This window comes from Eleginops maclovinus, chromosome 22 (genome assembly GCF_036324505.1).
Source record: "Eleginops maclovinus isolate JMC-PN-2008 ecotype Puerto Natales chromosome 22, JC_Emac_rtc_rv5, whole genome shotgun sequence".
In the NCBI taxonomy this organism is placed as follows: domain Eukaryota; kingdom Metazoa; phylum Chordata; class Actinopteri; order Perciformes; family Eleginopidae; genus Eleginops; species Eleginops maclovinus.
Genome location: NC_086370.1, coordinates 417,938 through 562,116, shown reverse-complemented (window position 1 = coordinate 562,116; position 144,179 = coordinate 417,938). Strand labels below are relative to the sequence as shown.

At 43.7% G+C, this 144,179-nt stretch overlaps 4 protein-coding genes across 5 annotated transcripts in view; 1 reads left to right on the top strand and 3 right to left on the bottom strand.

Annotated features, from left to right (window-relative positions):
• Window positions 1–4,169, bottom strand: part of fbxw4 (F-box and WD repeat domain containing 4) — a 61,795-nt gene extending 57,626 nt beyond the window's left edge. The window contains exons 1-3 of the mRNA XM_063875479.1: window positions 4,146–4,169; window positions 1,963–2,324; window positions 16–111 (exon numbers count right to left, since the gene is read on the bottom strand). Of these exons, the coding sequence (XP_063731549.1) occupies window positions 16–111; window positions 1,963–2,324; window positions 4,146–4,169 (482 nt within the window). The remainder of the gene's footprint in view (window positions 1–15; window positions 112–1,962; window positions 2,325–4,145) is intronic.
• Window positions 4,170–8,528: 4,359 nt separating this feature from the next.
• Window positions 8,529–13,408, bottom strand: fgf8a (fibroblast growth factor 8a). Of its 2 annotated transcripts, XM_063874532.1 has the most exons (5): window positions 12,903–13,408; window positions 12,778–12,814; window positions 11,992–12,172; window positions 10,456–10,562; window positions 8,529–9,274 (listed from the first exon to the last, which is right to left on the bottom strand). In XM_063874532.1, exons 1-5 carry the CDS (start codon window positions 12,932–12,934, stop codon window positions 8,993–8,995), a joined length of 639 nt encoding a protein of 212 aa, XP_063730602.1. In that variant the 5' UTR covers window positions 12,935–13,408; the 3' UTR covers window positions 8,529–8,992. The 2 variants fall into 2 exon arrangements, with proteins under 2 accessions (XP_063730602.1, XP_063730603.1); XM_063874533.1 differs by lacking the exons at window positions 12,778–12,814; window positions 12,903–13,408 and adding an exon at window positions 12,308–12,459.
• A 28,786-nt stretch (window positions 13,409–42,194) lies between these two features.
• On the bottom strand, window positions 42,195–120,063 carry slc2a15a (solute carrier family 2 member 15a). The gene is given in 13 exon segments (XM_063874517.1): window positions 42,195–45,738; window positions 46,801–46,928; window positions 62,401–62,476; window positions 63,575–63,676; window positions 64,473–64,583; window positions 69,551–69,738; window positions 69,970–70,102; window positions 70,335–70,480; window positions 83,334–83,423; window positions 83,426–83,457; window positions 84,208–84,368; window positions 86,989–87,087; window positions 119,887–120,063. Coding segments are annotated over 13 exon segments (1,566 nt in total). The 5' UTR covers window positions 119,932–120,063; the 3' UTR covers window positions 42,195–45,483.
• On the top strand, window positions 105,941–107,493 carry LOC134858562 (uncharacterized). The gene is made up of 4 exons (XM_063874534.1): window positions 105,941–106,400; window positions 106,590–106,745; window positions 106,969–107,061; window positions 107,189–107,493. The coding sequence occupies exons 1-4, from the start codon at window positions 106,299–106,301 to the stop codon at window positions 107,474–107,476; spliced, it is 639 nt and encodes a 212-aa protein (XP_063730604.1). The 5' UTR covers window positions 105,941–106,298; the 3' UTR covers window positions 107,477–107,493.
• Window positions 120,064–144,179: the final 24,116 nt, after the last annotated feature.

The window sequence follows — 144,179 nt, the reverse complement described above, 5'->3', positions numbered from 1 at the left end:
TTCTCATTTACATACTTTGTTTTCCATTTGAGAGGAATTGTTCTTTTGCAGAGCCCGTCAAACCAGTTGTGAGCAACCTTCACCCTCTCCTTCAGCTGGAGGTGAGGATATCTGGAGGGACAGCAACAGGGACAGGGACAGGGACAGTGGTTGGATGTTCATGCACAAGACATACTGAACACTGAATTTAAATTAGGATTCATTCAAGTATTTTTTCAATTACATGCAAAAAGATCTACATATTGAAGGCATGTTTCAGTCAGTTCTGGTCTGAAGTGGAGATATGTCCATCTGTGATATTTCTGCCTTAGAATCCAACACAATGGAGGTGAAATTCATGTGTGGTGCTCACAGTAATGAAAAAAATAATTAGAAAAAGGACAAAGTGTCTTATCAATTTGTTTTGTATGGCTCAAGAGACACAGCTTTTGTAAAAGGTTCAACACAGAGAAACAGACTCAACGGGCCAGCATTCTGTCAAAGCTACATTCCTAAGAATTCTGATGGTTTGTGTTTGTTGACTGGCGTGTATTTATTGTTGGTCTGTTTTTGTCACTGTGCAATGGGACAGGGTTGCACATCAAAATCTTGTTGTATATTTTTGTACAATGACAATAAAGGCTTTCTATTCTATTCAAGGTGAAAGCCTAACAGGTAAGGAGGATTTCATTCTGTTCACTTTTTTGTGATAAAGATACCAATGCATAAATCCTACTTGCTTACATTCCCTTAGAGTTGTATGGGACCAGGACCTCGGGATTAACATGTCAGATGATCAGTGGGGACATATATTAGACCTGGTACACACCTCTTCTATATGTGCAAGGCATAGTTTATTGCAGTGCAAGATTTTGCACAGAGTACATTTTACTAACGCAAAACTGGCTAGGATGTGTCCTGACAGGTCTGACGCATGTAACAGATGTAAACAATCTCCGGCTGACTACATGCACATGTTTTGGTCGTGCCCTAAACTATCAGAGTTCTGGTCTGCAATATTTGGTTCACTCGGGATGGTCTTAGGTGAGACAGTGGACCCTAGCCCCCTCACTGCCCTTTTCGGAATTCCTTCGTCACCCAATGCACCCATTACCACACGACGAGTTATGGCATTCACCACTCTGCTTGCTAGGAGGCTTATTCTCCTTAAATGCGTACATCCCTCTCCTCCCACCCATAATAGATGAATCCTGTATTGCGTTAGGCTTGAAAGGATTAGGTTCTCCTTTAGAGGCTCCATGACGACATTCCACAAAACCTGGCAGCCTTTTTTTGGACCACATTAACACCCTTACTGTTGATGAACAACACAAGACTTAATTCTGAGTAGAGACACCCCCCCCCCCCCCCCTTCTTTTCAATTTGTTTAATTATTATTATTTTTTTAAACGTTCATCCTTTATTTGTTTTTGCTGTTATTCCCCCCCCCCCCCCCCTTTGTATGTATGTGTGAATGAGATTGCGGGTAATGGGGCTTTTGGTTGTTTCCATATTGGTATTAGAAAATCACAGTATTTCACATGTAATGTTTTGTAAATGTCTGTTTGCTATCTGTGCAAAAACTAATAAAAACATTTGTCAAAGAAAAAAAAAAAAGATACCAATGCAACTGTTGTGTGCTCATCCAGCTGAGGATGAGATGCCCTGCGTCTGTGAGGCCAGCACACTGACTGACCACAGGTCTGTCTCATGGTGCAGCTGGGCAGAGTAACCATGACAACATCATTATCAGGAGCTGCTAGCCATGGATCTGGTCTATGAAGTAACTCCTGATTAAAGTATTAGGAGGAATATATATATATATATATATGTGTGTGTGTGTGTGTGTGTGTGTGTGTGTGTGTGTGTGTGTGTGTGTGTGTGTGTGTGTTAAACACTGGCCCTGCTCATATCACAGCCCAAGCTAATGCTAAGCTACACAAACACATCGGGGATGTCATCATTGTACGACTGTTATCTTACATGTCCGTTCCATCCCAAGTAATTCCAGTGTTTAAACATTCTTTGGCAATCTTCCTCCACACCTCGTCTCGGCTCACAAAGCGGTAAATACTTTTACAAACTTGAGAGAGGCGACTGAGGGATGTGCAGTCCAAATGATACAAGATATGGTAGAGAACATCCTCCGGAAGCTGGTAGAGCAGCAGCATTCTGTGCGGGCAACGCTGCGTGTCGGCCCGGTCTCCTACCGGCGGCCCTACCGGCTGATTCTCGGTACTAACGGGTTGAACAAAAGAAGACCGAAGGTGTCTTGTTGGTTCAGCAGCACAGAGCAAACCGGAAGCGGCACGGCGACCGCCTGACAGCAGCTGATGACGACTACCCTACGCGACCGGACGTGATGACGTAAGGCGCTGGGTTGCGGTTGTGTGAGCTGATTCTCCAGCCGGCGGCGCTTTGAAGTCCGGACAGCCTGTTGACTGACTGCAGGGCCGAGAGTCCTGTGTCTCAGCGGCACAGATATGGAGCTAAATCATGGCCAAAAGTTGTGATCATTGGAAAAGATAAGATATATTCGAAAGTTCAAGTTTTATTCATGAACTTTCCAAACACAATTAGGTGTTCAAACTCAAATTAGATTGAACACTATTTTTGATTCAATTAAATTATTTTAATAAATGAATGTGAACTCTTCATTTTTTACATTTCCTTTTTATACATATTTTGTTATTTGAGTGATTTATTTCAGTTGTAGATTTAATGCTTTCATATTCAAAACGTTTTGTTTTTTTAATCTCAAAACTATGTTTTTCCAAAAAACACTTTTTTTTGTTTACCGGATTTCCAACTGCACTCTTTTTCTTGCTCAGAAACAACATTTAATCAGTTTTGCTGAATTCCAGTTTCATTCAGTGATTACTTAACAAATGATAATCGTGTGAACCTTTCAGCAGACATTAGACCTTATCAAAAGGTCTTCCCTGGCACACATAGCCTACCGTATGTATCAGCTTGTGATTTATTCGGACATTGTGCAATAAAAGGAAAGTGAGTCTAGCTCAGCATGGCCCTGTTTAGCCACTAAAACTGCCAAGGTTGTGTTACGGTCAAATTACTACCAAAAGTTGATTGACCTTATGACATTTTGTGAAGCGCTTAACTGTTTAGCATCAGTAGCATCAATTTGTGCTCATTCACATTATGAGGGTCCTCAAGCCTGCAGTAAGGAGTGGCATCCCTGCAGCTCTTTGATCAGCTGAGCACAACCGCACATAATTGAAATATGCAGATCGTTTTTTCTTTCTTCCTTTAAAAAAAAACAAAACACGATGTCCGCTTGTTGAATGCGGTGCTTTCTAAAAGGCCATGTCCCAAACACTGGGCCGTCGAACAAAATCATTTATGGTTGGCTTTCCAGCTGAACTGTCATGGGTAAAAGGAAATGAAGAGGTTGGGAGGAGGGTTACGGGAGTGGAGGCAAGATTTGGGGGTTGCAGTGGGGGTGTTTTAAGGGGGCTATGGAGGGGAGGGGGGCTTCCCTTTTGATCTTTTTAGGGCAGCAAAAAGGGAGGGGGGCTCTGCCTGAGCTGGCAAACACATTTAGCTGGTAATTGTTCAGATCAGACTGACAATCAGTCTTGGAAATGCATGGACAAACAAAAGTTTACAGCTCCAATTGGAAAAGTCAACAGGTCTCGCATAAGGTCCGTACATAAACAATGAAACTGTCGGGCTGGAGCTTCACTTTGATCAGTTGTTTGCGTTTCAATTATCCAGCCTGGTCCTGGTGGCTTTTGTTAGCACTGCTGAATGGGGGCTTGGATTTAATGGGCCTGCCTGTCATTTCTGATAGAGAATCCATCCACCTCACTCCGTCCGTACTTCTTAGACTAGCTCAGAACAGCATAAAATCACTTACCACATAGTCATTGTAGTTGTTGTATTTAGTAGTTCTACTCAATAAAAGTACAAGGTGTGTGATGACCGACACATAGAAGAACCGTATAAGACTAAATGTCCCTTATTTGTAATGTCTCTGCATCGTTTCCTACAACTGTCGTTGGGACAGTTGTAGGAAACGTTATCAGGCAGTAGAGCTGTGTGTGTGACATTGCTATTTAGTGAGTATAGGCTGAAATGCATTAGAGTAGGCTGAAATGTTTTTCTGCAACATGATGGTCTAATTGTTGCTGCCTTTCTCTTACCAGACTGCCATAGTCATCTTTCATATTCTTTGTTATTTCTGAATTGTCAACAGTGGATTCAAATGTACTAAAAACACAACAGACGATCAAATGATATTCCTGAATGAAGTTCTTGGAAAAGTTCAGATTATTATTTCTTTAAGACTCTCACTTCTCACTGAATGTTACCGAGCGTACACAAGTGGCTGGAGTTTGTAAGTGCTTTTTGATGGCCCAGCTTCTGTATTGGCTTGTTTCATTTGGGGCAGGGTCGCGTTCTCTTTTCACCCCTGCTATTCTACAGCCTCCCCAGGGGGGGCGAGGCAGGGGTTAAATTGCTCCCTGAGCAAATGAAGAAGGTAGCTCTGTTTGTTTATCCGGGGTTAAGAATGATGGTTGTGGCTCAATAAAATGGATGAAAGCAGTGTTACCCCCGTTTTTCAGCGCTGGAATTGCTCCACATTTGCATGGCAGCATTGGCGACACAGAAGGTGTGATTTTTCCCACAGGTCAGTTCCCTGAGGTTCACTCTGACTTTACAGACGCTGGAGGAGGTGTGGTGGTGATGGTGGTTGGAAGGGAGGGGGGGTGGAGGGGCTGTAATGGAGAGCGCAGACTCTGTCCCTAATTGAATCCATTTACACAAAGTCCACTTGACTTCCAGAGGCGCTGTAACAACACCATACACTCACAGAGTCATCTGCCATGTACCATACTCCTGCAGGTCATCAGAACTGTTCTGTTACTCCAGTGAGTCGTCACAAGGAGATGGCTTTAACTGATTGAGTGGATGCTGGTGAGCTTGGGAAGTCCTAAGGGACAGATCCCTCTGTTAATCCAATGTGGAAGGAGTTAAGCAGATTAACGTCAACTTTTGTAAAGACCTTTTCCTTCTTGGCTTTGGGTTGCCCTGCTTTTCAGGTTAAGAATAACTAGTGGAGGAACTTGTCAACAAGTGCAGGGTGACAATATTTCTATTATTTTCTAAAGATTGTTTGTTATTATGAGGATAATCTATTGGATTTACTAGACGACTAATCAGCTATTAGAGGGGGAATGCAGTATACAGGAGTGTGTTTCACTCTTTTAAGATAGCAAACTAAATATCCTTGTGGCAATTTTTCCCCTGACCGATCTTTTCTGACCCATGTTATGTCAAGATGAGCCTGATAGTCATACATCACTATTATATCTTATAAAAATTCTGAATCAATTCAGAGGCCATTCATTATATCATGGATGTCACAGTGGTTGGATCAAAACCAATTCCAACTGTCAAACTGTCATGCATGCACACACAGCCAAGTGGGATTGTCCAATCAGAATGAAGCTGTGAAGACGGACATGAAAAGATGAAACAGTGGGGATACTGAGAATTACAGATCCTGATGGAAGCAAAGCCTAAAAACAAACACAGTGGTATCAATCCCACAACAGCAAAGCACTCTGACACTGACATGCTTCTAGCTGCTAAACTGGGATGAGGGGATGGGGGGGTTGACCTTGTTATCCCTGTTGGGATCAGACTAAGAATACCCTCCAATGTTAGCTTTCCCTGGTCAGGTTTCATACAGAAAGCAAAGGCCACAGCGTTTCCCTTCTGTTCTACTCAAGAGCTGCTGGTGCAACAAAGTTAACACCAGCCCAACTAAAATTCAATCAGACTCACAAAAGACTTCTAATGGTTAAAGTGAATAGACAGATGTGGTAGTCAAAGGGTTTTAGAATCCTCCAATAAAAATCCATTTGCTAAGAAGTGATTGTGAAGGGAAGATTTAAACCCGCACAGCACACATAAAGCAGGCCTCATGTCTTCTCCTAAACACTTCCCTTAACCTGAGTGGACAGTGGTATGGGGTAAAGGAAACATGTGAAGAAGAACTCTACAGGACCTAGGAAAAGACAACCGTGATACTAATTATGGTACGTGGTACTGCTCTTACACTGGGTGACATCACTGTTCTGCCCCAGCCAAATTTACTGAGAAGGTCCTACATCTAATGAAGTCTTGATTGGAGGTTCCTGGGGGCCGATAATGAATACAATGGTCATGATATACAGGGTTTTGATAGGAGCAACTTTGATAATGGATGCTTGGCATATGGGTCAGGGCCCCAGGGCGATGGGGCACCCCGTACACCACCCATCCCGGCGTCGGCGGGAAACATTAGCAATAAATGACATGATCAAATTAAAAGGTGTTGTAACAGCTCGTCCATCCATCTCTTGCTTCTCATTGTTTAGCATTGGATGAGGGGAGAAGTCGGGTAAACAAGGCCAACTCTATGCATTCTGTTCAAATTCAGAGGATCGTGGTTTGAAGGATATAAAGATAGGGCCCTCTGTATACTGGCCCCTTTACCCTGGATGGCTGTGGACAGAGATAGACGTGGACCTTAAAACAGGACATTATACAGCAGGTATAAAACCACCTTAGGAACAGATGGAACAACTATTTAAGGATTTACACTGATGATGTAACTGAGCAAGAAGGCATTGATGTACGCCAGTGCAAATCTGTCAGAGCAGAAGGACCAGATGTGATCTGAATTTGACAGCAGAATTTGTCACTTTTCTGAGGTTACTGTGGTGGTTGAGGGAAAGGAACAGTCAGTCACATGCACTGACCCTGTTTCTGCTGTAATGGAATGGGAGCTGGGGAGATGTGCAGGGCTGGAACTGATACAGTTAGAGGGGGTTTAGTGATGCTTTTTAAACTGAACAGGCAGCTATGAAGTGTGGGTTTTTTTTTTGTTTGCGCAGAGTTGATATGCCTCGAAAGGATGAAATTGACAAGTTTGAAGCTGGGTCACTGTGGAGTAGCAAGCAGGCTCATGCTTTTGGGAAAATACAAAGGTTGCAATTGAACACTGTAAATTCCTGGAGACCGTCCAAACATCTGCTGATAAATGGTCCATTTTATACCAGGTAAAGGACAGAATAAGTTAAAGGGTTAGGGTTAGGGTTATCGTCATTGTAAAAGATGCTCCGGTGCATCCTATGCTGAAGGAGATCAAATAAATCTCAACCAGAGTTCTTGAAGCCCCGCCCACCTCGTTGTGATAAACTGGGGCCTGCAGCAGACAGACAGGGGTCCATGTTTAAGAGCCACACAACACGCGTGCTAATCCATGCCTACAGTTTTTCTCATTCACTATCGCTCCGTTCTTGATTTGAATTCTTTTTTAAATGAAGTCTAATCTCTGATCAATTTATTTTCCACGGATACAAAATTCTACATATTAATTCACAACACATATATTACATTATATGTGAATATAATGTAATATAATAAATTGGAAACAGTCTATTAAGTTAATTATTAAAACTATTCAAGTTTAAGTTTATTTTTCTTGATTAGGCTACATGAATCTGAAATCAGTTCATCAATTAGAGCTTTTCGATACTTTTCTGTTACAACAACTTTTTTAACACGCTTAAATTCTTCTCCCTGATTCAGGATTCAAAGGATTTTATCATCATATGTGCAGTAGCTACAGTGTAGAAAAAGCTATGAAAAACGTAAGGCCCAAGCTCCTCCAACAATGCAACATAGTGTATATAGGAAATAAAACAAATAGAAATGTAATAAAATAGAGCAAAATGGGAGTAAAATAAAGGGTGACATGTTCAGTCTGTCTTCAGAGGTGACGTGCCTGTTCAGAGACCAAAAACCGACTTGTGATGTGATGTAATGTCTGTGCTTTGTATTATATTGTTCTTTCTTAAAAGGTATTGCACCATTGTAATCTTGCTAGTAATCCCCATTTTTAAAGTAGATGGATTTGGTCGCAGGTATGGTCGCTTTTGGCTTTATCATCATGAACAGCTCTTGATGTCATATGTGTGAAGTTTCTCATTTTATTCTATCAACAAAAACATTTTATGATTTGAGCTGTGTGGCTAATGGTTTGTGTGACTAGACTGTTGTATGCATGTAGTTCTGTGTGTGCTGTGCTTGGGGTGCTACCAGTGGGTTTTGGAGGTTTCACACATACCTCAGTATTCAGATTGACTACATGTTGTTCAGTTAGGGTGCTGTAGAGCTCAGATTCAGAGCAGAGAGCTGAACAGACGACAGCTTCCCCAAAGTGAAGTCAGAACATCAGTAGTGCTGGCTGGTTTGTAACATTTAGGGAGCGCTGGATTTGAAATGCAGCCGCGTGAGTGGAGTGCACATTTCAAACTAAGACTCTAAATGCCTTTTTTTCCCAATAAGTTAGTTGTCGGTTATTTTCTCTGTATCAGAGCCCACTAACATAAGGAGAAGGCTGCTCCTGGTTTCACACATGGGACTTGTGCAGAAACGTACCAAACAAACGTTTAATATCAGTATTTAATGTACATTTATTACACATTTTAAATAAATATTCCATCCTTAACATTTTTGTACACATCCTCAAATAAAAATATATTTATATATGTATAAAACACTCATTCAGGGGGCAACAGAAACACAGAGGCTGAGGGGCAGCGGTGGGGGGTTGGGGTTCCTTTCACATCAACATAACAGTCTGAAGAGAAAACCCGTGATTATCAAACGTAGCTGCCACATTGTTCCATCAGCGAGAAGATGGAGAGGGTGCACGTGGCACTCCTGCAGTGCGTCATCAGGCCTTCAAGTTTCCTCGAGCAGCGGACCCCAGGGGGCAGAGCAAATCAAACTATCAACTCCAACATGTCCCCACAGTCAGACCTGTAGCTGTGTGCATCTAAAAACTACGTCTGGAGTACAAAAATAGATTTCTCAAGTTCTTATGTACAGTTTTCTTGACTTGGAGAGAAATATAAAAACCACTAGCCTACATGAAGCTAAAGATATGTTCAGTATAAACGTGGAGGCCAGAGTGGGGGCAGTCTGTGCTCCCTCAATGCTCCGAGTAGCGCGTGCGTTTAGTCCTTTGGTTGAAAGGGTAGTGGATGAAGTCAAAAGGCCGGTGGTGGCTGGTGAGGGCGGGCTGCACCCCCTTCGGCAGCCGCTTCATGAAGTGCACCTCGCGCTGGTGCTGGCGCGTCCGCGACCCTTTCCGTGGTCGCCCCCGGCGCGTGAACGCCATGTACCAGCTCTCATAGCGCGCATTCCTCAGGGCAGTGTAGTTGTTCTCCAGCACGATCTCCGTGAAGATACAGTCCCGGCCCTGCCCACTGTTCTACAAACACAAACACAGAGCAGCACGGTCAGAGGGGTGCGTACAGAACATTTACAGACGCTTACATTCAGTGCAGATCAGAGAGGGGTGATTGAGCCCCCATTCAGCAGCCCTATGGCTCAGCACCATGAAGCCTTATCCCCCCAGTGTCTCGCTCTGCATTTGTGGTTACATTTAACCGTGCAGGTCGGCTTCAGTCTAATAACCATCAGTAGATCTTTGAACACACCTGCAACTCAGGCTGGGGAGAACAGCAGAACACAGAGCAGTGTTCAGTAAGGTCAGCTCACACACTGATTCTACTGTCACAAGCATTGTGTTAAAAATAGGCACGATACACCTACCAAACTCACCATCAAACACATTGAAAACAACACACACACATGCACTCACACACACACTAACACACGCACACACCAGGAGGCCAGGAGGGCTGTGACTGGGCCAGCAGCTCAGGGCAGATGGTGCTAGAGGCAGGGTGCTGGGTGGAGGGGAGTGAATGTGTGTGTGTGTGTGTGTGTGTGTGTGTGTGTGTGTGTGTGTGTGTGTGTGTGTGTGTGTGTGTGTGTGTGTGTGTGTGTGTGTGTGTGTGTGTGTGTGCGTGCGTGCGTGCGTGTGTGTGTGTGCGTGTGTGTGTGCATGTTCAAGGCTGGCAGCTCCTTTTATTAGCCTTCACGGTGAGATACACACTAACATGGGCACAACATACACACATTGGGAAAACACAACAAATAACACATCTTAGCCCTTACCTTACTTTGACTTTCACATTAATATAAATAAAACAATAATGAGCCTCTAAACTCGAGTGAGTAATATGGGTATAGGCTTCACTAGGTAAAACTTTTGGGTTTTTTCTCTTTGAAATGTGTGATTGATGAGATTATTATTACTATTTAGGATGCAATGGTTCTACACATTATGAGTGATTCTAGGTGAGGAATCATTTCAAGTGAAGTGATATCCAATTGCACTCAGTGGGAAAATAATATGCCCTATTTACTGCAAACACACAGCTCGCACACATAGCTGCATATAATCCGAAACCATATACCGTATATTCACTTTGCACAACATGATGTAAATCACAGTTGAAGAAATACTCTGACACCTTGAGCTGTTCCGGTAAACAAACAAATAATTAAGAAAAACTCTCACTGCTCCGCTTCATTTGTCCTCACCTTGCCAATGAGCTTTCCCCTCTTGTTCATGCAGATGTAAAAGCCCGTCTCAGCGCCCTTGATGCGTACTCGGCTCCCAAAGGTGTCCGTTTCCACAACCAGCTTAGCTAAAGAAATCAAACAGAAAAAGTTCTGTTAGTTCAGAGCAGGGCAAGTGAGTGACTTAGCAGCGCCCATGCATGTATGCGGACATAAAACCATGAACAAATGACACACACAGACACACAGACACACACACACACACACACACACACACACACACACACACACACACACACACACACACACACACCCTGTGGGACCATTCCTGAGGATTTATGCAAGCTGAAATTCTTGCAGAATGATAAAACCATGTGTCTCTTGATTCTTTGAAAGCTGAACAGGCGATCCTGGCAGGACCATCAAGATTTCTTTTTAAAATAAATCTACATTCACCTGACACACAGAGCTCCACGTCTCTGTGTCCTTCAGTGGGACAGAAAGACACAGGACATGTGGACAGCTAACGGACAAGGAGTTTTTAGAGATAAAATACTGTGATTATTGTACTTTTGCAGAATAACATGTATTTCAGTGAGCAGAATACAATGTGTTCACACGGCACTGATCTGACATGCTCTCAATGTTTCTCCAGAACATCCAAAACCAAAAGCAGACCACCTTTTAAAAAACACCATTCTAATGCTTATTTTCTCATAAAATGGTTTCATTGCCTGGACCACAGGGTTACTGAGGTCACACACTGACAAACCACTTCAAGTTTTTGGTCAGACACACACACACACACACACACACACACACACACACACACACACACACACACACACACACACACACACAGGAGCTATGCTGGAAATGTTCAGAAGAGAAAGATGACTTCTAATGTCTCTTCCAGACCTGCGGGTCTCACACACACACACACACACACACACACACACACACACACACACACACACACACAGAGAGAGAGAGAGAGAGAGAGAGAGAGAGAGAGAGAGAGAGAGAGAGAGAGAGAGAGAGAACCCTGGAAATGTCAGTAGTAAAAAGTAAAAGTTAATTAAAACCGTAAAACTCAAATGTACATAGGCTATGTAGCCGCTACCGTTTACTGTGAGGAATGATTTAGACTGCTTCTCATGTGTGAGATATGTTGCTCTTCACTGTGATCAGACTGGCCTTGAAACATGTGAGGAAAACATGCTGAAGATCTTTTACATCTCAACGCAAAAAGGAAGTGTAGAAGCGCGGACGACACATTAGTCCTGTAGCTCACGAGTATATTTTAAACATACAAATGTTTTGGTTAAATAGCATTACATTACAGGCCACAGGTGAAATGTAATTAACCTCGAGCCTGTGTCCGCGCGATGAGAGGACAATGAAAGAGATTTCATTCGGGTCCGGAGTGGAGGTAAAAGAGAATAATATTACTTTTTGCATTTGTGCAATATTTCAAAAACGCATTTTGCTTAACTATAAAATATTTTGAAAAGAACACATTTGTAAAGCAAAGAGTCGTCGAGTTTAACTCCTTACCGTGCACGTCTCCATCGTCTGCCATGGCGTTGATCTTCTTGTTGGGCAGGACCTGCACGTGCTTGCCGCTCGTGCGGCTGTACAGCTGGTAGATCCGGATCAGCCGGCGGCTCGCTCGGTCCGTCACTTTGCTCTGCTCGCTTACATGCTGCGTGAAATTAGGCGGGGACTGATTGGTTACCTGTCAGAAATTAGATGTCATCACAGTAATCAGTATTTGTACACGAGCATTTTAAATGTATTCCTCATGACATGACTCTAAATTGAGAAGGAAATAAACTAAGCTATGATAGTGAGAGTCTGCAGGTTAACACACAGGGAGGATGTTGTTGTTTTTCGCCGAGTGACAAATGTAACAAGTTCCTGAGGCCGCTGCCAAACACAATGAACAGCTTCTGGAGGCCCGCGCGCTGATTACAGGCTGCGTATCCGCCGCAGAGCGCGCACTGTGTGGATGTGGGTCTCTGCGCTGCGGTGGGAGGACTGTTTCTGAAGGAAACATTGGCTCTGGAGACTCGGAGCCCCACGACATTTCTCACAGGTTTCGCAAACATTTCCCTGGCCCGTCTGTGCCCGCGCGCACCGTGCCAGGCCCGGTGTGTTCAGCAGCAACCTGCCAGCAGGCCACGCGCCCCGCGGCCCGGCGCATATTGCTGTTCCATATAATGTGCTGATGTCTATCCTCACTATATGCTTTAAAGATTTCAGAAACTAACCGTTATAAATTTGCTCTTAACAAGGAAAATTGTAAAAACATGCATATGAAAATAAAATAAAGTAACATACCTGAGCATAGTAGCACAATGCAAATAAGTGTAGATATCTGAAAAAAAGAATACAAAATACAAGTTAGTTTGGAGCATTAACAGTGTAAAAGTGAAGTGTGGAGCTGAGGGAGGAGAGGCACTCACAGGTAGCTCAGTCCGGATGGGATGGCTCGCATGATGGATGGAGGTGAAAAGCTCTTCCAGTAAATTCTCACCAGGGTCCTCTCAGAGCTTCACGCTCCAGCTGCTTTCGTTACCGATCAAACTCTCAAGACCAGAGACTCCGAAATCCACAGTAAGGTCAGAGGTGCTGACAGAGAGGACACATCCCTCAGCAGATAAATGTCCATGAGAGGCTCCGGCACCGCGCTGAAAGCTGGGTGCACTTGCAAGAGCGGATCTGCGCGGTGAAGTTTAGGGGGAGCTGCAGGGTGTTGGTCCGGGCTGTCCGGCTGATCCTCGCTGCTCTGCGGCCCTCAGGTGTGTGTACTCCCGCTGTACAACAGGCTGTGGATAGATAACAGGACTGCAGGCTCCTCTCTCTGTTCATCCCACACCGCTCCACTGTCAATCCTACACACCCCCGGTTAAAGCTGGCGAGTGATCTGCTAAGAACAAGCCCCCTTTTCTGCAGAACAAAAGCGGCCAGCCCCTGACCCGCTACCCCCCTCCCTCCCCCATGATTTAAAACATCTCTACCTGAGGAGCGCGCACACTGCAGGGGGAGAGGGGTGAGGAGGAGTCTGCTGCCCGCTGCAGCAGTTCTCTGAGAGTCTAAAGATGAGTGAGGAAGATACAGTGAGATGACCTCCTCCCTACCCAACTGCAGCTTTGTGTATTGACGGAGCAAAGTGTGAGACATATTAAAAGGATTACAGGCGATTAGCGTTTATACGCCCCCCCCACCCTCCCGTCATTTGATAAAGAGAAGGGTTTAAGTGAAATGCTGAGACAAACAGGCTTTAAAGACTTAAAAGAAAATGTGTGTAATGCAGGGCTGAAACATGCTGATGGACACTTTGGGACATTCACACCTCTGCTCCTGACAGGAGAGCTGCACATTCATTATCCTAACCACGCCCTTTAATAAAGAAGAGCCTTTACAAGTTAGACTTTATTGATTGTTTGACCATTAATTACAGTACTCAGTATCGGCCCCATCAGGGACACAGAAACCCAGCACGGCTGATTAATACAGATCATTTAAGCTGAGGGGCTGGCCGGTTGTGTAAAGAGGCAGACTGACATTACTCAAGGATAACATCCAAAGTTTATCCGGAGGGCTGTAGATTCATGAATTACTACTGTCTGTTGACATGAAACATCCAAGACTTTTTGGAGGGAATCCCAACTGTTGAACTCTAACAGGCCATCAGAAAGTTCCCCTCATGCAGGCCCCAGCCAGCAGAGGGAGCTGCACTGGGAGCCACTCTAACGCATCTGCTGGGTGTGTTCTATAAGATGCAATATAGATCTAATCATTAACACAAGCATACATTTTAATAAGCACAGCAGCACACACACACACACACACACACACACACACACACACACACACACACACACACACACACACACACACACACACACACACACACACACACACACACACACACACACACACACACACACACCTGCAAACGTGGGCCAGGTTAAGTTGATGAGTCTAACAAAGTCTAGGTATGTACTGTGTGTGTGTGTGTGTGTGTGTGTGTGTGTGTGTGTGTGTGTGTGTGTGTGTGTGTGTGTACATGCGTATGTTTGAGATGAGCGGCAGGTAGCTGCCACTCCACTCCCTGGCTCAGGGACTCCCCTTAACCCCTGGAGCCCTGCATCCATCAGCAGCCCTGCGGGGGGCACACACCCCTCCCCCTCTGCTCCCACTCTCCCTCTATGTTCACCACTATAAATAAGACACATAAATAGTATTTGACCATATTAATGTTAAACAACATTTAGTATTTCTGCCCTGTCTCCTAAATGATAGCATTTGGAACTACTATTTATGCACTACATGACATTTGTCACTTCCATTAATTTGATTCTGTTTTCGTTTCGTAGGTCATGAAAGTGACTGGAGATAAAGAGTAAGTGACATTATGGTTGTTTGGTGATGTGCGGCAAAAAGTAGTGTACCTGACTAAAAGCTGAAATAATGTCGATTGTGATGGATGACTTTTACACCGTGGCGAGATAGGCGGGTGGAGTGCAGTCTGTGGGGCCCCCCAGTATTGAAAGATGACATTGAAAGCTCTCCTGTCTGTCTCTGGATAACTCACAGGACGCATGGTTAACAGTTATCATTGGAACTATCATTTCTGAAGAGATTTGTTCAAGATTACTCTCCATTTAATAGCAACCACCCCCCCCCCCCCCCCACACCCTGTTTCTTCACGTCATACTTTGGTTACACCTCTCTCTTGCTCCATCATTCCTGCTTTGCATTCATTCCTACGTGCCACCATCTGCCAACCCCCCCCCCCCCCCCCCCCATCCTCCTCCCTCCATTACCCCTCTCTCTCTTCCCTTCACCTTGTTAGGCTTTAGTGTGTCAGTATGCTTCATATGGACGGGTCTGTAGGACCAAGTCAAACAGCTTTTTGTTGTCCACACGGAGAGACAGCTCCTCCTGATTCCTCACACACGCTCACCGGTACAGTGACAGACACTCTCTTCTTGGAGGTATTCTGTCATGCAGATCCTCATCTTCATCTTCCTCATCTTTCTTTCTTTCTGTCCTTCTCTGGGTCTGGGCTGTAACATAATAGCAATGGGTCTCCATTCTTCAGTGGGGATAAGATAGATGGAACTTTTTCTATCTCCCTGGGGAAATTCAGGAGTTTAAAGCAGCAAGGGTCAGAGGGAAAAACAGGATTTCACATCGGGTAAAATATATAAATAAAAACAGAAATAATAATAAAAAGATTCACAATAAAAGGATGTAGAAAATGTTGAAACAAAATATCACGTTAAAACGTTGATCATTTCAATGAACATATTTGGATTGCTAGATATATTAACATACGTGTGCAGATTTGAGTGCAGGTTGAAGTATATGGTTGCCCACTGATGCTTGGAGCACACATGAGACACATGGACAGATGTGGATGTGTGAGGAGCCAGGGTGTGCAAGAGATTCCATTGATGCTGCTCTGAAGGGTAGACACTAAGAATGGAAGACATGTATCCTTCAGTTCTGGCTATTATGCCTTGAAAGCAAATGGTTTGAGTTCACCACATAATGTATTATTATTATTAATAAACATTTTTGTTCATTTATGACATATTTTAGGTATTTAATATAAACAGCAAGATTATATATCATAGTTCACTAACAGGCGGACCGCGGTCCGGGTTCGGACCCTGACGCCGACCTATACGGACCCGGACCTATAATCAATACATGAATAAGGGATTTGCATTTTGACGGGGCAATTCCTTTTTAACCGGCGCCGACAGGGCCGGTTAAAATCACAGAGCTCAGGAGTTCAGCAGTCTTATAGCCTGTGGTACAAAACTGTCTCTGAGTCTGGTGGTCTTGGTCCGGATGCTGCGGTACAGTCTGCCAGACGGCAGCAGACAGAACAGATTGTTGCTGGGGTGATGGGGGTCCTTTAATATCCTACCGGCCTTCTTCCTACACCGCTGGGTGTAGAGGTCCTCCATGGATGGCAGCTCCGTCCTGGTGATGTGCTGAGCAGTGTTCACCACCCTCTGTAGAGTCTTACGGTTGAGGGCGGTGCAGCTGCCATACCAGGCGGTGATGCAGCCAGTCAGGATACTCTCGATGGTGCACCTGTAGAAGTTGCAGAGTATCCTGGAGTCCATGTTGAACTTCTGCAGCCTGCGGAGGAAGAAGAGCCGCTGTCGAGCCGTCTTGGATAGGACCCTGGTGTGATGTGTCCATGTCAGGTCCTCACTGATGTTTACCCCGAGGAACCTGAAGCTGCTGACTCTCTCCACAGGAGTCCCGTCGATGGTGATGGGTGTGTGTGCCTCTCTCTGCCTCTTCCTGTAGTCCACAATCAGCTCCTTTGTTTTGCTGACGTTGAGATGGAGGTTGTTGTCCTGGCACCAAGATGTCAGGGCTCTGACCTCCTCTCTGTACGCCGTCTCGTCGCCGTCTGTGATCAGGCCGATGACGGGCGTGTCGTCAGCAAACTTGATGATGGTGTTGGAGCTGTGTGTGGCCACGCAGTCGTGCATGAATAGGGAGTAGAGGAGAGGGCTGAGCACACAACCCTGAGGGGCTCCGGTGTTGAGGGTCAAGGTGGAGGATGTGATGTTCCCCATCCACACTGCCTGGGATCTGCCCGTCAGGAAGCTCAGGATCCAGTCACAGAGAGCGCTGTTGAGCCCAAGGTCCCTGAGATTAATGATGAGCTTGGAGGGTACAATGGTGTTGAATGCTGAACTGTAGTCAATGAACAGCATTCTCACATAAATGTTCCTCTGGTCCAGGTGGGAGAGGGCAGTGTGGAGGGTGAGGGAGATGGCATCATCCGTGGACCTGTTTGCCCTGTAGGCAAACTGCAGGGGGTCCAGTGAGTCAGGGAGGGAGGAGGTGATAAAAGTTTTGACTAACCGCTCAAAGCACTTCATGATGATGGAGGTGAGTGCAACTGGGCGGCAGTCATTGAGGCAGATGGGTTTTGTCTTTTTGGGGACAGGGACAATGATGGACTCTTTAAAACATGTGGGGACTAAAGACTGGAAAACCTATTGAACATGTCTGTGAACACATCTGCCAGCTGAACTGCACACACCTTGAGAGCACGGCCAGGGATGCCATCAGGTCCAGGAGCCCTGTGTGCGTTGATCCTTTTCAGAGATCTACACACATCTGCACTGGTTAAAAGCAGTGAGCAGGGATCCTGGGCCTTCTGTGCCTCCACAGCCGGGGGCCTCTCAAAGCGTGCATAAAATGTGTTCAGTTCATCTGGGAGAGATGCAGACACTTCCTCAGCACCACTCGTTGTCCTTTTGTGGTCTGTTGTTGTTTTTAGTCCAGACCACATGTTTCTGGTGTTGGAGCCCTTGTAGTTCGACTCCACCTTGTCCCTGTATTGTCTTTTCGCACTGCTAATAGCTCTCCGGAGTGCATACCTGGAATTCCTGTACTCATCCAAATCACCGCCGCTGTGCGCGATGGCCCATGCTTTCAGTTTAGCTCGGACTGTTTCATTCTGCCCTGTCTCTACCCGACACAGAATGGACGATTAAAGCATATTCTAGTTTGCTTACACTGTTTATTTAAATCCGTCACTGGTTCACAACCTAGTATAACAAACTCTGTCCAGCTACCGTTCATAGGTGTCACACTCTAACAAGTCCGTGTTGACACAAACACTACATAACAATACTATTGTTACATCCTTTTTCTTTTCCTTTTGTAGTGTGATATATTATTCAACAGTCTTACCTCACTAACACCACCGAACTGTAAACCTAAACCATGTCACTTTATTATCTTCTGCTAACAATAAACACATGACCAAATAAAAATGTGTTCCTTATCAATGTTGAAAATAAATCTTCTCCCTGTGACATCTCAAAACAGTATTGTACAAATAACATTTAACAATGCTTTCCAACATTTACTCCTTTTTTCTTTTTCCTTTTATTATTTTCAGAGTCCTTATACCACAGTTCAGCGTGCATAGTCCTTCAGGTACCCTGGCCTAACAACTGCTCGACCAGATTTGGTAGTTACAGTCTGTTGTGTGTCACCCACGTCTCTGTCAGGGGTTGCAACAGTCTCTGGTGTTGTGTGAGTTTCTTCAGTCACTGTGTGGTTCGCCACACTGGGTGCTGTGCCCTGGTCCCGTCTTAGGTGACGTCGATTCCTCCGAAGAACACCTCCAGTGTCCAGCTGTACTGCATAGGACCTGTGGTCCACAGGATTCACCACCGTAGCCTTTCTCCAGACTGTGTGGGGATCAAACGGCTGTATTCTAACACGGTCTCCCCGTTTCAGTATATCCATGTCCTTGGCTGTCCTGTTGAAGTATTTGGCTTGTCTCCTTTGCCTGTCAATCAGTTCTCGTGTTGTTTGTTTTACCTCTGGCTGCAGAAGACTATCCCTTGTTGGTAGTAGGGTTCTGGTTCTCCTACACAGCAGTCTCTGAGCTGGGCTTGTCTTTAGTCCTTCAGTTGGTGTGTTGCGGTGATCCAACATTGACAGGTATGGGTCCTCTCCTGCAGCTTTGGCTTTCCTCATCAGTCGTTTTGCTGTTTTCACAGCAGACTCTGCCTTCCCGTTGCTTTGTGGTATCCAGGAGATGAAGTTCTGTGCTGAAACTCCCACAGCTGACAGAAACGCTGGACCTCTTGGGAATTGTACTGTGGCCCGTTATCTGAAACAACTACATCTGGAATACCCTGACGGGCAAAGTGAGCCTTCAGCTTCCTTATCACAGTACTTGATTTTGTATCTGGTAAGTAGTCGATTTCCCAAAAGTTGGAATAGTAATCAACTGTAATTAGGTAGTCTTTGTTGTCATAAGTGAATGAATCTGTACCAACCCTGGCCCACGGTCTACTTGGTACCTCATGTGGATGTAATGTCTCTTGTTGTTTTACATCAACTGATCTGCAAATGTCACATTTTGCTATGAATGTCTTAATATGTTCGTTCATTCCCGGCCAGTAGACACATTCTCTTCGCGCACCTGAGGCATCCTCCACCCCCAGGTGAGCGGAGTGAATACGGCGGATGATCTCACTGCGGAGTGTGTCCGGGATGACAGCTCTCTCTCCTCTGAAAATGATTTCATCCTGAACACTCAGCTCCTCTTGGAATGAGTAGTAGTGCATGATGTCCATTGGTGTGTCTTTCTTATTTGGTGGCCATCCCTTTTGAATGGTCTTATTTAGTGTCTGTAGTGATTTGTCTTCTGGGGTAGCAGAGCGGATTGTGCTTAGTCTCTCTTCTGAGATTGGTAGGTAGTCTACCATGTTGATCGTCTCAATCTCCGCTTCCACTGAACCTGTAGTGGAGCTCTCCATCAAGTATGCTCTGCTCAAGGTATCTGCAAGCAACATGTCACGTCCAGGGACATCGTTCACATCTATGTCATATCTCTGAAGCCTGAGCAACATTCTTTGGAGTCTCTTTGGTGCGCTCAACAGCGGCTTCTTGACAATGTTCTCCAACGGCTTGTGGTCACTCTGTACTGTCACTTTTCGGCCATAAGTATATTGATGGAATTTTTCCATCCCAAAGACAATAGCCAAACATTCCTTTTTGTTTTGGGCATAGCCCCTTTCCGTCTGTGTCAGTGCTCTGCTCCCGAAAGCTACAGGCTCCCCTTTTTGTGTCAGTGCTGCTCCTAGCCCCGTTTCTGATGCGTCACACTGCAATGTCAGTTCCTCATTTGGGTTGTAGTATTTAAGTACAGGTGCTTTGGCTATATTGTCCTTTAGCCTGCAGAACGCTTCGTCATGCATCTCTGTCCAATCCCACATATTGTCTCTGTGTGTGAGCTGTCTCAGTACCTCGCAGTCGTCCGATAGGTGTTGATAGAATTTAGAGAGATAATTCACCCTGCCAACAAGTCTCTGTACGCCTTTCACGTCTGTTGGTCTCAGCATGTCCCTCACTGCTCGAACCTTATCGGGGTCAAATTTCAGTCCATCGGCTGTCAGCAGGTGTCCGATGTATGGTACTTCCTGTCTTCTCAGCCTGAACTTGTCTGCGTTCAGTTTTATGTTCTTTTCCCTGCATCTGTTTAGAAACTGTCTCACTTTCGCATCGTGGTCTTTGTTGGCCATCTCTTGTGTATGACCTTCACCTGTGATCAATACATCATCGGCTATGATGTATATGCCCGGCAGCCCCTCCAGCGCTTGTGTCAGCTTCAACTGGAAAATCTCAGGTGCTGGGCTGATTCCCATAGGCATCCTGAGCCACCAAAATCTGCCAAACGGTGTCGAGAATGTAGTCAGAGAGCTCGACTCCTCCTCCAGTTTGACGTGCCAAAACCCATGTTTTACATCACATACTGTAAACACCTTTGCTCTAGAGAGGTCTGGGAGGATGTCATCAATGGTAGGAAGGAGAAAACGGCTGCGCTTCAGTGCCTTGTTGAGTGGTCTGGGGTCGATGCATATCCTAGGCTTCCCATTAGGTTTCTGCACAGTGACCAGACTGCTGATCCACTCCGTGCTTTTCTCCATCCTTTAGTTCTTCCTTCAGTGGAGTCATCATGGCAACAGGGACTCGTCGTTTAGGAAGTTTCACTGGCTCCACCCTCTCATCGATCTCAATCCTGTACTCTCCTTCCAGGCAGCCATCACCTGTGAACACATCTCCGAACTCCTTCTTTATTTGTTCGATGGTTAGTTCACACTGAGATGGTTCCTCTTCAGTTACGATGCTGTCTATAGCTAGAATGTTCTCATATTGTACTTTGATCAGTTTCATAGCTTCACTTGTCTTCCTGCCAAGCAGTGGCAGTTTGCAGTCCTCATTCACTACCACAAACTCCAGCCGGTATAGTTTCAGGTTTCTCAGGTTCCTCACCTTCACCTTGCATTTTCCAAGTGGATGCAGCTTGGTTTTGTTGTACATAATCAACACTTTCTTTGTGCGTTCCATCTGAGTGTCTGGATTCAATAGATTTATGGGGATTACATTACAGGTAGCTCCACAATCTATTTGAAACTTCACAAGCTCTTTGCCTACCAGCATCCCTGCAAAAAGCTGGCTGTTCTTGGCTTCGTCATCTCTGGTCATATTGCCCGTCTTTGTCAGTATCTCTGTAGTATTGACACTCATGACGTCCTCATAATCATCACTGTCCTCTTCAGTCACATAGTGTACCTGTTTTCCTCTTTTCCATTTCTCTGTAGTGGATTTGCACCTGACTGCAAAGTGATTTTCTTTACCACATTTTTTGCAGCGCTTTCCAAAGGCTGGACATTTGGCCTTGTTCCTTTCATGTGTCTTCCCACAGAACATGCATGACACAGTGTCCATGTTTTTATCTTGCCTTGCTATCTGTTTCACTATGTGTAGGTACTTCTTCCACTGTGCTTCCTTCAATGGTTTTGCTATTTTCACGTGACAACTCTGTAGCTCTGCACAACTGTAGACACTTGTCCAATGTCAGCTTTCCCTTTCTGAGTAATCTCTCTCTCAGTCCTGAGTTGTTGTTGCCACATACTATTCTATCACGTATAAGTGAGTCCTTTATGTCTCCAAAGTTACATGTGCTGGCTAACACTCTGAGATCAGTTACATACGTATCAATGTTTTCATCCCGTCCTTGATTTCTCATGAAAAAACGATACCTTTCTACTGTCTCATTTACCTTAGGGTTGCAATGTTCATCAAATTGTCCAATCAGTTCACTGTGTTTCCTCCTGGGAGAAGTCACATCGCTCATCAAAGTTTCACAAAGTTCCCTACCGGTCTCTCCGATCAGGTAGTAGAACAGTTTCACTCTTACATCCTCTGCCGCCTCAGGCATGGAAAGATCCATGTATAGTGTAAACTCCTCCTTCCATGATTTCCAAGCCTTCGCTATGTTGCTGGTGTCCAAACACAATGTCGGTGGAGGTTTCAAACCTTCCATTTTTCACTGCCGACTGACTGGAGCGTCCTCTTCAACTCCCGCGATTTTCTTGTTAGCCGGCCCGCTAACGTTAGGTAGTTAGCTGAACCGTAGAAGTCCGTTTTTCTGCTCCGTCCTCTTTAAGTTTCCGCTGCCACCATGTTTCATTCTGCCCTGTCTCTACCCGACACAGAATGGACGATTAAAGCATATTCCAGTTTGCTTACACTGTTTATTTAAATCCGTCACTGGTTCACAACCTAGTATAACAAACTCTGTCCAGCTACCGTTCATAGGTGTCACACTCTAACAAGTCCGTGTTGAAACAAACACTACATAACAATACTATTGTTACACGGACCTCGCCGTTTATCCAGGGCTTCTCATTTGGGAATGTCCGTACAGTAATCCGCGGCACGACGTCATCGATGCATTTGCCGATGTAGCAAATGACCGCGTCAGTGTGTGTGTTTATGTCGTCCTCCTCAAACACACACCACTCCGTGATGCCAAAGCAGTGGCACAGAGCAGTCAGACTGCTCCGACCAACGCTGCACTGACACAGAGACTCTCCATTGTTTGCAGGTCGTGGTGGATTATTGCTGTCCACCAGCGACCTGAGGTGTAAAAGTTGTTCTCTATCATATGGGATGATAGGGCTCGCTTGGGCGGTTTGCATGTTGCAAAAAAAGTTAAAAACAACCAACAAAGTAAAACAATAAAAACACTAAGATGTGGAGTTGTTGAGGAGCTCGAGACACGGCAGCCATCCTCGGCGCCATCTCAGCCACAATGTTTTATTTCAGTGTAAAGATATATGTTCATAAAAAGACAGCGGGACAGAGACATCTATAACTATGGGGATCAATTATTTTGAGTGAAATAAATGCACACAATCACTTAATAATGGATCAAAATGCATGTGTAAGGTCCAGTAAGTGGGTTCATGGTTGGAGGCAATTGGACCCCCATAGTGACTCAGACACACACACACACACACACACACACACACACACACACACACACACACACACACACACACACACACACTCATCCAATTACACACCCAGACCTGCACACACACAGTGTTAACAGGGCTGGACTGTGCCTCTGACCTGGTGCCACAGGCCCTGTGCAGAGGTCGAGATTCTCTAAAGAGCCTCACATGTGTTCCGTGACTTGAGCTGTTTCTCCTACGAAGTAAAGCAGACGAACACACACACACACACACACACACACACACACACACACACACACACACACACACACACACACACACACACACACACACACACACACACACTAGTCTCTATATTCCTCCTAATACTTTAATTACTTCATAGACCAGATCCATCGCTTTTAAATCTACATCATATGACACCCTCTGTACTTTCAAAGGAAAACCTCCCCAATTAACCCTTTAACCACAGAAACTGAAGAAACTCAGGAGGACAAGCAACAGTTACGTGTTTACAGAAAAACAACCAAATAAGATTACAGTAAAGACAATCAACAGGAAAAATGAATATATCAAATGTAAACTTGAATCCTGGATGATGAAACATCCATGGGGCCACAAAGTGAGAAGACAACCAAACCTTCCCTTCTCACCGGAGCTGCGATCTGAGCATTCTGAGCTGCTGTCTGCGATACAGGAATAACAGGCTTTGAATTTCAGATAAAAACAGCTTAATTTGGTGTCCATGTCCTCCAGGGATGTGTTTGATAAAAGTGCAACACATGGGCTCATACACAAAGCAGATGTTTGTACAGACTTATAGGGACATAACATGAAGTGATAAACACATTCAAAGCAACATTTCTTTTCAGAATCAGTGTCAATTGAAATATTTAATGACTATAATTCAATGTTTTATGTCCTCATAAGGTGTCACTATTTGTTCCTAAACAATGAATATCAAGACAAAAACAAGCATCTTTGAACTGATACGGACATATCCCTATTTCACACTCGCTGCCCTCTGTAAGAACGACCTAAAGGCAGCACGCCATGACAATGACATTAGTGAGCACATTCCTTACAGCAGTTCCACCAAATGGGCCTGATGCTGAGTGGAGCAGCATGTGTGACATCTCTGACATACACATGCATGCACACACACACACACACACACACACACACACACACACACACACACACACACACACGCAGATATTTTGGCATAGAAGCAGTACTAGAAACTGTGACTTGATGAAAGTCAATGTGTGCTGTATAAATGTTAATAATGAAATGTTAATTATCACTGGGAAAATTGTTGTATTTGGCATTGAAAGTAGCTGTAAGAAAGGAGAATTTTTCTGTGACTATTGGCCGCCTCAATTCAGTTCCATGTTCTGATCCAGTAAATCTGTAGGAACACTAGAAGGGTTCCATCGGGATGTTTTCTGGTGATTTTGAAGCACATGCATTAAAAAATTGGACTCCTTTTGCTTTCTGCACTGATAGAAAACAGCTAATCTGTGTGACAGGAGAGGAGAAACTCAGTATCAGTGCTACTAGGACTGAAGAAAGTGAGCGCAGAATCAAGAGGCAGGTTAGGGTTAAGTGGAATGAGTGAGGGACTGAGAGGGAGGGCGAGATCAGGCAGAAAGCAAGAGGGGAAATAAATGGAAAAAGCAGAGAATAATTTGGAGGCTTGCAGGAATTTTTTTCTAAGATGAAAAGAAAAAACGGGCTGGTGGAAAGGGGAGATGCGGAATCGTGTTCAGAGCTGTTGTTTCTCTCGGCCCCCCTCTTCTGTGGGACACAGGTCTGATGGCTTTACCATGCACTGCTCTGGGGTTAGAGCTGGAGCACAGGAGCTGAATGCTTCAGCCTGGTTGGGTTAGGGCTAGGACGAGGCGGAGGGCATACTGCTCATTGACACACTGCTGACGATAGTCTGTTTAAACATGTTTCGAGTGAAGAAGCGACACATTGGCTGTATGTGAGGACAAGGCCATTGTCTCTGGAGGACTGAGATGCAATGGAGCTGTAAGGTATGCAGCAGAGGAGTTTTGAAGCTGATTTTTTAGCAGCACCGGCGTGAATATCAACCACAATAATCAAGGACTGTTGCAGAGCCAAGGTCATGTTGCTATACTTATGAAGCCAGAACTGAACAGTGACCTCTTTCTTTCTATTGTTCTCCAGAGGGGAGTTCTCCAGAGTGGAGTTCTCCAGAGGTGAGTTCTCCAGAGTGGAGTTCTCCAGAGGTGAGTTCTCCAGAGGTGAGTTCTCCAGAGGTGTGTTCTCCAGAGTGGAGTTCTCCAGAGGTGAGTTCTCCAGAGTGGAGTTCTCCAGAGGGGAGTTCTCCAGAGGTGAGTTCTCCAGAATGGAGTTCTCCAGAGTGGAGTTCTCCAGAGGGGAGTTCTCCAGAGGTGAGTTCTCCAGAGGGGAGTTCTCCAGAGGGGAGTTCTCCAGAGGGGAGTTCTCCAGAGGGGAGTTCTCCAAAGGTGAGTTCTCCAGAGGTGTGTTCTCCAGAGGTGAGTTCTCCAGAGGGGTGTTCTCCAGAGGGGAGTTCTCCAGAGGGGAGTTTTCCAGATGTGAGTTCTCCAGAGGTGAGTTCTCCAGAGAGGAGTTCTCCAGAGTGGAGTTCTCCAGAGGGGAGTTCTCCAGAGGTGAGTTCTCCAGAGGGGTGTTCTCCAGAGGTGAGTTCTCCAGAGAGGAGTTCTCCAGAGTGAGTTCTCCAGAGGGGTGTTCTCCAGAGGGGAGTTTTCCAGATGTGAGTTCTCCAGAGGTGAGTTCTCCAGAGAGGAGTTCTCCAGAGTGGAGTTCTCCAGAGGGGTGTTCTCCAGAGGTGAGTTCTCCAGAGGGGAGTTTTCCAGATGTGAGTTCTCCAGAGGTGAGTTCTCCAGAGAGGAGTTCTCCAGAGTGGAGTTCTCCAGAGTGGAGTTCTCCAGAGGGGAGTTCTCCAGAGGTGAGTTCTCCAGAGGTGAGTTCTCCAGAGAGGAGTTCTCCAGAGTGGAGTTCTCCAGAGGGGAGTTCTCCAAAGGTGAGTTCTCCAGAGGTGTGTTCTCCAGAGGTGAGTTCTCCAGAGGGGTGTTCTCCAGAGGTGAGTTCTCCAGAGGGGAGTTCTCCAGAGGTGAGTTCTCCAGAGGTGAGTTCTCCAGAGAGGAGTTCTCCAGAGGGGAGTTCTCCAAAGGTGAGTTCTCCAGAGAGGAGTTCTCCAGAGGGGAGTTCTCCAGAGGTGAGTTCTCCAGAGGTGAGTTCTCCAGAGGTGAGTTCTCCAGAGAGGAGTTCTCCAGAGGGGAGTTCTCCAGAGAGGAGTTCTCCAGAGTGGAGTTCTCCAGAGGGGAGTTCTCCAGAGGGGAGTTCTCCGGAGTGGACTTCTCCAAAGGTGAGTTCTCCAGAGGGGAGTTCTCCAGAGTGGAGTGCTCCAGAGAGGAGTTCTCCAAAGGGGAGTTCTCCAGAGGGGAGTTCTCCAGAGGGGAGTTCTCCAGAGTGGAGTGCTCCAAAGGTGAGTTCTCCAGAGGGGAGTTCTCCAGAGGGGAGTTCTCCAGAGGTGAGTTCTCCAGAGGTGAGTTCTCCAGAGGTGAGTTCTCCAGAGGTGAGTTCTCCAGAGTCTAGCCTACCGTCTGCTAACGGCAGCTTCTGCTGGAAAGTTGTAATCCACTGTCACACAAGCAACGTCCCCTGATGCATATGTCCCTACAAATAAATACGTGGTACAGTTTTACTGTACAATGTTTGGCAACAAAGCGCCGCAAGAAAGTTTCTCTCATATATTTCATGGATGAGGTTAGCCACTTAGGCCAGTCTGATGATTCAATAACACATTTTAACAACATAAATAATACCTGAGTTACAAGTTCATTAAATATTATATAAAACCCCAGGTTTGATGAACGATCCTGGTCGCTGTTTAGAACATAGAGGACAAACCTGTCAATGAAACATGTTTTTGGGCTGGGCTAGATATTCAGCAGCTCTGAATATGAATTATTCACCATAAATACTTGAAATGAGTAGTTGTTGCTGCCATTGTGGCATTTGTTGTTGTCTACAGGCACATTTTCTACTCTGATCTTACCTGTGCCCGTCTGATAAGACCACTTGTTTAGCCTTTGTATGGATTACAGCTGATACACTGTGTAATAAGCCTCAGACAGACAGCTCGCTCAGCTGTTTAAAACAGTCAATGACAGCCAAAAGGTGATCGTTAAAGTATGGACGGAAAAACAAACAAAACTCTACATACTGTATGCCTGGTTCATGTCATTGTACAAAAATATATATGTGTGTGGTCGCGTTCCAGTCACTTGGTGTTCTCTACTCTTCATCATACTCGCCATCACCTCAGCATCCAACAGAACCCTCATACGTATGTGGTTCTCGGTTCTAGTCCGGCCTATTGTTGGTACCAAATGGGAACCAGTTTCTGGGCCCTAGAGCAGGCCCCACTGCAGTGGAAGCATATGAACTGGTTCGCAATCAGGCACCAGCTTGGAACCGGCCCTGGAACTACTTTAGTGGAAAAGCGGTGTGAGGGGGTGTCTCCCACAGAAACAGTTATACTGTGCGCTCTGCTGAGTGGAGCAGCGCTGAGGGTAGGTCGTCACACGGTATGATACTTCAGCCGTGTCTCAAATCAACGGCAGCATCCTTTGGAGGCTGCATTCGTAGACCACTTGCGTCACTTCCCCTGACAGAAGGCTGTCCCAATAAAAAAAAAGACAAGACTCCTCCGAATGTGGCCCACTTTTCCTGGATTTGGAGAATACATCAGATGAATCCCACGGTCTACCATATCCCAGGATGCGATGCGCACTGGTGACGAGTGACGTTTATTCAAAGTAAATAGTGGACAGGTCTCTGCAGCAGCAGGGTGGATTTAAAAGCAGCAGTAAGCGGAGGAATAACTAATGAATGTGAATACAAATAAACAGCTTGATAAACACTTCTGCTGATAGTTGTTTTACTGCTGCTGGTGTTAAATGACATGATGGATTTCCTCTGTGTTAGTGATGGAAGTTCTCATAATAGAAGACATGCAGCTGCAGAGGGATGGTGAATATATTCTTACCTCTACTTTGACATTAGATGAAACATTTTTAATAGTAATTGTTTAATACATGGTTTATTTCATTTACTCAGGTTTGAACCAGTATTTACAACATGAAGTAACAGCGGAATAATAGGATATCTCTAGGTCATTAAACAGTCTTACATTGTGTTTTAATTATATGAATAGGTTTAGGGGAAGAAGGAGAATATAAACAGTTTCAAACCACAGCTAGATAATAACATTAGAAAACTAATATTGTTCAGAATCAATCTATACAAGATGCTTTTGTTGATTAGTTAAACAAACACATTTGTATTATTACAGAAAGATGAAGACTTGTTTTAAAGAGGAAAATATATGATTAGATGACATCAGCTATATATACATCATTTACTGGTTAACTAATGTAACATTACTGGTGGCCAAAGGAACAGCTTCATCTTTATTCTATGTATTTCATCACCGGCAGTAATCTCCAACAAATGAACAAAAAGTAGCAGTAAAGTGTCTGGATCCTCTTCAGCTGAGTTTCCTTGTTAATTCATTTGTTATCAGGCTTCTGGAGTACCACAGAACAGCTCGTATCACGTGACGTAAACAGGAGGTGCTCCTTTAACAGGAGGTGATCCGTTAACAGGAGGTGCTCCATAAACAGGAGGTGCTCCGTTAACAGGAGGTGCTCCATAAACAGGAGGTGCTCCGTTAACAGGAGGTGCTCCGTAAACAGGAGGTGCTCCGTAAACAGGAGGTGATCCGTTAACAGGAGGTGATCCGTTTACAGGAGGTGCTCCATTACAGGAGGAGCTCCATAAACAGGAGGTGCTCCGTTAACAGGAGGTGCTCCTTTAACAGGAGGTGATCCGTTTACAGGAGGTGCTCCGTTAACAGGAGGTGCTCCATAAACAGGAGGTGCTCCATAAACAGGAGGTGCTCCTTTAACAGGAGGTGATCGGTTAACAAGAGGCGCTCCATAAACAGGAGGTGCTCCTTTAACAGGAGGTGCTCCTTTAACAGGAGGTGATCCGTTAACAGGAGGTGCTCCATAAACAGGAGGTGCTCCGTTAACAGGAGGGTGCTCCTTTAACAGGAGGTGCTCCTTTAACAGGAGGTGATCCGTTAACAGGAGGTGCTCCATAAACAGGAGGTGCTCCGTTAACAGGAGGTTTCAAGGTTTCAAGGTTTTATTGGTCATATGCACAGCATATACAACATATATGTTGGCAATGAAAATCGTATATCCCATGCTCCTCCAACAACTCAACATACATGGTGCAAATAAGATAAATAAAATAGTGCAAAAAGAGAGAAGAATATTTACAATATCAACAATAAAGATTTGAGGATGTGAAATATATACATATGTGGAATACATTGAGAGTATTTAAACACTTTACTCTGTTGAATGAGGAGGTATGGACAGATGCATATATTACGTATAGCAGATGTATATGGCAGATATGTATAATATACAGATATGTGTACTATAAACAGATATGTATGGCAGATGTGTATAATATATATATATATGTATGTGTGTACTATAAAAAGATGTGAGTAGACATTCACAGAGCTCAGGAGTTCAGCAGTCTTATAGCCTGTGGTATAAAACTGTCTCTGAGTCTGGTGGTCTTGGTCCGGATGCTGCGGTACCGTCTGCCAGACGGCAGCAGACAGAACAGATTGTTGCTGGGGTGATGGGGGTCCTTTAATATCCTACCGGCCTTCTTCCTACACCGCTGGGTGTAGAGGTCCTCCATGGATGGCAGCTCCGTCCTGGTGATGTGCTGAGCAGTTTTCACCACCCTCTGTAGAGTCTTACGGTTGAGGGCGGTGCAACTGCCATACCAGGCGGTGATGCAGCCAGTCAGGATACTCTCGATGGTGCACCTGTAGAAGTTGCAGAGTATCCTGGAGTCCATGTTGAACTTCCGCAGCCTGCGGAGGAAGAAGAGCCGCTGTCGAGCCGTCTTGGATATGACCCTGGTGTGATGTGTCCATGTCAGGTCCTCACTGATGTTTACCCCGAGGAACCTGAAGCTGCTGACTCTCTCCACAGGATTCCCGTCGATGGTGATGGGTGTGTGTGCCTCTCTCTGCCTCTTCTTGTAGTCCACAATCAGCTCCTTTGTTTTGCTGACGTTGAGATGGAGGTTGTTGTCCTGGCATCAAGATGTCAGGCCTCTGACCTCCTCTCTGTACAAGGTCTCGTCGCCGTCTGTGATCAGGCCGATGACGGTCGTGTCGTCAGCAAACTTGATGATGGTGTTGGAGCTGTGTGTGGCCACGCAGTCGTGCGTGAACAGGGAGTAGAGGAGAGGGTTGAGCACACAACCCTGAGGGGCTCCGGTGTTGAGGGTCAAGGTGGAGGATGTGATGTTCCCCATCCACACTGCCTGGGATCTGCCCGTTAGGAAGCTCATGATCCAGTCACAGAGGGCGCTGTTGAGCCCAAGGTCCCTGAGCTTAATGATGAGCTTGGAGGGCACAATGGTGTTGAATGCTGAACTGTAGTCAATGAACAGCATTCTCACATAAGTGTTCCTCTGGTCCAGGTGAGAGAGGGCAGTGTGGAGGGTGAGGGAGATGGCATCATCCGTGGACCTGTTTGCTCTGTAGGCAAACTGCATGGGGTCCAGTGAGTCAGGGAGGGAGGAGGTGATAAAAGTTTTGACTAACCGCTCAAAGCACTTCATGATGATGGAGGTGAGTGCAACTGGGCGGTAGACATTGAGGCAGATGGGTTTTGTCTTTTTGGGGACAGGGACAATGATGGACTCTTTAAAACATGTGGGGACTACAGACTGGAGCAGTGACCTGTTGAAAATGTCTGTGAACACATCTGCCAGCTGAACTGCACACACCTTGAGAGCACGGCCAGGGATGCCATCAGGTCCAGGAGCCCTGTGTGCGTTGATCCTTTTCAGAGATCTACACACATCTGCACTGGTTAAAACCAGTGAGCAGGGATCCTGGGCCTTTTGTGCCTCCACAGCCGGGGGCCTCTCAAAGCGTGCATAAAATGTGTTCAGTTCATCTGGGAGAGATGCAGACACTTCCTCAGCACCACTCGTTGTCCTTTTGTAGTCTGTTATTGTTTTTAGTCCAGACCACATGTTTCTGGCGTTGGAGCCCTTGTAGTTCGACTCCACCTTGTCCCTGTATTGTCTTTTCACACTGCTAATAGCTCTCCGGAGTGCATACCTGGAATTCCTGTACTCATCCAAATCACCGCCGCTGTGCGCGATGGCCCGTTTGCTCCTTTAACAGGAGGTGATCCGTTAACAGGAGGTGCTCCATAAACAGGAGGTGCTCCGTTAACAGGAGGTGCTCCTTTAACAGGAGGTGCTCCTTTAACAGGGAGGTGCTCCTTTAACAAGGAGGTGCTCCGTAAACAGGAGGTGCTCCTTTAACAAGGAGGTGCTCCGTAAACAGGAGGTGCTCCTTTAACAGGAGGTGCTCCTTTAACAGGGAGGTGCTCCGTAAACTAGACCGTCTCATATCGTAGGCCGCTCGGTCCACCCTACCGATCTACGTCGGCTGGGTCCTCCGTCGATGGCGTAGGCTGGGTCCTCCGTCGATGGCGTAGGCTGGGTCCTCAGAAGCATGCGGCCGTTGAATTGAGACTCGACCTTCATGTCCACAGATTGTTAGCTTGCCGCCTGATGAGCTACCTGTGACATCCTGCTGTTGACTTCTAATTAATCTCAAAATGTGATAGTGTTACTTTTTTTGGTGTCAATTCAACGAAGTCCTGCAGTCTCAGTGCTGAATTACCAAAGAATAGTTGTGGATACTAATTTGCCCATTTTTTGCGCCTGATTGCAGTAATCCATGTGCCTCTGATATGATTACAGTAAGCCTGATCTTTGACCCCTGCATGGTGCTGAAACTCACAGCTAACAGAGGTGTCATTTTGGTGCTAAATCCATCAGGATTATAGTTTATATTTCAGTCATTTTTTTATGCGTTGAATGCCATCTTCAGTCTTCTGTCCATATATAGGCAGAAGTCTGAAGGCCGGAGCGCGAGACAGAGCGGGGGAAGACAAGGCTGTCAACTGGAAGCATTATCTCCATTCAGCGGGCCTATCACCCCTGGGTGGCGACAGAGAAGGTCGCTCATATCTGAGCAACACTGATAACCCTGTTTACCGTCCAACCCGTCCACTTTTTTCACACGAGTTTGTCTGGAGTTAACTTTTTTATGGTTTTAAACGGTTCATAAATGTGTGAAAATGTATTTTGTATCGCTATAAAAGAAGGAGTTCAGTAGTTTTCAATATGACTGAGATTTTAGGTAGAACAATTTTGCGTGTTGTGAAATTGAATGAAATGCTAATAATGTTAATGAATGCTTTGGAAGAAAAAGCGGCAGCGGCTGCTGAAAAGTATTAATTCCCTGTTTTGACTGTCTCACAGGTACATACATTGAGCAGGGTGGAGGGCAGTCATGGAGGAGGATCCTTTGACAACACATGCTCCGGACTGGGTTAGCTAGGTATGAGAATATAAGTATCATAAAAGTTAAGATATTGGACGAATGATATGACGTATCAAAACAGAAACACATTCAAAACCTCCATTTGATCGCTTATGCACTGTGAAATCAGCGTAACAAAACACCAGAGGCACATCAGGAGAAATGGGGAGCATTGACATATGGACTATGTTACACCCTGCTAGAAACGTTAGTGATTTTTGATCAAAGAGTTTCCTATAAGCCAATCAGAGATGGACCTCTTAATGGCACGACGCTCAAACTAAATACAGTATGAAATGCACTCCTTCATACTAAACATGTTATCATGAGCATGTTAGCATGCTGACCTTAGCATGTGCTTGAATCCTTCCTCGGAGAGGCACCAGTATGACAGCAGACTGTGCTAAGCTAACACCCGGTTCTGTTTGTGTAGTGGACACACAAAGGTCAAACTGATCATGATCTTTTTTAATTCAGTAGGGAGCCAAACACATCCGACAGTCCTCAGTCTGTTCTAATCTGGACTGTGGACAGTGGACTCTCTTCAGACCCCCATGCTGTAGTACCCTCTGCCTGTGGTGGCCTATCAGCAGACTGAACTGGCTTGCAAGGTTAACAAAGAGCGTGTTGTGGTCTGCCTCACACACATGTCCACAGAGAGCTGTGCTGGATGTATTGGGAAAATGTATATCTTATTTACATTTGGTCAGTATCATCAGCCTCTGGGGACTGAGCTAACCACCTGATTTAAAATCATCTAACTGTGCTTTAGGACCCTATATAATAGCTTTCAGTATGAACAGATAGGATGTTTGTGTGTGTGTGTGTGTGTGTGTGTGTGTGTGTGTGTGTGTGTGTGTGTGTGTGTGTGTGTGTGTGTGTGTGTGTGTGTGTGTGTGTGTGTGTGTGTGTGTGTGTGTGTGTGTGTGTGTGTGTGTGTGTGCGTGCGTGCGTGCGTGTGTTTGTGTGTGTTTTGGGGGTTGGAATAGCAGTTGATACATGTGATGTGAGACAAGCTGGTGCTCTGACAGGAGCTGTCACTGAAATAGCAGGGGGGTCCTTATCAATCAAACCCCCTAGCTGCCAATCAAATCCCCTCACCATGGCAACTAGGGCCCTGTTATCTACCAAGCTGTTGGCTCCCTTTCTCTTTCTCAACATTAACAACATTAGTTGATAGTTGTCTGTGTGGACACTACATCATATACACTGTACATGCTAACCTTGCTTCAGAACTGAGGGAACTCGCTGCTGAAAGCTCCAGCAGCAGCCAACATCTGGACTGCAGCTTCCTCTCCACCAGAGAGATATAAAGTCAATCTTACTCACAGCTATGTATCTCCACCAACCAGCTCATATCACAGTACAACAGTAGAGGATGGAAACAAGCCTTTATTCATGTTTTTCATTTTCAGATCGTATAGGAGTTTGGGGGTCTCTGAATGATGCCTCTGTTCAGCTATGTCTGCACTGCGGCCCCTGAGGACCCTGGACTGTGTCTCACACCCACAGGGAGGAAAGATTCCATCTAGTGTGTGTAAAAGCATGGTCTGCTTTTTCAAAGCAAACATGCTTAGTTTCTTTATGTGTAACTCAGTTTGGAATACTTTATTGGCGTGGCCACATATTCCTCTCAGCATCTTAACAAGACAAACCTTCTATTCACTGTCTGAGGATGCAGACGCTTTTCTCAATGCCAGAAGGAAATACCAAATAAGTTATCAATATCATTGATATTAAAGTATATTACATATGATCCAAAGCATCATCTGCAGCATGACTCCACACACATCTGACTGTCTGTAAGTCAGTAATGGATTAAATGTTTTAAAAGCAATATTGTCTCGTGCTGTTCTTCCTTCAACACTAACACACTGACACACTGACACACTGACACACACTGAAACACTGCACGAGAAGGGGAAAGGCAATCTTGGGTCTTTGTTTAACAGTAGCAGAATGAATATGTAAAGAAGAGCTCATAAATAGAGAGCTGAAAGACACCCAGCTGAGTTTGCTCTGGGCTGGCCTCCAGCCACACACACACACACACACACACACACACACACACACACACACACACACACACACACACACACACACACACACACACACACACACACACACACACACACACACACATACACACACACACACACACACACACACACACACACACACACACACACACACACACGCACACACACACACAGCCTTTCAGGCAAAGACAAGCAGCACTCAATCAAAGGTCTGTAAGGGAAATAGTTGTTAACAGATCAATCAGCTGTAGGGTGAGAGCGGCAGAAGACAACCCATCCATCGCTGAAGCTGAAGCTGTATGCTAATGAGCAGAGCTGCATCACTGCATATACACACTTCAGCTGCTGCTGGGGGAGAAATGAGCAGAGCTGCATCACTGCATATACACACTTCAGCTGCTGCTGGGGGAGAAATGAGCAGGGCTTTAGGAATGATGGATGAACAAGGTAATAAATGTCATGCTTCATACAACCTCTAACAGTGTTACATGCTGTATGAACATGTGTGAGTCATGCCTTCCTCAGAGCATCTCCTTCTGCAATCATACTTCCTTAATCTCAAGGAATTCAAGTTTAAACATTTTCCAATGTTTTCAACACTCCACACTCAGCTTCCAGTGTCTCCACCTATTGTAGGCTGTAACTTTATGCCACCTAACAAAACTTTGAAGCCCCTAAAATCTTTCCTCTGTGTGTGTGTGGCAGTATAGCTGTGCTGCACTAGAATTCCTCTGGTTGATCTAAGAGGCTACCACCAAGCGTGTACCACACAGGAGGACATAAAGCCCCTCTCTGTAGAATTTGCTCTTTTACTTTTGGAACCTGCTCCCGCACAGGACAGAACAAATGATATAACCCGCTCAACATGCACCTGCTGATGTAGCGTTCATCACACTGAAACAAGAAATTCCAGAAAGTTTAGGAGTTAAGAGAGTTAAAATCCCACTTGGAACTCTTATGTTAGTAAAAGGATATGTTGACACTGTTCTGTGGATGATGTGAATGCTCTCTCTTCATGCCTCCCCACCTGTCTCTCCACTCACCTGCTTTGCGGGCACATTTCACCTACACGTTTGAGAAAAAAAGATATCAACACTGACTGCAAGTATGGGTAGACTTGAACAATCTTTATATGCATATTCTATATACAACATATACAAGATATACAAGATGAGTGTGCTTTCGATTGAGCTCAATGGTGTGTAGTTGGTTGGACAAAGTGTCTTGTACCATAAAAAACATACCAGAAGTGTGTGCCATTTGGGGCAAAAGCTTGGTTTTGGTAAGTGTTTATGTAGTTTTGGGTGCAGTGCTTCATTTTGCAAGATATATGAGGTGTTTTACACTTTGGGTGTGTGGTTTTGGGAATTGTGTTAAGTGTTTTTTGAAAATGAGTCTATTTTCAAAAAAGGTGTTTTGGCAATTGAAAAAAATGTAAGTGAAATGTTTATGATAATTCTCGGCGTAAACAAAGCAAATCACAGATTGTGTTGGATTTGTTGTTATAACAAAAGCAACAGGCAAAGCATATTTCTGATTTATCTTCCGCTCATCCTCTGTCCTGCTCTCATCCTGGTCCTGCATCCTGCCAGTTCCCACCAGTTATTATTGTGGTCTGCTAGTCCCTGTTGGTGTGTAATCATCATAGCTGCGGTGGGCCGCTCATTACATGAGGGATATGCTGTGATTTGGACAAATTGCGATGAGATGTCTTCGCTTCTCCAAGGCTAAAAAACACTGGTTTGGACACATGGAGCTGGATCAGGAAAAAAGAATGTGGAACATATCAGGAAAGGAAATGCTCTTGTTGTCAGTGACAAATGGAGAACGTGATGTTTTTTTTAACGTTCCTGTGGTTGTTGAAGGCATAAGTCATGCAAACCTGTCAAGCCTTATACTGTAGTCTTACAGAACACTGCATTTTAAATACGGTAACAATGTGTAGATCATCACCTCAGCTAAGCAGACTCAGTTTTAACATGCAAACGTAGTCTGGCAAAAAATAAGGATTTAAGACTGTTATAATGGTATTTGACTTTCAGTAGGCTAGCTAACTAGCTCAGCTGACCATAAAGTGTCACAAAGTTGAATTTCAAAATGTCAGCTAATGTGCTTGTTCCATGTTATTTTACTTTTGTGTCTTTTCCATACAGGTCATAGTTGAGCTACTGCATGAGAGCTTGTGTGAGGTTTCCCCACTTTGAAGCCATCGCTTGACTGCAAACATTAGCATGGACCGTTTGTTACTCACACTTTGACACAAGCACTATTTCATTATGTTAACTAGCCTCTTCCCCACTTGCCACTTCGACTCTGCTCCAGCTATATATTAGAAAAAAATGATCATTGTTGGTTATTGTTCAATATTTAAGCGGCTAAAGCAGCAATGCTCCAGTATCTTCCAATGACATTTGGGATTGATGAGGATTGGTTTGAAGGAGCAAGGTATCTCTCTGCATTAGCATGAAAGAAACACACTGTAGGAGTATTGATTCAAATATATGCATGTCTGCTCTCAACACCTCTATGGTTTTGTTAATTGCTGACAAGTCTCTGACAGACACTCAGTTGTGAATACACAAGATATCTGCAGGTTCATAAACCTTCAGTCTGCAGGCCTACACGGTGTTATAAACTCTGGGCTTTCTTTAGTTTGTTCAATGACAGCATCACAGACTAATTAGTCCACATTGGCTCTGGTATACATTTTCTGCCTGTGGCATCAAAATATATCACATCCTAGTCATGACAAGGTTCTCTAAAGCTTTTCATTTTCTGCATTGTTAAATTGGCCCAGGGTTTGCTTTCACAGGCTTCAAAATGAAGTTAGATGGGAGTGCAACACAAATGTGTTCACAAGTGTTCAGCAAAAGGTTGAAGACTGACAGGCTAACGGTTGACCTAGGTCGACCTCAAAGAACGGCAACGTATGTTCCGAGCCAGGTCCAGAATGTGGCCGCTGCTGAAATCACTGGTTGCAGATGGTCAGCTTGTGCTGGGCTATACGTGGAACGAGCTCCACCCAACAAGGTTAGACACACCTCTGACCACAACTCCCATGGCCAAGCACAATTCACACTTGAAATCCTTTATGAGTTTACGAAAAATACTGTTTAGAAAAGTCTTTAATGAGCAGGAAAATGCATTCTCACAAACCGAAACAATCACTTCTTCTACCACCAGCAGTTTCCAAATTCCCAAAATAATTGAATTTGAATTGAACCTGTCACTGAGGGTTTCATTCATCTGTTTTTGTGAAACACAGTTTACTTAGGATACTATACAGGCAATATGTACATGAGTTGTGATCGACAACAAAGCTTCATAATAGCTACTAAAGACAGAAATATGAAAGACAACACTACGCCTGAGGAGACATACTCTTGAGTATGGTTATATTCCAATGCATGCAATTATTTGTGCTATTATAAATGGCAATGAAATTTAGAATTTCTCCCAAATCACTGCCCTACATTACGTGATGGTCCCTGATCTGTGAACTTTTTAAGCACTGCACTGCTCTAACCAATATTTACATCCCATCTCACGGCTGTTCAGCTCTCCAAACCAAAAGAGTGGATGCTACTTTCACAACCTGACTCAAGTCACGGCTCAGCCAATCACAGTCATCCGAAGAAGCTGCTTTTGTTGTGTTTTGTGTATTAGTGACCGTAAAGAGCCTTCATAGGACCTATAGAGCCCCTGTTGGATCCCAGGGAGCAGGCTCAGGGCCACAACTGGGAAACGGTTGTTTTGTTATTCGTAGAGGCTGACACTCTGGCCTCTTTGTTGGGATTCACCATTACAGGTAGTTGTGAACTGCCGCTACTTGTAAGATGAGGGCCTAGTACACAATGACCTGCAGCAAGGTACAATGACTTCAAATAGGTTTCAAGGTAAACTCCCTCTGCACTAAAGAAGGAATGGGGCCCATCAGGTCACAGACACTGAGGGCCTCCTTGTGTATTGAGCCATGTATTGGTGATTTGTTGTTTTTCGACCCTTTAGTCGTAAATGAACAGAGTAACAGAGTAATACGTGTCTGTGCCACGTTTGCCAGTGAAAGAACAGTGAATGGACGAGAGCCCCGCTGCTGTTTTTGTGACCCTGCAGAGCCATGTCGTGAAGCTGCTGGGGGCCCGGGTCTGGACAGGCCAGGAGTTACCACCACACACTGTCTCCACCTGCTGCTGTCCTCTGTCTCATACATCAGGAGCGTCCTCTAGTGAGCGTTTCTGTTAAGTGCAGTCAAGTAAAGCTCAATTTATTAATTTACTGTCACGTAACCATCTTATATCTACATATCTCTATACAATATCATTTACAGCTACAGAGCAAGAGTGTCACACAAGCACCTGCTAGTAATCGTCGTTTCCTCTGGTTTTCTACAATAAATCCCACACAAACCTTAAATAAACAATTGTTTACCTATAATTTACAACAACTGTAATATAACATGCAGCCATTAGCCATTTGCAAAAGAGAACCAACAAGTGAGCAATATCACAAAAAGAGAGACACATTTGAAAGCAGTTTTTACTTTTCAACAACTCCTCCAGGCTGTAGATCCAAGACAAAATGTGTTCTTGAACACATGTTTTTATTTAGGATATTATTCAAAGATGAATCATTAACCTTTGACCCTGCCAATACACCTACATTTTCATCTACCCCACATGCACACTGCTCATCCACATCAAAGCCAGCAGGTGGAAAAACGCCCTAACACATACACATCGAGGAATGAAAGGCTGCAATCAACATGTGACTGCTTTAATGATAAGTGAGAATCAATATGTGGGTCGCAGCGGTCAGCAGAAACCAGCTCAGATGCTTATTGGCTGCCCACCTTAGCATACTAGCATTTGTGGCAATGTCTGTGGCCCCAGGGCACAGCACTGAGATTAACATTTAAAACAGGCCTTGGAACCCCCCCCCCCCCCCCCTGCAACTCCTCCCCTCTTTTATGATAATAGTCAGATAACTGCCCAGTGACATTATGGTAGAAGTGTATTTGATTCATTTGTTTGGCACATTTGAACCCTTAAAGCCGGCCTTCGTCATCATTAGATGACAAAGTGACATCCATACTTCAAGGCACAGGTCGGCAGTGATGAGGAAAGCCTGTTGTTCAGCTACTTGTCTCCACATGCATCCAGTTGATGAGAACAGCTGGGCTGCATGAGAAGTTGAGTGAGCCACTAAACATGGGTTACCTGACTTACTTGGTAAAGATCCATTTCGGGGGTGGGGGGGGGGGGGGGGGGGAGCACTGAAACTGAGAGAAAAAGAGCCCAGGAGCTCTATATAGCCATGCCTGGTGGATTTCAAGACAAAAAAAATGACAGTATTTTAAGAAAAAGTACCTGTCATTTATTTTCCAAGTCATTGGGGGCTTTGTTGGGTCCACACTCTTATATGATATTAGCTTTAGGAGTGGCCATTACTGCAGTATGTGTGTGAACTGGTCCAGCCCCAGCACTGACCAACAGATAACATTAAACATGCAGAAAATCAGTCTTGACCCATTTTGGGCATGTAAGGATGAAGTAGATGTTGAGATGACCTCAGCTACACAAAATGATGATGAGATCCCTCTCAGTCTGCATGTTGGTGTATTTATGTGAGGGGAGATGTATACGTGGCCTCAAAGTAGTGTGTGTGTGGCGGTGCGGTGCTAAAGCATAAAGAATAGGCCGGCCCTGTTGTAACACACTCTGTGAAACCCTTACCGGCTATAGCAGAGAAGTGCCACATTCATCAGCTACCTGCCAGAGCACTGACACCCCGAGACAGAGCAGGGAGAGACAGGGACTTGGAAGACAGGAAACTGGTGAACTTTTTGTTGTGTTATCAGGCAATTATTGGACAGTAAGGTGGACATCAAGAAAACACAGGAGTCATGCTCTTACTTTTCAAGCACTCAACATGTGACAAGAGCTGAGTATTATGGAACGCTGCACATTTTTCCTGGAGGGGCCTACTCTTTATATGCGATTTGAGACAACACTACCTGGTCAAAATGTTCACTGAGCATTTGTACTGTACCAAGGGAAAGGCAGAGCACTACTGCTTGCTGTTTTCACCATGGACCTCAGTGTAGAGTGTCATAAAGGGTGTCCAGAGTCATACAAGTGTTCTCATCGTCTGTAATGTAGATGAGGGCACGTGTTATTTTGTGTTGACTTTTATTTGAACAGATCACACTCATTTCAAAACTCTCCTGAATCTTAATGCTGTCGGCTGACTGCACGGTTACAAACATACATACATACAGTACACACACACACACACACACACACACACACACACACACACACACACACACACACACACACACACACACACACACACACACACACACACACACACACACACACACACACACACACACACACACACACACACACACACACACACACACACACACACACACACACACACACACCTAAAACTCAACAGGATCGAGCTACATTCCTGCAACATGTACATCCTATTCCTCTCACACATGCATTTCTGTGTATAAATTGCTCCAAGCTTTGTGAAAACGTTTGACAGTCTATGTGGAGCAAACGGTGAAGCATTCTCCATTACTTTCACACTAAATCAATTCAATTACCATATTTACTCATTCAGACTTAGATTAACTTCCTTTATTCCATACCACACCATCTTGTGGAAAACATGGAAAGCACTGAGGGTGTTAGCACAACATGTTTTTAACTCTGACTCCACGACACATGAAAGAGAGAGAAAGCGTGTACTCTGGTTGTGAAGGTGTCTGCAACAGCAGCTGAACATGTAATAGAGCTGGGGTAAGGAGTCGGTGCACTGGTTGAATAAAACTAAAACATTTTAAAGAAACACACTTGGTGGGGTAATGTGCGCACCTTTACAGAAAGTCTGTCCCGGGTGAAATCACATTATGGAGACGAGAAATTTGGGATGCAGATGTTGAGGTGGTGAATTAAAGCCAGATTATAGTAATAAGAGGAAAAGGAAATACTTTTATTTATGAAAATGTGTAACGAGGAGTGTTGGAACCCAAATGCAGCACAAAGGAAGCCAGGAACAGTTCGTAATAGGTTTCATCTGAAACTCAGCTGGTAAAGAGCAGGGCAGGTATTGTAAACATACAGCAGAACAAACAAGTGGGGAGCAGGCAGAGGGGTTGGTTTGGGCCTGGCAGAGGATCTGGAACACACGTACTTGTTTGATGCAAAAAGCACCAGGCAGACAGGGACAGAATACTGGTGGGTTCACTGGGGATGAGGCGGGAAAGGCAGGCGAGAGGCAGGCAGGGTTGGCAACAGAAAGCTGCAGAAATCTGGAAGAAAGTGCTGGATAGTTTCGCATGAGAGCTGAATCACAATCTGGCAGTGCGTATGAGAACATGACAGGCTTCAATACTGGCTGGAATGCAGATGAGTTGCAGCTGGGAGCACAGGTGAGCTGATGAGGTGGGAGTAACTGATCAGTGGGGGGAGCTGGAGGCCTGGTTGGGGAAAAGTGCTGAGGTGCAGCAGGAAGTGTTGGGCAAGTTACTTCCAAAATGTAATACAGTATATATTACTTATTACATTATTACTTAAACAGTTAGACATGCAGTCGTATCCCCCCCATCATAATTGTGTAACTTGACCCTTGACAACCCTTTTTATTTGAACTTGATAACCTTTGTAATAAAAAGGGTCTTGTCATTTTTAAAAACATGTTGATTTGAAGCTTTATGGTAAACATAGCGAAGCTAAGCTTAAGTAATTCAAATGTACTTTTTGCTCAAAAATGAACAAACCTCTGAGCATTTATTGTTTTTAGTTTGACATGTTTGATGTTATATCACTATCTTTGATGAAATCACTTCAGAAGTATTTTTTTTTGACTGTCTAAAAATCATGCCTGACCGAACAGTTGAAATGTCACTTGTGGTTAAAGAAGTGATGGTAAGGTGATACATTCAGATTTTTCATGACCGTTTTGAACCTATGTTCAATTTTTAGGTTGTATACATAGTCATGTTCATAGACAGAAGACTGTAACCAGTCATGTATGCAAAGAAATATATTTTCTTTCAGTTTAATGCATACAAATCTGTGCAGATTCTTAGAAATGCACTTTTACGTCATCTGAACCGCTTGGTAGAGGCCTATATTCAAAAAACTTTGGGGTCCTTTTTTCTTTGTGAGGACTTTAAAGGGTGACGTGTATGCTGCAGTCTTCATTTTGACCTTCGAAGCCTCCATTTCCCCACTCCAAAGTTATTTTCAGCAATGATTACATTTTGGAAAGTGTATGACAGTGGTGATACTGACGTGATAGAAAACTGCCAATACCAATATTTCAAACATATTACAATAATGTTCATTTCAAAAGACAAGGTTTCAAAACAAATGTTTGCTGTTTTTACAAAACACGTTTCAGCGGATTTTAGAGTACAGCCCAGACAACACAGGTTACCCTGATCATCTGAAAAATGACAACAAAAAATATGAACTAACTTTAGCGTTAAAACCAGATGACATAGTTAAACATGCATAAATATTACTGCCATATACATAAGATTTAAAACAATATGGAGGTCCGTCTCTGTAAGCTCTGTAGTTAATTCAGCGGCTCCGGTGATGTTACTTTGCTGACATGTGGGACACTTAAATGCAATAGCATTGCAACAATGGATACAGTTATGTGGATGCTTGCAGTTTGCAGCAACAATTATTTCTAATCCGAGCTAAACTAACAAGCCATTTTTTACAAAAGTGCCATTCAAGACATAAACTTATAATCACTTATAAAACCAAAGACCAGAACTACACAAATCAGAGACAAGTTGAGAGGAACTATGGTTTTCTTTTTAGAACGACTTCCACTCCTGAGGAAAGCATGTTCAGGTAGCTTATTAGAGACCAATTCTGGTTTATTAGAACTTGGTCTTATTTCTGCAGCGTGTCCATACCTTTAACAGTTGTGAACTGATTTACCCCACCTTGGATCAGATCGGGTCTCACTGCTTCTGCTGCCTGCTTACTGCAAGCTGTTTTAAAGGGTCACACTATCAGAGAGAACAGTTGAAGTGTGGACAGATGAAGCTACAGCTGTCTCAGTGCACCGACTGGATTGTGTCAAGGACTGCTGCCAACCAGGAGAACATCATTTATCTGGAGGAATAAACATAATCAGTGACATCACACATCAGTGACCACTAAAGCAGTGGTTCCTAACAGGGGGTACAGGGACCCCTAGGGGAACTTGAGGGGATTGCAGGGGGTACATAAAAGATTAAGGATTGCAATATATTTCTGCCCCCAGAACTGTCAAAGCTTATGAACAACAGGCAAGCTCAAGTGTCCCATTAAAAGTTCCTGTCTTAACAACAGATGTGGAAACTGCTGGATTTTTATTCATTTTTACTTTATTTTTTAGTTCTAATTATTTGTATTTGTTTTGCTTCTCTTTGTATTTCGCTGCTGCAACGCAAAAATGTCCCAGCCTGGGATAAATAAAGTACTTCTGATTCGGAAGAGAATCTTGATGGTTTTTTTTCATTGACAATAATTGTAAATGTCAAGTTGAAATGCATTTGTATTCAGGGTGACTTATGCCAGTGATTTTCATTGAAGGAAAAGTTGAGTTGAATATGATTACAAGAGAAAATGCAGGTGAATCATCACAGATAAGTGAGTGGGTTCTCATAGAATGGCGACCAGCTCAAAGGGTCCACGAGACCAAGAAGGTTGGGAACCACTGCTTTAGAATCAAAGACAAGCTCCCAACAGCCTGGACCCTCACTGCTATGAATCAAAGCCAACAGATCCACAGAGGATGCTGCCTCCACAGCCCTTTGTCAGCCCTGATATATCTGGAGAATAACAACACCTACATCTCATCACATTACTGATTTCAGCATTCAACACAATCTGCGTGATTGGGTAACTTAGTCCCAGAGGCTTCAGTACACACTCTGCAACTGGATTTCCTCAGAAACAGTCTATAAGTGTTCAGTGCTGATCGGAAGAATGGCTGAACTAGAAATAATGGTTCAACAGATTAAAACATTATATTGATAAGAAGTTGCAAATACTGAATATACAGTACTTGACATCCAACGAGAGCTCAATCACCCCTTTTCCGCTAAAATAAGTTTGCTCTAGTTCTACAGCGTATTCATAATTCACCATAAATATTTGAATGATTGTGTGTTACTCTCAGTGCGGCATGTATTGATTACCCCTGATACACAGTATAAAAACACAACAGAAAAGCGTCTTTAAAACAGTCAATGATAGCTTTTTAGTCACTTTGCATTCTCTGCTCTATTGCTTGTAAAAATGTTACTATTGGTCGTCCTCGGCATTAACTGGTATTACTTGTGTTAATCTGCCTCAGCCTCCAACGTAACCCTCTTATGTGTGTGGTTCTCGGTTCCAGACCAGCAGTTCATTGCATTGCAAATCATTTTTTGGTGCCGCTGCAGTGAAAACACAAACAAGTGGTTTGCAATTGGACACCGGCTTTGAAGGGCTTTGGTGGAAAAGAGGTAAATGAGAGCAGGTTAGATTGGCTTATATATACATATCAAAAACACTGGAATTGCAAAGAGGAAGTAGCCAAAGATGTTGCGTCGCAGCCAAAACCCGAAACTCAGTTAAGGGACGGATGAAGAGCTGTCGAACTCCAGTGAAGCCTTTTCCACACCACCGTAGCCTTTCATCTTCTTCAGTTTCAGCTGGTCGACGTGGACCAGGCCCTGGGTCTCAAGAACTCCCTCCTTGTTAGAGAACATGCGGCTTATCTCCATGAAGGTCTTGTTTTTGGTCTCCGGGATCACAATGTAGACATAGATGGCCACAGAAATGCAAATAGTGCCAAACACCAAGTAGCAGTAGGACCCCGCTGACATCTGTGGGTTAAAGTGGCAGCATGATTGAGAGATGAGGACAGAAAAATGAATCATAGGGCAATAGAGAACAGACATGATGCAGCATGAGGTTGTTGTAATTATGAACGGGATATTGTGACTTTTCTGCAAGCTCATAGCACATAGCACTCAACTGCTTGAAAATCAAGCAGACTTCAAATCCTTGCTCATGGGGATTAAATCATACATAGTAATTACAGATTAGTGTTACAGTATATTGCAACTGTACTAAACCTTCACATGACCAACTCAAAGGATATACCATCACATTGTGACTTCTCCAAATGATCAGCTACTGATCAGACATGTCTCTGAATGTGTTACTCCCCACTCTATCAGCCTGATCCACACCATCCTGTTTTATAAGCTAGACTTTATACTGCACTGTTGCTCACCTTGGGACCATATGGGAGGGACTCGGGAGAAAGCACTCATATCTCACTTTCAATATAACATATAAGACAAAGTATGTCACAACAGCAGCCATAGCCTTAGTGCTGCATCTGTATCAACGTAGACTGCCAAGTCTTTCAAAAGAGTAACAGTGGCATCTGGTGGACTAGTGGTAAAGACACATGCTATAAAAGGAGGAATGTGAAATGTTCTTGGTTGGCTCAGGGCCAGAGACCTGTATTGCAGGTGTATACAGTACATACAATCTATAAGCACAGCCTCTTCACAAAAAAAGGAAAAAGGAAGAACGCACCCTTAGAGACATGTGGGCTTGCAATAAGAAACCACAAAATGAGAAAGGCCACTGCATCTTTTTTGCAGTCTGCTTTTCTGTGCAGTGGTGACTTTCCTCCGATAGCATACTAACATCTCAGAATCAGGGAAGACTTTTTAACAAGTCAAAGTGAACAATAGGCTACAGGGTTTTAGGCCCAGTTTCTAGTAGAGCTTTGTGAAGATGTTTAGGGCCAATAATACGGAAGGATACAAAACTAAGCACAGGGTCATTGAACAGAATAACCAGTTCAGATCATATTGAATTTGAGGTTATTACAAAGCTCCAGCATTTAGCAGAGGCTAGACAGCTCTTACTTGTAAGAAGGGGAAGACGAATCCCACAGTGAAGTTAGACAGCCAGTTCAGGGATCCTCCTACGATGTAGGCTGCCGGCCGGTGAGACTGTTTGAACAGCTCCGCTGTGATCAGGAAGGGAACCCCAGCTGGAACAGGAAGAAAGCACGAGCTATAAAACATCAATAAATATCACACACCTCTGCTAAATGGGTTCACAGAAAACAGCACACTCGTGATTAAGTATTGCACCTCAATTCTGTTGAAGTTAAAATCTGAAATTTTCTTAATTGAGCTAAAAAACGTGATATCCTACGATGCAGCATTATTGGGTCTATCACCATCTCAACACTTCCAGACAGGGCCGGTCCTGCGCTATTCTGGGCCCGGGAGCAACATAGCGCACCTCAACCACCCTCCCCCTTATTGGTTTCCTTATTGGCTGTTAAATCGTTAACAGCCAATAAGGAAACTGCCAGAAGCAAACATTCAGGGTCTCTTTCTGCTGTTGAGTGAGACACACTCGACGATACACTTAATGCAGGATCAGAGAGAAATCTTTATTTAAAAAAAAAGAAGTTTCTTTTGGGCCCCCCTCCAGACTGGCCCGGGTGCAATTGCTCCCGTTGCTACCCCTCCAGAACCGGCCCTGCTTCCAGATATGCATGCTTCTTGTTATTCATGAAATCCCCATACTGCTAAATGTATATTTTATGAATATGAACTGTTTTGTTTATGCAAAACAACACAACTGGCTTCTCCTATTATATAATATATAATATAATGGTCCAAATGATGTTATATCTAATAATCTAAGCCACGAACAGACAGGAGACGTGATGGAGCGAGTTTTCCTCCTGCCTTCACAAACTTTACACACGTATTTACAAGTATTCATCGTCTGAATATAGAGAAACTAATTCGTAAGCTGCAAGTCAAGACCTCATATCTTTCTCAAATCACAAAAGTGGAAATAAATGCAAGTTTATTTTAAAAACGTAAATCCATGTGTGTTTCTGAATGAGCCGTAGAGACACCGGACTGACTCTAACAGAGCGGGTTATTCTGTGAGGATCAGTCGTCTGTTGGTTCTGGTTCCGCTGTTTCTTGTCTCGGTTGCTGAAGCAGACTATGCTCCGTGTTTGGTGTTGCTGTGCCTAGTGCTGCGTACGGGTACGCCGAACCGGTACTGGACTTGTAAAAAGTTTCGGTTCAAGTCCGGTTAAAACCGGAACGTCGGGAACCGGTACTTGGACTCGCAAAAAAACTCGAAAGTGACTGAAGTCGCTTCAGTGCGCAACGTCACAAAACGAGATGAATTGTGGGACATGTAGTTTATGGGCAACGAGCTTCTGTAAAGCGGCATGTAGCTGTATAATAAACTTGATATTCTTTGAAAACCCTCGCGGGCCACATAAAATGAGTTCGCGGACCGGATTTGTATGAAAAGGATGTGCAGATGAGTGTCCTCAAAAGAGTGGGCAAGCAGTTATTCTGTGTATGGGAAATATTATTCATCTCCATGATTATTAATTCAAATGAATTCCTCATGATTTACACCAGGGGTAATCAACTAACTGGCGTTATGAATGAGTGTGATGTACATTAGCTGTGACCTAGTAGCTGTATCAACGTCTGCATGTAATCAACAACTGACTGTCTCATCAAACAAACAAAGGACAATTCAAAAACAACAATATTTATTACCACTTGAACTACACAAATATACAGTATAGCAGAGTTGTGGACTCGAGTCACATAACTTGGACTCGAGTCAGACTCCAGTCATGAATTTGGTGACTTGAGACTTGACTTGACAAACTCTAAAAATAATTGCACTTTGACTTGGACTTTAACATCAGTGACTCGCATTTGGACTTGGACTTGCCCCTTTTGACTCGAAAAGACTTGCTACTTTCCCCAAACCCAAAGATTAAAAAGTATGTAGACATGGACTGTGCTATCTCTCTTTGCACCTGTGTGCGTAATGTGTGCGTAATGTGTGTGGCATGACATCCAGTCAAATTAGATCCATGTTGTTTTGATCGGACAGCATCCAACCAATCAAAGTACTGGACAGCCAATGAGGAGGAACAAGCTATAAGGCGCCAAGTAGGCAACAATGATACCACGGGTAGTTTAGTTTGGATTTAAAAACTTTGAGGTGGTCAACAAAAAAAAAACTGCAGTCTGTAAAACATGCGAGATGAAGATAACAGACGGAGACGAGACAACTTCTAACTTCGTTCGACATTTGAAGTTGCACAAAGAACGGTAAGTTTTGAATGAAAGCCAACACTAGCTTATTGGCTAATTGCTAGCTAGCTACATATCGATGAGACTGTAAACGTCACCTTGGCTTACGGACACGCTAAACGGTATCTCCTGTGGGTTCACTATTTTGCACTTTGAGCCCCTTTCTGGGTCGTCTTGGATGAAATAGAAATGTTGACGATTGGTCCAGTCTCCAGCTTTTGGCTAATTTGGAATCACCCCCTGCTTCAGAATGGTTGGCAACGGTCATTCATAACATTGTCCTTAAAACAACCCTAAACATTCGTTTTCAAGGATGATCAACTCACCGAGAGGTAAGTGGTGTTCGTAGTTGTTTTAAAAAAATATATCGGCGAAATATTTGGTTTCCATCCTGTTATTTGCTATTGTGGAACTAGCTATGTTTTCAGATACCTCACTGAGTAGGCTATTAACTTCCGCTTGATATTTGGAATACAAAAGGGCAAATTAAACACGACAGAAACTGAGTTTCGCTAAGACACTCGTTCTGGAGCATCACCACTAACAGTGAGCACTCGGTGAGTTGCACATCTTTGAAAACGAACGTTAAAGGTTGATTTAAGGACCGCTTTATGAATGCCCTTACATGAAGCATGGGGGACCAATCGTTAACATGTCGGTGTCAAACACACTATTTCATCCTAGACCAGCCAGAAATAGGGCTCAAAGTGCAAAATAGTGAACTTATCCATACTCACATTGTAAAGGATAGTTTAGGATTTTTTGAAGTGAGATTGTAAGTACTTAGCAGCTAGTCAGTGGATCCTACACAGTAGACTGCTGCCAGCAGCAAAACTAAAGCAAGCCTAATCAAATCAAGGTCAGTTTAATGTACTTTATGTTATAAATATGTGTACCATTTGGGCTTGCTGCCAGACGATTTTTTCCAATAGGAAAACTAAGTATATCTCACTCTCTCAGCACACCAGATTCCATTGACAAAAATGGCAGTTTTACTTTGCAGCACAAAGGAGTTGCTAGTCTACTGCTGCCTCGTTGAGGTCGTTTATGTAATTTAGGTAAATCACAACAAAGCTGAACTATCAACAAAGACATAGAATAGCACAATTAAAATGAATCATTGAGCCAGCAGTAGACCAGATATTTCTGTGTGATGCAGGTCAAATTGCTGTTTTTGCCAAAGGAATCAGGTGTGCTGGAGAGAGTGAATTAACAAGCATACTTCAGTTTCCTGTCGGAAAGGGCTGCTTGATGGCAAGGTAAATAATAATAATAATAATAATAAATTAATTTTATATAGCGCCTTTCAGGACTCTCAAGGTCGCTTTACAAAGAGTGTGTGTGTGTGTGTGTGTGTGTGTGTGTGTGTGAGTGCGTGTGTGAGAGTGAGTGAGGGTGCAAGTGCGCAGGGCGCCAGGTGGGGTTGTGAGGGGGTTAAAGTCCATAGGCCTCAGAGAAAAGGTGTGCCTTGAGGTGCTTTTTAAATGAATCAACTGAGGGGGCACAGCGGATGTGTGGGGGGAGTTGGTTCCACATGGTAGGGGCAGACACACAAAAGGCCCTGTCCCCAAAAGTCTTAAGTCGGGTGCGGGGTACTGCCAGCTGGTCCTTGACAGAGGACCTGAGGGACCGCAGGGGGGTGTAGGGGTGTAGGAGGTCGGAGAGGTAACGGGGGGCAAGGGCGTGGAGGGACTTGTAGGTGAGTAATAGGATTTTGAATTTGATGCGGAATTTGACAGGTAACCAGTGGAGCTGCATGAGGGTGGGGGTGATGTGCTGCCAGGGCTTAATGCCAGTTAAGACCCTAGCAGCAGAGTTCTGTACATATTGCAGTCTGTCCAGGGTTTTTGAGGGGAGACCTGTGAGGATGGCATTGCAATAATCCAGGCGGGTGGAGATGAAGCAGTGAATGAGGGTTTCGGTTACTGAGGCTGAAAGTGAGGGTCGGAGTCTTGAGATGTTTTTCAGGTGGTAGAATGCAGATTTAGTGATGTTGTTAATGTGGGACTGGAATGATAGAGTGGGGTCGAGAATGACACCCAGGTTGCGGACAACGGGTGATGGGGTGATGTAGCAGCCATCCACTTCCAGGAGAAGATCCCCAACCTTCCTGAGCAGTGGCTTGGGCGCCACAACCATGAGCTCAGTTTTATTGCTGTTGAGTTTGAGGAGGTTAGAGGTCATCCAGGTTTTTAGTTCTTGCAGACAGTTGATGAGTGGGCCAGGTGGGAGCAGAGTGGAGGGTTTGGTGCTGATGTACAGTTGAGTGTCGTCGGCGTAGCAGTGGAAACTGAGGCCGTGGTGACGAATAATTTGGCCGAGGGGGAGCATGTAGATGGTGAAGAGGAGAGGGCCGAGCACAGATCCCTGGGGTACGCCATGATTGACTGGGGCCAGGATGGAGTTGGCATCTTTCAGGGTGACATATTGTTTGCGGTTGGAAAGGTAGGACTGAAACCAGGAGAGAGCTGAGCCCCTGAGGCCGATGAGCTCAGTGAGACGGGAGAGGAGGATGGAGTGGGACACTGTGTCAAAGGCTGCAGAGAGGTCGAGGAGGATGAGGATGGAGATGAGGCCATTGTCGGCGGCAGTGAGCAGGTCGTTAGTGATTTTAATGAGGGCGGTCTCGGTGCTGTGTTGAGTTCTGAAGCCAGATTGGAGGGGTTCAAAGAGCTCATGGTGTGACATGTGATGTTGAAGCTGGGAAGCCACTGCTCTTTCCAGAATTTTACTTAGGAAAGGAAGGTTGGAGATTGGACGATAGTTGTTAGGGTCGTCAGGGTCCAGACCGGGCTTTTTCAAGGTGGGAATGACTGCAGCTGTTTTGAAGCCTGAGGGCACCACACCAGAGTCCAGTGAGCAGTTTATGATGGCGGCAATAGAGGCAGAGATGACAGGGAGGCAGGTCTTCACCAGGGTGGTAGGCATGGGGTCCAGCTGGCTGGAGGAGGTCTTCGCTTTGGACACCAAGTCATGCACCTGGTCAGTGTCCAACATGGTGAAGGAGGAGAGGCAACACTGCAGTGGGCAGGCAGTAGGGGTGTCGGCACCAGGATGGTGGGGAGAAGGGGGGGGGTGGCGTAGAATATTGCAGAAGGTGATTATGAATAGTTTCCACTTTTTTCTGAAAGAAGTCCAGGAACCTGGAACACAGATCAGCTGCATCAGAGGGTTGGGGGGAATCAGGAGGGCGCAGTAGTCGGTTGATTGTTATGAAAAGCTTTTTAGGGTGGTTTTGTTGGTTATTAATAAGTATGGAGTAGTAGAGTGTCTTCGCCTTCAAGAGAGCCTCCTTGTAGTCCCTGATGTGGTCTTTGTAGGCCTCATGGTGTACGGTGAGGCCAGATGTCCTGTAGCGCCTCTCAAGCTGGCGGCCGGCTGCTTTCATGAGGCGGAGCTCAGGAGTAAACCAGGGAGCGGGGCGTGCAAATGAGACCAACCGGGTTATGGGAGGGGCAACTGAGTCCAGACTGAGGGAGAGAGCAGTATTGTAGTGTTCCACCAGACCATCCACGGTGGTGTTAAGAGGGGGAGTGGCCAGGTGGGTCACAAGGGTGGAAGACAACAGGGATGTGCAGACCTGTTTAGTTTTCCGAAATGTGATGGTTCGTTTACTGGGCTGACTGGGAAGGGGCACAGAAACAGAGAATGAGATGGCGAGATGGTCCGAAATAGCCAGGTCATCACACTGGAGATGACAGGGGGTGATTCCAGTGGAGCACACAAGGTCAAGGGTGTGCCCCTTGGTGTGTGTTGGAACATGCACATGTTGCGCAATACTAAAACAGTCCAATAGTGACAAAAAGTCAGAGGCAAAGGGGCAGTTAGCCGAGTCCACATGAATGTTAAAGTCACCCATTAAAATAGTAGATGGGTACATGGGGCAGATGGTGGCAAGCAACCCGGAGAGCTCTGACAAGAAGTGGGTGGAGGCTTTAGGCGGCCGGTAGATAAGCAGCACTTGGAGCTGTGTAGCGCCTGCCAATGCAAAATGGAGACTTTCGAAGGAAGTGGAGCTGACTGGAAATTCTTTGACCAGTATATTAGATCGATGAATAACAGCTAGCCCACCACCACGGCCAAGGCTACGGGCCTTATGAAGATACACATAGTCTGGGGGAGTGGCTTGGTTAAGAGTTACGAAGTCCTGCTGGCTCTGCCATGTCTCTGTCAGACATAGGAAGTCCAGCTTTTTATCCAGAATAACTTCATAAATTAGTGGGGCTTTGTTATTTAGTGAGCGAGTGTTTAATAACATAAATGTGGCAGCCCTATTCATGGAGGCAGCAGCAGGGGTCACAGTGCAATTGATGGGGAGCAGAGGACACCGGTTGACAGCAAGTGGGCGTGGTTTGTTATGATGACGTTGCAGCAGAGAAGCGGTGCACCTAACTGAGGGGACAGCAAGAGTATTATCCATGTAAACAAACTTGTGCCTGGCAGCCCTATGCACGTAGCGGGGGCGACGAAGTAGGCAGAGAGATCTGATGACCTCAAGACAGTTCGGAGAAGAGAGAGTGCTGAGTTTTAGAAGTTCAGCCGCAGAGTAGAGAGTCATGGCAGCGAGACAGCGCATCCTAGCTATCCAGCTAAGAGCACCAGAAAGTGTTAGCCTGCTAGCGCGGCGGCTAACTACGAACAGGAAAACTTCAGCAAGACTATTATGGAGGAGGCAGTCCGGGTGAACCAGGTCAGTTGCAGCACTGTTGATCTGTGTCAAGCAGGGTATCCGTAACACGAACACTCTCGTTGGTGGTAGTCCACAGATCGTCTTGAAATGAATGAAAAGTATACGCAGATTACACAGGCTGACGAGAATGTAGCGACGCGAGATTGATGCCTACTAGTAAGCAGATCAACTCGTAAACAACAGCGATTTGCAAATCCCTGTAGCAGCAACCTGTAGACCCGCGATTCAGAGGTAGGAATCCAAGTTTGGAGTCTGATAATTTTAGCGAGTTGGAGAACTTTGGAGAACTGAGAAGCGGCGACATTCACGCCAGCGTCCTCTCAGCCGCCATGACGAAATACTTTACACTGTAAAGCAGGACAAATATAAATTAATATAGTAAGTGTACACTGAAATGGAAATGTATTTTATCAATGTAATGTTAAAACAAACACAATCTTACAGTATACAATACAATTCATAATAATACAAAAATAAATGTTAGCATTGATCTATGAGGAGATCGTTTCAAATGCAATTTATGTGTGGCTATAAGGGACTTTCTGACATCTGTTTCATATGCTTACCTGTTACAGATTTGAAGAATACCAGATGAGTAGAAGCATCATAGATGAACCACAACAGCCTTCAATCTCTTTTTTTTTGGACAGTCGTGTAGCGCGTTACAGCATGAGTCATCCACAGCAGAAGGCTATCACCAACGCAATACTGTGCCTCTTGATTATTGATTGCAACCTTCCCCTGTCTATTGTGGAACACAAGAGTTTTCGGCGCTTTCTGAAATTAATTGACAGTAGGTACAGCCCAGTGTGTCGCAGAACGTTGACATCAAAAACAGAGAGCCTCGCTGGGGAGAGACGTTCAAGATTAAAAACTCAATTGAGCAACACTGAGCATGTTTCAGTCACTGTGGACATTTGGTCTGACCGAAAGATGAGGGGATTCCTTGGTGTCACTGTCCACTGGATAGAGAAAGAGACAGCTAAAAAGAGGATACAGCTAAATGCAAATCTCTTGGCCTGCAATCGCCTCAAAGGCTCACACACAGCTGAACGAATCTGTGACCAGTTTGAGTCAATATGCGATGAATACAACATCAAAGATAAAGTGGACTACATTATTAGTGACAATGCTGCTAACCTGCGAAAGGCATTCACTGTGTGCTTCCCCAGTGAACAAGAGGATGATGACAGAGATCATCTTGATGACCCTGATCTCTGGTGTGACTTAACCCTGGAGAGCAGCAAACGGTAGATGCTGCTATGGCAAAGAAACAGCGCCTGCAGTGTTTTGCGCATACTCTTCAGCTGGTGGTGGGAGACGGTTTGAAAGAAACAAAAGTGGCATGTCCTTCTCTTTCCAAGTTATCAAAACTTAGCTCATTGCTGCACACAAGCACAACATTCAAAGAGGTGTTTGATAGTGAATTTGGGGAACAGAAAGGCATCCCTGCTGAAGTCAACACAAGATGGAACTCAACACTGAGGCAAGTAAAGGCAGTTCTCCAGTGTGATCATCTAAAGTTCTGTGCCATTCTAGAAAAGGCTGGGCATAAGGAGTTGTCATTCACACCACGAGAGTGGAATCTGTTGAAGGAGTTGGTGGACATCTTGAAGCCGTTTGGAGAAGCAACTGATTTGACACAGGGAGAGAGGGTCGTCACAATCAGTGCAGTTGTTCCATCCGTCTTGTCCCTCAATCATCACCTTGAGAAGCTGAAGCCTCAAGTTCGTTTCCTGAGCGGCCTGGTCAGAAGTCTCCAGGCATCCCTGAACAAAAGATTTCTTGGGATCTTCATTAACGTGAAAATGGCTGGGACTCAAGATGGGATCACTGCCCCCTTTTCAGACCCAGTCTACCTCAAAGCAGCCGCCTTGGATCCAGCCTTTTCTCTGCTGTGGGTGGAGCACCATGTTCTGGTCAATCGTGACATCAAGACAGAGTTGGCACAACAAGTTGAAGGTAAATATTATTGACTTCAATGCAACTTTTTTTCTCATAGTCTGATCTCATTGACAGCATCAATAATTGCATTTTTCAGTCTAACACTATCACCAACACTAGGGATGCACAGATACATCGGTGAGACATCGGCCGATGTTAGTCCTATTTACCACCATCGGCACATCGGTAAAATAAGGTGACATCACCGATGGCAGTCGCCGATGTTGATGTTTTGCTACGTGACCGGGAGAAGTCGCATTAGCGTCGTTGTTTTTAAATCTGACGGACCAAATCTGAAGTCAGGGCATCATTTTAAAGGATTAGAACAGTGACTGTAGGTCTGCAGTAACTTTAAAGTCATTCGGAGGGGGGGCGTCTCCCCTCCTCTGTGAGGAGCTGCTGCTGCACGCTGCGCATGCTGCAGGACTTCTGCCCCGTGTACCGGATGTCTGGAGGATCCTTAAATTAAATCCATCCTTCAGTGTTCTTGGGAGGCCGTCGTTTATATGTGTGACTTTGTTATACTTGCTGCTACTCCCGTTAACTTCCAGAAACTTACTATGGCTCAACCTCTCTCTCGCTCTTACACATGCACACACGTATCCCCCACTCTCTCTCTTAAAGGGATAGGCTGCCTTAGTCTGCATTGTGCTTCCATTACAATTTACATAGTAAAACATCGGCCATCGGTATCGGCAACAATGTTATTCTTAACATCGGTATCGGCAACAATGTTATTCTTAACATCGGTATCGGCAACAATGTTATTCTTAACATCGGTATCGGCATTGGCCGACATTTTAGCAATCGGTGCATCCCTAACCAACACCAATGGTAATTAGGGTTCTTTTGTTTCTGCTGTTAAATGTTTTTCCAGAATTGATCCTGCAAGATGCTGCAGAGACTGAGCAACCTGTGCCACTGGTTGATGAAGAAGAGCAAGAGGACCTTGGACAAGGAGAAGGGCTGTTTGCTGCATACCATAAGAGGCAGAAGAAGGATGTTGGGACCACTCCAGCACTACAGCTAAGTCACTACCGAGACACAGCCGAAGGACAGAACGCCCTTTTGTTCTGGGCACTGAACATGAAGTCTCTTACTTCACTCTTCCGAGTGGCCACCAGAGTCCTGGCAGGGCCTGCCTCTAGTTACTCCAGTGGAGCGAGTTTTCAGCCATGGTGGCATCATACTACGTCCCCATCGTGCACAAATGACTGACAGACTTTTGGCCAATTTGATCTTTTGCAAATGCAATGCAGCGTAGGGCCCTGACATAGAACAGCACAACTCTGTTCATTGTCATGTTCATGACACTTCACATCTAGTCCCCTTCCAGACACACACAAACACACACATACACACACACACACACACACACACACACACACACACACACACACACACACACACACACACACACACACACACACACACACACACACACACACACACACACACACACACACACACACACACACACACACACACACACACACACACAAACACACACACACACACAAACACACGCTTTTTTGGGAGTGAGGATATCTTGTATAAAGTGGTACACATTTGGAAAAGTTACATTCAACTGTTTCTGTGATCCTCCAAATCCCTGTTTGAGGGTGAAGACATGTTTTTTAGTTCAAGGCTAGATTTAAGTTTTAAGGTGAAGAGTGTTTTGCAAAAATGAGGATCTTTTGAGACAGTTGTAGTGCAATAAGCAATGGAAATACAACGTCAGCACTTTCTGTGGAAATTACGTTTGCCTTTGTTTATTTCAAATGTGTTTGAACAATGTTCTTGGTTTCATAAATATATACAGATCTTAAAAGCATACAGGATTTGTGTAAATATTATTTCTTCGTTGTTAAAAGGACTCGAAAGGACTTGAAACTCAAACGGTAGGACTTGGGACTTGACTTGAGACTTGCTTGTCTTGACTCGGGACTTGAAAGCAAAGACTTGAGACTAACTTGAGACTTGCAAAACAATGACTTGGTCCCACCTCTGCAGCATAAAGCCGTGGCTACACTGGACGCGCAACTGAAGCGCAGCGCATGTTGAGCGCACGTTGCAACAATTGATTCCATTGTTATCAATGAAAGTGGCTACACCAGACGTGAGAGCAGCGCGCAAGTGCTCCGCAAGCGCCGCGCAGATTTGCTAAAATAGACCAGTGTTCTATTTATACCTTTTTGCGCGGGGTGTGCGCGACCTTTTTTACAGAGAAATGGGTCATAACATATGTCTATGTTTTTTTTAATTCAACTAGCGGTATACAGGAAATCAATAGATGTTTCCTTTCACCGGAGACTCTGATAGAGAAGTTGCCATGGAGATATCTGTTGTCGTCAAAATTCATTAGCCAAATTATTCAGCCTACAGGTAAGATAACGATGGATGATACACAAACTTGGTGTTGCAGTTTCATTTTTGTCGTGCTGGATCCAAAAACTGAAGACAACGAAAGTCTTGTTTGGCCTGTACGTTGCGCTGTACGTGCGCTGTACGTTGTGCCGTACGTGCGCTGTACGTTGTGCCGTACGTGCACTGCCATTAAAATGATACATTCCGCAGAACGTGCGCTCAAGGTGCGCTGCGCTTCAGTTGCGCCTCCAGTGTAGCCACGGCGTAATACTGTAGATATTTTTAATGTTCCACTCAGGCTGCATTTATAAAAGAAAATAAGTAAAATAGCTTTTGAAAATGTGCATCTTATAAGAGCTTCATTTTAGAAAGATTAAATAAAGAGCAGCAGCTTGAGTTTCCCTTTCCCTTTGTTAACCGTTTCACATCCTAACGGTTTCAGACAATTATATAACAGATCAGTCCGAGCACACTATAACAATTGAACAGTTTTAAGGTTTGTCTTTCTGTCCCTCTTACTCACTGACTGTCTTTAGTTCAGTGAGAGAACTGAGCTCTAGCCTGTCAGCCAGGATTTCTCATACACATGTGAAGGTGCTCATTGGTGCTCCACTCACCGCCTTCTCTCTCTGTCTCCCGCTAACTCGTCTCTCCCCTCACTCTTCTCTCCATCTTCTCTCTCTAGTCATGTCTCAATTCAACGGCCGCATGCTTCTGAGGACCCAGCCTATGCGGTCGACGAAGGACCCAGCCGACGTAGATCGGGTAGGCTGGACCGAGCGGCCTACGATATGAGACGGTCTAGTTTACGGAGCACCTCCTGTTATGGAGCACCTCCTGTTAAGGATCACCTCCTGTTTATGGAGCACCTCCTGTTAACGGAGCACCTCCTGTTTATGGAGCACCTCCTGTTAACGGAGCACCTCCTGTTAACGGAGCACCTCCTGTTAACGGAGCACCTCCTGTTTACGGAGCACCTCCTGTTTATGGAGCACCTCCTGTTAACGGATCACCTCCTGTTAACGGAGCACCTCCTGTTAACGGAGCACCTCCTGTTTATGGAGCACCTCCTGTTAACGGAGCACCTCCTGTTTATGGAGCACCTCCTGTTAACGGAGCACTTCCTGTTAACGGAGCACCTCCTGTTAACGGAGCACCTCCTGTTAACGGAGCACCTCCTGTTTATGGAACACCTCCTGTTAACGGAGCACCTCCTGTTAACGGAGCACCTCCTGTTTATGGAGCACCTCCTGTTAACGGAGCACCTCCTGTTTATGGAGCACCTCCTGTTAACGGAGCACCTCCTGTTAACGGAGCACCTCCTGTTAACGGATCACCTCCTGTTTATGGAGCACCTCCTGTTAACGGATCACCTCCTGTTAAAGGAGCACCTCCTGTTAACGGAGCACCTCCTGTTTATGGAGCGCCTCGTGTTAACAGAGCACCTCCTTTTAACAGAGCACCTCCTGTTAACGGATCACCTCCTGTTAAAGGAGCACCTCCTGTTAACGGAGCACCTCCTGTTAACGGATCACCTCCTGTTTATGGAGCACCTCCTGTTAATAGAGCGCCTCCTGTTAACAGAGCACCTCCTGTTAACAGAGCACCTCCTGTTAACGGAGCACCTCCTGTTAAAGAAGCACCTCCTGTTTATGGAGCACCTCCTGTTTATGGAGCACCTCCTGTTAATGGAGTACCTCCTGTTAATGGAGCACCTCCTGTTAACGGAGCACCTCCTGTTTATGGAGCCCCTCCTGTTTATGGAGCACCTCCTGTTAACGGAGCACCTCCTGTTTATGGAGCACCTCCTGTTTACGTCACGTGATACGAGCTGTTCTGTTGCACTCCAGAAGCCTGATAACAAATGAATTAACAAGGAAACTCAGCTGAAGAGGATCCAGACACTTTACTGTTACTTCATGTTGTAAATACTGGTTCAGAGTAAATGAAATAAACTAGGGATGCACCGAAAATTCGGCCACCGAAAATGTTCGGCCGAAAATGGCCCAAAAGTGCATTTTCTGTTTTCGGCCGAAACACTTTTGTCACCGAAACAACAAGGCCGAAACAGAACGTTGTGATGATGACGCAAGCAAAAAACCGCGAACAGCACTCGGGCCAACATGTCTGCGGTGTGGACGCAATTCACTGTGTCTGAAACAGAACAACGAATAGCAATTTGCAATACGTGTAAAGCCGAAATTTCTAGAGGGGGTATACCTGCAAAGAGTTTTTCCACGTCGGGTTTAATTCATCATCTTAAATCAAAACATCCCGATCGCTATTCTGAATTTGAGAAAAACGCGGCACAGAAAAGGAAAGCCATTCCGAGCACACCGACTCCGTCTGTGGCAGACGTTTTTGAAAAGGCCAAAAAGTTTCCCAGTGATGGTGCCAAGGCTAAGGGCATTACACAAAAAATGATGGAATTCATTGCCTTAGATGATCAGCCGTTCTCTGTTGTAGAGGACGTGGGATTTCGTAGGCTGATAGAGCACATTGAGCCCCGTTATGCCATACCGAGCAGACGACATTTCTCAGACGTATGTTTACCTGAGCTGTTCAATGTTGTTGCAACTCACGTCCATGAGCTTATGGCATCTGATATTTCAGCAATCAGTTTCACGACCGATATATGGAGCTCAGACGTCAGCATCACGAGTATGCTCAGTCTAACTGCACAGTGGATCGACACAGATTTCAAGCTGCAAAAGATTCTGCTTAATTCACAAGAGTTTCGATGCACTTGACTTAAATGCACTTTGTTTTTTTATGAGAGAACATATTTAATTTTACAATATTTCAGCAGGCCAGTCAGTTTACAGGCCTGTACATTATTATTTCATGTAGGCTACACATGTGTGGTCAAGTTAAACATTTCATTTTATTTTATATTGTGCATAATGTCAGTTCTAAATAAATATTTTCATAATTTCGTGATTTATTTATTCTTTGAATTGCAACGCCTTGATTTTTAGTAAGGTTAGCACACAGTCATAGCCATAAATGCAATGGTACTAATAATTGGAATAATAATTTATTTCGGTGTTTCGGTTTTCGGCCTTGGTTTCCTCATTTTCGGTTTTCGGTTTCGGCCAAGAATTTTCATTTCGGTGCATCCCTAAAATAAACCATGTATTAAACAATTACTATTAAAAATGTTTCATCTAATGTCAAAGTAGAGGTAAGAATATATTGTGGTGACACATTGAGGGACATAATTCACCATTGTGTTGTTGTGGGTGGGGAACGTCTTAAGAGTGTTTCCCAACGGACCCGTTAGTATTTGGGACCTAAGAGTTCCGGTCCTGTGGCCATTCATTCATTGCTGCCTCGTTGTTGGCTGGTAACTTGTGTTCGTGTGTGTAAATGGATAAAGTGTGGTGTTCCATATTAAACACACCGCCTCCGACTCCCATTCATCGGCTCTGCAATATCCACCATCCCTCTGCAGCTGCATGTCTTCTATTATGAGAACTTCCATCACTGACACAGAGGAACTCCATCATGTCATTTTACACCAGCAGCAGTAAAACAACTATCAGCAGAAGAGTGTTTATCAAGCTGTTTATTTGTATTCACATTCATTAGTGATTCCTCCGCTTGCTGCTGCTTTTAAACCCACCCTGCTGCTGCAGAGACCTGTCCACTATTTACTTTGAATAAACGTCACTCGTCACCAGTGCGCATTGCATCCTGGGATATGGTAGACCGCGGAGGAAAAGTGGGCCGCATTCGGAGGATTCTTGTCTTTTAAAAAAAATTGGGACAGCCTTCTCTCGAGGGAAGGGACGCAAGCGGTCTACGAATGCATTCTCCGAAGGATGCGGTCGTTGAATTGAGACACGGAGTACGGTCGAATTGTCAAAAAATCAGCTCCTATCCACTATTCCTTGACCTTTACGTGAAACGTCACGGGGTTAGGGAATAGTGGATAGGAGAATTCGAACGGCCGAATGTTGTGTCATGGTAAATGTTACGGCCGCAAGGCATTGTGGGACAGCATTTTCTCCTTTCCTCTCGTGAAGGAAGGTCCATTGTTTCCTGAGCTAAAGGAGGTTATCAAGGAAGTTTCACAGCTCATTTCCTATCATCTAGAGCAGGGGTGACAACTTTTTTCACTGAGGGCCACATGCAGAAAAACATACAAAGGTCTGGGCCACTGACTAGAGAGAGGTAATTGCCTAATAAGTGAAGTTATAAGTGATCTTATAAGGCTCTTCTTTAAGGAATGTCAAGCTAACTCTTATTAAATCTTCAAGGCTGCCTGGATCCTGATGAGCGACATGCGTCTGCACAGCTGGAGTTAAGTCCACATTGTCACAGGAGGTGAGTTCTGTAGCATGCAGTGTAGAGTAACTTGCCTGGGCCGATACAGAAGCCAGCGATGATGCCCACCACACAGCAGACACTGATGTAGCGCATGAAAGGTAAGTGCACCTGCAGGGAGAGGAAACAGCATGAGAACAAGAAGTCAGTCCCATCAAATGAACTTATTTTCTGTAATGGGACACTGGACTCCATCCTTTTCCAAAACTGCTCTGCACCTCAGCCCACCCAACATGGTGTTCCACAGGGCAGTACGTCCTGCCAACTGAGAGAGGAGCAGCTGTTCCTCCCCTAGCTCAACCCCCATTCATCTGTCCCCCAGTCCCTCCATTTTAATTGTATCCATAACAGTTTGTACTTGGAGAAGGTGAGAAAGGGATGGCAGGAAAGTGACCCCGGATCCCCTGGGGCCTTTCTTAATGGACTTTTTGCTTGCTTTTTAGGGTTTACAGCTTGGAGGTCTGTCTGTCTGTCAGCCAACAGAACTGTGATAACAGATGCACTGCTCTGCCATGCTGTGAATGTGTTACTGCAGGTACCAGAGAGAAGAGAAAATGGATCCATAACAATTCAGAAATATGCTTCTTTTATTTCTTGAATGTAGGATTCAATTTAAAGGTATTATTTGCTAATCATGGCAGTTTCAGCGGTCCATCTGGATATACAGCTTTAAATATCTGTGTGGACTTTGAGAGATGTAATGTGTTTCCTTCTTGTGCTGTCAATTGATTCAAATGTAATTGCGTTAACAATAATAATCTGGATTGATCACAATTAATAATGATGAATCAAGGGTTTAAAATACTTGCATTTTGGAAGGAGATAAAACTAAAACAGCAGTGGGGGTTAAAGTTCAAATAAATGATATGGTTATGATAAAGAAATGCAGGACATGGATTCCATGGTTAACATGACATGCATAACACACGTGATTGTAATTAACAAAATTACACTTTTAATCAATTAAACACCATAATAAAAACTAGAAACCAATAATAGGAACACGAGTTCACCACCCAGAAGGCTCCTGATCCTGATGTGATTTAAAAACAAAATACCATAACATGGTGAAAGCTGCAATAACCATTCCCTCCCGAGTCTTTACATACACAAGGGGGAACAAATACTTTGTGCTGGAGAGGTTTGGGTTACAAGATGTTGAAACAAACACACACACACACACACACACACACACACACACACACACACCTGTAAAATGAGGGTTACTGTAATTCCAGCGCTGCAGATGCCCATCATGGCGAACCCCCCGATCATTAGAGGCCTCCTGCCCAGCCTCTCTATGGAGAAACACTGCAGGAGGGCAGAGCCTGGTCAGGCACAGTTAAATGAACACACACTGCTGACGGGATGAGGTTTCAGATGTACGAAGCCTATTGTTGACTATCCATCCACCCAGCACATGTGTACTCTGTGTAGCGCAGTCAGTGAGACCAGGTTTCAGTTTTGGTACATACAGTAGCATGAAATACACATAACCTTCCGACATAAAGCACTTCCCACACACACATAGGCATTCATGGAAACAACATGTGCATTGTGTTTTCCTTATAATTCCGACCAGCATACAATGCAGGTGATATAATGAGGTGGAGATGAACAAAAACTGGAGACAGAGGCTTTGGTGTCAGACATTGATTTAAGGTGCTTTGATTTCTGTCCCACTCCTTGTATCCGTTATAGTGACGTGATGTTTGATTCTTAATGATTGTTCCAGGTGCAATGGCAGTAAACAGAGCGGGATTGAAACCTTTAAGCATCCTGTTTGGGTAATGTGTGTAAATGAAGCCTAGTTCCACAGTGACAGATCTTTATAAAATACAACTGTGTGTGTGTGGCTTTCAATAGCAGTCCTCACAGTCACTGCAACTGACTCTTCATAATCAAGACCTACATCCAGGTCATTACTCCCATTTATACACCTTTTTAAATGGCCGTTTTTACATAGTTGTTTGTGTAAAGGTTTAACAACCTAGGACATCGGTAACACAGACACGAGATTCTCATATATTTTCTTATCTTATGTCAAATCAATCAATTAAAAAACACAAATATGCAGACACCGCTCCAGCATAAATACACCTCTTACCCCAATGAGTCCTGCGATGATTTCTATAATTCCAGTTCCGGCTGTGGTATACGGGATCTCTGGTGCTGGGATACCTGCATTCTCAAAGATGTCATTGGTATAGAACCAGATCTGTGGTGGAAAACAAGCACTAAGTGAGGGGATATCCATTTGATGCTGTTATTGAAATAAAACCTGAGAAGTTCATATGCGATTGACCACAATATTACAGAACAAATCTGGGCTTTGTGCAGTAGGCCCGCTCCCAGTATCTTTTTCTGGTGGTCTGTTCAAATCGTTTAACATGAATAAAAAACATAGCGGATCTCAGATTGCTGCTGAGCTTCATAATAATAATTGTATGAGCAATTCACTGACTTTACCATACTGTTTTACACTCATGTTAACCATGTCTTTGTGTGATTGATATACAATACATTTCATTTGGATGACACTTTTATCCTGGGCGACTTACAATAAGTGCAAAAACCACAACAACAAAGAAAGAGCAGATATATTCAATTCAAGCAAGTCTACCATTGGAAGTGCTGGTGAACTAGTTAAGTCCTAAATTAAAAATCTAAGTGTACAAGATGGCACCCCTACATAATGTTTTGTATCACTGTCTACATGCCCTCCCCTAGGTATCTTTTGTTTAGTGGCCTGTAATATGAAGCATGTGTAACAGGTTGGAAATGTTATATGTTAAGTTTTACTGAACCCCCATATTTTCTGTTAATAATTGAATCTTTTTAACACAATTATAACTCCTAAAAACATACTATACTATAACGTCAGTAGATGGCGCTCTGGTGCTGCTGTGGATCCATTGACTATAGCCACGAGCTCATGCTCAGACCTAACTTTTGTCCCCTCTCTACCAGTACTGCAAAACTCACTTTTCTATCTTTAGTTTGCATCAAAATATAAAGGGCATTGTCAATGGTTTAGTAATGTTTGTGATAGTGTAGCAAGTGTCCTTTTTTATAGGTAATTGTTCTGGCTAGCATCGCCGTGCTGAGTAGTTGTCTGCATACAACCCAGTTTTATACAGTAGTTTTGTAAGTGTAAATAACTAACATCTAACACTCTGTTGCATAAGCAAATGTATTCTGAATACAGCCAGCAGTGAGAAAATGGTGATGAGGAAAATACCATAGTTCAGCTAGTTTCGCAGTTCCGGCCATTCAGTAACATGGTGGTCGCGGCACTGCTGTTAATGACAAGTGTGTGTGTGTGTGTGTGTGTGTGTGTGTGTGTGTGTGTGTGTGTGTCTGTTTGTTGAATGAGTGTTAGTAGGATTGTATGTGTTAAAATAGGAGTAACTGTAGGTATTATAGTCACGTGAGTGTGTGTTTTGATGCATATTATTTTAATATTAATATTTGAAGTTAAGCCAATTCTTGTTTATGTGGAATATATGTTCGATAATTTTAAATGATGTGCATTTAATTTTTTTAATGTAAAATCCCCATCTACTGACCAATCACCAGGCTGCCGAACACATAAGCCCTCCCCTCACTGAACTTTGCTGCTTCATTCATCATCTGCAAAAAGCGATGCAATCCTTAGCCCACCGAACTGCAGACCCCCACGACTACGCCTCGAATTCCTGTCCATGAATATCACAAACAGGATTGGTGACAAAGTGCAGCCCTGGCGGAAGCCAACCCTCACCGGAAACCGGTCCGACGTGCTACCGAGGACCCGGACACAGCTCTCGCTTTGAGAGTACAGAGATTGGAGGGCCCTGAGTAGAGACCCCCTAACCCCATACTACTGCAGTACCTCCCACAGTATCTCTCTGGGAACCCGGTCATACACCTTCTCCAAATCTACAAAACACATGTAGACCGGATGAGCGTACTCCCAGGCCCCCTCCAGGATCCATGCGAGAGTAAAAAGATGGTCCGTCGTTCCACGACCAGGACGAAATCCGTATTGTTCCTCTTCAATCTGAGGTTCGGCAATCGGCCGGACCCTCGTTTCCAGCACCTTAGAGTAAATTTTCCCAGGGAGGCTGAGTAATGTGATGCCTCTGTAATTGGCACACACCCTCTGATCCCCCTTTTTAAAAAGGGGAACCACCACCCCGGGGCTTTTCCATTGTGGAGTTGTTTCACTACCTCAGTTACTTTCCCCCGTGAGATTGGAGTTGATCCCCCTTCATACTCCAGCTCCGCCTCTAACATAGAGGGCGGAGTTGTCGGGTTCAGGAGTTCCTCAAAGTGTTCCTTCCATTGCCCTAACACCCTATCAGTTGAGGTCATCAGCGTCCAATCCTTACTGTACACAGCTTGGATGGTTCCCTGCTTCCCCCTCCTGAGGTATCGGACAGTTTTCCAGAACAACTTTGGTGCCGACCGAAAGTCCTTCTCCATGGCTTCTCCGAACTTCTCCCATACCCGGGCCACGGCTGAGGCTGCTGCCCTTCGGGCCTGTCGATACCTTGCCGCTATGTCAGGAGAACCCACGGATAACATATCCCAGAAGGCCTCCTTCTTTAGTCGGACAGCTTCCCTGACCACCGGTGTCCACCAGGAGGTTCGAGGGTTACCGCCCCTTGAGGCACCTAAGACCTTGAGACCACAGCTCCCTGCCGCAGCTTCGATAATGGAGGCTTTGAACACCGCCCACTCTGGTTCAATGTCCCCAGCCTCCACAGGGATGCCTGAAAAGCTCCGCCGGAGGTGTGAGTTGAAGGTTTCCCGGACTTGGGATTCCTCCAGACGTTCCCAGTTCACCCGCACTACACGTTTGGGCTTACCAGGTCTGTCCAGAGGCTTCCCCCGCCAATCGACTCAACTCACCACCAGATGGTGATCAGTTGACAATTCCGCCCCTCCGTTCACCCGAGGTCCTTTCTGGATGCAAAATCATCAATAATGTCATCATATGATATTTGCTTTCCCACATCATGGTTGATGCTCATGATGGCCAAACCACTCAGACGTTCCTGGGACATGGACGATCTCAGATAGTTTTTGATCATTTTTAAGTTGCTGAAGCTCCTCTCAGCTGAGGCAACTGTCACAGGCAGAGTGACAGCAATTCTCAGGGCTATCCAAAGTTTAGGATAGAGTTCCTCCAGATTTTTCTCACAAAGGAAAGAAAGCAGCTCAAAGGCAGTCATATTAGCTGATGGTAGGTCAGGTACATTCTTGATTTCGTTTGCCAGATCAACTCCACTGATGTCACAGTCTTGGTTGAAGGTCAGAGTTTTCTCAAGTTCCATACACTGAGCCTTTAAGGAGTCACTGGACATCTGACATGCAGTGAAGTTCAGCACTACTCCATATTTAGTCTTCACCTGGTTCAGAGTTTCAAATCGTTCATCAATGGATGCTATTGTGGAGTCAACCACAATGTTGAAGAAGTTGACCTCAAGATTCCGCAGTGCATCAGCCACTGGCTCATCAGGTGCTTCGTAGCTAAAATGCTTTTTGCTGGTTCTCAGCCTCTTGTCCTTCAAAACAGCTTCTGCATTCATTTTCTCACAAATGCTTCTGGCTGTTGTCTGGGCATCTGAGAATCCAGTGTCCCGGTATTGAGTGAGAGAGGCTTTTGCATTTGAGATTAACTGCACAGCTACGTCAAGCTGCATTGAAGCAGATTGGAGGAGCTTGTTCACTGTATTTGTTCTTGACAGTATCTCACACCACACTACACAGCAAATCAAGAAGCGGTAAGAACCAACTTCCTCTGCAAGTGACTGTGCCTCCACTTTCGCCACAGGATCATTAATCTTCTGTCTGGCTTCCAGTAAGGCTTCTCGAATCTCAGAGGCCTGATACCTGACTGCATGGACACATGTCCAGCAGTGGCTCAGTAAGTAGGGGCTTGGACTGGGAATCGTAGGGTTGCCGGTTCAAGTCCCCGAACAGACTTGAAATATGGAAAGTGGACTGCTACTTGGAGAGGTCCCAGTTCACCTCATAGGCCCTGCTGTGGTGCCCTTGAGCAAGGCACCGGACACCTCCAATCCCCCCTCCCTATAGCTCCCCGGGCACTGCACGATAGCTGCCCACTGCTCCTAGTACTAGGATGGGTTAAATGCAGAGGACCAATTTCACTGTGTGTGCTCTGCTGTGTCTGCATGTATGTGACTAATAAAGAGGGTTTCATCCTCCTACTTTGAAGCCTGCTGTCCCATCTTGTGTCAGTCATGACTTCACTGTTATGTTCACATGTTGTTTCAAGATATTCCACCTTTGTGTGCCAGCAGAAAAAAAGGTGAACAGCTTTTGTACATAGCCAAAAAAAACAACATCTTTGGAGGATGTGGCAGCATCTGCAATGACGAGGTTTAATGTGTGTGCAAAAAACACAGCTCTGGGATTCATTCTCAACAGTCTGGCTTGTACTCCTTGGTGTTTACCTTTCATATTGGCCCCATTGTCATAGGCTTGCCCTCTGCAATTGTCAAATGGAATTTTCAGATCAGTCAGCTTGTCCAAGATGACTGTAGACAGCCAGTTGTAGCCTCAACATTCACAAAGCCAAGGAAGTGCTCCTTTATCTCTGGCTGTCCCTTTAAAGCCACACTTCTGAGGATAATGGACATCTGCTCCTGGTGAGTAATGTCAGGTGTACAGTCTAAGATAATGGAGAAGTATTTTGAGTCTCTCACTTGAGTCACAATAGTTGTGAGAATCCTGTCACTCACAAGCTGTATCAGCTCGTTCTGTATGTCCTTATTAAGGTCATGAGCATGTGTCTCTCCGTCTTTAATTCTGCTGACATGATTTGGATACGGGCTGGTTTTTAAAGCACCTTATGTATGCTTGGAAGTGCTGAGGATATTATAAACAGGGTTACTTATTGATCACTAACAATACTAATATATTGTTGTAACATGGGCCTTTCTAGTGAATGGCTTTTAGTTTGGAATGGCTTGATATCTTCTTCATGCATAAAATGCCTTCTCCTGTGTTTGCTGGGTTTAAGGAATTTCCTCTTTGGGGATGCACTTTTTAATCCATTTCAGGATTTCCTTAAATAGAATTTACTAATATGATTAAACACATTGTGGCAGACAGCACAGCACTAGGAACCCTTCTCCTTATGTATGCATTACTCAGTGTCAAAAGAGTACTTACAGCATCGATGCCAGACAGCTGCATGCCGATGTTAATGACCACCACAGTGAGCACCTGCCAGCGGACCGTTTTGTCCTGCAACAGTTTCCAAACGGACAGCGTCTCCACTGACGACAATGAGCGCTGCTCCTCCTGCATCTCTTCGATCTCAGCCTGGATGTTGCACTTAGCTCTGTACCACTTCAAGGCTGAGAGACACAGCAAACAGGGAAAATGTGAAACACAAGTCAGTTTAATGAAGGCAGCTTGTTTACTTTACTAGATAACAGCCATCATGCAATAAAAAGTCATTTCTCCAAATGCACTACTACTTAACTGTGACAAACAGTAATTTCCTCCATGTTTGACCATTCTTCTTCTTTAATACCCTTTAGCCCAGAATCCCTTCTTTTTGTAAAGCGCCCTCTTGGTTGACTGACCTGTGATGGTGGCATGAACGTTCTGCTTCTCCATCAGCAGGTACCTTGGGCTTTCTGGGAACCATGGCAACAGCATGAACTGGATGAAGGTGGGTACCACCACCACCGAAAGGAACAGGGGCCAGTACTCCTCCTATTCCAGTTACAACGCAGTTATACTCTCACAGATGCTGAAAATGTGAAGTCACATGCAGTCCCCCCAAGACCAGTGAGTAACGTGTGTTTCTCAATTAAGGAGATCACATAGACCTGCCTCACACACGTGGCAATTTATACATATATTATAAAAAAAGTCACAATAAGTATTCATGAGCTCAATGGTCTCTCTCTCAACACACTGGCTGTTCGAGAGCACTGTTGACTACCTTTCCCAGAAGCTCATGTAGGCCGAGGATTTGTGCGGTGAAGACACCGGTGCCAATAAAGATACTCGGCACAAGTCCAAGGAAGCCTCGCAGGTTCTTTGGTGCTATCTCACCCAGGTACATTGGGACCACACTTAGAGAGATGCCTGCAGTTAAAAGAAGCACAGAAGATGTCACAATGCACTGATTCAAAAATAAATGTGAGTAAAACAATATGGATATCTGAGCAGTCAATAGGCACACAGATACTCCATGGACATAAGAATGTGCATTTGGACGCCTGAACCTTACCATAGCACAATACCAAAATGGGTGATTGCTGCCTTAAAGCTCATTTTAGATGAAAAGGGAAACAAGTTGGACATGATGCCTGGGAATGGAGGTCCAAGTGTTCACTATTTCATGAGGGTGGAATACATGTTTTGAATACAAGTTGCTAACCGGCTCCCGGACCTGGAGGACATGACGGCTGTAACCTCACCTCGCGTGGAGGCTCTAGAAGCTCAGCTAAAGGAAGCAATAGACCGTCTGACCCGTTATGAAAACTAAAGGACAGAATGTGACGGGGTTCTTTATCCCTCCACAATTATTGGCGTAGTCGAAAAAGTTGAGCTCAAATGATTTATTTACAAAGTTAAAAAAAACACATACTGGTTTGAAAAACAATGTTGACCAATAATAAATCAGACATTGCCTTCATAACCTGGAGCTGTTGCCTTCTCTGCAACCAAAATCTGACTCCCCATTCAGTTCCAAGACAGTCCCTTATATACACATGTAGCCCCTCCCAGTAGGCTTGTTGCTCAACTAGTCAACAATTAATTACTTCCGAATAGTGCATCATCTGCTTGTTGACTTCCTTATAGATCATAACATATAGGACATATTTTCCTAATTTTACCTCCTAAATAAACAGGTTAATTATCACTGAGATTCAAGATCAAACATCATTATTCAACTTAAAAGAAAGGATAATTGCACGGGAGGGGAAAAGGGATGTTTAGTGGAGTTATAGCCATGATTTACTGACTAACGAAAGGGAGCAGGAAATGTTTGGTCTGTGAGTGTGTGTGTGTGTGTGTGTGTGTGTGTGTGTGTGTGTGTGTGTGTGTGTGTGTGTGTGTGTGTGTGTGTGTGTGTGTGTGTGTGTGTGTGTGCCGCCCACTGTCAGTGGCGGAGTCGGTCACTCTGTGATCCGCTCCGCCACACAGAACGTGAGGATTATCGGTCTGAAAGAAGGCTAGGAAGAGAAGACCCGGTTTATTTCTTTAAAAAAATGTGGACACCTGATGCCCTGGGGCTGCAAATGGATTGGATCAAGATTGAGAGAGGTCACCGCACGGGAGCACCGATGAGACAAAGGAGGGTACGAGGGCGGTTCAGGTGAGGCTGCACAACTACACTGATAAGCAAAGATTTTTGGGCCAGAAACAGAGGCACCATGAGTATTGATGGACCTGCGAATTACTGAGGGATGTTGGTACTCCTTTTTATACCCTGCTGTCAACTAGGTTAGATTAGGGTTTTCTTTTCTTTTGTGTTTTCTCTTGTTTTGTTCTGTCCAGTTTCTCCTTTTTTAAAATCTTGTCTCAGGGATTACCTGAGTGTTTCTAGGTTCACTAGGGTTTTTTGTATGTCTGAGGTAACAGACTGGTACACTTTATGGTTAACTGTTAAACCGCTTCACAGCATGTGATGTGTGACTTTATTTTTGTTTAATGAGTATTAAGATAAGTACAAATTCAAGGCTCTAATAATGTTGTGAAGATGATGTCTCATAATTGTCTCAAAAGAAATAACATCCAAATAGCTTTCCTACAGGAGACACATTTAAATGATGAAGACCCCCAAAAGAGCTGTAGAGAATGGGTGGGTCAGGTTTTACTTTTATCACACTCATCAAGTGGAGGGGCATCATTACCCTTATACATAAAAAGTCTTCCTTTTACTGTCAGGGCCTCGTATGAGGATCCATCTGCAGTCCCTGGGCAGGTCAACACAAAATACAGCACAAACAATTCAAAAACAACAATACATACAGGTTTGTTTTGTGCGTGCTGCCTTGTGCCTCATTTCATTTCTAGATAAAAGCTGCAAAAAATGCTTGGGGTACCTTGTAAGGAGTAAAAAACAAAACAAAGACAAGGTTTTATTGGTCATATGCACAGCATATACAACGTATATGATGGCAATGAAAATCTTATATCCCATGCTCCTCCAACACCTCAACATACATGGTGCAAATAAGATAATAAAATAGTGCAAAAAGAGAGAAGAATATTTAGAATAACAACAATAAAGATTTGAGGATGTGAAATATATACATATGTGGAATACATTGAGAGTATTTAAATACTTTACACTGTTGAATGAGGAGGTATGGACAGATGCATATATTATTTATAACAGATGTATATGGCAGATATGTATAATATATAGATATGTGTACTATAAACAGATATGTATGGCAGATGTGTATAACATATATATATATATATATGTCCATCCATCCATCCTTCTTCTCCTGCTTCTCCGTCAGGGTCGCGGAGGTAACAGCTCCAGCAGAGAGCCCCAAACTTTCCTTTCCCTGGCCACATCAGCCAGCTCTGACTGGGGGATTCCAAGGCGCTCCCAGGCCAGCGAAGAGATATAATCCCTCCACCTGGTCCTAGGTCTACCCCTCGGTCTCTTCCCAGCTGGACGTGCCTGGAACACCTCCCTAGGGAGGCGCCCAGGTGGCATCCTCACTAGGTGCCCGAACCACCTCAACTGGCTCCTTTCAACGCGAAGGAGCAGCGGTTCTACACCGAGTCCCTCCCGGATGACTGAACTTCTCACCTTATCCCTAAGGGAGATGCCAGCCACCCTGCGGAGAAATCCCATTTCGGCCGCTTGTATCCGCGATCTCGTTCTTTCGGTCATGATCCCATGGTCCCATCCTTCATGACCATAGGTGAGGGTAGGAACAAAGATGGCCCGGTAGACAGAGAGCTTTGCCTTCTGGCTCAGCTCTCTTTTCGTCACAACGGTGTGGTAAAGCGACTGCAGTACCGCCTCCACTGCTCTGATTCTCCGGCCCATCTCACGCTCCATTGTTCCCTCAGTCGAGAACAAGACCCCGAGATACTTCAACTCCTTCAATTGTGTATATATATACAGGGTGCGATTTGACAAAAAAACAGAGGGGGGGATGTTTTTTTTAATTTATTCATAGACAAGAACATTGGACTTTTAACTTGCATAACTAGGGAGAAAAAAACGCAAAAAGTAGACAGGCCCTTTTTTCGGGTCCGTGGATTAGTCCCCATCACAACATGGCAAAACTTTTAATAACCCATACATGTTTCTATTCAACGTCACAAAAACATGCGTACGCACTAACAGGCAGAAAGCACCATAGAACAGCATCAATGCTCTCCATGAAAAGATCCTCCAATTAACTTAAATCAAACACTCAAAATAATTCACTAAATAGCACAACGTGCTGTCAACACTCAGGGACAGGTCTGGAAAACTAGACAAAGTAAACAGTCGGCTCTGGTGACAAATTTGTGGTGGCTTTTTCGTTTTTCCTATCGGGGCATTGTCTGCAGCATTTCGGCCCTCTTCTATCCACAATTCTGCAAATGGGTCCTGTACAGTGGCGGTGCGTCAATAGTGAGCGCTTGGGCGCCGCCCACCCTGACTTTTTGAGTTAAAAAACGTTATATATACAACATAATTGAAATAAGAAATGTACCGTGTTTATGGGTTAAATGTGTATGGGAGACCACTGTCAAGAACCGCTAAAATGTGTCCGGACATAATATATTGCCATTCGCCTTTTCTGAGAATAGGCAGGTCGGCTACCGTCCGTGGGCGCCGATAACATGGGAGTCTATAGGAGAGCTTATACTTTTCTCAGTCATTTTAGCAAGGATAGCTTTTCATTGGAGGATGAAACTTAGATCTGTGGGCGCTAATCTTTGCGCCCACAGCCAATGGCATTGTTTCTTAGTTCAATGTGACATTCTTAGATACGCGATTGGACTATTTCGGCGAATCAGCATCGTTATCATTCCCTAACCACAAGCGTAAAGAGCAGCACCGTAGCTAGCTGAAACTTAGATTGAGTGAATATGGCGACATCGATGGCTGAGAACTCCGTGCAAGCTCTACTTAAAACACCGTTTCATCGACTATCAGATGTCGAAAAGAAGAAATTGAAAGACTTGGGACCCGAGCGTCCGGATTTAAACATTCAACAGACGACCACTGATCGCGGGAGAACCTACACTCGGACTTTCTCCTCAAACTTGTATGCTAAGCGGAATTGGTTAGCTGGTTGTACAGTGAGCAATGCCTTTTTTTGTTTCCCTTGTCTGTTATTTCAAAGTCCTGGGACTGAAACACTTTGGACTACAACCGGGATGAAGGATCTAAAGCACTTCACACAAAAATGTAAGAAGCACGAATGTGGCCGCAGCCACCTAACCAACTGTCTTAAGCTAAACCTCTAAAAAAGTGCTATTTAAACCGTGCCGCCCAACTGCGCCCCCCCCAAAATGTTCACCAGCCGCCACTGGTCCTGTAAAGTAAGATGATATGCTGCTCTGAACGCGTTTCATGTTTGGTTCAGCGGTGTTTTTCCTGCGAAGTTCCCGCACAAAAATGTTACAATGTTTTTGTGTTCGATGACGTTCAGAAATATGCACCGTCTGCCAGAAGGCTGCTGAATAGCCTACTCTGATGTAAAGACACTGAAGATCGTTAGATTTCAAGAGTTTAAGTAGGCTAGCAGTTAAGTTGCATTCATCGCTATCAAGGGGGGGAAATCCTTGTCCCCACTGGAGATAAAAATAATTTAGCAGAGGTAGGGATAGGAAAACCAGAGGGGGGGAAATCCTCACCATCCCCCCCTACAAATCGCACCCTGTATATATATATATATATATATATATACATATATATTGTTAAGCGTATTTTATTATTTGGGCAAAGCCAAGTTATTCAGCGCATCCAATGAGGTATATATGACGTTGTGACGTCAGCGCCACCACCTGTATATTATGTTGAATAAACGGCTGACTCCGCAGTGGTCGTGAGTGTGTTCAGCCAAAGAGAGAAGTTGGTCTCCGTGTATTTCTATTAGCAATGCTAGCCGGTTAAGTTCTTCACTGTGTGCCTAGTAAAACGCAAGTGCTGCTGCGTAGCCTAGAGATGGCTAATATTCACACAGGTTATGGGCCCAGTAGCTTAGGCAACAGGTGGAGCAGACTTTTATTCGACGGCGAAGAGAAAAATTATGAACTTTGGGAAACAAGGTTCCTCGCTCACATGGAGCTCCGGAGTCTCAGGGAGACTATCACGGAGACGCCTGATATCGACGAGGAGGATGAAGTAGCTCTCGCCGAAGATGAGGCAAAGAATGGTGAGGCGTACGCGGAACTTGTGCAAGTTTTGGACAACAAAAGTTTATCGTTGGTGATGAGAGAAGCAGAACGAGACGGAAGAAAGGCGTTGGCGATTCTGCGAAAGCATTACGTTGGCAAGGACAAGCCACGTGTCGTGAGTCTGTATTGTGAACTGTCCTCACTCTGCAAAGCTAGCGATGAGACAATTACCGAGTACATAATTCGAGCAGAGACTATTTTCATGTCATTAAAGAGAGCAGACGAACAAATCAGTGATGGACTTATGATTGCAATGGTAGTGAAAGGGCTACCCGAGTCCTACAAACCATTCGTTGTGCACGTTACACAGACAGATGAAGTCGTGACGTTTGGCGAGTTTAAAAGTAAACTGCGCAGCTATGAAAGTACAGAGAAATATGGAAGAGGAGACGTGACCGAGGACAACGTGATGAGAATAAGCGGGGCAACGAGAGCGCGCGGGAGAGGCCGAGGAAAGAAGGTGGACTTGGCTGACATGGAGTGCTACGCGTGCGGGAAAAAAGGACACATGGCCCGAGCATGCCCCAACTACGTGCAACAGAGGAGAGATGATCGAGCATGGGACACACCACAGCGAGGAAAATGGCGCGGGCGTGGACGCGGCCGAGGTCGTGACCAACTCAAGAAAGCTGATGAACAGACAGATGCACAGTCGTCATTTTTCTTTAGTGTGAGTGACTGTAAAGTGCAAGGAGAAAACAAGAAAGGGCTCATGGTTGACTGCGGAGCCACAGCGCACATGATCAACGACTCCAACAAGTTTAAAACGGTGGACAAGAGCTTCAGACCCGAGGACCACGTGATCGAGCTGGCCGACGGAAGCAAGGTGAGCGGAATGGCGAAGATGAGGGGAGACGCCGAGGTCTACTTGCTGGACAGCGAGGGACGACGAGTGAGAACGAGACTCAAGCAGGCGCTCTACATCCCATCGTTCCCACAGAACATTTTTTCTGTCAAGGCAGCAACAGGCAACGGCGCCGAGGTCCGATTCAAAGACGGCGATGACTGGCTGGTCAACAGGGACGGTACAAAATTCAAATGGATGTGCATGGTAGGCTGTATTACCTTAGCACAGTTGAGAATGAAAATATGGATGAAGTGTATGGTTGTCATGATATGCAAACGTGGCACAAAATACTAGGCCATTGTAACTTTGATGACATTGCAAAGTTAGAGAATGTGGTTGAAGGGATGTCTATTAAGGGCAAAAATGATAAGTCAAACCAAAACTGTGAAATATGCACGCAGGGTAAATTCACACAAAGCCGAAACAGACAGGCAGATGCAAAAGCTACATCCATACTTGAGCTAGTGCACACAGACTTATGCGGCCCCATAGAACCAGCAGGTAAAGATGGGTACAAGTATGCAATAGCGTTTACCGATGATTATAGTGGGATGATTTTTCCCTACTTTCTGAAGGCGAAAAGTTATGCAGCGCAAGCTACAGAAAAATTCATAGCTGATGTAGCTCCCTATGGGAAGATTAAGTGTATAAGGTCTGACAACGGTACAGAGTTTACCGGGCAGGAGTTCCAGTCCTTACTTAGGAGTAATGGGATAAGGCACGAGACAAGTGCACCCTACTCGCCCCATCAGAATGGAACGGCCGAAAGGGGATGGAGAACCTTATTTGAGATGGCGCGATGCATGCTGTTGGAGAGTAACCTCCAAAGCATTTGTGGACATATGCAGTGCAAACAGCAGCTCAGATTCGCAACAGGTGTTACAGTAAGCGTCTAGAGCAGACACCTTACTGTGTTTTCACAGGGAAAACACCCAACCTGTCTAATATGAAGGTATTCGGATCAGAATGTTACACGTTTAAGCAGGACAAAAAGAAGCTGGATGCTAGGTGTGACAAAGGGATCTTTGTCGGCTACGATAAGTATAGCCCAGCTTACAACATCTACTATCCGGAGACAGGAAAAGTCCTGAAACATAGACTAGTGAAATCGATCACTAAAGACAGCACAGATAGCCAGACACAGACCAGTTATGACCTGGAGGAAGACAAAGAGAGCTATGGAGATGCGACACCAAAGGTAGTGAGGCAGGGTCAGGAGGCTGAGGCAGGTCCAACCCAGGTAGATGGTACAGAGGAAGAGCAGGTAGAACAGAGATATCCTGTGAGGGAGAGAAAGGCCCCCGAATACCTGAAAGAGTACCAGTGCAAAGCAGATTGTGATGAAACAGAAAATGTGGATTATTTCTACAGAGTGACCTATGGTGTGCCTAAAACGTTTAATGAGGCAATTAATTCACAAAAATCAAAATTGTGGGGTGATGCGATGAAAGATGAGATGCAATCCTTAACTGAGAATGAAACGTTCACTCTGACACCACTGCCACGGGCAAACAAGCAGTGGGAGGTCGCTGGGTATATGCAGTGAAAGAAGGCCCAGATGGATCTGAGACTTGTAAAGCCAGATATGTGGCAAAGGGGTACGGTCAGGTGGAAGGGATTGACTACAAAGAGACTTTTTCACCCACTGCTAATATGACCTCTGTCCGAGCTTTGATGCAGGTAGCTGTGGAGGAGGATCTTATCCTTCACCAAATGGATGTAAAGACTGCTTACCTGCATGCTCCCATGGACTGTGAGGTATATATGGAGCAACCGGAAGGTTTTGAGGTTAAGTCAAAAACGGGAGAACATCTTGTGTGTAAACTCAACAAGTCATTGTATGGGTTAAAACAGTCCGGTCGCAACTGGAATAGGTTACTGCATGATCACCTTACAGAAATGGTTTTGTGCAAAATGATGCTGACCACTGTGTCTACACCAGGAAATCTGGGAACGAGAAAGTCACACTGTTAGTGTGGGTTGATGATTTAATCATCGCAGCGAGCAACAACACCATACTGAGAGATGTGAAAGAAATGCTGAAAAGAAGGTTTAAGATGAAGGATATGGGTCCACTTAGACAATTCCTAGGTATCGATTTTAACTACAGTGAAAATCAAAATGACACAAAAGAGGCACATTAAGAAAATGTTAGCCAGATTCGGAATGTCTGAATGCAAACCGAGACCCACCCCATCTGAGCAGAAATTACATTTTGACAGTGAAGGTGATGTAATTGATCCAACAGGTTACAGAGAGATAGTGGGTAGCTTGGTATACATTATGACATGTACCAGACCCGACTTGAGTTGGATAGTTAGTAAATTATCACAACACCTGGCAGAACCAAAGCAACAGCATTGGACTGCTGCAAAGCACTTACTGAGGTATTTAAAAGGTACTATGGATCAGGAATTACACTACAAAAAATGTGAGAAAAGCTTACAGCTTGAGGGGTATAGTGACGCTGATTGGGCAGCTGACAAAAATGACAGGAGAAGCACCACTGGATATTGTTTCAGCTTAACTGAGACTGGTGCAGTAATCTCATGGAAGAGCAGGAAGCAGCCAACAGTGGCGCTATCTAGCTGTGAAGCAGAGTACATGGCTCTAGCAGCCGCTACTCAGGAGAGCATGTACCTTGTTCAACTACTGAAAGGAATGGATGGTAGTAATCAGCATTTACCAGTCAAACTCTTTGAGGACAACCAGGGGGCGATAGCGTTATCCAAGAACCCAGTATGCAGACAGAGAAGCAAGCATGTGGATATAAAATATCACTTTGTACGGTCTGCACACACAGAGGGGAAAATTAATGTTGTTTACTGTCCTACTGCAGACATGGTAGCTGATGTACTTACCAAACCAGTGTCAAAGGTCAATTTGAGAAATTCATGGGTTATTTGTTTGGAGAGTAATGGTAGCTGGCAGATTAAATGAATGTTAAGAAGAAATGAAGTAAAGAATGTATTTTTCTTTTATTTGGGTTTTCAGAACTGCCAGTATGTAAAATGGTTTTGTTTTACCAGTTATACTGTAACTGAGCACAGTACAAATGAGTTTTGTAAATTTTGTTTTTGGTTTCCACATTACAGTAGAGAGAGCTGTAAACATGTCTTTGAGTGGGAGTGTTAAGCGTATTTTATTATTTGGGCAAAGCCAAGTTATTCAGCGCATCCAATGAGGTATATATGACGTAGTGACGTCAGCGCCACCACCTGTATTTTATGTTGAATAAACGGCTGACTCCGCAGTGGTCGTGAGTGTGTTCAGCCAAAGAGAGAAGTTGGTCTCCGTGTAATTCTATTAGCAATGCTAGCCGGTTAAGTTCTTCACTGTGTGCCTAGTAAAACGCAAGTGCTGCTGCGTAGCCTAGAGATGGCTAATATTCACACATATATATATATATATATATATATATGTATGTGTGTACTATAAACAGATGTGAGTAGACATTCACACAGCTCAGGAGTTCAGCAGTCTTATAGCCTGTGGTATAAAACTGTCTCTGAGTCTGGTGGGTCTTGGCCGGATGCTGCGGTACCGTCTGCCAGACGTTAGCAGACAGAACAGATTGTTGCTGGGGTGATGGGGGTCCTTTAATATTCTACCGGCCTTCTTCCTACAACTGCTGGGTGTAGAGGTCCTCCATGGATGGCAGCTCCGTCCTGGTGATGTGCTGAGCAGTTTTCACCACCCTCTGTAGAGTCTTACGGTTGAGGGCGGTTTCAACTGCCATACCAGGCGGTGATGCAGCCAGCCAGGATACTCTCGATGGTGCACCTGTAGAAGTTGCAGAGTAGTATAATGGAGTCCATGTTGAACCTCCGCAAGCCTGCGGAGGAAGAAGAGCCGCTGTCGAGCCGTCTTGGATATGACCCTGGTGTGATGTGTCCATGTCAGGTCCTCACTGATGTTTTACCCCGAGGAACTGAAGCTGCTGACCCTCTCCACAGGAGTCCCGTCAATGGTGATGGGTGTGTTGTGCCTCTCTCTGCCTCTTCCTGTAGTCCACAATCTGCTCCTTTGTTTTGTTGACGTTGAGATGGAGGTTGTGGTCCTGGCACCAAGATGTCAGGGCTCTGACCTCCTCTCTGTACGCCGTCTCGTCGCCGTCTGTGATCAGGCCGATGACGGTCGTGTCGTCAGCAAACTTGATGATGGTGTTGGAGCTGTGTGTGGCCACGCAGTCGTGCGTGAACAGGGAGTAGAGGAGAGGGCTGAGCACACAACCCTGAGGGGCTCCGGTGTTGAGGGTCAAGGTGGAGGATGTGATTTTCCCCATCCACACTGCCTGGGATCTGCCCGTCAGGAAGCTCAGGATCCAGTCACAGAGGGCGCTGTTGAGCCCAAGGTCCCTGAGCTTAATGATGAGCTTGGAGGGCACAATGGTGTTGAATGCTGAACTGTAGTCAATGAACAGCATTCTCACATAAATGTTCCTCCGGTCCAGGTGGGAGAGGGCAGTGTGGAGGGTGAGGGAGATGGCATCATCCGTGGACCTGTTTGCTCTGTAGGCAAACTGCAGGGGGTCCAGTGAGTCAGGGAGGGAGGCGGTGATAACAGTTTTGACTAACCGCTCAAAGCACTTCATGATGATGGAGGTGAGTGCAACTGGGCGGTAGTCATTGAGGAAGATGGGTTTTGTCTTTTTGGGGACAGGGACAATGATGGACTCTTTAAAACATGTGGGGACTACAGACTGGAGCAGTGGACCTATTGAAAATGTCTGTGAACACATCTGCCAGCTGAACTGCACACACCTTGTGAGCACGGCCAGGGATGCCATCAGGTCCAGGAGCCCTGTGTGCGTTGATCCTTTTCAGAGATCTACACACATCTGCACTGGTTAAAACCAGTGAGCAGGGATCCTGGGCCTTCTGTGCCTCCACAGCCGGGGGCCTCTCAAAAGCGTGCATAAAATTTGTTCAGTTCATCTGGGAGAGATGCAGACACTTCCTCAGCACCACTCGTTGTCCTTTTGTAGTCTGTTATTGTTTTTAGTCCAGACCACATGTTTCTGGCGTGGAGCCCTTGTAGTTCGACTCCACCTTGACCCTGTATTGTCTTTTCGCACTGCTAATAGCTCTCCGGAGTGCATACCTGGAATTCCTGTACTCATCCAAATCACCGCCGCTAGTGCGCGATGGCCCGTGCTTTAAGTTTAGCTCGGACCTCGCCGTTTATCCAGTTCTCATTTGGGAATGTCCGTACAGTAATCCGCGGCACGACGTCATCGATGCATTTGTCGATGTAGCAAATGACCACGTCAGTGTGTGTGTTTATGTCGTCCTCCTCAAACACACACCACTCCGTGATGCCAAAGCAGTGGCGGAGAGCAGAGTCAGACTGCTCCGACCAACGCTGCACTGTCCTCGTCACAGGTCGGTCCCTCTTCAGTCTCTGCCGGTAAACGGGGAGCAGAAGAAGAGATATGTGGTCTGACTTGCCGAAGGGGGGGCGGGGGAGGGCTTTATATCCATGCCGGAAAGGAGTGTAAACATGGTCCAGTGTATTTCCACCGCGCGTGGGGCAGCTGACGTGCTGATGGTATTTCGGCAGGACTTTCTTCATGTTGGCTCTGTTAAAATCCCCGGCCACAATAAATGCGGCCTCTGGCCGAGAAGTCTCTGTCCTGTCGATAATCCCATACAGCTCCTCCAGCGCTGTGTTGTTGTCAGCGTGCGGCGGAACATACACTGCTATTAGAAACAACCGATGTGAACTCCCTCGGCAGATAAAAAAGGCCGGCATCCGATCATGATGTGCTCTAGGCTGGGAGAACAGTCCGAAGAAATGATCTCCACATCTGAGCACCAGTTGTTGTTAATCATGAAGCAGACACCTCCTCCCTTGCTCTTCCCTGAGTTTATTGTCCGGTCCTGGCGATGAATGGAGAATCCGTGTGGAGCAATGGCGGTGTCCGGTATCGTGGGGTCGAGCCAAGTCTCCGTGACCAAACATTACAGGTCTTAATGTCCCGTTGAAAATACCACCCTGCTTCGGAGTTCGTCCAGCTTATTATCCAGGGATTGGACATTTGCCAGAAGTAAACTCGGTAGAGGAGGCCTGTTTTCACGTTTCCTCAGCCTGACCAGAACCCCGGCCCGGGAACCTCGTGGTCTCTTCCTCCTGCGCTCCACAGGTAGAGCTCCAGGAAGTAAACACAGAGACTCTCCATTGTTTTGCAGGTCGTGGTGGATTATTGCTGTCCACCAGCGACCTGATGTGGTAAAAGTTGTTCTCTGTCATATTGGATGATAGGGCTCGCTTGGGCGGTTTGCATGTTGCAAAAAAAAGTTAAAAACAACCAACAAAGTAAAACAATGAAAACACTAAGATGTGGAGTTGTTGAGGAGCTCGAGACACGGCAGCCATCCTCGGCGCCATCTTGCTTTTGCGACTTGTGACAGCGGCACAGCCGTGCTGAGATGACTATCAGAAGACTGATTTACAATCTTTACTAAATGATTCGCTTTGGTCATCTATTCAGATGCCAAATATTCACAATTTTATTCTTCTTAAATACGATTTATTTTAATGCTTTTCGTTCAAAAGCCAATGTCTTTCTGTCTTTATAAGAGCCGGCTTTGTTGGTAGTGTTGAAAAGGACAACACTCTAACTCGAACACAGTGTGTCCTTATACATTTGGCCTTATAGTGAACATGCCATTTTTTACAGCAGTAAATGCAGAGGTGTGTGTAAATGTGTGTGTGTACCTGAATGAATTCCTGTGATGAAGCGACCAACGATGACCATCTCAGGTGAACCACAAATCCTGCTGAAGCCCATCAGGGTGCTGGCAATAACACCAGCACTGCGGTGTTTACCACTGTGCCTTTCCTGAAGGTACACACACACACACACACACACACACACACACACACAACACACACACACACACCACACACCACACACACACACACCAGACACCACACACTTTAAGTAACTATACATAACACAAAGGACCGGAGTTTATATGAAACAGGGAGGATAGAATCTGATATCCAGTCATAAATGATGGAAATGTATGCCTGAATCCATCTTGATTAGCCATTAAATGCTTACACACGGTTGGTCATAAACTATGATTCTTCATAAAACTGTGTTGTGTGATTAAACTGATCAACTGATCAATTTTGGAATGCATCTCACTTTTTCTCCTCCATTAAAAACTACATTTTTTTCTCGTTTGTCCAGATAAGTAAATATGTATTTTAATGTTCACTTGTTATCGCATGGTTATATCCATACATTTGATTTTATTAGTCCTATAACTACTCAATAGTAGGCCGTAGTCTGTTTAAATATGCCCCCCTGCTGCTCAACGTGACTTGAAATTAACCCTCTCTCTTTTCCTCCTTAACCAGATCTCTAAAAACGGGGGTACAAATAAGCTGATCCAGATTTGCTGTCAATATGACGTCATAACCGAAATGTGGGCTGGCTTTACATTGAACTCCTGGCAACGTCCTGCCCACGTGACACGTCCCAACCTATTGTCCACAATATACAGTCGGCGAGCTGAATCACCTCCACAGCTGTGTGTAGATAGATCTTCTCCTGAACAATCTGTGGAAACAAGTGTCTTACCTGCCAAAGCGAGAGACCAGCATGCCCACGACGACAGAGCCCAGAAGACCTCCAATAGCGAAGACAGACACAGTGAGAGAATACATGAGGGTGAGGGTCTCCCCGCTGAGGCCAGTCCCATTACGACTCAGGGCTGTCTTGTTGTAGAAGTCCTTTATGTACTGAGAGGCGGGATAATATTGAGAAACAGTAATGTAAGAAAGAAGAGGAAGTCTGTGACCTAGCCTGAACTGTAAGAAACATATATGTTTTATATGATGCAGTCTCACTTAAAACCAGCTGGTTGTTATAGGCAGTATGCACATTATTCCTGATATATGAATAAAGGATAATTAAATCATTACAAATACACCAAAGCTTTGACTTAAGATTTGGGTAAAATAATGACATCTAATTAGGCAGAGACTGCCAAAGTGTTCCCAGCTGTGAACATTCACATCTTCAGGACTTTCTGTTTGCGTGACGAACTCGAGACCAGCATTTTGAACCGTGTTGGATGACTAGTCCCGGACTGACAGATACTACAGTTCAAAGTCACTTATCTGCAGCCCAAAAGCTTGATAATGCCTTTATACTGTATGTGTGAGAGGATACTTTCTATGTTGCAATGCTCTCTCGTGCTTTTAGCTTGTAGAAAGTTCTCTTCAGAAATAGATTGTAATGTTTATATGCTGAAAGAAAACAAACATGTGATAATGGTTCATCCAGACACACATCATTCCACCATTGTGCTTCAATGTTCAGTGTTCACTAATGCTGGATTGCAAATTCAAAATCAAAGTTCCGCATTCTTTCCTGTCATGCAAACATGTAGGGGAGACTAAATGTCGTTTCAATCATTCAATTCTGCTTCATTTGGGATAAAACTAGAGTGTAAATGCATATTAATATATAATAAATAATAATAATAAAACATCAATACATGTATTGTCTGAATTTGACTGTATTTATCTCTGTCAAAATAGTTATTATTATTATTATTCAGAAGTGTATGTTGAACAAAAACGTTGAGCTCAAGCTGAATAGAGCTTTGATTTTGAGAATGTCAGGAATATGACACCTATTTTGAGGAAATATGTGAGAATAAGAATTCAAAACAAACAGGAATACTCTACTAATACTTTGAATATTGATTTTTATATTTGTAACATTGAATTCCCAATGACTGAACTGTCCCCAGTAAAGAAAAGGAAAGGAGAACAAGAGGAGAGCGCTTCAGAGACTCAGTGAGCCTGAGGACAAAGAATTGCTACAATTTTCGAGAGGTTCATCCCCTCATCTAAAGTTAGCAAGGCTCGTCAACATCTACTCATCATCAAAACATATCCCCTGTTAGTTCACCAATGACAAAACAGGAAGTGAGTTGTGACTGGCTGCCTGTAAGCCATAATACTGATTCCAGTCAGGATTCTACCAAAACAGATATCACTCATCGCAGTTAATAAGCCTTTATACTAAAGAAAGTTCTCACAAAAGAGTTCTGCTAAATTTGAATCACTGTTTGCTATGAGATGTGACTCATAGCAGATACATTTATTATTTTGATTTTGATTTAACACCAGAGGCCTGTACGACGAAGCCAGTTCAACAGACCCTGGATATGTTCTAGTTGTCTGGCTTAACTAAACCTAACAAATGAGATCTTGCTATTGGGCCCTACGACGCTGGTTATCAACTGGGTCAACCCAGGGTTTGTCTGTCCGGCTGAGGGCGCATTCATGTGAAAGGGGCGGGGTTAGCAAAATTTGACCAATCAACAAACTGGAGAAACGTACTGACAGCGTAGCGTCATACTTCATGAATGAAAAATAAACTATCATGTTAGACAAATATGAAGAAGTTAAACTTTAAACATCCATGACTTTTGGATGATGTGATATGATGTGACTGATGATGTGATAATGATAGGTGCGACACGTCGGCGTCTGCCCCACAGTAGACTGAATGCAATGCTCTGAGTTACTTTGCTCCGGTTACTTATGTTGTGGCAGATATTTAAGTAAGCTTGCTAAACACAAATGTTATAATAGTCGAATTGATCTGAAGATGGGCAGTGATATTCTATTAATTGACATTTTTATATCTTTACACAGTTGGTGATTTTTACCTGCAGATGGCAGTTTAAACTGTATTTCCTTTATCCTGTAATATGGCATCATGGCTTTAAACTCCGCACACTGTGCTCTGATTGGTCGGCAGGTGTTGCTTTCACTGAGTTAATCTCTTATCTCGAACATAATCTGCTCCAGAGCAGGTGAGATGTTCTGCATAAGTTACCATGGAGATCTACCCCAGTAAAAAGTGAACCAGGGTCTTAGGAGTTAACCCAGAGTTAACCCTGAAGTTACCTCTCTTACCACCAATCCTGCTTCGTCGTACAGGCCTGAGGGGTATATGGGTCAGGAGAGGGACAACAAATAAGTGAAGTGTGCATGCATAACACTGACACAGTACACCTTGGTTTACGCTGCAATTTAGGCGTTCATACAGTAGTGCTATGCAGTACATTCAATAAGCAGAAATATATAGAGTATCTGTGTCTCAACTCTTAACCAGGTCTATAATGTAGCCTTGTGTGTGGTTTATATGTGTGTGTGTGTGTGTGTGTGTGTGTGTGTGTGTGTGTGTGTGTGTGTGTGTGTGTGTGTGTGTGTGTGTGTGTGAGTGTGTGTGTGTGTGTGTGTGTGTGTGTGTGTGTGTGTGTGTGTGTGTGTGTGTGTGTGTGTGTGTGTGTGTGTGTGTGTGTGTGTGTGTGTGTGTGTGTGTGGGCATGCATCTTACCACAGCAGGGGAGTTGACCACTGCCAGGTTGTAGCCATAAAGCATGGAGCTCCCAAAAGACGTCAGGAATGCCACTGCCAACAGAGAGCTGGTCAGCTGCTGCACAGACAGACAGACAGAACATGTTTCACTGAAGCTCTGACAGAAATGACAACTTCAATAGTTTTTACAGGAGATAAACCTTCTCTAAATGTTTTAATAACTGTTTTGCCGAGCTTCATTCATAAGTTTGATCATTAATGAAGGTTTCACGTTGTCATGGATTATTGTTATTATAGCACTTTTATTTTGAAACCTTGAGATAAGCAGGAAACAGGGTACAATAAATAGGAGAAAAAGTGAACAGAAAAACAAGGCAGTAGACCTACTCAACTTTTCCTATGCAAGCGGAATAGTTTAAGTCCGTCAGAAAGCAATGACTGTACGTTTACAAAGTAGTTGTACACATGTGTTGTTTTATGTGATGACATTTGGAATGTTTAAAGTCAACGAACAAATGGAGAGGGGTCTGCCTGCAGGCCTCCACTCTCAGGACACCTCCACTCACAGTACAGGAATTGTTGAATACGTTTTTTTCCCGCCCCCCGAAGGCACGGCTTGTCTGAAAAAAGTTTTCATATTACTAAGGCAGGGATTCCCAAAGTGTGGTGCGCGCACCCTGCCACCAGGGGGTGCGCGAGATGAAACATGTAATGGTGGTCTGGTGTAAAAATATTACAGTGTTGTTTTTTAAGTGGGATTTTTCCATAGGCTACAATAAAAAAAACAGGAACAATAAACATTTCTTTTGTAATCCCTTTTATTTTAAATCAAAAAACTGTAATTTAGTAGTTTTTGATAGAAACAGCGGCTGTCTTCTTCTACGTTTCACTGTAGGACGGGATATACTGTATGCGCGTCAACTCGTTTCATTCATTCTTTCAAATATGATTCACTGGCTGAAATCAGGGAAACTGCCAAGTGGAACGTCTCATGACAAAGTTATTTATATGGCGATAAAACAAAGCTTTGTTGCGTTGACTCATTTGGATGATTTGCCTACATTGTCTCTTGTATTAAACCCTTTGTAATGGTATTTAACTCAGCTGCTCATTAAATAAATGAATATCACTTTTATATATATCACCCTTAATACAAATTAATTTAAACTTGACAATGACACTTATTGTGAGTGAAAATAATAATATTAAGACTCACTTCTAGCAGTTTCAAAGACTCAAAGGTTTTATTTTCACAAATGCTAAATGCAAATGAGTCTCCTCCCACAACTCAACATACATAGAATAGTGCAATAGAAACAACAACAACAACAACAATAATTATAATAATAGTATTTATAGTAGTATAAACTGTGTAAACAGTGCGAGTACAAGAACAACAGCAACAACAACAATAGAACAAAACGAGATAAAATACAATAAATAAAATCAATTTTATATATCTATATCTGTATATCTATATCTATCTCCCTCTGTCTCATCATTTATTGCATCACCAGAGCGTTTAATGAGACACTTGACCTTGCTTATCTTTCATAAGCTTTGATAGTTCTGGGGGCAGTGCGCCCGTCATAGGCTACTCTCTACATTCAGTCTGTTCCTCTGCTTGGTTTTGATGTGAGTAAGGGCCGAGAAGGTAACTTCACACATATAAGTAGATCCAAAAGGCAAGAGTTCATTAATGCACATTTCCCCAGCTCTGGATACTCCTTTGCAACATCACACCAACTCTGTCAGTGACTTTTCAGCATATGCCATCTGAGAACAAATCCACCAGTTTTCCTGCAGTCTGGCAGGAAGGATGCTGCCGCTCTCAGTCCCTCTGAATGGGTTCCTCACCCAGTCCAGCTGTTCTGACTTTGATTCAATGTCATGAAAGTACTGGTTGTACTCAGTTTTGAGTTTGGAAAGATGTGTATGCACAATTTTCATCATATGCTTTGTGTCAGCATCAGTAGTGGCAAGATAGCCATCAAGCAGTGCGAAACAGCTTATCGCCCTCGTCGCATTTGTTCTCCCATAAGTTGACTTTATTCATGAATCCATTCACTCTGTCATACATGTTAAGGATATGTGAGTCGTTGCCTTGAAGTGAGAGGTTAAGCTCATTAAGCTAGGAGAAGACATCGGCAAGAAACGCCAGCCGTGCAACCCAGCCTGCATCCTGAAAAACAGCTGCAAGAAGATGCAAGTGCTCTGTCAGGAAAGCAGACACCTCCGTGCGAAGTTCACACAGCCTGAGAAGTGTTTGGCCAAGGGACAACCAGCGGACGTCTGTGTGAAGCAGCAGCTGGCCAGTGCCGGCGCTAAGGGGGGGCATTCGAGGGCCGTGCCCCCCCTAGCGGCCATTGATGCCCCTCCTACCAGCTGTGAAGCATATTCTCGATCTGTCACAATCGACTATAATTGACGCTGAGTTCGAAGTTGCTAAAGAGTTTTTAATGTCAATAAAAAGCAAGAAAGCCCCCCCCGCCAATGACCCAATGCCCCTCCAGTAGATCTGCTCTGGCGCCGACTCTGGCAGCTGGCCGTGCTCTGCTCCGCTGTCTTGACACAGAGTTTGAAATAGTCGGTGATTCGTAGGTCTGGACTGAATGAAATGAATCACCTTAACTGCGTCTTCCATAACAGCACTTAACTCTGGCTCATCCTTTTACTGGTGAGGGCCTCCCGGTGGGTGATACATTGATTCCACTTCATTTTGGGGTTGACTTTCATGACACGTCCATGCGCCGTCGGTACAGATGTGACTGCAGGATTTCCACTCAAGATTGTGGTCTTTGAAAAAGCTGTCAATCACCTGAAATTTTCTTCGCCATTTGTCTGTCCTGTTAGCTTCTTACAAAACAAAATATGCTCATATATGTCAGACTCTTCAGCGTAACGCGCAGAGGCAAGCTGAGCCTCCCCGCTCTCACCTATCATTTGATCTGTAGAGCGAGCTGATCCGCTCTTTTAATTTTACTCACATCTGTCCAACAATATCAGTGGACATATCATCGATCCTGCCGTAGATTGTGTTGTTCGATAATGGAACAGCTGCTTTCTTGTCCAGCATAGTTTCAGCCAAAATGATCGCGGCACGGAGAATTAGTTCTTCTGCAATTGAATGTGTTTTTTTTACTTGGCCACAAGTAATACCACAGCATAGGATGCCTCCATTGCTTTGCTCAACACACTTGCCGCTTTTTTAATGTAGTCTGACACATAGGCGCCGATACCGTGGGTGCTTCGGGGCCCGAGCACCCACGGAGATTGCCGAGCACCCACGGAGATTTAACCGCACACACGGAGATTGTCGAGGGTCGGGCTTTAAACTTTTTAGAGCACCCACCGGCAGAAACATAAATCGGCGCCTATGGTCTGACATGACTTAAATTCTGACAGTTTTCGTTTGAAAAAGTCCTCAGTTTTACCGACATTACCGGCGTGTTTGGTGCTCTGGTGACGCTGCAGGTAGGCTGGTTTCATTGAATTATTTGCCAGCACATTATGGCTGCGGTAGATCATCAGATGTGCATGTAAACCCATTAAATATCGATTTGACTTTTTTTTGTTTTTCGTTGGGCTCTCCTAAACTCGGTTCCGCAGCAACGGTACCGGTTTTACGTTTAACGCTGCCTAACCAAGCATCCGTTTTCCAGTTATGAGCACTTTACAACCTAGGCCACCATTATCCAGTGTTGCATTTTCGCGGGTTTCATTTCGCGGGTCTCAGGTTGCTAAACATTGATACAATTTATTACATTTTTGTTTTTGTGTGGAAATAAATTACAATCCCAAAACTTTCTACGTACCCCCTGCAATCCCTTCAAGTAACCTACCCCTAAAGGTCCGCATACCCCCGGTTGGAACCACTGCTCTTTCTCAAAGAGTGGTCCGCGGACCACGGGTGGTCCGTGAGCGACCCCTAGTGGTCCATGAGTATATTGGTAAAATGTCACATTTGAAATTAATATATTATAAGTAGTGGTGGGCCGTTATCGGCGTTAACGTGCTGCGTTAACGTGAGACTCTTGTCGGCGATAAAAAAAAATATCGCCGTTAATCTATTCTCAAAGTTGGGTTGGGAGCTGGGTCTATACTACGCAAGCTATGATGACTTTCACCTTGATAATTTAGCGCGGATGTATACCTAGCCGAATTGCACTGTAGGGGGCGAGATCGAGTCTTTGACCTGTGTTTCTTCTGTCTGTGGATCTGACCCCGGTCAAATCAGCCACATTAAACGTGACATGCTAACATGGATACAGCAGGTATGAAGCCGCCGGGTTTGCTTCAGGGGAAATTTATTTTTAAGAAGCTTCCCGATGGAAACCTCGACAAAAATAAGGTTGTTTGCACCTTGTGCAATGCGGAATTAGTTTACTGTAGGAGTTCATCCAGTCTCAACTACCACCTAAACGCAAAGCATCCCTCAGCTAATGCGGAAGATGCCGGGCCAAGCACTGATGTAGCGCGGGGGAAGACTCGTCGTCAAACAACTATGTTTGAGTGCAACCGAGGCAAGCCCGTCAGCACAGCTCTATCAGCCAAGCTAACTAGTCTCCTCGCTCAGTGGATTGCCACCAGCTGCAGGCCGATTAGCGTGGTTGAAGATGACGGGCTCGAGCTTGTTCTCCAGGCGGCCACAGGTGACCCATCTTACAAACTACCTGCGAGGCGAACTATCATGAGGAGAATACATGACCAGCACGCAGAAGAGAAAGCTACGAAAGTTGAGAAGATGGTAGAGGCGAGGTCTGTAGCACTGACTGGGGACCATTGGACGTCCGTTAACAACGACAACTACCTCGGCGTTACAGTACACCTCATCGATGCTAGCTGGGAACTTCACTCCTTCGCTTTAGGTATGCTACGTTATGTCATTTTAAATTACATAATTTAATTTCGTAGCCTATTAATTACCACCACGTTATGTTTGCTTCTTGATATTGCTACATGTTTACTACTAGTAGTGAACTTATTCTAATTTACTTTGTCTGTCCGTTAGGTGTGATGAAAACAGAGGAGCGTCACTTTGCAGAAGCGTGTGCAAGGCAGTTCCTCGACGTCGCTAATCAGTGGGGGATAACTGACAAAATAAGCACTATTGGAACAGATAGCGCTCCTAATATGGTGGCAGCAGGGAGGATACTGCCATTCGAGCACTTGCCCTGTGTTGCGCATGTTGTACAGAGAGCTATTGTAATGTCACTTCGGGAAGGTGGTTTTGATGGTGCACTGGCCAAGTGCCGTAAAGTGGTCGGACATTTCAAACACAGTCCGGCCAACTCAGACGAGCTAAATGTCCAACAATCCTCCCTTGGACAAGTAAGGAGTCACTCGTGCAAGATGTTCCAACGCGTTGGAATTCCACTCTCGAGATGATAAAGCGCGTGAGGCGCAACAGAGACGCACTGCACACAACGCTGTCTCTGCAGAGCACAACCTGGCCCTCCCAACAAATGCGGATTATGAGAAGTTGGCAAAGCTAGAGAAACTGCTGGAGCCATGCAGGTATGGTCTACAAAGATAGTGTGTTCATGAATTGGCATACAAGTTTTTAAATGTCACTTTGTATGTAAGAAACACCTGCCCTTAAATGTGTAATCTGAGTTAAATGAATCTGTCACTAATAATTTTTTGCTCTGTGTGTGTGTGTCTGTGTGTGTGTCTGTCTGTCTGTCTGTCTGTCTGTCTGTCTGTAGGTATATCACTGAGCTCCTTGGTGGAGATAAGTATGTATCCTGCTCTGTGGTTCTACCTGCCCTGTGCCACCTCCAGCACGCGATGAACATCTCAGATGATGATCCTGCCTATATTGTGCGATTCAAGGCTGCCTTCATCAAGGACCTCAACCAGCGGAGGGAGAAAATAAACCTGGAATGGCTTAAGGTATGTCAGAGTGACCAGAAGATAACTGCATTTTATGACCATAATAGACTGTAAAGCCAGATGAATAAGTCATGAAGAAATATGGAGGTTGGATTTGGAAAGTGACATTTTCATCAATCAATAATAATTATTTTTTATTCATCAAAGGTGGCGACTGCTCTAGATCCACGATTTAATGACCTCAAGTGCTTGCCCAGAGCAGAGAGGGAGCCAGTGTGGGCAAAGCTAAGTGCGTTGATGAAGGGAGAAGAACCTGCTGTGCAGCCACTCAGGGAGGAGAACCCTGAGCCACCCAAGAAGAAAACAGCCCTGCTACTGATGGGATCCGACTCAGAATCAGATGAGGAGACACCAGAAGACAGTACAGTGGAGAGGTACAAGGTAGAGCCCAGTGCCAGTCTAGATCAGTGTCCACTGAAATGGTGGTCGGAGCACACTGCTGTCTATGGTAAGATGGCCCAAATTGCCCGTAAATACTTGGGGACCCCTGCCACAACTGTCCCATGCGAGAGACTTTTTTCTTTAGCAGGCCATATTGTGCAGAAGAGGAGAGCTTGTCTGTCACCAGAAAATGTGAACAAACTGGTCTGCCTGAGTGACTGGTGGAAGAAGGAGAAATAGAGCTTTGACTGACACAAAGCTACTGACTGTAAACAGTTCATTACAACCTGTTATATAGGCCTACTGTTCAACTAAAAAGAAACAGTTAATAAACACAAGTACATCTCATTGTCATTGATTTATTTTCATCACCAATTATCATAGAACAGCTTTCTCAAGCAGTTTGTGATGCATTTTGGAAACTGGAGATGAGCCCCTGGTCTAATGCACCACCTGGCTTGAGAAACCCGTTCTCAAAGACTTACTTTTAGTCATTATTTGGGTAGCACACATATTCTGAATGCCTTCGGCAGAATTCAAATGAGCCATTTTAATCTAGATTAATCTAGATTAATTCCAAGATTAATCTAGATTTAAAAAATTAATCTATGCCCACCACTAATTATACATTTAAAGTGTTGTGGTGTATTAAATCTGTTCATACATACAGCTAGTTAAATCGGTTCATAATACAGCTAGTTACTCTCTGAGGTCATGAAGAGTGCAGAGAAGACGTCGTTCAGGGGCCATATGGTGGGCAGTCAGATGTTGTATAATAACCTCCGAAGTACGTTAGGAAGCCAAGATGAACGGACACATGTCACTTAGTGAGGCATACATTGTTATTGATTACCTCCTGTGAGCACACACACTTTGGACGCGCACATACATGTTTCTCCTATAAATGGCATGCACAAAGACAGTTCGGGGGGACTTCCACAATTGGCTCTGGGAACCTCGTATTGCCCTTGTTGGGGTATGATACTATGCTGTTGTAATAAACCTTATTATATACAAGCTGGTGTCTCCGGAGACTTCTTCTTCATCTTCACAAATATCGCTACAAGATATACTTCAGTGTTTCTCAAACTGTCTTACAAAGACTAGTAGAGTGTAGCATATATGTAGCGTATCTACGTAGGTTCGTAGCTACGTAGCTAGGTAGGTTACGATCTTACGTCATAAATGATTTGCGTGGTCAATTTGAGCTGTCAACTGTGTAGCTGTCGCTGAAAAGGTGTGCCAATTTATTTGTTGCATTAATATTTTTGTATATTATTGTCATGCAATATTTTTGGTTTAAGGTAGTTTTATGTTCTTATTCTTTCTCTATTTCATATATAATTAGGTTAAGGTTAAATGTGAATTAATAATTTGATGCGTAATAATGACGTAATGACGTGCACAGGAAGTCTTGTGATACACGTAGTAAGTAGTTGGGAAGACGTGCTTTCAGTCTTTTGGACCTGCGCTGCTCAAGGAGCAACATGTGTGCAACAGTGTGTCCGTAAAGCCTTAGCAGCTCCTGATTTTCCGGTCAGAAGGCGCACACGTTTTTCACGGTGTTTGGTGTTGGTGTTTGGTGTACTTTGTGTCTGAAGACATTAAATCATTGGAAAAAATAAACATCACTCTCATTAAGCATCAGTCGATGCGTGGTTTAATTCTGACCAGAAGAAGAGCGTCAGGGGCAGCTACAGTGAAAAACGTATTCACCGAGGGGAGTGAAAAACGTATTCTCCGAGGGGAGTGAGAAACATATCCTTCGAGGGAAGTGAAACTGTCTGCATAAAGTGAAGAATAGCCTACGTCGAGGAGAGGTGTCTCGACCGAGTGAAACGCAGCATACACCCGACAAGAGCGTGCTCCTGCAGAAACTTCGAGGTGCAGCGTTCGATGGATGGAGGAAGATTTTGCATGGTGACTGCGAGACCGTCGATGGAAGGAGGACAGCGTAAACACCCGCGAGAGGGAACAACAGCCGTCGGAACAACAGCCGAGGTGCATCAGCTTTCCTGTGAAACTCCGAGGGCCTGCGTCTCCAGAGCGTTGGCTTGACGTGGTAGGCCAGCGCGTGGACCTGCCTACTCACTCTGGCATCTGTTCAGCGAGGCTGCGCGAGCTGCAAACCAGCGCGGGAAAAGGGCACAGCGCAAGAAGACGGTGCACAGGGACAATTCAGCTGACGAGTAAGCCTACCTTTGCAACGGATAACAGGTCAGATTGTATATTTCCCAACTTGATTTAGTTCATTGAACTGGACAGATTGAACTGAATATTTCGTGCTCCTTTGTTGGGGAAAGAAAGAAAAAAAAAAGAGAGAAAAGAAAAATGTTGCATTTTGACAGTTTGTAAATTGAACAGTATGTAACTTGTTTTCTATTTGTGAATGTGTAATTTCATGACGGGTCCATAGTTATGGTTCAGTAGTTTACATTACATTTAAAGATTTAATATTACACTAAGTTGCATGCTAAGTGTTGAACAAAATGGCAGAGGGCAAAACAGATACAAGTGTACTAGAAGGAGTAATTGAAGCTCTGGTAAAAGAGAAGACAGACTTAGAGGCAAAATTAAACACTGAACTTGAAGAATCAGAAAGACAGGGCATTGAAGAGCGCATAGCTGAAATTAATGCAGATCTTCAAATTCATAACATAGGGCTCGAACCAACACTTCAGTCTGAACAACAATTGAGGCGATCTGAAAGAGAGAAGCATCCAACTGAAAAATGGGTTCAATACTTAAAAGAGGAGAGTTCCAAAAGGGAAAAGAAGTTCATGTATGCTTATGTTAACTTTAAGGCTGAGGTTCAGTTTATCAGGACCAAATTAAAGCAAGAGTGCACTAAAAAGGAACTAGGCGACATGATTCAATCCTTAGGTGTATATGAACCAATATTAAAGCAAGAATATGATAGCTTGCGCACCATGACCACACCATCTCCGGACATTAGGAGAAAAAATGGATAGCTGCTCTTCTGTGACAACAGAAATAGTCAAACTTCTCAATACACGCTATGCAGAAGCAGATAAAGAGTTTGACCCCGACACAGTGAAAGAATCACTCTTGAAATTGCTCGAAAGAGATGACGCCAAGTCAATATACGGCTCAACAGTGTCGAGAGCTGCAGGGGGCAGTCTGCCTGGTAGTCAGGTGTCCCAAAAGAAGGTAGAGGTGGCAGCGCGATTGGCTTCAAAGCGTGCTGAAATTACAAGGGAAAAAGAAATATCCGAACAAAGGAAAGAGGTGATAGCCCAACAAGAGAGGTTAAAAATGATGGAAGATAAGAGGGATATTGAGGCCATGGAGGCTGAATACACTGTATATGCTGAAGAGGAATTCAAGTTAAATGCTGAAATAGGAGAAAGAGAAATAATCACATTGCCTCCACGTCAGCTTCCCACGCAGCATAACAGCACTCCACCCATTCAGGTGCCCCAAAATCTCTCAGGCTTGCCTAGCTCTGAAAGCAAAGTAGCCCCAACTTCACATGAAACCTTGCTGGTTGAAGCCTTAAAACAGTCCCTGGTAATGACTAGACTACCAGCACCAGAACCATTCATGTTTACAGGAGACCCACTCAAATTTACAGAGTGGCGCACTAGTTTCAAGGCGTTAATTGAAACAAGTTGCACAAACTCAGCGCACAGGCTCTTCTACTTGAAAAAATACATTAGTGGAGAAGCACTTTGTGTATTAGAAGGCACATTCTATCGGAGTGACGAAGAAGCTTACACCCAGGCATGGGAAGCCCTGAATAAACGTTATGGCCATCCCTTCGTTATTCAAAGAGCATTCCGGGGGAAGTTGAGCAGCTGGCCTAAAATTGGACCCAAGGAGTCTCTGAAGTTGAGAGAACTTAGTGATTTCCTCATCTCTTGCAAGAATGCAATGCCACATGTTGCTGGTCTAACGGTGCTAGATGATTGTGAAGAAAACCAGAAATTGCTGCAGAAGCTGCCTGACTGGTTAACTACCCGCTGGAATCGGCTTGTGAGTAAAGCATTGGATGAAGGAAAACCATATCCTAACTTCGAGGAGTTTTCAAGCTTTGTGGCAAAAGAAGCATGTATTGCGTGCAACCCAGTCTCATCCCTTCATGCACTGAAACAAATGGATGAGAAAACTGATAAAGAGCAGAAGCGTCCTAAGGCCAACACCTTGGTGATGACAGCAAGGATGCCAAGGGAAACCTCCTCTCAGAAGGGTTCAAGCTCCACAGAGGGTTCTACAGCCAGTCTGCCTGTAACTCAACCAAAAAGGCCCTTAGAATGTGTCCTGCTGCAAAGAAAATCATTTTATCTACAGGTGTGAAAAATTTGCAGCCATGCCTCTTGAAGACAGGAAAAAGTTTGTTATCAGCAACAACATGTGCTTTGGGTGTCTTAGAGTCGGCCATGTTGCCAAAAAATGCCGAAAGAGAGCAACTTGTAACATTTGCAAGCGGAATCACCCAACTCCACTCCACGAGGATTTTCCTCAAGGTAAGAAGCAAGAGGTACCATCGCAAGATGAAAGTTCTTCCACAAGCTTGTGCAATGTGAGAATGGACAGCGGTGACCGTACTTCCATGATTGTCCCAGTTTGGCTTTCCAGTGCGGCAAAGAATAGCCCAGAACTCTTAGTCTATGCATTATTGGACACACAAAGTAGCAGTACGTTCATAGATCAGGATGTCTGCCAGAAAATTCAAGCTCACACAGAACCTGTGAAGTTGAAACTGTCAACAATGACTGACAAGAGTTCTATTGTGAACTGCCACAGAGCTGTTGGACTTAGGGTGAGAGGGTATCACTCACAAGAGAGCATTGAGCTACCACCAACGTATACACAGGAATATATTCCGTTGGAGAGGAATAGTATTCCAACAAGTGAAACAGCAAAGAGGTGGGCTCATCTTCACAGCGTGATTGAAGAGATGCCAAGCTTGTTGAACTGTCCAGTTGGACTCCTGGTTGGCTATGACTGTGCAAGGGCTCTGAAACCACAGGAAGTGGTATCTGGAGAAGAACATGAACCCTATGCAGTCAAGACGGCATTAGGCTGGAGCATAGTTGGAGCCATGGTGCCTTGCTCTAGCACAAACAATGAGACCAGATTCTGCCACCGTGTCTCTGTGAAGGAGCTTCCGCCCATCACACCGGCCTCAGTGATTAAAGCACTGGAGACTGACTTTCTTGACACAAACCCAAAAGAAAAGACAATATCACAGGAAGACATTCAATTTCTACACATGTTGAATGACAAGGTCAGGCACAACGACGCTGGACATCTGGAGATGCCACTACCATTTAGGGCGCGTCCTCAGTTGCCAAACAATAGGCAGCTTGCTACAGGGCGCCTGAAACATTTAAAAAGAAAAATGGAGAAGAATCCTAAATACAAAGAGGATTACATCAAGTTCATGGACTGTGTGTTTAAAGATGGGGATGCAGAAGAAGCAAGTGTGGACCCCAAAGAAGGCAGCACATGGTACATTCCGCACCATGGGGTGTATCATCCCAGGAAGCCTGAAAAGATTAGGGTCGTATTTGACTGCTCCGCCAAATTTGAAGGCACTTCCTTGAACGACCATCTGCTCACAGGCCCAGACTTAACGAACACTCTGACTGGAGTCCTGTGCAGATTTCGCCAATACAAGATTGCAATCAACTGCGATGTGGAAAAAATGTTTCATCGTTTCCACGTCAGCCCAGAGGATCGTGAATACCTGCGATTCCTTTGGTGGGACAATGGAAATACAGAAAGCGACCCTAAGGAGTACCACATGCGTGTCCACATATTCGGCGCTGCATCATCGCCGGGATGTGCTAACTATGGCATGAAACACCTTGCCACTGAATATGAGGAAGACTTACCACTGGCAGCGACCTTCCTTCGCAAGAATTTTTATGTGGACGATGGGCTGGTCAGCGTCACGTCTGTTGAAATGGCCATCCAGCTTGTCAGTGAAGCGCGACAGATCTGCAGCAGGGGACAGCTGCGTTTACACAAATTCGTCTCCAACAACAGAGAAGTTTTGGATGCAATACCAGAGAGTGAACGTGCCAGTGCTGTCCAAGATGTAGACCTGAATTACAGTGAGCTTCCGACACAGAGTGTACTTGGCATAAGATGGAACATTGAGCTGGATACATTTGCATTCAATGTCGTCCTCACAGAAAAGGCAGCCACACGGAGGGGAATCTTATCAACAGTAGCCAGTGTTTACGACCCACTGGGATTTCTAGCTCCCTACCTCTTGAACGGTAAAAGAGTGCTGCAAGAGATGTGCAGACAGGGCGTGGGATGGGATGAACCCATTCCCCCTGAACTGAAGCCAAAATGGGAAGCATGGCTCCAAGACTTACAGAGTCTTCAAAAAATTGAAATTCCAAGATGCTCATCCCTGAAACCCTCGGCACAGTCAGAAAAATTGAGCTGCATCATTTCTCAGATGCCAGCACTAATGGCTATGGCCAATGCTCATACATTAGAGTTGTTGCAGATGAGAAAGTGCACTGTGCATTAGTCATGGGTAAGGCCAGAGTGGCACCCATAAGGGTTACCAGCATTCCCCGCCTTGAGCTCACAGCAGCAACAGTCTCTGCTGCTGTTAGTAACACCCTCAGAGAAGAGCTGGAGCTGGAAATAGATCGAGAGTTTTTCTGGACCGATTCACAGGTAGTGCTCGGTTACATAAAAAACGAAGCCAGACGCTTCCATGTATTTGTAGCCAACCGCGTTCAGAAGATAAGAGACACAACTGATCCTAGTCAATGGTTCTATGTTGAGACGGGTAAGAATCCAGCAGACCATGCGTCACGGGGACTCAAGGTGGCAGAGCTGCTAGACTCAAGTTGGCTGAGAGGACCAGATTTCTTGTGGCAACAAGAACTTGTCACAGACCAAAGAACACCAGAACTTCTTGTGGGCGACCCTGAGGTGAAGGTCTTGAGAACTGACGTGGTTGAACAAGAAAACTTCCTGAAAAGAATCTCAAGGTTCTCAGATTGGAACACAGCTCTCAACGTGACTGTGCGAATCCAAAGACTGGCACATAAAGACAGAACCGGTCCCATCAGTGTTGAGGAACGAAGAAAAGCTGGTCTTGTGCTAGTCAGAGCAGCACAGAGAGAGGCCTTTGAAGAAGAACTCAAATGGTTCAGCCAAGGGTCATCAATATTGCCAAAGACTCACAAGATGCATCAACTTGATCCAATATTTCAAGATGGATTGCTCAGGGTAGGAGGCAGACTAAGAATGTCTTCTGCATCCCTGGAGTTGAAGCATCCAGTGATCTTACCTAGGGAAGGCATTGTCACCCAGCTCATTCTTGACCACTGTCACAAGAAGACGCAGCACCAAGGCCGAGGTCAGACGTTGAATGAGCTCAGAGCCAATGGTTATTGGATATTAGGTGCTAGCAAGATAGTGGCCAAGCATATCAAATACTGTGTCACTTGCAGAAAGGTGCGTGGTTCGGCAGAGCAACAACGTATGGCGGACCTACCCAGTGACCGAGTCGATCCCTCGCCTCCGTTTTCATACACAGGGATTGATTGCTTCGGCCCTTTTTATACCAAACAGGGTCGTAAAGAATTCAAGAGATACGGTCTATTGATTACCTGCTTGAGCTCCAGAGCCATCCACATAGAAATGTTGGAGGATCTCTCAACAGACGCGTTCTTGAATGCTTTGAGGTGCTTCATAGCTCTTAGAGGAGCAGTAAGACAGATCCGCTCTGATCAGGGGACCAATTTCCTTGGAGCTAAGAACGAATTGAAGAAGGGTCTGAAGGATCTAGACAAAGAGAGGATTGCAACTTACCTTGCAAGAAAGCAGTGTGATTTCCTCATGAACGTTCCTGATGCAAGCCACATGGGTGGGATTTGGGAACGCCAAATTCGGACTGTCAGGAGCGTCATGAGCACTGTTTTGGCACAAGCCAAGGGAAGACTTGATGACACGTCATTGAGGACATTTTTCTATGAGGCTATGTCAATCGTAAACAGTCGTCCGCTCACCACGAATACCATCAGTGATCCGAAGAGTCTTGAACCTCTAACTCCGAATCAGTTGCTCACCATGAAAGCTGTTGTGCCACTCCCACCACCAGGCAGTTTTGTGAGAGAAGACTTGTATGCCAGGAAAAGGTGGAGGAGAGTGCAATACCTAACGGAGCAATTCTGGAGTAGGTGGCAAAAAGAGTACCTGTCTAACCTAAGCCTCAGACAACAATGGCATGTGCCCAGAAGAAATGTGAAAGTGGGGGACGTTGTCATTGTCAAGGAGGATAATGTTCCGAGAAATGAATGGAGACTTGCCAGAGTTGTGGAAGCAAGACAGGAGGATGATGGTCTGGTGCGCAAGGTTAAAATCCAGATAGCACAAAGTAAATTAGGAAAGCGAGGTGAACGCTTAACTCAACCAACCTTTCTAGAAAGACCAGTTCAAAAACTAGTAGTACTAGTTGAACATTATTAGACAAGTATCAAAAAGCACTTTAAGCATGCTGATCTTTAGTGTTTAAGATCTTACACAAGAATAAGTGGGAAAGTGGTTTTCTTATCTTAGGGAAAATTCCGAGATTTAATTCCAAGTTTCAAAAATGAGTAACATAAATCTCTGGATTTTGGTGGCAGTGTAGCTGTCGCTGAAAAGGTGTGCCAATTTATTTGTTGCATTAATATTTTTGTATATTATTGTCATGCAATATTTTTGGTTTAAGGTAGTTTTATGTTCTTATTCTTTCTCTATTTCATATATAATTAGGTTAAGGTTAAATGTGAATTAATAATTTGATGCGTAATAATGACGTAATGACGTGCACAGGAAGTCTTGTGATACACGTAGTAAGTAGTTGGGAAGACGTGCTTTCAGTCTTTTGGACCTGCGCTGCTCAAGGAGCAACATGTGTGCAACAGTGTGTCCGTAAAGCCTTAGCAGCTCCTGATTTTCCGGTCAGAAGGCGCACACGTTTTTCACGGTGTTTGGTGTTGGTGTTTGGTGTACTTTGTGTCTGAAGACATTAAATCATTGGAAAAAATAAACATCACTCTCATTAAGCATCAGTCGATGCGTGGTTTAATTCTGACCAGAAGAAGAGCGTCAGGGGCAGCTACAAACTGACAAGATGGATCGATGGCTAAAGACAGGGTCAGTTAAAAGAAAATTAAATGACAAATTGGACACGACAGTCAAGGTGCATCGTCCTAATGCAGCTGATTCAGCAACTACAAGTGGTTCAGCCGCAGCGACAAGTGATTTTGTGTGCGTTACTGAGTCCCAGGAGAGCAGTTCGCCGTCTAACCACCACCCGGCTGAAAGCTGTGAAACTCGGCTTGATCGCGGAAAGTCCAGCGCTAAAGTGAAGCGAAAATATCACAGCGACTACATAAAATTTGTGTTTTTTTGGACTGGAGATGAAGAGGATCCCAATCCACACTGTGTTTTGTGCTATGAGCAAACGAGGCTATGAAACCCGCCAAGTTAAAGCGTCATTTTGAGAGCAAACACAAGGATTACATCGGGAAACCTTTAGCATTGTTTGAGAGAAAACGTGATGAACTTAAAAAACACATGACGAAGGCGCCCTCACATTTTTTTGCGACGGGGGAAAATGCGAAGGCTACAGAGGCATCATACAGGGTATCCCTTCTCATCGCAAAAACAGGGAAACCTCATTCGATAGGTGAGAATTTAGTCAAACCAGCTGCCAAGGTTATGGCTAATGTATTGTTTGGGGAGAAAGCAAGCGACGAAATTAACAGGGTCCCCCTCTCCAATGATACTGTCCAGCGGCGAATAACAGCCATGGCCGAAAATGTGAAAGATCAGCTGATCACACGTTTACGCCAAAGCCAGTTTTTCACACTGCAACTGGACGAGTCAACTGATATCGTGAATGAGGCAAATCTGCTGTGTTTTGTAAGGTACATTTATGATGGCGGTGTGCAGGATGAATTTCTGTGTTGTCGATCCCTGCCCACCAACACCACAGGGGAAGCCATTTTTGACTCGGTCAACGATTTCATCCTGCAGAATAATATCGACTGGACACGATGTGTTGGTATTTGCACAGATGGAGCAACTGCAATGACTGGGAAACACAAGGGACTGGCAGCACGCGTACGCGCAGTTGCACCTTGCGCCACAGCAACACACTGTTGCATTCACAGAGAACAGCTGGCTGTGAAAAAAATGCCACCATGCCTCAAATCAGTAGCTACTGGACGAGTCTGTGAAAATTGTTAATACAATAAAAACCAAAGCACTGAACACACGTCTTTTTAAAGCTCTCTGTGATGAAATGGGAAGTGAACACACAAAACTGCTTTTCCATACTGAAGTTCGCTGGCTGTCGCGTGGGAAAGTTCTCACCCGTCTATTTGAACTGCGCGATGAGGTGATGTTATTCTTGCATCATACTGATGAACTGTATGACAGACTGCATGTGCAGGACAACATTAAAGCTGCACGCCTCAAGATGGAATTGTGGTGTGTCCGTCTGGATCGCCAGGAGTTTGACTGTTTTCCGACGCTTGTGGATTTTCTCCTCGCTGCAGATGAAGAGCTGGACGGCGGCACAGTTGCAGCCTTCAAGGAACATCTGCAAGGCCTTCACTTTCAGCTGGGAAGATATTTCCCAGAACTAGATGCAGGCTATGAGTGGATCAGGAATCCATTTGGGGACAAAACGCACATCGAACACGTCAGTTCCAAGCTCCCATCAAGACAGGTTGACAGCCTTGTGGACATCGCATCTGATGGGACACTGAGGACGACTTTCAGAGAGAAAAGCTTGACGGACTTTTGGGTCCACGTCCAGCCTGAGCACCCAGAGCTGGCTGACGCTGCTCTGAAACGGTTGATGCCGTTTCCAACCACACTCAAAAAAATGATTTTTGGGTGTAGTAATATATATTAATTCAAAAGTAGTAATTTTTACATTGAAATATCAAGTTTCAGCTAGAACTAGTTCAAAACAGAAGTATATACCCAGTATATTCAGGTAATTCATTAATTGAGTGGGAAGAGTACATATTATTAGAGATTTGCTCATACCATTTACATGCTTTATTGTCATAGCACCAACACCTGAAAATATCAAGTAACTTTTATTCTGAAAAGTTCCATTTGAAATCGCGCGTGCGTCGTTTGACCGCCAAAATCACAGAAGTCAGAACTTCAGACGGTTGGGCTGAAGACGGTTGTGATGAGACACTGGAGTCGCCGTTTTCTTTTTATTGAGAGTAAAGCTGTAAGTATTGCCTTCTGTTTTAGATTTGTGATAATATATGGAATTCTATGCATTTTTATAGTTTGAGTCTTGCTGCTAAACGCAATAATACGTGTTGTCACTGTAACGTTCATATTAGCATATTAGCTAGTTGTGATGCCATAACGTTAGCTAGCCCTTTTGGTCTGGACAAGACTATGACAATGTATTAGGTCTGTAAAGAGGTGAGCTGCCATTTATTTGGATAAAAAGTACAATAAAGTTTACCACGCGTACCTTAACATTCTCAACTCAAAACGACGAGTTGTTTTTATATATATTTAGGGGTTTAAGGTCTAGATACATCTAGTAGAAAAAAAAATACCTCTAAAACTTTTGGCGGCAATGTTAGCCAGCCTAACTTTGATAAGTTAGCACTAACTTAGGCTGAAGTAAGCCCACATTTTCCTACTAAAATGCTTAGACTTAAACTGGCTTCTAATGTTGCATTACCTATGTGAAATTTATTTTACTCGACCTACACCTAAAAACTCAATTTTATAAGGGAGTTCTGCATGAGTGTTGCAGAGTTAGATCAGAGATTCACCGAGTTTCTAGCATTCCAGAACAGAGAATACATTACTCGTTTTAAATAGGCTCTTTACATAGACCTATTTAATGTATTTAAACAAAAATAAATATATGTATGTTTATGCTGTGAAAAAACTCAGAACGCATCATTGCTTTAGTTTAGACTTAAAACATTGTATTTATGAAGTTAATCTGTATTTTGTGCTATTAATATATTTCTCTCAACAGAAGAAGTGAGTTGAGGTGTCACTTGTTGGAGGATTTTTGCAAGAGTGGAGTGGAGTGTGAGTTCAGGGAGTGTGAGTCTCATTCAGGCAAGTACAAATCTATGCATGATATAATATTGCTGCGGTTAGTATTAGCCATTATTCACTCTTAATATTTTAAATTGTGATTTACAGGGTGACCTTGCAGGTAGGATGAGGGCAGTGGACAGATTGAGGACAGATTAAAGGGTTTCCATGCTGGCATCATCAGGGAGAAACAGTAGGAATGTTATGCTATGAGATGGTCATGCAAAAAATGTGATTTCAGTGCCTCAAAACGTTTAGATCTCATAAAGCACTATAGATTAAAACATTGCCACACTGGTCAAGGTCGGACAATACCCTGCTTGTTCTCAGATTGTCCTTGTTCATTTAAAAGTTGGGGGGCCCTTCATACCCATTTGTCTAGAGATCATAGGAAAGCAGAACAGTTAGGGCAAATTAATTCATTTTCATGTCTTGTATGCAATTCATATAGTGTTCACACCGAGAGGCAATATTTTGAACACATTGCAGTTCATCTAAAAAAGCACGAAACTGTTCATTGTGTTTTTAAGGATTGTGATTACACTACTAATATTTATTCTACTTTTGCCTCACACAAAAGTAGGAAGCACAATCCTCACAGCCTTGACGATTTTAAACATGCTATATTTCAGACATACTCAAGTCAGGGAACAGAGGATGGTAGTTGGCTGGTAGATGAAAGTGAAGTTACTTCTGATGAAACACTTGTCAGTGAGGGTGAAGATTTTGTTCAAGTCATTGTTGATGAGCTTGGGTCCCTATTACTTAAATTAGACTGCATCTTCAACGTCTCTATTAGGTGTATAGATGAGATTGTAGACGAGCTTCGGTTCATAACCAGAAGCAGAGGTGAACTACCTTCCTCCACATCCAAGTGGAGAAACAAGCAACAGTCTGGAGATTGAAAGACAGGAACTTCTTAATGAGGTAAAGAAGAGTAACAACAACAAGGTGATTCAAGAGAAAATGGCCAAAACATTCTCGATTCGAAGGCTTGAGATTGTGAGTGAAAGTCCAACTGCTGAGATCTTCAGAGAGAGATGGCCTGCATTGTTTTGTGAAGATGGGGTAGGTGAATCTATACTCTTACAAGTATGAACTGTAACTAACAATGTTTGGGCACTAACAATGTTTCTATAATAAATATCACCATGAATATCTGGAAGGTTTAAATTCTCTCATATTTGAACTTTCATTTAGCACCAGATTATTGATCTCCTTTCCTGATTATTGTATTTGTCATTTATGTCATTGCAGATCAAGGAAGAATTCAGGAGGATATCTACAATGTCCCTGGAGCAGAGCTTCATGTACAAACTTGACAACTACACACCGAAACTTATTACCCTGATGAAGGCAAAGGGAGGTGTTTTGGGGACCACGCTGAGACCGTTTTTGTACAGACTAAGTCAGGTGTGCTTGCTCACTTTTTTGTAGGAAGATGGACCTTCAGTTTCTGACTCTCTTCTCACACACACATTCGTAAGCATATACAGCACAAATTCTCACGCTCAGTAGCTTCAACACTGGCTCACATGACTCCTCCGCATGTACAGTATGCTCTTGTGTTTTCCTGAGACAGTTCATTGTTTATGAATAAGGCTTCAATATTGACACTATATTAAACTGTTAACAGAACCAAAGCATTGAGGAGAAACGTGACACTGTTATCCGCAGCCTCATTGTGTACCTGGGTGAGAAAGGGGAGGACCTTTTTGAAGATTGCCAGGTAAAGTATGATTACAGCTCAGAATCAGCTTAATGATTTACTTTCTGGAAATGACGTCATTATGAATGAAGAAATTCTGATTTGTCGCTCAATAGAACTGTCTTTTTTTCTTGTAAATTGTATGCAGGAGGACTGCCGCAGTGATGCCATGCAACATGTCCTCAAAATCCTGGTGGTTCATGGTGCAGAGGATCCAGCTGTGTCCATCATTGTTGAAGGAAAGGAGATGATCGAAGGATGTGGATGCACCGCTAAAGCATGCGCATTGCTTATGGGACTCATTTATGCCCTCAACCTTGCATATCCACCAGCTCTTCGATACACTTTTGAAGTTTTCCAAAAACTTTTCTTGGATTTGGATGGCATTAAGCTGTCCCCAAAAATACAAGCTTTAAAGTCCAAATTGCTGGCTTAAATGCTTCCACCTGATCACCATCCCAACCAGTTGTTGGAAGTTGTCAAATGCTTTTGGCTTCCCGTTCATTTGTGTTATGTGTTGTGTTGTGTGTGTGTTTGTCTTTGAGAGCAAGATAATATTGACACAACCACATCTTTGTAATATTTGCCGACAAATGGAGTGTTTTATCTTTGATATATTGTAATACTTGGAGACAAAAAACATTGGGTTGGAGTGGCATTGATTGTTAATTTTACTAATGGTAAAACATATTTTCCTTTTAGAATTTTGGTGGTGTTAGCTCTGTCGCTGTAAAACTTCACCTCCTGTTGTGTTTTTTTTCTTCCTTGTGATATTCTCATTTCTATTTGATGCCCTTAAACATGGGTTAAACATTTTGACAGGCAGTATGTATGGTCACCACCAGTGATATTTTAGTTATTTAAAAAAAAAAAAAAAAATTGGTGAAGAAAAGCAGTCATGTGAATGAGCATTCAACGGACCTCCGACATTTTTTGTTGCCCCCCGCCCCAACGTTAAGATAATATAATGTGTGAATGATGGAGTATCTCCATCAGTGAGCATGGCTGTTCTGACTAAATAAACAGTTAATTGCATTACATTTTAATTGTGTGGTATGTGGTAGAAGTATATTAACTGCATAAGGTTAAGATTTATCAAAAGAAAATAAGTAACATTGCATAAGTAGAGTGAGTAAAACAACTTAATACAACTACGTAATTATCAAACAGAAAAAATTAGTAAAATCTACTATTCACTTCATAACAGTAAATATTACAGACATGTAAGATTTACTTAATATTTTGATAACTGATGGTCCTTGTATGAAAATAATTAAATAACATTTACTTAATATCTTCACAAATGTTAAGGTTAGTAGTAAGTACATTGTACTTGATACTGGTAAGTAAGTTATACTTGATATAACAGGATTAAAATTTACTTAGAAAGTTTGAGTGCAAATACTTACAAGGATTTTATTAAGTAAATTCTACAAGTTATTTCTTTGAGTGCACCTACAACTGTGAAGTTGGTTTTTCTACACTTGTTGGTCTGAAAACAAAGCGGCGTAACAGGATCAATGTGGACTGTGATATGAGACTAAAACTCTCCAGTTTGGATCCAGACATTGTTTCACTGATGTCTCAGCACAAGCAGCACCATTCCTCCCATTAGGTAGCAACAGAGACACGCAGTGTATGAGTGAGTAAACAATGCTATTTGTAAATGTAACAGTGTAAATAATTACCTTGTGTTTATTAAACTTGGGCCTGCAACCATAGTTTTACTGTATTTATTTTTGAAAATCCACAGCAGAAGTTTGTGTCGTACTAAATGCGGTGCATTTTGCGTATCTCTCTGTTCGCTCGGACATAAACTCAGTAATAAATGTAGTCTATGTTTCATATGATGTGTAAAATCTATCAGCATTTACCGTTTAAATTGCTTATGAACGAATTGCTTGTAGAATCCGTAGGTGTATTTGTATTGTTGATTTAATGTGTGAACGAGTGATATAGAGAAGGTCACATAAAGCTGTTATTATTAGGCTGTAATTTATAATATACGGTTGGAGTAGTAAGCAGGACTATTGTTTCGGCATATTTGGGGAGTTAGGTGGTCCGTGAGTGTTTTTTCATTGGTTAAGTGGTCCTTGGTCTGAAAAAGTGTGTGAAACACTGCTCTACACCAATGTTGGCCTGGTAGGCAAACTGTAGGGTCCAGAGTCACGTATAGCCTTACAAGGGGTTCGAGATGCAGCAGGATCAGTCTCTCAAATATCTTCATGACATGAGAAGTCAGAGCTACAGGCCGGTCCTGGAGTGCTGGGGCGTGTTTTCTTGGGCACCGGGACAATGCAGGAGGTCTTCCAGATCTCAGGCACCTTCATCAGCTTCAAAGAGAGACTGAAGAGGTGTTGAAAAGCTCCTGCTAACTGTCCGGCACACACCTTGAGCACCCGGGGGTTGGTGTTGTAAACTCAGCTGATTGCAGTAAAAATATCGTAGTACAGTCGTCTATATTTTCATGTTATTATTATTGAAAGATAAGTAAGGAAATCTGTCTAATATGAGATGGCAGAGAGGCTTCAGCTCTGATTATTAAATCAAGAGGCTTATGTTTTCTATTATCTTATTTCACTATAGCCTACCTATGTGGACGTTGTCAAGGTCCTATTTTGACCTATTTTAATCAATAGCGCGTGTAAATAAAATACAAGATTTTTTCCTTTTGTATATAATAATAATAATAATAATGATATAAATGATTGGGACACAGCTTATAGTCTATAGTGTGTTGAGGTATAACATAAGATATATGTATATTGTATGACTCATGTGTATCATTCTGTTAATGTAAGTTGTAACCCAGGTGAAAATAGACATGGTTATTAAATAGTTAATAAATAAGAATAAATATCAAACAGAATTTCATCATTTCAAATAATTTACTTTATTGATATTAAAAACATCTTAAACAGATAAATAGGATTAAAAACATTATTTCATGGGTTTGGTAATTTATTTTATCATTGGTTGAAGTTGAAAGGTCATATCTATCAGCTAATCACAGTGCTGATAGTCATTCTCTTCCAGAAGATTCTCGGGAGAATCGAGGAAGCAAGAACAGGTGAAGTCACGCTTGAGAGTAGCTCCAGTAAGAAGATATTAGAGCTAAGAAATCTAAGTGTATTTGACGATTTATTTTCTTGCTGTGAGTGTTTTGTTTACCCTTCTGTCTATGTCGATAGACTGTGGTTTTGTTTAGCGTTTTAGTTTTTGAGTTACTGAGGAGATTCGCGGAGATACAGTTTGCTTTTGAAGATCACGCATCCAGCGCGTGGTCAACGACATTGGATGGCGAGCCACCCGAGGAAGGAGCAACGTTGAACTGTGTTTGTACGTCGAAAGAAACATCTTTTCTCCTATTCGAGGAGAGCGGACATCGTAGTGAGGGGCCGGGTGCTTCAGCCTTTCCCTTCCTTTCCCTGCCGAGAATCAATCACCAACTGCGGTAAGACTGTGCCAGTAGTAGCCGCCATACTTCTCCCCTCTGGATCACGTGAGCAGTGCGTGGACTGCTCCGCGCTGCTGTGTGAAAGGGAACTTTCTCCCTTTCTCTCGCTAAAGGACTGTTTAGCACTAAGGAATTGATTTAATGGACATTGATACAGTTAACCATTTTGTGTTGATGTTTATGTGCATACTGTGAATGTGTTTAACTGTAAGGTTGATTGATACTGCATTTACTGGTGTTAACTTTCTCTTGTGGGCTTAGTAAGATGCCCTATGTTTCTTGGTTGTAATAACCTACTGATAGAGGGTAATACCAAATGCTTCTGATTTAATTAACTAAAATAGGCCTAAGTTGATTAATAATTAAGATGGAAAATTAAAGAACTAGTTATACCAAATAACTGCAAACTAACTGGATAACAAACTAATACTAGAACACTTATAAGAGCTCAACTGAGATACTAGCTAAATTACTGAAACTGACTGAGTTTAAGTTAACTAGATATTAAGAATTCAAAATAGTTTTCTTTACTTAAAGGGTAACTGAGTAAAACTCAGATTCTTCTTTGAATCAAAAACCATTTATGCAAATGGTTTTTCCTGTGTTGTATGTTTTGTATGTGTAATGTCTTAAAGGTACCATTTTCTAAATAATACTTCTTCTACTTCTATTTTCCTTTTTTGATAAAGCCGGCAATTCTAAACTTATCTTTTGGTCTGTGGTGTTTTCTCTGTTCTCTTGCTAATTATTATTTTAACCAATTACTGCTCTTCCTACGAACCTAGTTTCTGGTAACAACAACAACAACTCTCTTTTAATATTTGTAGTAAGTGCTACATAAGTAGATGCTACTACTTGTGTGTTCATTGGATAGTATTGGCACATGATTGTGATGTCACTGGGTATAAGACCGTTAGAGTCACGCCCATTGTTGGTTCAGTTCTCATGTCACTTGACCTGTGTACAATTAAAAAAACTATGCCGAGATATGGCTGAATCGAACCGTGAGAATAGTCACCTTTCCGCTGCAGATAGACAAAAGGTATAAGTCAAATCTGTTAACATAGTGGAAACATGTCGCTTCCACCAGAAGAGTCAGTATGACTTTATTTAGCGTGAATTTCCTGTTCGGAAAGTGACTCTATACTGAGAGTAGCAGTTTTATTTAGGAATTCTTAGCATCCCCTTCCTGTCCTGAGAGTGGAGGTGTCCTCAGAGAGGAGGTGTCCTGAGATTGGTGCCTGCAAACAGGCTCTCGTGAGCAAATGTGTTAGCATTCGCGCTAGCATTATTTACTTTGTATTTATCTTGTTTAAACTTAGCGATCTTATGTGTTAATATGTGTTTGTTATACTTGAATGTATGATATCAGTAAGTGCCAGTGGCGGCTCCTGAAAAAAATCTCAGGGGGGCCAATTTGGTGATTAAGGTGACCCATTCAATAGGTATATTCTACATTCTTCCGAAAATGGAGCCGAGGATGGCTGCCGTGTCTCGAGCTCCTCACCAACTCCACATCTTAGTGTTTTCATTGTTTTACTTTGTTGGTTGTTTTTAACTTTTTTTGCAACATGCAAACCGCCCAAGCGAGCCCTATCATCCAATATGATAGAGAACAGCTTTTACACATCAGGTCGCTGGTGGACAGCAATAATCCACGACGACCTGCAAACAATGGAGAGTCTCCGTGTTTACTTGCTGGAGCTCTACCTGTGGAGCGCAGGAGGAAGAGACCACGAGGTTCCCGGGCCGGGGTCCTGGTCAGGCTGAGGAAACGTGAAAACAGGCCTCCTCTACCGAGTTTACTTCTGGCAAATGTCCAATCCCTGGATAATAAGCTGGACGAACTCCGAAGCAGGGTGGCATTTCAACGGGACATTAAGACCTGTAATGTTTTGGTTTTCACGGAGACTTGGCTCGACCACACGATACCGGACGCCGCCATTGCTCCACACGGATTCTCCATTCATCGCCAGGACCGGACAATAAACTCAGGGAAGAGCAAGGGAGGAGGTGTCTGCTTCATGATTAACAACAACTGGTGCTCAGATGTGGAGATCATTTCTTCGGACTGTTCTCCCAGCCTAAAGCACATCATGATCGGATGCCGGCCTTTTTATCTGCCGAGGGAGTTCACATCGGTTGTTCTAACAGCAGTGTGTGTTCCGCCGCACGCTGACAACAACACAGCGCTGGAGGAGCTGTATGGGATTATCGACAGGACAGAGACTTCTCGGCCAGAGGCCGCATTTATTGTGGCCGGGGATTTTAACAGAGCCAACATGAAGAAAGTCCTGCCGAAATACTATCAGCACGTCAGCTGCCCCACGCGCGGTGGAAATACACTGGACCATGTTTACACTCCTTTCCGGCATGGATATAAAGCCCTCCCCCGCCCCCCCTTCGGCAAGTCAGACCACATATCTCTTCTTCTGCTCCCCGCTTACCGGCAGAGACTGAAGAGGGACCGACTTGTGACGAGGACAGTGCAGCGTGGGTCGGAGCAGTCTGACTCTGCTCTGTGCCACTGCTTTGGCATCACGGAGTGGTGTGTGTTTGAGGAGGACGACATAAACACACACACTGACGCGGTCATTTGCTACATCGGCAAATGCATCGATGACGTCATGCCGCGGATTACTGTACGGACATTCCCAAATGAGAAGCCCTGGATAAACGGCGAGGTCCGAGCTAAACTTAAAGCACGGGCCATCGCGCACAGCGGCGGTGATTTGGATGAGTACAGGAATTCCAGGTATGCACTCCGGAGAGCTATTAGCAGTGCGAAAACACAATACAGGGACAAGGTGGAGTCGAACTACAAGGGCTCCAACGCCAGAAATATGTGGTCTGGACTAAAAACAATAACAGACTACAAAAGGACAACGAGTGGTGCTGAGGAAGTGTCTGCATCTCTCCCAGATGAACTGAACACATTTTATGCACGCTTTGAGAAGCCCCCGGCTGTGGAGGCACAAAAGGCCCAGGATCCCTGCTCACTGGTTTTAACCAGTGCAGATATGTGTAGATCTCTGAAAAGGATCAACACACACAGGGCTCCTGGACCTGATGGCATCCCTGGCCGTGCTCTCAAGGTGTGTGCAGTTCAGCTGGCAGATGTGTTCACGGACATTTTCAATAGGTCACTGCTCCAGTCTGTAGTCCCCACATGTTTTAAAGAGTCCATCATTGTCCCTGTCCCCAAAAAGACAAAACCCATCTGCCTCAATGACTACCGCCCAGTTGCACTCACCTCCATCATCATGAAGTGCTTTGAGCGGTTAGTCAAAACTGTTATCACCTCCTCCCTCCCTGACTCACTGGACCCACTGCAGTTTGCCTACAGAGCAAACAGGTCCACGGATGATGCCATCTCCCTCACCCTCCACACTGCCCTCTCACACCTGGACCAGAGGAACACTTATGTGAGAATGCTGTTCATTGACTACAGTTCAGCATTCAACACCATTGTGCCCTCCAAGCTCATCATTAAGCTCAGGGACCTTGGGCTCAACAGCGCCCTCTGTGACTGGATCATGAGCTTCCTAACGGGCAGATCCCAGGCAGTGTGGATGGGGAACATCACATCCTCCACCTTGACCCTCAACACCGGAGCCCCTCAGGGTTGTGTGCCCAGCCCTCTCCTCTACTCCCTGTTCACGCACGACTGCGTGGTCACACACAGCTCCAACACCATCATCAAGTTTGCTGACGACACGACCGTCATCGGCCTGATCACAGACGGCGACAAGACAGCATACAGAGAGGAGGTCAGAGCCCTGACATCTTGGTGCCAGGACAACAACCTCCATCTCAACGTCAGCAAAACAAAGGAGCTGATTGTGGACTACAGGAAGAGGCAGAGAGAGGCACCCACACCCATCACCATCGACGGGACTCCTGTGGAGAGAGTCAGCAGCTTCAGGTTCCTCGGGGTAAACATCAGTGAGGACCTGACATGGACACATCACACCAGGGTCATATCCAAGACGGCTCGACAGCGGCTCTTCTTCCTCCGCAGACTGCGGAAGTTCAACATGGACTCCAGGATACTCTGCAACTTCTACAGGTGCACCATCGAGAGTATCCTGACGGGCTGCATCACCGCCTGGTATGGCAGTTGCACCGCCCTCAACCGTAAGACTCTACAGAGGGTGGTGAAAACTGCTCAGCACATCACCAGGACGGAGCTGCCATCCATGGAGGACCTCTACACCCAGCGGTGTAGGAAGAAGGCCGGTAGGATATTAAAGGACCCCCATCACCCCAGCAACAATCTGTTCTGTCTGCTGCCGTCTGGCAGACGGTACCGCAGCATCCGGACCAAGACCACCAGACTCAGAGACAGTTTTATACCACAGGCTATAAGACTGCTGAACTCCTGAGCTCTGTGAATGTCTACTCACATCTGTTTATAGTACACACATACATATATATATATATATTATACACATCTGCCATACATATCTGTTTATAGTACACACATCTATATATGATACATATCTGCCATATACATCTGCTATACGTAATATATGCATCTGTCCATACCTCCTCATTCAACAGTGTAAAGTGTTTAAATACTCTCAATGTATTCCACATATGTATATATTTCACATCCTCAAATCTGTATTGTTGATATTGTAAATATTCTTCTCTCTTTTTGCACTATTTTATTCATCTTATTTGCACCATGTATGTTGAGTTGTTGGAGGAGCATGGGATATAAGATTTTCATTGCCAACATTTACGTTGTATATTCTGTGCATATGACCAATAAAACCTTGAAACCTTGAAACATTAAAGAAGACCATATCAATTTGGTTTTAGATGATTAACTCAGACAGAGATCCCTCTTGTGTCCACTAGATGGTAACACACAATGAGAGTAGTAAGTGACTTGATCAACGAAGCTGCCCGCTTTTTTTCTCAGTTACGTATGACGAAAGCGCGTAAGTGCAAGCCCCCCTGGAACCCATAGAGATTCCATTGAAAGCTCTGATATTTGAAAACAAAAAACATTTTAGATGAGAGTATGAGAGACCCCTGGGGCGATTTTCAACCTGACTGAAATCGCACTTAAAGGGGCCGGACCATGTGAAGCACAACTTTAGTCTGATTGGACAAGGACGTTTTTGACAAATCGAACGTCTAGAATACTGATTACGACTGTTGCTGTATTAGAAAAAAAATTCCCTCCTTTTCCTGTTGGAAGTTTTTTTTATAGTTTCACTCCGTTTGATTGTCAGTTGACTGCACAGAAGTCAATAAAGGAGCATGGCTGCTCATTCCCTGGCTCTCAAAAGAGGTTGGCTAATCCATGTTGACACTGACACAGTACAACACATAGAGAGAACAGTACAATAATTATGTCTTAAAAGCAAGCGAAACAGCAAAGGACAGAAGAACAACAATTTTGTAAGACACAAATAAAAAGATAGAAAAGGAAAGACATGTGGCATATGACTCGGCAAACAGCTAATGACAAAGCACAAAAGCGGGTAAAAATACGCTAAGCTTAGGACAAAAAGGCTCCAGATACCAAACAACGATACCAAACTCTGACAGTGTTCTTATATTAATATTCACTTTGTCCTAAATTATCCAACAGAGGTAAAAATTGCAAAGGCAAAACAAAGAGACTGAGAGATTATCCAGAGGCTCTGCCTGCAGATGTATGTTAGAACTAACACAGACAGACCTGATGCCTGGCACAAGCCATCTGTTCCAACTGGCATCATAAAAAGAGAGGCATATGCAGTGGAAGACAGACGGTGGTTGAAGATGAGGACAGGGACAATGTAAATGTGTATCATAACAGGACCATTATGTTTCAAGGAAATGACGCCAGCCTCAGTTCTGTCCAGGAAGACTTTAGCACGATAAAGCCCCGGCAGAGATGACAAATAAACACAGGGATATACATAGATTAGTGGTATTTCTGAAACATGTGAATATAAGACAAATCTTTGGGTAAAAGTTGATAACCTGACATTTGACATCATTTAGGTTTGACCCATCATTGTGAAAATATTAAGTCCCAAGCTCCTCCAACAATGCAACATATTTATACAAGACAAATTCTAAAAATAAATAAAAATAGGGCAGGCAGAAGTCTATATACACATAAGTAGAATATAAGATATACAAGAACAGAAGGTAAAATTAAATATTGTACAGTAAGACGAAATTAAATACAGTTTTTTACACTGATAACTATTTAGATAAATAAATCCTAAGATGACAACAGATGAATGCTTATGGAGGCACGTGTACTAAAAAAGACGAACCCAGGACAATATCAGAAGGACATTACATATAATTAATAATATAAATGAATGTAATTTAGAATAAATATTAGTTGGACTAGATGCAGAAAAAGCATTTGACTGTGTGAATTGGAATTTGTACAAGGATACATTTGTATTTACTTTTGTAAAAACTATACAAGCTCTACATGATAGCCCCAGTGCGAGACTCAAAGTTAATGGAGTCGTTTCAAATTCCTTTGCTTAGAACAGAGAGCAACAGGTCTGCTCAATCAACCCTCTCTTGTTTGTAATCTTTATCAAACCTCTCAGCCAGTGGATTATTCAGAGTAACAATGTGTAGGGGATAGCAATGAATGGGTGTGAACAAAGGATCGCCTTCCTTGCTGATTGGTGCATTTATCCAGCACAGAACATTCTCTGGTACAGTTATTTTCCCTTTTTTCCAGTATGGGTCTTTCTCTGGATATAAGCTAAATGTTTTGCAAACACAAATCTTGAGTTCAGTACTGTCCCTCAGAAAATATTGAAATTGATTAAATTGTTTAAATTGAGGTGCGATGCTAAATTCATGAGGTACATGGGGGTAAATATTCCAATAGATTTGACAATATTGTTCTCACTTAACTACCTCCCACATAAAGATAGGGGACCTTGTTCCTTTTCTCAATTTGAGTTCTTGCATTGAATTGGTCAAAATGGTTATTTTGCAGAGAGTATCTCTTCCAGTCTCTTCCACTAGAACTATCTGACCAACAATTTCAGGAGTGGTCAGATAGTTTAAAAGCTGACTGTATTAATGCTGGAATGATACGTTGATACAGTATGTCGGGGAAATCCAAAGAACGTAGCTAGATGGAAGGAGACTGAGATTGCTGTATCAGAAGAATTTCCAATTCAAGCTGCAACTGGGGATAAAGTCTTGATGAATGAACTAAACAAACTGGGAAACCCATGGATCTGTATGTCGAGTTGTGGAATAGAGTGGTTGTTGAAAATCACTTGAAGGAGGCTGTGAGAGTGATAAGATGGGCTGCGTATGATTCATTGTTGTGTCTGGAAGATGGGGCGCAAGATTTAGGGGTTGGGCTGTACAAGGCCTGGCAGCATACTGCACATTTTTTCATAAGGGTTCCATGAACAGCTTTTAGAATCTGAAGAGGCAGTTTGGCCTGAAAAGTGATGATTTGTACAATGATCAAATTCAGAGGGAGAGTACACAAGTGAATTGCTATGACATTTTGTTAAGAGTTTTGAAAGATGCCGATCTTTAGGGTTCAAACCAGAAAGTTATCTCAAAAATGTATATGGGTTTCCAACAAACAAAAGTTAACTCGCTGTATGTCCAACAACAATGGGAAAGGGAAGGAAACTTAGTTCTGGAGGAAGAAGATTGGGAGAATCACAGAAGACACAAAGGAAGACGTCAAGTTCAACTTAATGGAGAGAGTTTTGTTGGAAAAACCTTCAAAGATTTGTCATTACTCTAACCCCCAAAAGAGACACTAAACCAAATCCTCTCCATGCTGGCGACAGTGTGGATGCCTTGAGGCAAACCATTTTCTCATATTCTGGTCTTGCACATCATTGAATCCATTCTGGCAGGAGGTTCGTGGAGTTTAAGGAAAGGTTTTTCAGATACCATTTAAATTTGAATCTTTATATCTGGGTGCTTAACCATCCGATGTTTCCTCTTATGATTCATATTTATTTCGAATCGTGAGTGCTGCCCGCAAGAACGCCATAACTAGAATGTGGTTGAAACATTGTTTATGATATGTTTAAGATGGAAAGGATAAGTTTTGCTTTGAGATTGCAACAGGGGATTGTTTTAAAAAGATGGGAAAGATGAATGATGTTACACAAGTACGAACGACGTACGAACGACCGTGTTCATGTTCATATCAGCCAAATATAAAGACTAATATTATCTGTATGCTGTTATGTTCTTTGGACATTGTTTCCAGACAGGGCTGTAACTTTGTTGAAATGAGGCTAACAAAGGATTTATAACATAACATTCCCACACACTGTATATGATAATTAGACATACAATAAATGAAGCAATCATTTTTTTAAATGTCACGTTACTGTTACACTATAATTGTGTAATTGCTAACTTAGTGATGTAGTTTTGCACAACACACATGAGAGAAGATTTGGTAGAAATATTTAAGATTGAGAGTAAACATACTTTGTTTAATAGCATGTTTCCAAATGTGATCCAGTGTGATATAACTCGCATGTTGACTTAATGTTCTTTCAAGCTGCTTTTTAATGTGTGCTACGAGAATCAGAATGAGAAGCAGGTTTATTCCCAAGTAGGTTTAAATGCCAGGAATTGGCCTTGGTTTACAAGATGCATACAGGAACACAGTTAGAAAAGATACATTGTAAGAAAAGGACCTAAAAAATAAAACATTTACAATAAAATGTTTTAAAAGAAATAGTAAAACATTCAAATTAAATATTCAACACTTACATGAAATATAGATAGACCTGCTAAAATAAAACTGAAGAAAATAAAGTACACACAGTTGTGGAAAGCTGTGCGGATATAAGAGGTATGTTATACTGTCTTCTGTAAATGACTCAATGTGCCCTACTCAAAGCCAACCCTCTTAATGTTGGGTTTGTTTCATGCCCACCAGCTCTGCATGGACCTTTTGTGTGTCAGGATGCGTATCAGACCCCTCTTGTTGAACTTTTAGCTGCCTTCAGGTGTGTGTGCTTTGCTGCACTCCCTGTCTCCAGTCCTCCTTCTGTTTCTCCCCTCGGCTTCACTCCTTTAGACTCTCTACTCTGTTACCCTGCAAAAAATAAGGTCCTTTATTTGAACTCCAGCCTTCTGCCTCTTGGTGTCTCACGCTCAGGTCCACTAGCTCAGCCTCAACAGTTTAAATAGTTCAACAGTTTAGGTTTTGATTGTCATAGTACATTTTTGTAAGATTTGGTGTCCTCCTTCTAAGATCTGATTAGCTGTTATTGAGTGCTGTTGAAGTTTGAAAGCAGGTAGCAAATGCTATAAGCTGTGGGGCCTCTTAGTCTGAAACAATAGGGTTTCAGTCAGCTGACGGCCTGGCACTGGTTCTGACCTCATTCATGCAGCCAGTCTGAACTTACCGATGTGATTCTCCCCGACGACGGAATTAAAACCTCCTCAGCCATTTAAGAAATCTGTCCTCCAGTCCCACACAGCAAACGGCGGTGCTTCTCTCTACACTGCAGAGGATCGCATGCTTGTAGTAGCAGGCGTGGTTTCACGGGGTCCACCAAGCTGCACGGTAAAGTGGAGGAGCAAGTTCATGTGCACACTGCTGGCCTCTCCCAAAGGCCCAGTAACAAGCACACAGTGTCATCACATGACGGAGGGCAGCATGACACACGAGAGGAAAACCTTCAGGAAGCAATTAACTCTAAGTGAATTTACATAGAAAGAGAGAGAAGAGAAGAGGAAAGGAGAAGAGGAGAAATAAAGAGAGGAGAAGATGTGAGGTGATGTGAGGAGAAGTGAAAAGGAGATGAGGAGAAAACAAGAGAAGTGGAGGGAACTATAGAAGAAGAGAATTTAAAGCAGTGGGGGAAATGAACTAAAGGAGGAGGTGAGGAAAGAAAATAGTGCGAAAGGGAAGAAGAAAAGGACACAAGAAAAAGAGGAGCTGAAGTGCGGAGGACAAGAAACAAGAGAGAGGCAAATAAACCAGAATTAGAAGCTTAGAGTGTAGATCAAAAGGAAAGGAGAGAAGAGGAAATGTGGGTGGAATGCATTTACACTGCAATAATTACGCAAAATAAAGTATATCATATTTGATGATAAAGCATGCCTTGCCCTTCAAAGTAAACTTTGGTTTGCACTTCTTACTTCTGTACTATGTGATTGCTATTTTATCTTGCATCAAACATTGCTCACTGCTGCAAACAGTGTTTTCTGTGACTGATTATTGGGTAACAATCAGCCGCCCAGCATTATCAACGAAATCCTATGACTTTAGCTTCATGCTGCAGTATGAAAGGCTGGTTTTGTTCAGAAACTCCTGCCCTTTGGCACTGACATTTCTCTATTAGCGAACTGCACTCAGTTATTTTATCAGAAGCATGCACGTCAAAATTCCACCAACTGCATCTCACAAGCAGAGACAAGCACTATCAGGTAATTACAGTCCAATTTTATTTTGTGGATTGGTATTATACCTGTAATTACAAACCCTTATTTAAATAAACAGCAATCATGTCAATCATGCTTTAGTTAGCGTAAGCAAACATTATACGGTATAGATTGTGAGTGACTAAAACAATTCCTTGTGATACTGTATTAAAAAGATGGTCAACATGTAATACTTAAAGAGCCTTTCAGACCCTTAAAATCACCGTCAACATCTTTTGTCAAGTTACGTTAACAACAATTAGTAATGCAGCTTCATTGCAGGTTTCCCTGCTTCACTTCACATTGTTCATCATATTCACTGTGATGAATAGATTACAATTGATGCTTAAGAGTCTGCCATTTGATTTTCATGCCATATGGTAATGCATAGAAGCCAGCAGCCTGGACGAAAATAAAAGTAATCAAATTTCAAGAACAATACAGCAAGCATTTTAGACAAGTCACTAAAAATGGACTGCCACAAATCCTCAACATGGATTCATCCACTGCTGAAAATGGCCTGATCAACTTGCTGTTTCCTCTCCATGTGTGTATGATTATGATTAACTGAGTCTTTAAAAGAAAATCAAACCAAACATAGCACACAAAGTAAGGAAATGTGTGTTTCTTAGATACATTCTTTGCTGTAACAATACTTCTTGGCAATAAATCTTATACTGTTGGAATGCCTGTTTATTTCCCTTTCAGATGGTGCCACATTTGTGAGGAACATGCATTTGTGGGAGGAGCAGCAGAGCTGAGTATGTGGGTTGCACCCATGAAAAATGGGACAAATCTCCTCTTCCAAACAGCTTGTTCTGCTGTTGACTCTTTTGGTGTTGTTTGGTGGATTGGATGATTGAAGTCTGATGAAACCAGACATATTGGCAACTATTTATTTTTAAAACAATGTATTCATTTAACAAGCAGCCTGAGTAACGTGTGGAAGAACCATACACAGCCACAACCTCCTCTGCTGGTCTGCAGCCTGGTTCAATGCTGTGGGATGAGATCTCAAAGCAAACACCTTGTATGTGTAAACCTACTTGGTAATAAAAAAAGAGTCAGTAGGAACAGAAAAACAAAGCTGTTTGGCAGAGAAGATTTTCAAATCTTTATGGGCGCAACCCACATACTCAGCTCTGCTGCTCCTCCCACAAATGCATGTTCCTCACACATGTGGCACCATCTGAACGTTAAGAAAACAGCTTTCCAAAGGTATACGATTTATTGCCAAGAGGTATTGTTACCTCAAAGAAAATATATACCAAACACATATTTCCTAACTTTTTGTGATATGTTTATATATGCAGTACACTGTTTATAAGTCTTTGTGTTTAAGCGCTTATTTATAAGCTAGCTCAGCCTTTTGTGCACAACCATAGGAAGGCCAACACAATGAACTCGCATCATAGACTTCGCTAGCTCTCAACCACCAATCAGAATACACCTTCCTGTTGATGTGCAAAAGTCCAAATGAGTCTGCCCATTTTGCAGCCTCTCAAGCCTTAATCACTGTCCGTAACCCTCTGGAAGTCAAAAGGCCTTCCATGTTAGGGAACCCGGTATCAGGCTCACCCAGTCCTCGTTAGGCCAGCTAGGCTGCACAGCAATTTTCTCAGATATTTAAAAAAAACTACTTTTGACCACTGACATTCTCAAGAACAATTGGAGGCTTTTCAAATGTGTATTTTCCGTGAAAAATTGGCAAGACAGTACTGTTTCTATGCCAACATTTCAAATAACCAGTATTTATAGTTTCTCTGTCAGTGTGTGTGTGTGTGTGTGTGTGTGTGTGTGTGTGTGTGTGTGTGTGTGTGTGCCACTGACTGTCCTTTATTCCACATACTTTCCCTTCTCATGAGTTGAGCTCCAGGTTAATCATTAGTCGACAGATTGAATTGAAAGCAGTGCTTCTCATATTAAGCTAATATGAGAAGCAAACAAATTCACGGAGCCTGAATTGTTCTGAATCACTTTGTCTCAATATCTGTAACACACAATGAGTAAGGTGACAACATTAGGATCAAATGACAGGAGGTGCATGAAAATGTGCAGTTGTTTTTAATGTTGACATTCAGTTTGTACCTTCAGTTAGATTAAAATTAATGTTTGGAGCAATTCAGCACAGACCATAGAGTCACAATGGCCACATTTATGGGATGTACACCCGGTCCAAATAGGTCTCTGTTCTGCTTTTTTATCTGGGAGTGATGCACTCAATATCCTCCCCCCATCTGCTGTACTAGTGTACATTGATATTGGGTAAAAGTGCAGTTGTTCATCTTTCTGTCATGTCCTTTTGTCCATTTGCATGAGTATATGCACGTGGTACTCTTCAATAGTTCCTACACAGACATTTTCTGCCCAGACTTTACTTGTAGATGAAATGGGAGCTAAATCCTAAAAGTTCATAGTAAAATAGCAAATGACGTCACTTCAAACTACAGAATAGTGTACTGTTAACCTAATACAGCAATAAACCTCTCAAGGTAAAAGCTTCTTAATCCAGTGGCATTATTCTCCCCTCATGCAATGTTTGGTTGGCTTGGTCACGTCAATACATGGCACAGTATTAGACACTCAGGGGATCAGAGGGAGCGAATGTTATGAGCCGGCTGGATTATAACTATTCTTTGTTTACATGTCTTTTATATACATGTCAGTTCATAGCTTATATTTATCTAAAATTCAGCTCAATACAACTTCTGACAATACTGTAGCTCTCACAGATCTTCAATGTTCTCCTATTGCTTTGAGGATCAAAACAAATATCCTCCAAGTGCTTTTAAAGTCGGGTGAGATATTGCACCTAAGTTGGCCAAGTAATTGGTTATTATATATCAGAACTTTACACATCATGAAACCTCTCTTTCACTTTGATTGCTACATTAGCTTCCACATAGATGCATGAGGTCTCTCTACACCAGCTGCACTCCTCCAGTCAGCTTCATTCTGTCTTCATGTTGGATCACAGGCATCCTTTTACTCCTCATCTGTCCAGATTTAAAAGGACTATTCTACACTTTAATTATCTTCCCTGCCCAGGAGGCGTAGTCTGTAGTAGTTCTTTGAACCAAAGGGTCGCCGGTTCACGTCCCCGGTCGGACTGAAGAGGTGGCAGTTCTCCTCCTGGTCATTGCCGAGGTGCCCTTGAGCAAGGCACCGAACCACCCCACCACCGCTCCCCGGGTGCTGTTCAATAGCTGCCCACTGCTCCTAGTACTAGGATGGGTAAAATGCAGAGGTTACATTTTGTGTGCGCTGTATTGTGTACTATACATGTATGAGAAAAATAAAGCAGGACCGAGAGGGGTTTCATTTACATTTAAATATCATGCAGCTGCTCACCGTACAGTTATTTCATTGCTCTCTTCTATTGGCTGCTTCCAGTTTAGTACTGCTCACATTCACTTCAACCACTGTTTCTTTCCCATTTTGAGTATACAGTACGGTTTAATTATAGATATCAAACACAATTATACTTTAGTGTTACATTCATCTTCTCTCTCTCTCTCTCAGACACACACACACACACACACACACACACACACACAAACACACACACACACACACACACACACACACACACACACACAAACACACACACACAAACACAAACACACACACACACACACACACACACACACACAAACACACACACACACACACACACACACACACACACACACACACACACACACACACACACACACACACACACACACACAAACACACACACACACACACACACACACACACACACACACACACACAAACACACACACACACACACACACACACACACACACACACACACACACACACACACACACACACACACACACACAATGACACAGTAAGTCTGCTGTGGTTGAATGACAGAGGCCCCCTGGTGGTCATTTGACAGCCTTGTAACAGGAGGAGCTGACTCACCTGGTCGATTGTGTTTCCCAAAATGGTTTCAGTTTCAAAGCCTGATAAAGAACCTGATTATAACAGGATGGTACGTTGTGCTTCACATGAAATATAAAATACTACTGTGGTGTATTAAATCTGGGGATATGTAAAGGTAGATACTTTCTGAGGTCATAGCTTGGGGAAGAGGAATGTTGGGTGATAGGAGTGTGAAAAACAACATCTGGGAGTGCGTCAGGGGGCCCCTATGAACTGACCTATGTTACCTTAGTGGGGCACACTTTGTTAATGATTACCTCAGGTGAGCACACACACTTTGGACGCGCACATACATGTTTCTCCTATAAATTGCATGCACAAAGACAGTTCGGGGGGACTTCCACAATTAGCTCTGGGAACCTGGTATGGCCCGTGTTGGGGTATGATACTATGCTGTTGTAATAAACCTTATTATATACAAGCTGGTGTCTCCGGAGACTTCTTCATCATCTTCACAAACATCGCTACAAGATATACCGCACTACTGTAATAATTAACCGTTGAAATATAAATTAAATTGTAGATGTAGAAAGCGAATGAGAGTCACAGCGCACTGCACGGACGGAGCGGTCCGCCCGGCAGCGGTACAAATAGCAGAAGCTCCGGTAAGGATTCTTATTTTTATTGGGCCATCAATCTTAAACATACAAACTGTTGACATAAGATCACCCGATTTTAAATTTCTATACAACGAACATGGCATATTGGCCATCCCCCCACCCCCCTACAAAACCAAACCAGAAAGTGTCACAATATGATATAAAAGAGGAAAAACAAAACAGAAGTAACTAAAAAAAATACAAGAGGATATCATAAAAACACAGAAATACAAAGAGACACTGTGTCACTGCATGACCATTCACACGCCAACGGAGACAATCAAGACAATCACTCATCATTGCGTTATAACTGTCCAGTCTCAAAATAGTAGCCTACAGCGTGCATTAATGAATAACAGGGTTATCTAATCCCCTAAAGAAGGAATAGAATTAACAAAAGAGATAATAGGATCCCAGGTTTTGTTAAATTTACCAGAGCAGCCCCTTACTATACTTAATCTTCTCTAAGTATAAGACATGTTCTGGTCCTTCCGCTGCAGTAAAATACGTCTGCAGGCTACAAGTGAAGCAAAAGCAATAACGCTGCTCTCCTTGTTAGTGAAACTAGAAAAATCCTCAGGGACACCAAAGATAAAGATTGCAGGACCAGGAACCACTGGCTTATTGAGGGCCTTCGAGAGTGTATCATAAAAAGAGGACCAGAATGAACCCAGCTTTGGACAGGACAAAAACATGTGTGTATGGTTGGCCGGAGAGAGAGAGAGAGCGTCTATGTCACTTGTGTCAAACAGTTTGTTAAGTCTAACTGTGGTCAGGTGTGATCTGTGTAGGACCTTAAACTGTATCAGTGTCAGTCTGGCACAAGATGAAGTAGAGTTGACTCTATCTAGAGCCCCCTGCCACCATTCATCTGAAAAGGTAACCCCAAGCTCCTTTTCCCAGGTGTTCCTAGTCGCTTAAGGAGACGATAATGCTGATAAGATTTACTTCCCCACGACTGAAATGACTCCACGGACTACAGGGGACAATAAGATTGTATCAATGAGAAAGTCAGGTGGTTGATGCGGAAAATTGGGGAAGTTACAACGAGTCTAATTTAACGTTCATGCCCGTGTAGCTTCAGCTCGGTTATAGCAATAAAAATAACTTAAGTGGAAAAACAAGAATCAGAGGGGGCATGTGGACAGAGTCCTGATCCTTCACTTACTACTATGAACCTGATAGAAACGCTCTGCCTCTTCCGAGGAGTCAAAGATGCGAGTCTGTCCGTTAATAGTAACACGCAGGCGGGCTGGGTAGAGTAAGCCGAAGCGTATTCCTCCTTGTAGAGCTGCGACTTGACTTTGTTGAAGGCGGCCTGCTTCTTGGCGAGTGTGGCGCTGAAATCTTCGAAGATCCTGATGGGATGCCCTTGGTACGAAACATCCCGGGATTTCCTAGCACACAGTAGCACACGTTCCTTCTGGACATATTTATGGAAGCGGACAATGAAGGGCCGGGATCCTTGCGTCGGTTTCGGAGCCAGACTGCGATGCGCACGGTCTAGCTCCAAGGTATCCAGCTGAGGTTTCTCCGACCACCTCCTTGAACAGTGTAGTCATGAAGAGACGCGCATGATCCCCCTCCATTCCTTCTGGAATGCCAATCACACGGAGATTTTGCCGTTTGGAACGTGAAACCAGGTCTTCCACCGCCAGCCTGATTAGTTGTCTCCAACTTAGATTTCAGTACGGCCACCTCTCGTTCCAGGGTAGTGATTCCATCTGAATGTGTGCTGAGAGGCGTATCCATTCCGGTGATGGTGGCAGTATGTGTGGCCACGGTGTCAGTGATCTTTTGGAGAGAGGCTTGGATTGGGGCCAGGGCGGTGTTCATGGAAGCGGTAAGTTCCCTTGTTACGGCTTTACGCCGTTTCTCAAGTTCTCCGACCAGCATAACGAGTGTTAGCGGCTGCTCGCTAGCTTCCAAAGCACTGGTAGCCATCTTGTTAGCATCTTTATCTTGCGAGCTAAAGTGTTGAGTCAGATGTTGCTGACTTTTGCCGCGACTGCCGTGAGTTTTACTCATTTTGACCACAAAAAACTTACTGAGGCACTCCTAGTGACTTATCAGGTAAAAAGTAACAGACGTCTGTCTGGGTGTATATGTTTCAAAGCGAAAAAGGATTAGGGAGCAAACGCCAATGCGACCGATCACTCCAACGCCATAACGGGAACTCCCCGGTAAGGATTCTTAATGTGTGTGAACAAGCAGCGAGCACACACACTGAGCATTTATTTCTAGTTTCTATAATTCATATCTGAATATAACTACCCAATAAATACTGAGCTCAGAATGATTATATATTATAGGTGTATACTGGGTGCGATTTGTTGGGGGGGATGGGGGGGATTATACCCCCCTCTGGTTTTTACATACCTACCTCTGCTGAATGAATTTCATAACAGGCAGGTTATATTTTATAATATAGTTTTATTTTAGCCGATACAATATTAGTTCATTACATATGCTACTGATTAATATTATCATTTATATTTATATATTTATTATTCCGGTCACGCGTGATGCATAGGCCTAGGTGTAAATAGGCTAAATTGTATCCATAACAACCAACAACGCGGAATAAGCACACTTAGCTAAGTACTGTAAATCGAAGGCAAAATGAAATGAGTCCAGAGCAGCATCGCGTCGTTCTTAACAGGACCCGCACAAAAAAAAAAATCAAAGCCAACATCTACACAACATGACAGCACAGTGGATGAAGTTGAGGTGAATTCCCCAGCCCAGGAGAACTCTGGTGACGAAGAGAACTCCGACGGTGATCGCGATGCTGGAAGCGTCTCGCAGCATATGGTTGGTAGCTGCATCGAGCCGGCACGATTTGCTAAATGGCAAGAGGGCCTAGAGTGACTAACTCTGTCAACTGACTGGTCAGTCAAATGCGCAGCTTGCTGCCAAGTGAGAGGTTTAGGCCTAGGCCCTAACACAGATGATCGCCTTCGCATAGACCCTACCTTTGTGAATGGAATTCAAGCAAAGTCCACAAAAAAACTGAATGACAAAATTACCAAGCACGGCAAATGCCAGTCTCATGCGAAATGTATTGGTATATTGCAAAAGAGATGCGAGGAAGCAATCGAAATGGCCAACGATGTCAGTGTGGAGGAAGAAAAATGAGGAGAGACTACGGGCCACGGAGTACTGTATGCGAACGGCATACATGATCTGCCAAAACGATCTATCTTTCAAAATGCAGCCACCCCTAATTGAACTGCAACAACTGAACGGGGTTGATTTAGGGTCTTTGCTGCACTCAGACAAATCTTGTGGCAATATGCTGATGTACATTGCACAGAAAATGACATGCCAGTCAGTGGAGTACATACATTTTTTAAAAAAAAACTGAAATTCAGCATCTTCATCGATGAGAGCACGACCGTTTCAAATAAAACATGCCTCATCATTTATATTCACATTCCCTTTGATGGAGAAGTTTGCAACTTCTTTTTTAAACTTATTGAACTGCAATCGTGCACAGGTTTTGCCATACATGACACTTTGCTGGAGACCCTCGAGAGTCTTGGCATCCCCAAGTACACACAGCAAAAACTAGAGTGTTGAATCAACTCCCACAGAGTCAATTTTGACACTTTTTCAGGGTTTATAGCTCCACACTCTATTTTCCAAATAGTTAATTATTTAACACTTGTGTCAGAGTTACTTTTTTAACTCACTAAACTGGGTTAAATTAACACAACATAGTGTGAATAATAATAACTTAATCAAACAATTAAAATGACAGAACAATTCGTTCCAAGAAACAATACATTTTCAAAAACACCATTTATTTTAGGGACTTTTCCCCCCCATGCAGTCAATTAAAACATAATAAATGAAGGTACAACGTACAAACTTTCATCTGCAGCACCATATGAGCTTTGAATATTGTGTTGCCTCTCCAGGCATTTAATATTATTACATTTATTTCTTAAATAATTACTTTACAGTTTAAATTAGCTAATGTAAAAATTAATATTATTTTGTTGTTTTAGTTTTTGCGACGACGTCACTTCCGGTTTAGTCACTTCCGGTTCAGTCTCTTCCGGTTCAGTCTCTTCCGGCGATCTTCCTGTTGAACTTAGCTGGGTAGAAAGAATGGCCGACATGTGCATCGGAACATAATCAATCAGCATCCACTTGGAGGCATCAGAGTGGCAATGCCGTGAGTTGTTTGATTGTTAAAGGACATGTTGAAGATGTTATATTATGATGGATTTAGTTCGAAAAACTGTTTGATGTGTTGTATACAAGCTAAAAAGTGATGCAATTGTCAATCAGAATGCCTCATTTCAGTATTGGACAGTTTCTGTTGTTATTTATAACTATGCATAACGTGATGTTAGTCATAAGGTTGTCATAAATAGACACAATATTTTTGTATTATTGTATTTGCAGTTTTCACCGTCTGTTGATGAAGAAGTGAAAGTAAAAGGTCAAGCTTACTACGACTTTGTCTCATTGGCTACGGTTTAACTCAGTGTTTAGTCAGAGTTTCGACACACTGCACGAGAACACTACAGTGAAAAGGCAGCATTGGATGTTTTGAAGTGGTCGCGATGGCAACAAGCAACAGGTCGGCTGTCGGCAGTGCTAGGAGCAGCAAAACATCAGCATCATCAGTAAGGGCAGCCCATGCTCGGGCTGAAGCAGAAGCAGCAAAGGTGAGAGCTTCATATGCCAGCCAGGAGGCTAAGCTAAAATTGGAAAAGGCTGCTAGAGAAGCAGAAAGAGCTACTAGAGACGCTCAAAATAAATTGGAAACTATAAGGTTAGACACAGAGTTGGAAGTGCTAACCCTTCATAGAGAAGCTGACGCAGCCATAGTGACAGCTCGAGTGTTGGAAGACGCAGAGGCGATGCAGTCTGTTATCGAAGACGGGAAATCTGAATCCGAAAAGGGGAAAATCGAACGCACCAGTGAATACGTTCTATCCCAGATCAGCCCTAAAAATCGTTCTCCTTCCTCACCCTTACCCGTTGCTCCCTCACTCAAAGCAAGGTCACATGACAGCTTCATATCATGGCATCCACCTGTGGAAGACGATTCACAATTACAACCTGTCAGCAGGGAAAATGCAGACATCAAGCAACCGTCTCCACCAGAATTATTTGACCCAACTAAAACTGAAACAAAGGCTAAGGTTAGTAGAGCCAACCCCACCATGAATGCTCATGCTCCGTCGTATACTCCACGACATTTCCCTCAAACTGGCACACCCACGTCCAATTTAGGGGAGCCTTTGGCACAGTATTTGGTACGAAGAGACCTTGTGACTTCAGGGCTGTACCAGTTTGATGACAAGCCCGAGAATTATCGTGCATGGTACTCCTCCTTCTCAAGTGCAGCCAACGAAGTCAACCTAACAGCAACCCAACAGTTGGACCTCATGACCAAATGGCTTGGAAAAGAATCTAGTGAACAGGTTAAACGCATGCGATCGGTGCATGTCAACAACCCCAATCTGGCTCTAGACAAAGCATGGGAACGGTTGCGTGAATCTTATGCTGCCCCCGAAGTCATCGAAAAGTCAATGTTCCAGCGCCTGGACAACTTTCCTAAGATTTCAGCCAAGGATCACTTGAAGTTACGTGAGCTTGGGGATCTACTTGCAGAGATCCAAGGTGCTAAAGAAGATGGATATCTGACCGGCTTGTCCTATCTGGACACCTCTCGCGGGATAGGACCAATCGTGGACAAACTCCCTTACGGGCTTCAGGAGAAGTGGGTGTCCGCAGGGTCACGGTACAAAGAAGGAAGCGACGGGCGTTTCCCCCCCTTCGAGTATTTTTGCAACTTTGTTAGCTACGAGGCAAAAAAGCGTAGCGACCCTAGCTTCATTCATCAAGGCAGCACCACAACACCCACCAAACCTGACAAACCATTTTCACGGAACTTTAACACCAACAAACCCATCTCAGTGCACAAAACGGATCTTTCCACAACCAACGACCCTTACAAGAACTGCCCGTTACATAACAAACCCCATCCCCTTAAAAGGTGTAGAACATTCAGGAATAAACTCCTCGATGATAGAAAGGCCTTCCTCAGAGAGAAAGGAATATGTTTTAAGTGTTGCGCCTCCATCTCTCACCTTGCCAAAGACTGCAGGTTCTCTGTGAAGTGCTTTGAATGCAACAGCACCAGTCATGATACAGCCATGCACCCTGGCCCACCTCCTCAAACCGTCAAGGCTCCTTCACCGTCACGAGAGTACGGCGGGGAGGGAGAAGACGATCCCGACATTGCTGTCGTTGGAGCAAGCTGCACAGAAGTTTGCAGTCCAGGCCAGTGGAGCCGCTCATGCTCAAAGATGTGTCTCGCAAAGCTTTACCCCAAGGGTTCAAAGGACATGGCCATCAAAGCCTATGTGATCCTGGATGACCAGAGCAATCGCTCATTAGCAAGACCAGAGTTCTTCAAGCTGTTCAGTGTGAAGAGCAAACCATTCCCGTACCATCTCAGAACTTGCTCCGGCATCATAGAAACATCCGGCAAGAGGGCAGAAGGATTCGAAATCGAGTCACTGGATGGCACAGTGCTCATTTCTCTCCCACCACTCATTGAGTGTCATGAGATCCCGAATAATCGGTCTGAGATTCCAACACCGAACGCTGTTCTTCATCAGCCTCATCTCCATCACATTGCCGAGCACATCCCTGAACTGGACCCAGAGGCAGAAATACTACTGCTGCTCGGAAGAGATGTCCTTAGGGCACACAAGGTAAGGCAGCAGGTCAACGGACCGCATAATGCCCCCTTTGCCCAACGTCTGGATTTAGGTTGGGTAGTGATAGGAGAAGTGTGCTTGGGTAATGTACATAAACCAACAGTCAACACGTTCAAGACAAACGTGCTAGACAGCGGTCGCCACTCAATCTTTCAACCCTGTACAAGCTTCATGCATGTCAAGGAGACGCCCCGTAGCCTTAACAGGTCTGGTACAGCACCAGAGAGTATGCTAGGACAGACAGTGTTCAACCGTACTGAGAACGACAACAAACCTGCTCCATCAGTGGAAGACACCATCTTCATGAAGATAATGGACACAAACGTCTACAGAGACGAAGCTAACAGTTGGGTCGCCCCACTGCCCTTCAGAGAACTACGCCAGCCTTTACCAAATAACAAAGGGCAGGCAGTCAATCGGTTCGCATCCTTGCAACGAACCTTGAAAAGAAAACCAGAAATGGAAGAACAGTACGTGACATTCATGAAGAAGATATTTGCAAATGGACATGCAGAGGAAGCACCATCGCTGACAGAAGGGGAGGAGTGCTGGTATCTCCCAACGTTTGGGGTTTATCACCCACAGAAACCCAATCAGATCAGGGTTGTCTTTGATTCCAGTGCCCAGTACTCCGGCGTCTCCCTCAATGACGTGCTCCTCACTGGACCCGATCTCAACAACTCCCTCCTTGGAGTGCTTTTACGCTTCCGGAAAGAGAGGGTTGCAATTCTTGCAGACATCCAACAGATGTTTCATTGTTTCTTAGTGCACGAAAACCATCGCAACTTCCTCCGGTTTTTGTGGTATAAGGACAGTGATGTGAACAAGGAAGTTGTTGAGTACCGGATGAAGGTCCACGTCTTTGGCAACTCACCATCTCCTGCTGTTGCAACTTATGGGCTACGAAGAGCCATAAGAGAGGGCTCACGAGAGCATGGAGCCGATACTGTCGCGTTTGTAGAAAGACACTTCTACGTGGATGATGGCCTAATATCCCTACCATCTGAAGCCAAAGCCATCGACCTCCTCCAGCGAACACAGGCCTCTCTCGCAGAATCAAACCTGCACTTGCACAAGTTCGTATCAAACAGTCCAGAAGTCACAGAGGCTTTTCCACTGGAAGATTGTGCTCCAGTCGTCAAAGACCTGGATTTAAGTGGAGAAACTGCACCCACACAACGGAGCTTAGGTCTACTGTGGGAGATCACGTCTGACACGTTCACCTACTCTGCATCAACCGTGGATAAACCATTCACTCGACGTGGAGTCCTATCCACAGTCAACAGTATTTTTGATCCCCTGGGTCTACTGGCACCTGTCACGATCCAGGGAAGAGCCCTCCTTAGAGAGCTTACCTCTGAACTATCTGACGGGGGTTCCACCTCCCCCCGGAGACTTTTCCGACAAAGACCTGTACACAAAACAATGGAGGCAAGTCCAGGCCCTTGCAAACCAGTTCTGGACCCGCTGGAGTCGAGAATACCTACCTTCGTTGCAGCACAGACAGAAGTGGACAGTGCCCCGAAGAAACCTTCAGGTTGGAGATCTGGTTCTGCTCAGGGACAAGCAGGCCGCTCGCAACTATTGGCCTATGGCCAGAGTCAATGCCACTTTCCCTGGGAAAGATGGACATGTAAGGAAGGTCGAAGTGAAAACAACTGACCAAGGCAAGGTCAAAACCTTTCTCCGGCCGACTGCAGAAATTGTTCTGCTCCTTCCTAAAGACTGATAGACAGACTATATTTAAGATCTGTACAAGTTCTAAGTGACCTCACATAGGTCAGGCGGGGAGTGTGTTGCCTCTCCAGGCATTTAATATTATTACATTTATTTCTTAAATAATTACTTTACAGTTTAAATTAGCTAATGTAAAAATTAATATTATTTTGTTGTTTTAGTTTTTGCGACGACGTCACTTCCGGTTTAGTCACTTCCGGTTCAGTCTCTTCCGGCGATCTTCCTGTTGAACTTAGCTGGGTAGAAAGAATGGCCGACATGTGCATCGGAACATAATCAATCAGCATCCACTTGGAGGCATCAGAGTGGCAATGCCGTGAGTTGTTTGATTGTTAAAGGACATGTTGAAGATGTTATATTATGATGGATTTAGTTCGAAAAACTGTTTGATGTGTTGTATACAAGCTAAAAAGTGATGCAATTGTCAATCAGAATGCCTCATTTCAGTATTGGACAGTTTCTGTTGTTATTTATAACTATGCATAACGTGATGTTAGTCATAAGGTTGTCATAAATAGACACAATATTTTTGTATTATTGTATTTGCAGTTTTCACCGTCTGTTGATGAAGAAGTGAAAGTAAAAGGTCAAGCTTACTACGACTTTGTCTCATTGGCTACGGTTTAACTCAGTGTTTAGTCAGAGTTTCGACACACTGCACGAGAACACTACAAATATCAAACAGTTTGTGACATTTTAGTTCAGTTATTTGTAGGACACACCTTTCTTCAGTTGGTAATACTTTGAAGGCATGGTGATGTTGATCAAACTTCTCTGTGAATAGCTTCTGTGTCAATAAACAAATGTCATCTTCAACCAGAAGTACATACACTATTTGAGAAAAGACTGGCATTTCTTCCTCCACTGAACTGCAAACAACAAGTCCACCTTTGTGCTCTACACCATCAACTTTAACCCAACTTGCCGAGAAAACGTCTTTTGACACCATCATTTCAAGCATTTCACTGTTGACCACATCTCCTACAGAAAATGAGTTAATTGGCCCGTATTCCTTCTGTTTTAGAGTGAAGGTTTCCCAGTGATAAGCAATGGACATTTGATGCCTTTAAGCTAGTGACTTGGTTATGTTTTTGAAATTTCTGAAATAATCTTTAAACAACTTATGCTTAGCCTCGAACCTCATACACCAGACATATAACAAAGGACCAATTTTCCTAATTGAGGAGGGATAATGGATCATAAAATGATGCATGGGTATGAGGTTTCTGTGTGGATACAAGCACTTAAATAGTTAGTGGTGGTCAACAATCAAATTCTTTAAATATACAGTCATACCCAGAGTGAGAGAAGGTGAAAAAACTATGTTCATTATTTGAAGTAACAAAAGTAACAAAGTCCAGTGTCTGTTTTCTGCAGGAATGATGTCACCAAACAAAAGTGGGATGTTTTTCACGAGACAAACTGTCTGGATAGAGTTCAAGCCAATGCCATTGCCAGCACTATCCAATAGGATTTTCCTGGGCCGGTTCTTTCTTTCTAAAAATCCATAATCAAAACCATAAATCCTAGAAAGCAACTTCTGTTCTGATATGAAGTGGCGTGTGAGATATTCAAAAAGCAATTTGATCTCATACTGAGCCACACCTTCAAGAAGGTCGTGCATTATATCAAATGAGTAGTTATTGCAAACATGGAAATACTGCAATGAATTAAGTGTAGGATTTATTTTCAAACCATACAGTGACTTCAACTGAATATTCTCCTGAAGAGACCGGCAATGCATATCAAACATTTCATTCCCACGAAGAATAACTTTAAGATCATCCTCACTGTACACTGTTTGACAATCATTTTTCTCAATCAAACAAAGGTGACAGAAATGACGCCCACTGAAAGACTCGTTAAAACCAAGAATTGAGTGCATCCCTAGATTGTCTCCAGTGATCTGTGAGATTGTACCATACGCCTGCTCATCAGAAAATGGAAGACTTAGCCCTTGGCTTTCCAGTTGTTTCACATCATTAATCAGCGGTTCCAGTATAACATCAAAACCATATTTCTGCAGATCTGGTGTGTGAAAAAGTGATACTAAATGGATGTTCATCAAAATCGAATTACATTTTGGAGGCAGGTTTCTTATGATGAAATAAATGCAACCAATTTTGTGAATTCCGCGTTTTGAGCCAAGAGGATTGGCTGTTTCAAAATCATCATAGTATAGCTGAATTTGTAATGCAAGTCTTTTGGCAAATCACAAATCTCTGGATTTCTACACATGAACTTCAAGGATTCCAAAATAGGTACATAGACAAAAGTATCCTTCACAGGTACTTGATCATAAGTACTGGATTTCTGATTGCGCCTGGTGTCATATCTCAATCCAAGTGTTATTTCTCTAGGCTCTACAATTCCCCATTTTAGGTTGAAGTATTTATTTCGTTTCCATTCTGTATTCAGTTGAGTGAAAGAGTTTTCAAATTTTTCAAAACATTCATTTACAACAGATATGTTGGGGTCAGTTGTGGGTAAGGCAGAAATAAAGGCCTGCTTCGCTTCTGAGCGAAGCTGACTTGTTAATTCCTCCAAATCTCCTACAAGTGAGGACACCAAACTGTTTGAAATGCCACTACTCAGCCACAATGGATGCGCACATTTCTTTTGATAAGTCCCTGGTAAGTCCTGAATCACTGCTCTCTGGAACATTGGAAGAACTAGACACCGGGAGAACACTGGAGGAACACTGAGGAAAATTTGAGGAGTTAAATTGGTCCTCCAAAGCATGTGAAACTGGATCACTAGAGCAAGAAGCAACAGCTGAAGTTTCAGCAATTAGCTCAACATTGCTGTGGACAGTATTGAGGTGCTTCCTAAAGCCTGCATAAGTTTCGAACTGAAGCCTGCAGCTTGGCTGACAACAAAACAGCTTAAACTTAGGTCCAGGATAGTAACTGTGTTCACCTCTTAAATGTGAAATCAACTCCTGACTGCTGGGGAAAAAATTCTTACACATAAAACATGTAAGCGTTTTCCTCACAAGGCCTCTTAGAGATCTCTCAGGTTGTGAGAGGTACCTCCTGGTTGAGGAGTTTGGCTCTCATGTCTCGAACTCTTGGTGACTCCTTCATTTTTCCCATATCAATGTTATAGACTGTTGTCTGCAGAAATGTGTAAAGATTAACAAGTGCACCATCGTACGATACATTGAAAACAAAATGAGCTTTAAAAACCTCATCAAATGCCCCAAGGAAGCCATTTGCCTGACAGGGGAGGAGATGCTTGTCCATGGAGACATAAAAGCTGTCAATCTTCCTCTTCTGGCGCCCAACAGCCAGGAGGTATGGCTGCTGTCTCTGCTGATTCCTGAGATGCTCGTCCAAACTGCAGCAAGACTGGGGTTGACACAAGGACATGGACATTAGACACAGTAGTAAGTCAGAAAATAGCATAACATCCTTTATAAACTCGACTAAAATTTGTTTCATCCACCTCTTTTACACATGAGACTAAGACGATGACAATACAAATGATCATACCTATAATTACCTTATGAAAGTCTTTCGACTGCATCAGAGGCACTGATTTTTGGACTTTTAGGTCCTCCTGGTGGCGGCGGAAGTAGATATAACAGCAACAACAGGGAGGCCATCTCAGGGTCATAGACTATGGACAAAGTCAGGAGAATGAATTAACTGCAAATACTTCAAAAGTTCTTCGAGTTTGAAAGAGAACTAGAAAGAGCATTTCCTCTAGAAAATGTGTGTGAATGCTCAAGGCTGAACGCCACTGCTGCAGCAACGCTGAAAAATATAAGTTGTTCACCTATTTTTCCTTCATGTTTAAAAAAAACAAGTCCAGTAAAGTATTTTTAAATCAATTGCCCTTTATTTATAGAGTCACAAGACTATTTAACTGTAAATGCTTATAGCAAATTCTATAGAACAAAACTCACACACCTCCTCAAACAGCAGAGTGAAGTCTTGATTCACCTATAGCAAAGAAAATATACTACTACCACATTCAGCACACACTTTCAACACCTTCTATGGCTTTCATACTTACCAATCCTTTTGCATCCAGGAATCTTGGGAAGATGGAGAGGATATCAACACTTTTGTCTGTGTCGTTGATAAGCTTCTGACGATGCTGAAAGTTCTCTCTCATCTTCTCAAACACCAAGGAAGTGTCTGTTGTATGGTTAGGCAAAGAGATCGCTTCCTGGCATGCATCCCCATCAAGCTGCTGTTGAACAATAGGGGACCTTTGGAAATGTGGGCCTCCTGAAGAAAAGCAAACAACACACACTTTCAAAAAGAGCCTAGCAGATAGGTCAATGGAAACAGAACAGTATTATCTAGTTTGTTACTTTCTTACCTCCTCCTGGGGAAAAGCCAGTGAGGCTATTTGGAGGTGCAGATCCTCTTCGAATCTTTCTCTGGATCGTCTTCAGACGCCAAGAAATGTATCCGGTGCTGCTTGCAGCATCATAGAAGTGTTCCTAAAATGGAAATACATTCAAAATGAGTCTGTTGTCAAACTTATTCTCATAATTTCCTAAGAAATCTCAGAATTTAAATCTTACTGTAGTGCACACAGAACCCAACCCAACACATGAACATGATGTAAACAAAGAGTACAATAATAATGACTATACATAGCCTTTCTTGGAGTATGGGTCTTTGAGGGACGGGAACATTGTCACTATCCCAAGAGCGTACTCTTCTCTAACAGCTTTGGTGGGGAGTTGCCTGAGAAGAGAGATTAAATCAGCATTCAAGGACCAAGCAAAATAAAAAAGAAGTATATACACAAAGAACACATACCCGTGTTTATCAATCATGTGTGCCACTATTATATTGACCATTTTCCTTCTGGTACAGTACAACTTCAATCAACTTAAAAAGATAGAAAAGAAGAAAAAGTTGTGATGAACAGCTTTTCTAAAGATGCCAAATGTTTATGTTTTAAGAAACCTGTGAGAACTGAGCTTTGTCACAACCTTTTAACAGATGCTGCATCAATTGTACCCTCAACTCTTGGTTTCTTTCTAGGGACCTCATCTAGGAGTATAGTTGATGTACTTGCACATGAACTGAAGCTCGAGTCAGACCACTCAGATGGAGAGGACAAGGAGCAACCAGAACATTCTAAAAAGAAAAGAGAAGTCATGGCAACAACAGCACACCAGACTTAACTCATTCAATCAACTGATATCAGTCTTGAGAGTTGATTGGTCAAACTTTGTGTTTTGATTGGAACAAAATCCTCCAGCCACATTTGAACAAAAGTCAGACTAAATGTCCCTGAAAATATCAAGGAGTGTACCCACAAATAATGATAAAGGTTGAATATCTGATCCACTTGAAGTGAGTTTAAGTGTACTAAAAGTTGTTACAAATCATTGTTGCATTGAAGAGTCAATTACATTTATTTCACATTAGACTGCATTTTTATTATTATGTCAGTGTCTGCGAAAAAAGGTTACACCATTTGACATGGGGTTGCATCATGTCATTGATCCCTTTAAATTTCTCACCGTCATTTGAGAAAACAGTTAGATCTACATTGCCTTGGCTGACAAGGTCACTGAAAATGTCTTCGTCAACTTCTGTCCCTGTCGCATCTTTGTACACTACTTTTGCATCAGGTGGCAAAATCTCTCGATGACTGAAAAAGATAAGATACATCCGATACAGAGTACACGTTTTAAGCGAGCACTGTTCTTGCCTCACAAATGACTTCACATTCAATAAATGAATCCACCACAGTATGAGTAAACACACTTGGAGAGAATCCCCTACACAGAATACATTCCCTTTTCAGTCCAACATTTTAAAAAGTGGATGGTTCTTCACCCCTTTTATTAAACCAAGCATAAGTAAGATAAAAACAAACCTTTTTCATGGAACCGCACAAAATCAAACTGTCCATCAACCTCATCCAACTTCACATACTTCCGCTGTAGACAGTACCGAACCTGGACCAGCATTTTGCTGAGACATGCAAAAAACAAAGTAAAACAAAAAACACATCAGTAATAATTAAAGCCCATGGTGCAGGTTAAACACCACTGTCGATTAATGGGTACATAAAGCGCTCCAAATATGTTTATCATTCTTAAAATGTAATATCCTGTCTCAAAAAGGTGTTAAAAGGTGGTTTTTGGTGTAAGCAGGGTTTTTTATGCAATTCTGTTATGACGTCACATGAGGGAGTCGTGGTGGAATGTTAGCCTCAGCCTAGTGCTAGAACTATGGCAACTGACTGGGATGAGGAAGAGGTGGCAAGAACCAACAACATTTATGATGGCCCACAGCCGTATAATTCGACCCTGTCAGGCGTGAGAGGGCGAATAAGGAATTGCCGAGAACTAATGGCCGTCAAAGCCAATTAAATGCATGGTCTGAGGAGAATGAGTGGAGAGTTGGTGAAGTCTTTGTGCTTTTGCTATCATTTAGCAACGCAGCAATGAGCACTGGAGCTATTCTACGAACAGCAGTGCATAAAATAATGACACGTATGTTTTATTGTCAGTGAATAGCACCGAGTTCAAGTCAACGTTTTCTTAAAGCGATGGTTCGGCGTAAAATTGACCAAAGTTCATTTCCACCATGACATCCAGCCAAATACCCCCTCAGAAGCATTTTTAGTGATGGTCAACACTGGTCAAGATAGTGCTATCAGCCGAATGGCTTAGTACTGGCGCGAATGGGACAGTGCTTATACAGTGGGGCAAAAAAGTATTTAGTCAGCCACCAATTGTGCAAGTTCTCCCATTTAAAAAGATGAGAGAGGCCTGTAAAAAAATCCAGGAAATCACATTGTAGGATTTTTAATGAATTAATTTTCAAATGATTGTGGAAAATAAGTATTTGGTCAATAACAAAAGTTCATCTCAATACTTTGTTATATACCCTTTGTTGGCAATGACAGAGATCAAACGTTTTCTGTAAGTCTTCACAAGGTTTCCACACTGTTGCTGGTATTTTGGCCCATTCCTCCCTGCAGATCTCCTCTAAAGCAGTGATGTTTTGGGGCTGTCGCTGGGCAACACGGACTTTCAACTCCCTCCAAAGATTTTCTATGGGGTTGAGATCTGGAGACTGGCTAGGCCACTCCAGGACCTTGAAATGCTTCTTACGAAGCCACTCCTTCGTTGCCCTGGCGGTGTGTTTGGGATCATTGTCATGCTGAAAGACCCAGCCACGCTTCATCTTCAGTGCCCTTGCTGATGGAAGGAGGTTTTCACTCAAAATCTCACGATACATGGCCCCATTCATTCTTCCCTTTACACGGATCAGTCGTCCTGGTCCCTTTGCAGAAAAACAGCCCCAAAGCATGATGTTTCCACCCCCATGCTTCACAGTAGGTTTAAAATCTCAGCTTCTCTGAAATCTTTCTGTTTTTTAATTTGCGTTTAGCTGCTCCACTTAATACCCGCCATTCCATCTTGCATTGACTTAATCGTTAGTATTGTAACCGTTCACCTGCCTGTCAAGTTTTCTAACTAGCGCCCTCTATTGACACCAAGAAATGTATCCGGTGCTGCTTGCAGCATCATAGAAGTGTTCCTAAAATGGAAATACATTCAAAATGAGTCTGTTGTCAAACTTATTCTCATAATTTCCTAAGAAATCTCAGAATTTAAATCTTACTGTACTGCACACAGAACCCAACCCAACACATGAACATGATGTAAACAAAGAGTACAATAATAATGACTATACATAGCCTTTCTTGGAGTATGGGTCTTTGAGGGACGGGAACATTGTCACTATCCCAAGAGCGTACTCTTCTCTAACAGCTTTGGTGGGGAGTTGCCTGAGAAGAGAGATTAAATCAGCATTCAAGGACAGGGCAAAAAAAAAAAGAAGTATATACACAAAGAACACATACCCGTGTTTATCAATCATGTGTGCCACTATTATATTGACCATTTTCCTTCTGGTACAGTACAACTTCAATGAACTTAAAAAGATAGAAAAGAAGAAAAAGTTGTGATGAACAGCTTTTCTAAAGATGCCAAATGTTTATGTTTTAAGAAACCTGTGAGACCTGAGCTTTGTCACAACCTTTTAACAGATGCTGCATCAATTGTACCCTCAACTCTTGGTTTCTTTCTAGGGACCTCATCTACGAGTATAGTTGATGTACTTGCACATGAACTGAAGCTCGAGTCAGACCACTCAGATGGAGAGGACAAGGAGCAACCAGAACATTCTAAAAAGAAAAGAGAAGTCATGGCAACAACAGCACACCAGACTTAACTCATTCAATCAACTGATATCAGTCTTGAGAGTTGATTGGTCAAACTTTGTGTTTTGATTGGAACAAAAACCTCCAGCCACATTTGAACAAAAGTCAGTCCCTGAAAATATCAAGGAGTGTACCCACAAATAATGATAAAGGTTGAATATCTGATCCACTTGAAGTGAGTTTAAGTGTACTAAAAGTTGTTACAAATCATTGTTGCATTGAAGAGTCAATTACATTTATTTCACATTAGACTGCATTTTTATTATTATGTCAGTGTCTGCGAAAAAAGGTTACACCATTTGACATGGGGTTGCAATCATGTCATTGATCCCTTTAAATTTCTCACCGTCATTTGAGAAAACAATTAGATCTACATTGCCTTGGCTGACAAGGTCACTGAAAATGTCTTCGTCAACTTCTGTCCCTGTCGCATCTTTGTACACTACTTTTGCATCAGGTGGCAAAATCCCTCGATGACTGAAAAAGATAAGATACATCCGATACAGAGTACACGTTTTAAGCGAGCACTGTTCTTGCCTCACAAATGACTTCACATTCAATAAATGAATCCACCACAGTATGAGTAAACACACTTGGAGAGAATCCCCTACACAGAATACATTCCCTTTTCAGTCCAACATTTTAAAAAGTGGATGGTTCTTCACCCCTTTTATTAAATCAAGCATAAGTAAGATAAAAACAAACCTTTTTCATGGAACCGCACAAAATCAAACTGTCCATCAACCTCATCCAACTTCACATACTTCCGCTGTAGACAGTACAGAACCTGGACCAGCATTTTGCTGAGACATGCAAAAAACAAAGTAAAACAAAAAACACATCAGTAATAATTAAAGCCCATGGTGCAGGTTAAACACCACTGTCGATTAATGGGTACATAAAGCGCTCCAAATATGTTTATCATTCTTAAAATATAATATCCTGTCTCAAAAAGGTGTTAAAAGGTGGTTTTTGGTATAAGCAGGGTTTTTTATGCAATTCTGTTATGACGTCACATGAGGGAGTCGTGGTAGAATGTTAGCCTCAGCCTAGTGCTAGAACTATGGCAACTGACTGGGATGAGGAAGAGGTGGCAAGGACCAACAACATTTATGATGGCCCACAGCCGTATAATTCGACCCTGTCAGGCGTGAGAGGGCGAATAAGGAATTGCCGAGAACTAATGGCCGTCAAAGCCAATTAAATGCATGGTCTGAGGAGAATGAGTGGAGAGTTGGTGAAGTCTTTGTGCTTTTGCTATCATTTAGCAACGCAGCAATGAGCACTGGAGCTATTCTACGAACAGCAGTGCATAAAATAATGACATGTATGTTTTATTGTCAGTGAATAGCACCGAGTTCAAGTCAACGTTTTCTTAAAGCGATGGTTCGGCGTAAAATTGAACAAGTTCATTTCCACCATGACATCCAGCCAAATACCCCCTCAGAAGCATTTTTAGCGATGGTCAACACTGGTCAAAATAGGGCTATCAGCCGAATGGCTTAGTACTGGCGCGAATGGGACAGTGCTTATACAGTGGGGCAAAAAAGTATTTAGTCAGCCACCAATTGTGCAAGTTCTCCCATTTAAAAAGATGAGAGAGGCCTGTAAAAAAATCCAGGAAATCACATTGTAGGATTTTTAATGAATTAATTTTCAAATGATTGTGGAAAATAAGTATTTGGTCAATAACAAAAGTTCATCTCAATACTTTGTTATATACCCTTTGTTGGCAATGACAGAGGTCAAACGTTTTCTGTAAGTCTTCACAAGGTTTTCACACTGTTGCTGGTATTTTGGCCCATTCCTCCATGCAGATCTCCTCTAAAGCAGTGATGTTTTGGGGCTGTCGCTGGGCAACACGGACTTTCAACTCCCTCCAAAGATTTTCTATGGGGTTGAGATCTGGAGACTGGCTAGGCCACTCCAGGACCTTGAAATGCTTCTTACGAAGCCACTCCTTCGTTGCCCTGGCGGTGTGTTTGGGATCATTGTCATGCTGAAAGACCCAGCCAC

What these genes read in the sequence shown, in the direction of transcription:
- fgf8a (XM_063874532.1), bottom strand. Translation starts at nt 12,934, where the DNA reads ATGCGAGCCATCCCATCCGGACTGAGCTACCT. An exon ending in AGACGATGGAGACGTGCACG is followed by an intron (nt 10,563 to 11,991) that starts GTAAGGAGTTAA and finishes TGATTTCTTTAG; the next exon opens with CTAAGCTGGTTGTGGAAACG. An exon ending in GGGGAAAGCTCATTGGCAAG is followed by an intron (nt 9,275 to 10,455) that starts GTGAGGACAAAT and finishes TTGTGTTTGTAG; the next exon opens with AACAGTGGGCAGGGCCGGGA.
- LOC134858562 (XM_063874534.1), top strand. Translation starts at nt 106,299, where the DNA reads ATGGCCAAAACATTCTCGATTCGAAGGCTTGAGATTGTGAGTGAAAGT. An exon ending in TTTTGTACAGACTAAGTCAG is followed by an intron (nt 106,746 to 106,968) that starts GTGTGCTTGCTC and finishes AACTGTTAACAG; the next exon opens with AACCAAAGCATTGAGGAGAA. An exon ending in ACCTTTTTGAAGATTGCCAG is followed by an intron (nt 107,062 to 107,188) that starts GTAAAGTATGAT and finishes AATTGTATGCAG; the next exon opens with GAGGACTGCCGCAGTGATGC.